This window comes from Panicum hallii, chromosome 8, assembly GCF_002211085.1.
Source record: "Panicum hallii strain FIL2 chromosome 8, PHallii_v3.1, whole genome shotgun sequence".
NCBI classification, from domain to species: Eukaryota; Viridiplantae; Streptophyta; class Magnoliopsida; order Poales; family Poaceae; genus Panicum; species Panicum hallii.
In genome coordinates, this window is record NC_038049.1 from 906,977 (window position 1) to 1,024,967 (window position 117,991).

Consider the following 117,991-nt stretch of genomic DNA (forward strand, 5'->3'; position numbering starts at 1 on the left):
TCTCTCTTTTTACCTCTACGCCCTTAGTTCCCCTGTAACGATGCCACTCTTGGACTATAAAGGGGAGGGTCATCCGCCTAGGCAAATAACGCACCACATCTGGACCATAGACTTTCAAAACTTACAGCTTCAGCTCGAGAGCTTGTAACTCTCCAACTCTCACGGGCACCCAGACTCAAGCAATACATCCGATCGACCCTCGACTGGAAGTAGCGCACGATTACCTGAACTAGTATAAATTTTGAGTCATTGCGTGCTAGGCCACATCTGATCACGACGCGCGATATACTCGAGTAGGTTTAGCTGTCGGCTATTTCCGGAACCGATAGAATGAGAGAAGAAAGTCAAGAAGATGAATCAAGTATTAATGGTGCAGTCCACCTATACAACTAACTTATTATATAGACTGGCTATTAAATTGGCTTAAAATGACATGACAATAATATATAGTCAACAGTTAGCTAAACTAGCGTATCAATCCGTACTCCCGCGCACGGGCTAATTAAAATTAATATAAAAATAAGACTTATAGATAATAGTTATAATTATCCATCCCATCCATCTCTTTCATCTATTAAATATTCTAACTTACAATACTCTAAAAATATATACTCATTATTATCTAGTTGTAATATGTTTAGTTAATAACAATACTTTTCACTTTCTATCACACCTCCATCTGTTTAAGCTATGTGAACAACATAAAAATTGGTATTTTTATATCTTCCCCCTACATGACACGCACCATGTGTAGTATTTTTATATAAGCAATAACATAAATAATATATTGATAATGATTGATATAGTAATTTAGAATTTTATATTGGTGCATTTTAAGATTTGGTATAATTATGTAACTTAGATTCAGATTTAAAAGTTATTTCAACTTTTAATAATGATATAATTAGATAATTTATATATAAATTTAGAGGGTTATTTGATATTATTTTTATAATGGCATATGTGGGTAATTTGCATGAACGTTAGGGGTTGCTTTAGATTATTTTTTATAATAGCATAAGTGGGTAATTTAGGTACATGTTTAGGGTTAATTTAGCCTATTTTCATAATAGCATAGGTGGATAATTTACTAGAAAAAATAAATATCCAACAAAGTTGTCAGATTGATGGTCCAATGTTTCTAATTTTTATGAGAATTTCTGTATAGCATCACGTGGAGGTTTAAAAAAAATCTCTAATAGTAGAAAGATGATTCTGCAGTGCTCCTACCTAGTAGCAGGAGACGCTGAGGCGTGCAGTCATGTCCGTAACTAACGTTAGGTGAAGTGTTCAATGCTAGCTACTTTCATTCAGAACACAGACCGAAGAGTTAATACTTGTCCAGAGTACGGTACGTGGTTGAAGACCAGAGACATGAGCGTTGAGTGAGCCGGCCGCAGTCTGAAAAACGAAGAGATCGCAGCAGAGCAGATAGACTTCAGATTACAGTGTGGTACAGTAGACGAAGACACATGCACCATGTGTTAGCATTAATTCACAGTCCTGATAAAATTTAGTGTCTGCCCTGCCCCTGCTCAAAAATTGTGCAAGAACAGGCCCTCCCTCAGAGAGACATCCATGCCGTACGCGAGGCAGCGAGCCACACAGAAAATGTTGATATATAGCACTGCATTGCTGTGATAGGGAAAAAGGTGATTTTTTAGTGATTTTCAATCACACGCAGTCACGACCATACTATTTGGTACTGCATGCGCAATTGGTTGGACGGACGTAAAGCTGCTGGTCCGTTTCATTTGGGTCCCAGATCGAACCAGAATCCAAATGGGAAATTATGGACAAGATTACAAAGGAATTGAGCTGATCTAGCAAGACAGGCCGGAGTACCTGTAGCCCCTCCCTTCCTGTAGGGGAAGGAGATCATGGCAGAGGTGCACGAGATCAGTGGAGGGAGAGAGTGCCTGCCCGCCGCCTGTGCCTGTGCCGATGAAATCAGAGTGAACAGTGAGTGAGATTGCAGGCAGGTTGCGGCAGCGGCAGCGGCAGCGGCTTGCATTGTCTGAGCTCGTCTCTCCATGCTCCAGCAGTCTCAGGGCAGCGCAGGCTGCAGCCAAGTAATGGCAGCAGGGGCCAGAGGGGAGCAGCTTGCTCAGGCAATGGTGCAAGGACTAGCACGCCGATCCAGCAAAGCAGTTGCAGGGCTACCACCATTGGATATGCCCACGAGCCTCTTGCACGGTTGTCTTGGTTCTTGACTTCTTGTCCATTTGTTGATAGCCTGTTAAAATATTTGAACCATCCTGTGCTCCGTGCTCCATGCATTTCACTAGCTTCCACATGCATGTATAGTACATTTCTTTCCCTCAAATTAGGCACTCGACCACGGTCATTCATAGGGATTGTTGCAACGATATACTACATAGGCCTCCTTCGGATGGGATGAGTCAGTTAGCTCATAACTATAACTATCACGCATCAGTTTTTTTACCCATGTAAAAGAGAGAAATAAGAAGTATCTCTTCTTCAAAAGACACAATATGCTCCAAGAGTGATGCTCAAATAGGAAAGAGAAGATTGAGGTGTCACTCTCTACACTGTGCTAAAAATTCCAGCAGCGATGCTTGTAGGTGCATCTATGCCCTCCTGATTAAAAAAAAAAGTAAAAGTAAAATCTCTGCACTTGATTCTCTCTGCTTTCAGGCAAGGTAGTGAGCAGTAAATGAATGTGGGCCATATACAGATTCTTTATTTCAGTTTGTGGGATCTATAAATGATGCCTGAACTCTGCAATCGTAAAAGTAATTCTAGCTTCTCTCTGATGTGGCACTAGTGAATAGTTTTAGGCTTCGCTTATACCGTGGAGTGCACATATCTCTAAATCAGTGAGATTGGTACGTGGATTTTTCTAGGTGTATGAGCTAGTGTGTGATTCTAATTATTAGAAGACATATCTTTTAGGCTATCTCTTAGATGCATAAGGTAGCAGCTGACTCTTAACATTTGAAGGAGATCATAGTGCCGTACTGCCAACAAGCTGGAGTCCTATAAAAGATAGGATAGGAAGAACTGTATCGTTTTTTACTCCATCTGTCGATGAAGGAAACTCGGAAAGGATCAAAGGCCCTGCTACACCTTAGAACAACAAGAAGAGAACTGGTAGCTGTTGGAACGGCAACGTACGTGCAGCGGGCATCGTTGAATGGGAACTGGGGACGGAGCGCCCGAGCAACGGCAACGGAGTCTGTCTGCTGCCTTCGATGCTCTCGGGTCTCGGCTCCATGGCCGGCCGTGCGTGGAAGTGGAAGCATGCGAAGGAACAGGACGATGCAGTGAGAACAACGAGACGAAAAGGGCGCAAGAAAAGGCGAGACCCTTTTCCATTCGGGAGCCTGAAACGAGGCAACACATGCACGTGAAGACACCACCGGAAAGCCGGGGTCCAGTCCACGATGCACCAGACAGCCTTTTGCAAACTTATAGCAGCGATAAAAGTAAACATCGATCTCTATCTCTATCTAGAGTCAAACCTCAAAACGCGACTTGTTAAACTACACTAATGCAAAAATGAAGTACATGTGCTATGAGACCATGATCGAGTAGCTAGGACGAGGGCCACATGGACATGGTCCAGGTACAGGCCTGGCATGCATGTCCAGATCGATTAACGTGCATGCAGTGCAGGGTCCAGCAAACCACCCGGCCGGCGTGCGACTGCCCAACAAACTGTAACCATCACCACGCTCAATACTGGAGACTGGAGTACATGTTCAAGTCCCCACACAGCCTCAGCATTGCCAATGCTAATTCATAGCGTGCTGTTCACTTTTGCGAGCCAGGCATGGATTTCTTTTTTGTTTGCGCTATGAACACACTTTCTTTCAAAAGAAACGTTTTTTTAACAAATTATGGCCAATTTTATTTCCTAAAGATTCCACCCATCATCTCTATCTTTCAAGGTAAATGATGCATGATTATTTGACAACAACCTCGATCCCAATGTTTTTTTATGATGGTGAAACAAAAATGGGCGAGAAACAACAAATTGGAGATCCCACGAGGTACAAACATCCTGTGCGCCAAGAGCCAAAAGTTTTGGAGATCGATTAGAAGCATGCATGCAAGACTACATGCAGCAAATAAAAAGGCGAAAGAAGAAACGATGGGCGCGCGGAGCTTGCCGGCGGCAGCGGGCAACGGCATGCACGCCGGTGACCCCCCGTATTCCCATGCCGACGATGACGATGATGCTGATAGTGACGCGGTGACTACAAAGCCGGACAGCGATGGAGACCCCACCAGAGAATCTCACTTCCGGATACACACATCTGCTTCTTCGTCATGCGCGCGGTTCCTATCGGGTTCGGAGGCGAGCAGAGCTGATGATTCAGCAGCCATGCCAATGCCATTGCCACGGTCAAAAGAAGAATGCATGGACAAAGTTCAACACGAGGCTTCCTAAAAGACTCGTAGACAACAACGTTTCGACCTCCTGGGTACACTCGTGTCGGCTGTCGCTGCGTGCAAATCTGGAGTAGCTAGCTAGGATTATTTCCTCCCAAGGCTGAGATCATCAACCTGCTTTCTGTAAACGAGAACTAGTCAGCAAGTTCAATCGAGTAGTGATGCAATGACCTATCGGTAACAAGAGTTAGTTGATGAAAGATATTTTACCCAGGAGTATGAGCTCATGTGTGGCGTATAGATTGATAACATCATGTTGATGTTAATTGGTTCGAAATAATGAAACATAGTTATCATAAAAATATACTATTTGAATAATGCCATATATACCGAAAACCACATTCAATCTTCTAATAGACTTATATTTGAGATCGGAGGGAGTAGACTCGTAATAAGAGATTAATCAATTCCTTACTGTTTTCCCTTGTTGGATTTTTTTTTTATGGTCAAAGGCAATTGTCCAACTAGGTTGCACATTTGAGCCTTAAATTTTGCAAATGCAATGATATTCATCTATCTCTACATGCCACATAGGTAGGTTTATGCTAATTAGCAAAGATGAACAGGTTAAAGAACGTTGATAACACCACAAGACAAGTTTAAAGTCTCATCTATCTCTAGGGGCCCTTGAACCTTCTACATCCCCTCGATCTTCCAGAGTCGTAGTCTCACTAGCATCTTTTCCATCGTCCCCACCTAGTAGTAGTGAAATGTGAAAAATCATATTTTCTTTTTGAACCTTGCATAGTTGTGGGGTACTACGATAATTATTTATTGGATTACAAGTAAATTCAAACACAAAAATTAGTGATAAATTTGCTGCTTTGTCCATTAGGTGGTGACAAAGAAACCGAGTTCTTTTTTTTTGACAAAGAAGAACATGAGGCGGGAAAGCACGGAGCCCAAGGAAAGCAAATCCCTACCACTCGTACAACTACTGCCGGTGGTTCGGCTCCCCCCCATAAATTAGCCACTCCTAACCCGACCCAAACCCCTTGTGCTTGTTCGTCTCCCGGCGGCGTCTTCCTCTTTACTCCACCACCCTCCTCTCCTTCCTCGACCATCTACTCCACCTCCACTCTCACCTCAGCCGCTCAGCGCTTCCACCGCATCAGCAGCGGCGTTCCGCGCGGCGCCAAAACACATAAAAATCCCACGCTGAGCTGCCCGATCGCCATGCGCGCGGCGGCTTCCCCTTGGCGTTTGTAGATGGGCTCCTCCTCCCTCCTCCTCTTCCCCTCGTCCTCCTCCGCCGCGCCACCCACGGCCTCCCCTCACCCTGCTTATTCTCATGCCACCGCCTCCACCTCCTCCCACTCCTTATTGCCGCCGCTCCCCTTCTCCCAAGACCACCTCCTCCTCCAGTACCTCCACCACCTAGACCAGCAACAAGAATCCGCCGCCATGGTCCGCAAGCGCCCGGCGCCCGACATGGACCTCCCGCCGCCGCGCCGCCACGTCACGGGTGACCTCTCCGACGTCACCGCCGCCGCTGGCGGTGGGCAGCCGCATCAGTCGCCCGCTAGCGCGCAGCTGCCCGCGCTGCCCACCCAGCTCCAGCTCCCCGCGTTCCAGCAGCAGCAGCAGCACGGGCACGCGGAGGTGGACGTCCCCCACGCGCCCCCGCCTGCGGCGGCCGAGGTGGCGGCGTCCACCACGGCGTGGGTGGACGGCATCATCCGCGACATCATCGGCAGCAGCGGCGGCGCCGGGGTCTCCATCACGCAGCTCATCCACAACGTCCGCGAGATCATCCACCCCTGCAACCCCGGCCTCGCTTCGCTCCTCGAGCTCCGCCTCCGCTCCCTCCTCAACGCCGACCCCGCCCCGCCGCCGTTCCCGCATCCTCCTGCTCTCCTGCACAACACCCCGCCCGCCGCCGCCCCAACAGTGCCCGCTCTCCCTCCTCCCCCGCTTCCAGACAAGCGCCGCCACGAGCCGCAGCCGTGCCAGCAGGAGGAGCCGAATCCGTCCCCGCAGTCGCCCAAGCCCCCGACGGCGGAGGAGACCGCCGCAGCAGCAGCCGCCGCCGCCGCCGCGGCTGCTGCGGCCGCGAAGGAGCGGAAGGAAGAGCAGCGGCGGAAGCAGCGCGACGAGGAGGGCCTCCACCTGCTGACGCTGCTGCTGCAGTGCGCCGAGTCGGTGAACGCGGACAACCTCGACGACGCGCACCAGACGCTGCTGGAGATCGCCGAGCTCGCCACGCCCTTCGGCACCTCCACGCAGCGCGTCGCCGCCTACTTCGCGGAGGCCATGTCCGCGCGCCTCGTCAGCTCCTGCCTCGGCCTGTACGCGCCGCTGCCGCCGGCGTCCCCCGCCGCGGCGCGCCTGCACGGCCGCGTCGCCGCCGCGTTCCAGGTGTTCAACGGCATCAGCCCCTTCGTCAAGTTCTCGCACTTCACGGCGAACCAGGCCATCCAGGAGGCGTTCGAGCGGGAGGAGCGCGTCCACATCATCGACCTCGACATCATGCAGGGGCTCCAGTGGCCGGGCCTCTTCCACATCCTCGCCTCCCGCCCCGGCGGCCCGCCCAGGGTCAGGCTCACCGGACTCGGCGCGTCCATGGAGGCGCTCGAGGCCACGGGGAAGCGCCTCTCCGACTTCGCCGACACGCTGGGCCTGCCATTCGAGTTCTGCGCCGTGGCGGAGAAAGCCGGCAATGTTGACCCGGAGAAGCTGGGCGTCACGCGGCGCGAGGCCGTCGCGCTCCACTGGCTACACCACTCGCTCTACGACGTCACCGGCTCCGACTCCAACACGCTCTGGCTCATCCAAAGGTGCTCCTCCATTGCTAGCTTCCATGTCAAATCCTCCTTGTTGCTTCTACCATCATGACTCCAGCAACCAGCAACCAATGTCACATTATTGTGATATGCACGTCAAGCATCAATCGTAGTACATCCGGTACAAGCATACTCCGTTGGTTTACCAGTAAAAAATTGCGTTTTGGAGCTCCAAAAGTTTACTAGTCATCATGACCAACTTTCTAGGCTAAAAAGGTTGCATCTTTACAATGCTTTTGAGACGATCTCTTCCATGGTCTTTGGTGATCCCAGAACCACAAAAGATCCCGCTTGAATTTGGTTAGTGGATCACTAGGAGCGAGCTGAAAGTTCTTATCATCATGGCCAACTTTCTATGCCGTAAAGGTTTCTAGTTCCTAGTGCCAGAGTCATGATTACTGAAATGGAATAACTGTCATCTTCTACTAACCATCATTTCTTAATAGATCAGGAAGCTAAACTCAAAAGCTTATCAAAGGCGTTAGCTTTAGTCGATTGACTGCAGCATATCTGTCCAATGTACTTCTGGGGAACCATGAGATAAACTGCAATGTCCTTGATTTGATGCATCACTAAAATGCTTAGTGTTGCTGGTTGAATCTTGTCCTGCCAGCAGAATCTAATGGCCACGTACTGATGCTGTCTCCGTGGACCACGGATTGCAGGCTGGCCCCCAAGGTGGTGACAATGGTGGAGCAGGACCTCAGCCACTCAGGCTCCTTCCTGGCGCGCTTCGTGGAGGCCATCCACTACTACTCGGCGCTGTTCGACTCGCTCGACGCGAGCTACGGCGAGGACAGCCCGGAGCGGCACGTCGTGGAGCAGCAGCTCCTGTCGAGGGAGATCTGCAACGTGCTCGCCGTGGGCGGGCCGGCGCGCACCGGCGACGTCAAGTTCGGGAGCTGGCGCGAGAAGCTCGCACAGTCGGGGTTCCGCTCGGCGTCGCTCGCCGGCAGCGCTGCGGCGCAGGCGTCGCTTCTGCTTGGCATGTTCCCCTCCGACGGGTACACGCTCGTCGAGGAGAATGGTGCTCTGAAGCTCGGGTGGAAGGATCTTTGCCTGCTCACTGCATCTGCTTGGCGCCCTATTCAGACCCCATGCCGTTAAATTTGAGAGCAAATTTACAGAGCTAAAGCATTACTGTTACTACTAGATCTTACTTGGGGTTCTTGCCCAGATCTTTTGCCTGTTTAGCTAGCTGCTCAATTTAATCAGTTCCGAGATTAGGAAAATGAAAACATTTCTGATCACTAATTGCTAGATCTCTTCACAGTGATAGTTACTGATGTAAGCTTAGTTTCGTGGTAGATTTTGTTCACCTGTCAATCGGTTATCTTCACCAATCTTTCCAATCAGCCGTAGTTTTCATCTTCTTTTGCTAATTAATCTCTGTTGATTTATTATATATGGAGCCATTGATCACAAATTACATTATAGGGTGCTCTCTTCGTCAGTTCGTTTTAAGTTCTTCCTGAGAAGGTGGATGAGCTTTTAGGAAAGTCTTATTATTATTTTTCTCCAGAAATTAGGAGGAGCTGGGGGATCCATCATCAGTTCAATACCAAAGCCACTGATTTATTATTTTTCTTCTTTTTGGGGAAGTAACCATTAAAGATTTTTAACCTAAAATTTGTGGCTAGATAAATGGCATCCTAAATCAATGTTTAAAACTAGTGCAGTGCGCAAATTGTTCCTGCTTATTCTCACCTTGTTGTTTACTACTCATTTGTGTGTTGATAATACTGTTCATGTGTGTCTTGCATGAGGCATAGTTATCTTTAGTGGACTCCACCCTTTTTTTGTGTGGATATGCATTGTTTACTTTTAACATCGTATTCACCTTTTCCTCCATGAGGTCATCAGGTTGTCAATTCTTGCTTCCTGAACATCTTAACCAATTAGCCTTGGCATGATGAGCTTGCATCCTTATTATTTTTTCCCCAGTGACATTCCACAAGTGAGAATATGGCGTATTTTGTTAGTTCACCATCCCCATCAAGCAATCACACTTCACTAGTTGTTTGCTAGTACTACTGTACCAGTTTTTTTTTTTTTGCTCTTCTTGGCTTAGCTCACTGAGAACTGCCTTTCCGTGCATTGTTCTGTTTAGTTTACAGATGATGTTGAGATCAGTGGTGGTGCAAGAAGGAATTGTTGTTAGTACTACGATCTGGCTTAGCTTGCTTCCTAGTCACATGTCCAAAATGGGTTACGAGCCAATCTTGTAGGAAAACATGACACTCAAGGCTTCATCAAAGCACTTTGCAGCCACAGTGGGGCAGTCATGCCATTTGCAGGATTGGCGTCTGATAACAACATGCCGCTTGCTCATTATGGAGTGGACATGAGGGAGGTTGAGGAATGAGGGAGGCAAGTAAAGCATTCCTAGAAGAGTAGAGAGAGAAATGAAATAGCTGCCATGATTGGGAGATGGCTCGGGTCCTCTCTCCTAGTCCTACAAAGCTTTTGTGCTGTGCCGTCCCTATCTTTTCCTGTCCGGGGGCCCCACCATTTCTTCTTCCGAATGACCAGTCCTTTTCTCACTCCGCAGCAGAAGCAGAAGCCGTGCCCTGTTGTCTCTTGCTCTCGTGTGTAGTTGGAGGTACTGCAGCTGGCACGAGGTCAGCAGCATGGGAAAGACACTGATTTCTCTAACCCTTTGTTGCTCAGCTCAGGTCAGGCTTTGGACTTGCAGAAAAAGCAGTGAATGGTTTTGGGTGGAGTGATGATGATAGTCGGGCGTGGTTGTTGGACTTGCCAAACCCATTTGGGGAAGAGTTGCCACAACGCAGTGGTTCGGTTTGATAGTTGCGTCGGAAGTTACCATGTGCTGCTTTTGGCAGATTCAGGAGAAGAGCTCCATTCACAAACATCTGATAAAGAGTCACTTGGTATGTTTTTCATTTTACTTTCCAATATTCCATTTTTTTTAATGTTGGATATGCTAGATAGGATTGTGAAGCCATGGCCATGGACCATGGTCATAGTGAGAAAAGAGAGATGAAATTTGTGGGTGTGCAAGAAAAGAGATGAAATTTGGAGGAGCACCCTGTTGAGCTCTGGTCCTCCTGCAAATCTGGACTGGGAGAGAGAAGCAGCAGCAAAAGAAGAGTCAGCTGGCCTGCTGCCGTGAAGGTGGAAGGGTTAATTAGAATTAATATAAAAATAAAATTTGTAGTTAATAATTATAATTATCTATCTTACGTACTCTTTAATCTATTAAATATTCTAACACATACTTAAAAATATATATTTATTATTATCTAGTCGTAATATATTTTATTTTGTATCACACCTCCCTATGTGTTTGATATATATTTAATTGAACCATTTATTCGTGAATTGGTATTCTTATCCCTTCCATCATGTATGAATACATGGTAACACATATCGCGGGTAGTATTTTTATATAAACAATAACATAGATAATATATTAAAAATGATAGAAATAGTAGTTTAGCATATTATATTGGTGTACTTTAGTATCTATATATTATTTATAAAACTAGCAATGATTTCTTGGTCCGTCAATCCGAATTCTAACCGAAATCCGGATAAATAATTCGAAATCTTAATTGGAACCTGAACAAATAAATCAAATTATAATCCATCGGTGTTGCATCTACCTACTCATCACGGTTGGTGTCACGATGGAGACGTACTCCGTCCATCAAGACTCAGATCTCACAATGGATGTGGACACCCAAAGTTTCTTTCTTTATTATCGTGATGATGCAACCCAAAACCATCAATCGCCTATTAAATTCATGATGATGACAGGGAAGAGCGTAGGGAATAAAAAAAGAGAAAATCAAAAGAGAAAAAAAAAACAAGACAAGGAAGAGCGTCGCCATGCCATCCCGTTCCGGCCCACGAGCCCACACACCAGACTACAGACTAGCAAGAAAGAAGCCGAGGCGGCTTCCGAGGAAGCAAGCACCGCCCGCTGCCGGCTCTTCTCCTCCACCACCACCGCACCATGTCCTTGTGGCGCGCTGCCGCCTCCCGCCTCCTCCTCCGCCGCCGCTCCCCGTCCCCGCCCACCGCCGCCTCGTCCTACGCTCTCCTCCTCCACGCGCGCCCCTTCTCCCCGCGCCCGGCCCAGGCGGAGGTCACCCCCGCCGAGGCGCGGCGGCTCGTGCGCCTCGTCGCCGTCGAGGCGCTCAAGCGCCGCCTGCGGGACAGCCGGGGCGAGGTCGTGGGCTACGGCGAGCTCCTCGACGCCTGCGTGGAGGCCGGCGCGGCACGCACCCACGCCGATGCTGAGGCGCTCGCGCGGGCCATGGATGACGCTGGCGTCGTCCTGCTCTTCAGGGACAAGGCCTACCTCCAACCCGAGAAGGTCACATTTCTCCTAACCCATTTCGTCGTTCAGTTTCTACTTCCTTTTCAATCACCTGCATCTCGTGACCGTTTTATTCTGGATTCCGATTCGGATACGTCCCTTTTACCGGCCTACTGCTTTGGATTTGGGTTTACATCCTTGCTAACCGGCTAAAAATGGAACTTAATTCCTCTTTCATCATAACAAAACCCCCATCAAATTCCAATATTCCTATATTATTCGAGATGATCTAGTCATAGTGCATTTCTTAGTCCTGCTTGCGACATGTAAGAAGGTACTGTTTGTCAAATGGGGTTCTAGCATCAATTACCAGAAGACTGAGTAAAGAAGTGGCACACGTCAAGATCAACATTGAATTCTCGGCAATGCGTGTGTGCAGTTAGCTGAACTACCATAGGATCAACATTTACATGTAACTACAGTAATGTGAAGATTCAATGTAGGATGGTTATACGTTCAATTGTGTAGGCTCCAGTCCTCCTCAACCGTTGTTTGTTCCTCACCTAACCTGGTCAGAACAAAGACCAAATAATGCTCTTTGGAGGAAAAGTGGAATCTTGTTATTGTCGTCCACCACACTTAAGGCATCTAAGCATCCACCTGAGATAAAGGTGTTGCTTTATTCTTTGAGTGTAGACACCACATCAATGAAGGCTAAAATTTTATCCAACAAGGATTGCATCACCAGTGTGAGTTTCCTGTTGCTTTCAGCTGGCGGCCTGTAATAAAGCAACAACCTCGCTATCCTTGGCAGTGAAAATAATGTATATCAGCCTATTTAGGAAGAGTCAATGGTTTTCCTTACTTAATGTGTCAAGACGGGCAGAAGGAGTCATGGTGTAATTTTCTGACTGAAGCTTGTATTGTTTGGTTATTGACCTTTTTAGGTGGTGGACCTGGTTAGAAGAGCTGTGCCACTCGCGCTCGAACCTGAGAATGACCCGAGAAAAGAGGAGTTCAAGCAGCTCCAGGAAAAGAAGGAAGAGATCGACAAGCTAGCGCACAAGCAAGTGCGGCGTATCCTGTGGTCTGGCTTAGGGTTCTTCATGTGCCAAGTCGGGCTCTTTTTCCGTCTCACGTTCTGGGAATTCTCATGGGATGTGATGGAACCGATCGCCTTCTTCACCACTGCTTCCGGCCTGCTTGTTGGCTACGCCTATTTCCTCATCACCTCAAGAGACCCGACGTATCAGGACTTTATGGAGAGACTGTTTTTGTCGAGGCAGAGAAAGCTTTGCGCTGCACAGAAGTTTGATATGGAGAGGTACCTGGAGTTGCAGAAGCACTGTAGGTGTCCTCTGGAAGTCCATCACTCTCATGGTCCCAAGCTTCATGGCTTGTGACACCAAAGGAACTAAAGTTTCTCCTCTGTTACCTGATGCTTCGTTGTGTATTCTCTAGGTTGTAGAACAGACACTATTTACATACCCGTCATCTGAGACTATAGTTCGAGATAGCAATGTGGTCCTGATAGAATGCCTGGATCATATAAGAGTTACCCTTTAGCTGCATATCAAGGGTGAATGATGAACCAAACTGAATGTTCAGACCTTGAAAATATATCCTGTATATTTTCACAGAATGTTTTGAGGACCCTAACGTTCTGAGCTGTGCCGCTATATGTTCCAGGCATAGCTACCAAGAAAATAAGATGGCAGTTATGCAAATATCAAATACTACTGTTTCCTTTTTCGTTTGCTGTGCTTGGTTGCAGGCCCTAAACAACCATCTGAATTCTCATTCCTTCACTCACATTTTGTAATAATGGCTGGATATATTGCACTGTGATGTAGAGGCAGGAATATTGATTTATTCCTTTATCTAAAAAAGAGAAGCAAATGAGATTTGTACAATAAAAAGGTCCTAAATAAAAAAAACGAATGCCATTTGGTGGAACAAATAACCGTCCCTTATGCTGTCAATGGGATATCAGCATCCCACAATAACAATAGCAAGCCTTATGACAAAGAATTACAAGCGACTGCTCGCTAATTCAAGCAACATTTGCTGTTCCCTGTACATGATGTGCCGCAGTCAGCATTTGCCTTAGTATTGCTCTTGTACAATGAGCAAAAGAATAACATTAAATATTTTATACAAAATATCAGCAGCAAGGGAACTGCAATTTTGCAACTCCAAGCAGCAAATGAAAAGGCCATCCAACCGTGCACAAACCGGTGAAAGAATCGACGCATCTTGGTACTTCTGCAATGTAACTCAAAGGTTTCACGCTGGTGTCCTCCTGAAATCTTAGACGCTTACAGTTGCAAGTTTTCGCAGAAGGCATTTCGGTTTATTCTCCTTTTGGAATTTGGGCATTGTCTCCACAGGGTTGTATTCGGGCCATCTCCAGGTCTGGAGTGTTTTTCTGTTCATCATAACCTTGTGGTTTAAGCAAGTCCATGAGGTCAGAGGTTCAAATGCCCAAAAATGTTAAGGTTGGTGCATTTCATGTGATTCTTAATTAGTGAATGTTGCATTCCGTCATGAACATCTCTCCTGTAGTCATGTACTTCCTCCAGTAGCTTTTGTAATCGTGTATCCCCAAATCAAGCCAAGGTTTCATGACACCATTGTAGTGTAGAGTAGCAGCCTTTTCTATATGGTCTCGACTAATTCCATAATCATGTCCAAGGCCTGACTGAACCCATGAGTCCTCCAAAGGGTATATCAAATCTTGAAAGGCAAGCATACTAACAGGGAGTGCATTCAGTCTCTTTGATGTCAGGCTCTCCTTTTGCAACTGTAAGAAAAGCATAGGCAGTGCATCAGAAGATACATTGTAGGTCATGAAAAAGGGTAATTCCCTCTATGCCCCTGAGATTTCATAGTTCCATTCAGGTCCAAATGTCACTGAAACATCAGTGGCATATATGAGAACATCAAATTTTTCAGCGGCATACGAGGAATTTATCTGGAAAAAGTAAGACAGAACTAGAGCTACTACATGAAAACCAAACAAAATTTTCTTAAGACAAGCATTGATAATTTAATGTGAATCCTTTGGATAGGACTAAGGGGAATGGTGAGTTCTACTGACCTTTTGGAGTGATTGATCATACAAACTGGTGACACGGAGGTCCCTCCATTTTTCCAATTCAATGACATTCAGACCAGACAACCACACACATGCATCGGAGTTGAAACTATGTTCGGAAATATAAGCTCTTAACTGTCCTAATTTAACTCCACAAAACTGGACAGCACCAATCACTTTACCATCCATATTGAGGTTCCACAGAGATGACAAGTCTTTCTGGACAATCAAATCATCATCCAGAACAACTACTCTATTCAAACTCGGAAGAAGGTCAGGCAACAGGAAATGTGAATGGCCAAAAACAGATATGTACTCAGTTTTCATCTGCCTCAGGGAAGGTTCAGAATAATTACGAATTGTGACACGGAATTCCTCCGAAGGCAATAATTTTTGCATCTCTGCATGCTTTGGGAGCTCCAGATGATCCTCAATGTTAGTTACATGAACAGTAGCCTCCAAGTATGAATTTCTCTCAAACCAATGCTTCATCGCATAAAAATTTTGCGCATCAGTGAACAAATGGAAAACAATGCTGCCAGAATCCTGAAATGTGTTATATTACATAAGTTAGCAATCAGATGGATATCTCAACACGTTTTCAGTTTTTTTTCCAAAATAACAGTATACCTGGCAATTTAAAACTGTTGAATTAATAGTGGTTGAAACTGCAAGTATGCTTCTGGAAAATATTACATAGTGCTGGAAGGCAGGACTTTCAAGCTTCTGCCTATTTAGTTGGTCAGTGCGAATTGATCTAGATTTGAAATATTCTAATGTCAATCTCATGTTCAAGCAATGATGAGTTTTCGGCATAGTCTGGACACCAAGATGATATAGAATTGCACTCTGTCTTGTATGGAAATAAGCTTCATCTTCAGTTATATCAAGTAGCTGCCTAAGTTTCCGTTCAACATTAGAGCATCCTACTTCACAAGACTTGGCTCTCTCAATTGTGTGCTCCATTTTCTCTAGCTTCTTTGCAAAACTGAAAAGATCAAGCAGGCATTACCTTCAGAAACAATTCAAGGACAGAATAAATAAAAATAAATTGCAATGCAATATTTTATAAAATTAAGTCACATGCATCATAATGGTCTATGCTACATTCTTCATAGCTTGAAGAAAATCAGATGTCAATTGAAATAAGAAACCAAGCCATGTAAATGAATTCCTATAGCAATGTAGGCAAAAAAATTTATTAAAAAAAAAGATCATATAAGATTTAAAATATAAGATGAGACTAACACTGGTGGCAGATCGGCATCTGTGATGGTGTCACTCAGCATGCGTTCATGTTCTTGAATGCTTTGCTTCAGTTCACGAGTAAATCTTCCGTGCTGCTTTATTTTTGCAATACTAGGATAATGAGCTCTTGCAATAAAAAGTTGATCTTTAAGCCTCTTCACAATAGCATCTTTCATAACTTCCCTATGCTCAGTAGACCAGAGGCAGTAACTTCCATATTCATGTTCACAGGACTTCGGATTCCCCTCATGCACTGTCTCTTGGCCATGGTTCTCTTTCCTGTTAACAACAGTATCCTGTTGCAAAACAATTTCAGATTCCTATGGTACAAAACTAAAGCAGTTATGAAGGATCCCTAGTAAAAAAATGCCTGGCCTTAATTTAAAGCAGTTATCACAGGACTACAGAGTCACATCCTGCACCAAGAACTACAAAGCTGTAGTGACAACATTTGAACTAACTAGTCTTGAACTATAGATGAATAAATATATGCTTACCTCTAATTGATATACATTATAAAACATTGTATGTAAAACCAATTTCACAACTAAGGAATAGCTGATCAATATGGCCTTAAATGTTGAGTGGTAGTAGGCTTGACGTAAAAGCCGCATACCATGAACTGAGCTCACTTTTTTTTTTGCGTGTGCAAAGCCGTTGAGTCTACTCCACTATTATTCAAATCCAAAAAATGCAGAGTTGCAGACTACTTTAATACTAAAAAATGCAGGTAAATAAAGAGATTGTTTGTTACCTTCAATCTCCCGGACATGTCCTTCCTTTGATATCTTTTCAGCATATGAGGTCCTGAAACACCACTGGATACAGTAAGATGGATACTGGTATTGTGTTTTTCAAGCAAAACTACGAGCAATGATTTGCTGTTTGTACGCTCCAAATGCTTACCTTTACTTACAAAGGTGTCATTATTTAGCTCAACTAAAGAGAATGTACCCTTGAGCTTTGCTTTTGATTTGGATCTAGTAGATTTCTCAACCGGGATCCCGTTAGATCCAGATGTCTTCTTTTTGGAAACATCCTGCATACAAATTTTAAAAAGAAAGGAGGTTAGTCAAGATTGAAAAGGAAATATTCGAAATTTTAGTATAGCAGGCAAGCAGGAAACAACGATGCGGCGAGGTGATTCATCTCACTAGCTAATTGTGCACCGGTTTCCAGATTTGAGCAAAGTTTTATCAGCAGTGTTGGACACACCACACAAAGCAGGTGTTGTTAAATCAGAGGCGCACTTGAAGCCTTGGGTGGAATACCGGCCTCTAAACTCAGAGATCACGGTGGCTACTTGTTAATTAGATGCATGCGCAACATGGTGCGGTTACAGATATATATGAAGGAGATATGACCAGCTAGAGATAAAACTAGGAAAGACTAAATTTAGTAACAAGAGTCCTAGACAATCTATAATCCTTAGCCGGTCATGACTCTTCTATATTTGGTTCGGTTACATGTCTGTATTTAGTTACAAGATGTTTAACAGGTGTTAATTCAGAGACTATGTAAGAATATTTCGCCTTCATCTTTAATTCAGCTATGGATTGGCAGAAAGGTGGTCAGTGGTCACAGAACATAGAAAAGTGCAGCCACCAATTGTTTGAAGAAGAAAAGAAAAAAAGCCAAGCAATGGGCGAGGAATCCCACAATGGAATTCTAGAAGGTATAGCAAGAGAGCATCTTGCCAGCAACAGCAGTTTTGAGAACATTTTTATCGGAGGCTTGGCATGGCATGATGAAAGAAACAATTTTTGGTTGCCACATACAAGAATAGCAACTTCGGAAAGGGGACAAAGGCGGTAGGTTGTTAAGCGTCACTGCGCGCAGATGCAGACGTCCGCAGAACACGGACGCACACGCTTAGCGCGTGAACGCCCTAAATCTGCAGCTCAATTTCTCATTTCCACGAAAACAGGTGGGAGAAAAAAAAATCAACTCGATTCTCGTTGTCGCTGACATAAATTTTTACCGCGTTTCGCGCAACTTGGCGTGGAGCCGCAGTTATCTCGCTTTCGCCGCGCCATTACGCCAAGATAGGAAAGCGAAGAGCAGTGACTGAGCGTGAATGCAGTAGGCACTGTATCAGGCAGTGATAGTTGAATGGTAGCAGTACCTTGAGCAGCTTGTGCTTCATGGCGCCCCCATTCTCCAGATGCTGCTTGTTACGCGCCCCGACACCGGCCAACTTCTAATTACACAGGAGGAATCAAGGAAATCAATCAGAAGATGGAGTCTGGTACCCCGAGAATGCAGTACAGTTCGAGAGGAGAATGTGAAGTTAGCGCGAGAAGATGCTAGCTTACGGTGCTGATGACGACCGCGGCGCGCTCCTCCGATCCATAGCCTGCAGGAATGACAGAGCAACACGGTTAGAACGGCGCGCAGATCCGAGGCCCTAAGGAGGCAGCGTACACACCGGGGCGGTGGAGGCCGAGGAGGAAGACGAGCGGGAGCAGGATGGAGCAGACGACGAGCGCCGGCACGGCGGCGGCCAGGCCGCTGCAGCGGCGCTTATTGGGCGGCAGCAGCAGGGGAGAGGAATGCTGCTGGTGCTGGTGCCCCTTCATGGTAGTGGCAGTGGCCTGCTCTGCCTCCGCTCGGTGCTCTGCTCTGCCTCCGCTCCCAGCGCCACCTGCTGCAGCTCGGTGGTGGGGCTGGTGATGCAATTACTTCCGCATTAAGCTACAGGAAACAAGGAAAGCAGGCGGCTTTCTTCCTCCTCGGGCGGGGCGCGTTCTGCAATGGAACCAAGCGCGCCCTGCTACGCCTACACCAGGCAGGGGTGGAGTGGAGAGAGACTGGAGTGTGCAGCGGGGCGGAGGAACACACTCTCTCTCTCAACTCTGAATGGACCCCTCCATGGCCCAAAAACCCTGCTTTTGCAGTTTTGCTTTGGACGCGTCTTTCTCTCTGATCTCTCTTCGTCTTTGACAGAAAACAAGTGCGGGGCCAGCTTGCGTGCGGGAAAACACAGAAACTGCTCCTTGAGGTCCTGATTCAAATTTTGTTTATTTCTATCTTTATTTCTCTCGTTCCTCAGTAACAAAAAAATGGATAATTTAGAACAGTGGCTCTGCTTGTTAAACGTCTCAATAGTTAATACAGATTCAGTTTTGCTACTGATTACTCCCTCAGTTATTTTTGTGTGAAAATAGTATGAGCAGGTTTGTATAGAAAAGTAATTTTCGTTTTTGCTATTGTAACAAAAATTAGAGTCAAGATTATTTCTTAGTTGCCACATCAGTGCCCAAGTCTTCACTCATTCGTCACTGAAGGATGTGGACAAGCTAAGTTTAGGGGTAGTTGCTCTTCTTTTCACTGACACGTTTCTTTCATTTCCTTTCCTTTCCTTTCCCACAGGAAGAAACGGAAAGCACCGGAGATGCGGGGAAACTGAACTGAAACGTGGAAAAAAGGGAGTAACAGTCTCTGAAAAGAGGGAAAACTGACCACGATGGCCATCTCTGTAATGTGTAATGTGTAATGTGTGCGTTGAAGCTTTCTTATTACTACGAGCAGGCAGGTTGGTGCCTAGCTTTAGCTTGCCATTTTGCACAGATGGAGAAGACAGGCCATCGCTCACCACAGGACGGATTCATCTCGGGGCCACACTTTGAATCTATACCGTGGCTGATTGCTTTGGTACCGTCTAGTACTCGACCAACCGGATCGGATCCATCTTCTTTTCATGGTCCTCTTCCTCACTGCTGTCTTCACATGCTGCATCTACCGCCCGTGGATGTGTTGGGTACCTACTAGTTAGGCTATCTCCAACGATATCCCCTAAATCTCATCCTCTATATCCATCCTCCATATCAATTTCATTCTCTATACCAAATTTAACTCCAACAACATCCTCTATTTTCATCCTCTATACCCCACAATCTCAATTTTCAATATTTTTTCCAACTACCAGCCGCCCTCCGCCCCTCCGCCCTCCGCCTCCCGCGCCGGCCCTCCTCCGCATCCCGCGCCCCTCCCGCGCCGCCCCTCCTCCGCCTCCTCCGCGCCGGCCCCCTCCTCCGCGCCGGCCCTCCTCCGCGCCCGCCCCCTCCTCCGCGCCCGCCGCCGCGCCCCGCCCGCGCCCCTGCTCCGCCCCCTCCTCCGCCTCCTCCCGCGCCGCGCCGGCCCCTCCTCCCTCCTCCCGCGCCGCGCCTCCTCCGCGCCGGCCCCCTCCTCCCCGCCGGCCCTCCTCCGCGCCGGCCCTCCTCCGCGCCCGCCCCCTCCTCCGCGCCCGCCGCCGCGCCCCGCCCGCGCCTCCTCCGCGCCCGTCCCCTCCTCCGCGCCCGCCGCCGCCCCGCCCGCGCCTCTGCTCCGCAGCCCCGCCGCCCCGCCCGCGCCTCCTCCCGCGCCGGCCCCTCCTCCCGCCTCCCGCGCCCCTCCCGCGCCGCGCCTCCTCCGCGCCCCTCCTCCCTCCTCCGCCTTCTCCCGCGCCGCGCCGGCCCCTCCTCCCTCCTCCCTCCTCCCGGGCCGCCCCGCCGCCCCCGCGCCCCGCAGCGCCGCCGTCCCGCGCCTCTGCTCCGCAGCCCCGCCGCCCCGCCCGCGCCCCTGCTCCGCCCCTCCCGCGCCCCGCCCGCAGCCCCTGCGCCGCAGCTCCGCCGCCCCGCCCCGCCCGCGCCCCTGCTCCGCCGCCCCGCCCCGCCCGCAGCCCCTGCGCCCCTGCTCCGCCGCCCCGCCCCGCCCGCGCCCCGCCCGCGCCCCTGCTCCGCCGCCCCGCCCCGCCCGCGCCGCCCCGCCGCCCCGCAGCGCCGCCGTCCCGCGCCGCCCCGCCCCGCAGCCCGCGCGCGTGGAGATGCGATTTGGACGAGCGCGATGGAGGACGCCCGTACTGGCTTCGTCTGTGCGGGACGCAGGCGATGGACTCCATTTTACAGCACGCGTTGGAGAATACCGCTGGAGTGATACGGTGCTACAGTATCCTCCGTTAATAGAGAACCGGATCGTTTAGCAGACGCCGCTGGAGTCAGCCTTAGTACTTACTACTGTGCAGCGCCAGCTACCCCGCCAAAGGTTTAAGCTGCTCTCGTCGTTAGTCAGGAGGGAAAAGAAAAGATTTTATTGAGTTGCAATGCACCAACCAATTCAACCGAAAAGATAGGAAAAAGCGAGCATTCACTTATACTTCAACATTCCTCTCATCTGCAGGCTCCCTCGTTATCTCAAACGTGAAAATTAGAAGTAGGCTGCAATTATTTTATTTAATCGTGTCCACCAGTATTCGAACTCGAAACATCTGGCTTTGATACCATATTGAGTTGCATGCACCACCAATTTAACCTAAAAGCTTAAATTGATAGAGAGAGGGGACAATTCACTTATACTTCGATAAATTCAATTTAGTCTACCTGGAAGCTAGCACTAGCACTACTACAGTACACTAAAATAAATCTGAGTAGAAACACCATCCTCCATCTGCACGCATATCATCAACCACGTCAGCTTCTTTTTTTCCGAACAAATTGAAGGATGTTTGGTTACATGACTAAAGTTTGATTTCTTATCTCATCAAATCTTCGAATACTAATTAGAAGGATTAACATGAAGTAATTATAAAACTGATTACACATATAGACGCTAATTCACGATACGAATCTATTAAACCTAATTAATCCATCATTAGTACATGTTTACTGTAGCACCGCATTGTAAATCATGGACTAATTACACTTAATAGATTCATCTCGAATATTTTAATTAGGAACAAACGTTCAATGTGACAGGGACTAAAATTTAGGGGGTGTTTGGTTCCCTAGGGCTTATTTTAAACCCTGTCACATCGAATATTTCGGTACCAATTAGAAAGACTAAATATAATAGCTACATAAGTCTATGGACTTATTCAAGAGATGAATTTATTAAGCCTAATTACTTCATAATTAGCACATGTTTACTGTAGCATCACATAGGCTAATCACGGACTAATTAGGTTTAATAGATCCGTCTCGTGAATAAGCTTAGGGATCATAGAATTTATTTTATTATTAGTCTATGTTTAATACTTCTAATTAGCATCAAACATCCGATGTGACGGGGTTTAAAATAAATAAATCCCGTAGTCCGTGCAATCAAATGCCTGAAGCAAAACAAGAGTTCCAAAGTTCTTACCACGTCAGCTTCTCAACGCACTTGCCAGAGTCTGTCTGTCAGGCGCTCTACTCTCTGTTGCATCAGACACAAGTGTGACATCCTACTCGCACTTGACACATTACACAGTTCACGACAGCAGCAATCCAGTATTATATATAGACTGGTTGGTTGCTGCCGATCCGGATGGCATGCCCGGCCATTCTTGTGACAAATTAACCAACATCCTGCCCTCATCGCGCACGTGTCAGCTAGCACTGCCAGCCAGCGGGTGAAGTGAATCAGATCGGACTGTCAGCCATTTGCATCGTTTCATCTTGGAACCAAATCTCCTCATAGGTGTCGCATGCATCAGAACGGAAGCTAGTAGTCGCCTGACTGCCTCCCGTCCGTCTCCATCCCCGTAGCACCGCCTGAGATAACGTGACAAGCGCGGGCTGGGGAAAGGTTTTCTCGCGCCGCAGCAGCCGCAGCCGCCAGGCCGCCCCTGGTCCCTGCTCAGTCCCGTCGGTGGTCTCGCCGGTACGCGGAGGAGCGAGGATCTATGCTTTTTCATAGATCCAGTCTTCTTTTAGTTTTCCTTTATATTTTATTTTTCAACGATATCGATACTGTCCGATCGGCATCGAAGAAGAACGAGTGAGAGTTGGTTTCCGCAAGATCCGAAGGTTATCCGTTACATCCAGATATTTGCAGTTGGTGTGTCAATCAGGAGGCGTAGTTGGCTGTCTTTTTTGATTTTTTCTTTCGATTTGTTCTGCGACAAGATTCGGTTTCTTCGACCCTCTATTTTCGTGGTGAAGGATTGCAAGCCTGTATTGTTTAGGATGTTCCCCAGCCGATGTTTTTTCAGTGATTGTTAGATCTTGTTGCAAGCAGTGAGTGATTTTTGCGGTCTTCAAACCCTATGCGGCGATAGCGTGTGCAGGTTCCAGTGCATTTTCCAAGGTGGATGATGAACAATCGAATGGATAAGAAAACTAGAAAACTCTTCGATGTAATTTGATATAATTTTATTTGTTCATGTCATTTTGTTCTGTACCTCCAATTATTTTTCTTGATATGAATCAGACATCTTTCTCTTATCTTTCTAAAATAATAAAGAACGAACGAAAGCTAGTACGTATTGCCCACAGTCGCACAGCACGACGCAAGATCGCACTAACGCATATATACTAGTACTAGAGTAAAAAAAGATGGGCCTGGGATCCTGGCTTCTTTCTTGCACTCGTGTCTTGATATCAATCAAGATCATGGGGCCTCTAAGCCAGGCTCCAGCAAGCCAAAATGAAGCTCGGGGCTGGCTTGTTGGAAACGCGAGAATACAGCGAGCTTCGACCACCGGCGGTGACAGCTCCACCACGCGCCGACGGCGGAGCGACCGTGAGCGGGCCGGCGGCACTCCCCTACGCAGACCGGCGGCGCCGCGGCCACGAGCGGGCCGGCGGAGCTCCCCTGCGCGGTGGCGGATCTTCCCAGCGCGGGCCGGCGGCGGAGCGGCCACGAGTCGAGCTCTGCACGCGGCCCGTGGAGCCGTAGCGCGCTCGGCCGCCCGCCCGCGATACTTGTACTGTTGTCTCCGAACACCCAAAACTGTTGCAGCAATGCAACAAATACAAAAAGGAACTGAATCAACTTTCAATAACAATTTCAGTAAGAAAAAGAAAGGAAAGGACACAGTTTAAGCTACTGCAAAGCAAACATCCGAGATCAGACACTGGCCTGGGGTTGATACACTCAACCATCAGGAAATCGACCATCATGTTCGCTGCAAACTCTTCAGAAACAAAAAAAATCACTTTATATAGGAATCGAATTCGCGGGCCCTCCTCCATTATGCAGCGCGAGAATGCGCCTTCCGGTTACTGACTTTAGCTTTCCATTATGCACATCTTTTAGCACCAAATTCACAAAGAAAGGAGTAGCGGGCTAAAGGCACATGCTTGCTGGGAACAATATGGGTAGACATGTATGCTGATCAACAGAGCCTGCAAACCACTTCAACTCCTGGCACTATGCACCACAACTAGGGTTCCATCATCATTTCCTCTCTTTTCTTTTCTTTTCTTTTCTTCCCTTTTACCCTCAGGGTCAAAAGCCAAAACTAGAGGTGGCCGTACATCAAGAGCCTTCCTTTGAGACAAAAGCCCCATAACCATATCCAAAGATCTTCAGGTTGGCTTGGGCCCAACAAAAATGCAAGCTTCAAAGTTTCCGCTGTATGTTTCCGTGATTTCTGATGGCCTGCTTCCTCACACGGTGGGAAAAAGGAAGGCATAGCATCGTGAAAGCAAAGATATGGCCACCTGCTTTAGCTTACCACTTCACCTGTTATCATAGCTATCCAGGTTCTCCTCTGAAACAGGAATGCTTTTCTTTAACCTTCAGAGTTTCAGCAACGCTTAACATGAAAAATAAATTTCAACTCCCTGTGCGGATTGTACGGAATGGGTGCATGTATACGCCATTTTGCCAGCAATCAACATTGAAGTTATACAGCAGGTGCATAAGAGATAATGGCGATTCTGTCATCCTTAGTCAGACAGCTAGAACATGCCAAAAAGAACGGGATGCGCCTGTACTCATTATTTAGTAACAACCCCAAATTTTCAGTTTCTCAGCAAATACAAATGCCCTTGTACCATGGCCCATGGCTAGACAACACCAAGAGTAACCGTTGATGTCAGCGGGGATGGTATGTTTCGCCCAAGCAGGTTTACCAAAATAAAATTCAGAATATTGCAAACTATCAACAGCATCAGGAAAAAAAAAGAGAGATGGCATGTCCCAAATTAAGGGACACCCACTACTGTCTGCATCAGCTAGACATGTACTGAGAGCATATAATAAGATAACTAATGCTGGCAGCATCCAGTTTTTGCCTCATCTTATAGCCTCGTCGGTGGATCAGTAATGAATCTGGAAGCAGAACAGAAAAAAGGGGGATATAATGTCTGAGCAGCACTTCTAAAAACATAACTGTAAATTAAAACTCATTGACTGCATACCTCACATCACCTCATGTCATGACTTAATGGTGGCAGCAGATTCCTCATCTAAACGGCAACAGTGATCTTGAAGATTTTCAGATGTTTCCATCTTGCTGCCATCCGCTGAGAACAGAATAATATTGTTGTGATTTATAGTGCCCTAGCAAATAAATTGAGTTCATGCAGCTCAGGGGAATACTCTAAAGATTAAATAACACTCGTCACATATCCTCCTAAAAAGATCTAAGTTCTGCATGTGAAGCAAATGGGAATTTCACATGAGGAATGGAAACTAACCGCTTGTCTTATTCATCTCAGTCCTTTTGGATTTGGAGCCTTTCTTTCGATCACCCCGATATGGCTTGTTGTATAAATCCTTGTATTTTTCAAGCAACGCATTCTTTTCTTCTAGTAGTCCAAGCATTTCATATGCATCTTCAACTTTCCGTATAATATCTTTTCTTGGACGTTTATGACCACATGCTTCTAGTTCTTTGAAGAGCTAAAGAAAAGGCATGGCGATTCATTCATATAAGTTGCGTTGTCACATGAAAATATGTGAAGCATAATCTAAACTGAATCAGAAGTGACAGAGTTCAGGCTAAACCTTCACGAGCCTTTCTAGCCTATTATTTCTGTAATAGATTGCCAGCATAAGATGACAGAAACGCCAAGGAACTGAATGCAGGTCATGGGCTATTTTCTTCTGCCAGATTTCATGTGCTTCCTCAGCTCTATTATCCTTCTCAAGTGCACGCACTAATTGCTCATATGTTCCCATTGTGTTGCCTTGCCCTTTGCTTAGTATCCATTTTATCACCTGAGTACGTAGTCAGAGGAAATTTACTTCAGAATGCGTAGAAGACAAAAACAGTTGAAAGTAACTTAGAAGATACAGTACCTGGACAATTCTATGCCACTGTTCCTCCTTTTCAAGAGCTGAAAGTGCTTGCCTTAGTGAAGGAAGAGGAAAATCCTGCTCAAAGGCAACCCAAGCATCAAGCGTGCCGTAAACAACTTCTCTTGAATCTTCAAGACCAAGGAGCTGCAGTTCGATAACGTTGTATTTATTAATTTTGTTGCACTGGGCAATAGCAGCTAAATGACTGCAACAAAAAAAAAATCTTCTTGAAAAATTTGAATAGGCACAAGTGGTGTAATTTTATCCATGCTGAACAAGAATGAAGGTTATAATATGTGCACCAGGTCAATGCCAAATAATTAACACACTGCTTTGACCATTTTTATACATGGAGGATACAATCCTATTAGTCATTCAAAGAAGAGCCAACATGTGCTAGCATAATCTACATTCCTAGGAGAACAACTCATCATATAACGAATTAGCTGCTATATCTTCTTGTACCAAAATCAAGAAAATCATGGCAGATGTGAACTAACAACTATCTATTATCCTGGAGGTGAAAGAAAACTGTCTATAAAATGTACCATACAATTGGAATCTGGTAAATAAAAAAAATAGAATTACATGCATGCTAAATATTCTTGTCAATGTATCTTTCATTGTCAGTTTATAATTTTCAAAATGTTTTTGTAGACACATTATTAGTGCGTGTATCGACATCATTTGAATTTGAAACATAATATGATATACCCCTACAAGGTAAACAAACGATATGAATACTATCTGTACATACAGTATCGACAAGAAATTGTCTTTTCTCCGCCGAAGACAATTTTTTTCCAATGGGCCCTTGTTCCAATTCCCTTGTGCTCTTTTTTATGCAATCAATTATTATATCAGTATCCTGTGTAAGAAAGAAAAATTCCGTAATCCACATCTCATATAATGCCACAGTTTTGAAGCTAAACATAATCTATCAACCTCAAGAATCATAAATGGTCATATCGAAGCAACCTGGAAATGTGCAATAAACTATTCTATGGAATCAGTGCATCCAAGCAGAAACACTGAAGAATTTTCCTGGTTTGAATATCTACTAGGTTGTTTGACATGCTGAGCACATAAAAATAATATAGGATCTCTGAATAGTGAACAACAAGAAGGAAAGACTGGCAAACAAAATAATTACAAGATATACAGATATATCTCGATACAAACCAAAAGGAGTGATATTGTTGTGGTTGTGGGTACCTTCGCAGGTGTAGTTGGTTCTAACTCCTCTTGCTGATATACTCGACCTCTGGTAACTTTTTCGGAAGTAGAGAAATCTCTAGTAGCATGCTTGTTACACCAACCAGATACAGGCTAAACAGATGAGCAAGAGGCACAAATAGTTTAGGACTAAACCATGGTTCTTAAGGCGAAAAGGCATCCTGTGGGGCCATGGGTACACCTTGTCGCCTAGGCGACACCTTAAGAACACTGGACTAAACAGAATTAAGGAAAATCAAATTCTTTGTTAAGATGCAGAGGTGTGTACCACTATATGCGAACTCCAGAACCTGCACAGTGTAAATAAAAGGGAAAAGTTTATGAAACACTGTCTCGTTAAGGAATCATTAACTACGAAGCTAGTAAAGGGTAATGCAAAAGTTAATACTTGCAATTTATAGTTCGGCAATCAAATATTTAGAAATGCAATTTCAAGCATCATCGATATAGACACTTGCCATCGGATAAAAACTACTTGAAAAATGTACAGTATGAACCCCCTACAGTGGCATCAGTGCACAAACTAGTACTTGAAAATGTAGTATTAGTTGTAAGTAGTTAATTGTTGCATTTAGGCTGGACCAGAATTACAGAACTTGGAGGAGTGCCCAAATTCCAAACAAGAATGAGTGAGAGAATAAAGAAAAGGAGAAGTTTCAACGGTCTCCTATACTGTCACATTGGCATCCATTCAGCACTTGACAACATCCGGGGGAATAAGATGGGGTATCGACGTATCGTAGTGTGAAAGAAGAGGTAAACAGAACCAAAGCGCGGTCCGGCACAGCTGCGCAACCTCGGCATGAAGCAACAATCTTTTGCCAATTAGAAGTTAACTGGCCTTTGGACCCCGCTGCTACGGCTAGGTAAGTGGTAGCAGTACTGATTTGCTGGGAGACAGGTATGGCGATTTGAAGGAAGGGGAAAAAAGGTGGGGTTACAGAATAATGGTAGGGGACTGGGCAAACTCACCGGTGGAGAGGGACGGGATCGCAGGCTGCGTGGCCGGTGGCGGGTAGGCGGTGAAAAGCGCGGAGGGATCGCCGGAGATGCCCGAGCATGGCAGCGGCGGAAAGCCTTGGGGGCACGTCTGGGAGCAGCGGCGCAGGCCAAGGCAGAGACGCGATGGGCGGCGGATGTGGGCTGGGCTCCCAAGTTCCTTTCACGAAGGCAGCAGGTAGGCCGATGGGCCGTAGAGTAGATACAGATATGTCCAAGCCGAGCCCATATGTTCATCGCACACACATTGTCGCACATCTCAGATCAAAGTAGAGCGAAAGCGCTGTAGCCTAGTGGCAGTCTCAGTAGCATCTTAAATTCTGAATTTAATTTTTTGTGAAAGTGAATTTTTTAAAATTTAATAATTTTATGCTTTCAGTGGTAGGCAACATTCCCGTCGCCAACGAGGCGCTTGTAGTACTTCATCAATCTCAGAGATTCGTCGGCTCAGTCTTCAAAGATGCTGATAGAGTAGAATTTGCATACATATGTTCGTAGCGGTGAGTGTGCATGCACTGTGAGTGTGTGAGTTATGCTGCGTAATTGAAAAAACAACGAGTGCCCAGGTGGATCCCTCCTCCAGCGGACACAATCCTAAGATTAATGTGGATGCGGCAATTTCAAAGAATACAGGGCGCGGCTGTAGCAAAGGATGGTGGAGCTTCGGTGCTGGTAACCCAGGGCATTACTGACCCGGAAACGATGGAAGCGATTGCTTGCAGGGAGGGGCTTGCCCTTGCAAGCGATCTCGCGATCAGGAGGCTCAGGCTGGCAAGTGACAACATCAATGTTGTGAGGAGTATCAGAGGCGAAGGCAAGGGAACATATGGGCACATTGTCCAGGAGATCGTGAAGGAAGAGCTTCCAATGGAGATGCTCACCTGTTAGCTAGAAGGTTTGTTTATTGTGAGTTAGGTAGACAAGTGTGGTTTCTTTCACCACCTGAAGGCATTTGTAATTCTGTACTCCTAGAAGTTTAATAAAAGGTGGTGTTCCCCCCTCTGAAAAAAAATGCACAGCCAAGATCGCCAAAGTGATGGTTTTTTGCCAAATGGATGTTCTAGACTAGACTACTTTTTGCCTTGTCCAACCATGTAATGAAGTCCTAGTAGAAGACAATGAGGCGTAATGCCTAATTTGTGAACCCATTTTTCGCCGTTGGGCGAGTTTACTGAGTGCTAAATCCAAGGTAAAGTATTCGTAGCCGTTCTAACCTTGGTCTTGTTTCCTTTCCTTGGATGTCCCCATCAGCGTTTTTGCACCGGCCGGCAGCTGATTGACAGACAAGAGGCGATAATGACAATTAAAGTGAATTAATCGATACAATCCATACGCCAAGTATAGATATATATGCAGGTTGCTTCTGCCAGCATCCAGCTCGATCATATCGATCCAAGAGAAGAGAAGAGAGGAGAATTGGAAATGGCAAAGCTCAAGCTCTCCGGGGCTGCCGTGCTGCTCATCGTCGTGGTGCCCCTCTTCATGTACACCGGTGCTCTCCTCATCGGCATCCAGCTCGGGCGTGCGCTCGAGAGGAGGCCGGACAGCGGCGGCGTCAGCTTCAGCATCCGAGGGCCCTCGCCTACCTCGCCAAGGTAACTGCTGCTTGTTGCTCATCGTCCATCAGCTGTGCTCTCTGCTTAATTCCCTGCTTCTTTTCTTCATACCAGTTAATTAATTGACGTTTAATTTTCGGAATATGGAGAAATAATAAGCTGATTTTGTTTCCATGATTTGTTAATTTGTTTCAGGAGCTTTGGGATTCTAACAGGAATATTTGGGGATCTGGAGGGCGGCGAGGCAGAGGCAGGGATGGAAGCAGGGTAGAGCAGGTGGTGTGGGTGCCCTTTCCGGCGAGCCGCAGCATTCGTGATGAAAGCTCGGCAGCTAATACTAAGCAGCCGAAGCATCCAGTGTCGCCATCGGTTGTCCAAGGCCGAGATAATACTAGCACTGCTAATAACCCCAAGGCCCACACAAACCATACTTGGCCTGGTGGCGTGATCAGCGTTGGGCCATGGGGTGGATCCGGCGGGCAGCCGTTCTACATGCGCGGCCCCGTCGCTCCTCGCCTCCGTAGCATCATCTTGCACCACTCCATCAGTGGCATCCACTCCTTGGCCTGCGAGTACTCCCTCGCCGGAGATGAAGCAGCAGCCAACCGAATCCGAACGGCGGGTCCGTGGGGCCGCCACCAATCCGCCGAGTTACATCGTTCCACGGTATAGTAATCAACTTGCTCGATCTCCCACAAGGAAATGCTATATATCCTATCACAGTGACTTGCTTGTGCTCTTGCATGCAGATCAAGCTGTCTGCCGGCGAGCATGTCACTGCAGTGGAGGGCACGATCGGGCGTTTCGGAGGCGTCCCCGATCTTGTCATCACCTCGCTGACGTTCCGCAGCAGCACCGGCAGGACGTACGGGCCGTACGGCAACACGGCGGCGGCGGGAACGCCATTATTCTCTCTGCCGGTTGCGGACGGCGCCGGCATCGTCGGCTTCTGGGGACGCTCCGGATGGCTTCTTGATGCCATTGGGGTCTACGTCAAGCCAAGCTCCTCGATCGTCAAACCCGGCCGGCTACAAGATCGACAATACACCACCATGGATATGATGAAATAAACTATATATCCTGCTTGTGCTCATAGATGATGTTCCTCTGCACGATGAAGAGCTAAACAGAAACAGAGCACGTGTAGGGCCAAAAGGTGATAGCATTTCATTTGGTTTTGAGACAAGCGTGATGACTTTATCTGAAGGAAGAATGCAAAAAAAAAAATGCCGCTATGTATATAATAAATTCTTATGGTAAGAGGGGCCCATGGGCCATAGTGTGGATAGATAATATCCCACCTGAGCCCATACAGTAATTTCGTGGTTAGTTGCATTGATACTTGGAGTCGGACTCGTACCTTTTTAAAAAAAGTTGGAGTACGACTCGAACTCCAACCGACCACCTGCAAAAAAATATATATTATTATTAAATTTGGTGAGCAGAGCACGGATACCGTGTGATTGATCAACGAGACCATACATGCACGAAGGCGAAGCCACACCTGACCGAATGAAGACCGAATGAATCTATCTTGCATTGAGTGCTTTACGCTAGCTGTACCTGCAGACGGATTGGATTATATTGGACCGAAACTGAACTTGCGCATGAATTTTGCACGTTTTTCTTATTCGTCTCGCTCTGCATTAATTTGCACGTTTGGCGTAATAATGACTAGTTGTATGATAATGAAACACGTCGCTCCCTCAAACAAATCAAGTACTCTTTTGTTTTTGCATCCATGGATTAGATGCTGAATCTAGAGCAAACCAAACCCCTTCAGAATATAACGACCACAATATAAAAAGCATGCATGAGCCGAGATAAATATGACTAGTAATTACTTTTCCATTTCTTTGTCTGCTACCTCTCCTCCTGCTCGATCTACCGCAAGTTTGAAAAGAGATGCACAGGACCCAAGGAGTGCTGCAAGAATACATGACAACAACAATGGGCAAAATAGGACACAGATGACGGGTCTCTGAATTGCTCATGAGGTGATGCTCATCTGCACCCGTGAGTTCTCTGGTCCCGAGCAGCACCCCTCTTTTCCTTCTGCAGCTGCGACACCATCTCTGTCTGGCTTTTGTCCACTCCTTTACCTCTACCCTATGATTTCTTTGGATGCATATCTGTATGCAGCCATGTCAGTTCACTACAACGTGCCAGGACTAGTTACTACTACACCATCTATGGTTTAATCACCTGTATCATTCTGAGTCCATACTAAAATTCTACAAACGAGCATACGAGATGGACCTTTTGATATTTGTTCTTGATAGCGGCAGGAGCTACTAAACGACTATTATTTACCTAGAGCTAAAACAACCTAGACTTGTTTCTTTAATTTTTTTTTGTGTTGTTGTTCTCTCCCTGAAGATACACCTAGTATTTGTTAAAGCTTTCTACCCCTTTCCTCCACTTGAAGGGGTCATGATGGTCCCTGCAGACAACACATAAAAATACAATTAGAACAACCATCAGGAGGGGCCGGAAGCTAGTTTTATATGCGTCAGGATTGAGCAGCTGATTGTTCCAGGCCTACAGCACTCTCATAAAGAAAGACAGGGCTGCTGATACTTACTCCCAGATTAGAGGAAAGGAGACACAAGCGGTATACAGAGGTATACAAATCTTTCTTACCAAAACGAAATACTTAGTAGGTTACACAAGCGGAAACTACCAACACTTATGAACAAGAGTTTTTAAGTTTGGTAGTTTAGTAAATACTATCTATGAAAGATTAAGTTACTGAATTTTTACCTGGGCACCTGAAAGAAGCAGGACTTGTATGGGGGAAGCTCAAGGGTGGATGTAGGTGGGAAGAGGGATGAAGCCACATGATGAGGGCTGCCGTTGTTGATGTTTCCATTTTGAGCTATTGTATTAGTATCAGTAGAGGCCTTGGTGGGAAATGCAAAGGGGCTCTCAGGCAAAATGTGGTCCACCACGTCACTACAATTCAAACAAAATCCTGGAAAGATCAAGACCAAACCCAAAAGAAAGGGAACAGAGATATTGCTTAACGATAGCCATTAGTTGAGGTCATTAGTTTCTTTTCTCCTTTCCCCTACCCTGTTCCATGGCTTTTCTTTTCCCCTTTTGTTACTTCCAATCAAGAGAACCTATCACCAGCCATCCTAACAGCCTATCCACCTCACATCCTTTAACAATTTCTTTTAGAGGTGCATTGGCTTTAAGCCAGAGAATAAATAGAGCATACAGACAAAAAGAATGCTTGATTAGTTGTCACCTCTTTGCCAAACTATAACCATGCATAAGTAGTTGCAACAAGTTGTTGGACATGACAAATTTAGAGTTAATGACAGAAGTGGGAAAAGTGTGGCAGGAGTAGGACTACAAATTTCAACCAGCCAAACATGCCCAAAGAAAGGAAAAGTTAATGCAGGTTTGCCTTGTTTCTCTATGCTGCCCTTTTCCCACTCCATCCCCATAAAAGAAATCGCTTGTGACCTTAGCCATTTGGTAAATATTTTACTCCACAACAACAATATTACCTTTCTTGGAAGCCACAAGCAACATTTTGTGTTGCTGTCACAGGAGCAGATTCCCTTTTCTCCTCTTCCCCAAGGTTGACCGTCTGCTTGGGACTGGCATCACCATCCTCTTCCTGCTGCTCCTCGTGCTTGCCTTCTGCATCAGTTGCAGAGATAGCAGAAGCTGCAGGCGCACTCATGGCAAGCCCAGTACTCTTCAGCTTGTTATCTACAGCCAGAAACCATGGATTCAAAGTCACAACCTGCAAGCACCTCACCAATGCAAAAGAGCCAGGAACTTATCAGGGTCAAGAAGATGACCTCGGATAGTGACATCCTCCAAATGGACGGCATTGCCATTCCTATTGATGCTGCCTTTGCCATCAGCTTGCCCTAGAGGCATGGGGGAGGCAAGATGGTGACCACTGCTCCTGAGGTCAAGGAGCTGAAGCCCCATGAACTAGCGTCCCTCCAGCTCAATAGCTTGCTGTAGCTCGGCCGCCTTCTGCTGCTCTTCAAGCTTCCTCCTCAGAAATGCCTCGTGATTAGCAATGTTCCGGTACATCATCCTTGGTCCTAACAACTGCAAAACCAACATGTCAAAACACCTGCAATCTGCAACAGAAATGCGGCAAGAATACATGCATGTAGAAAAGAGAACCGTTACTACTCACCTATCTGCGGCTGCTGCAGATCAAAGGGGTCCCTGGAATCAAGCAATCCTGTGGGCGACGTGCAGCCGGCGAAGTCCCCATGGTGCGAGTGCTGCTGCAGCTTCCTGCAATCAGACAAAAATAAAAGCAATCGAAAAGTTTCTTTAGAAACAGAAACTGTCAAGAGACAAGCAACGTGCATTGTTAGGATCGGAGATGGAAACTAACCGCCTGTCTTATTCATCTCAGTCCTTTTTTCGATCACCCCGAGAAGGCTTGCTGTATAAATCCTTGCATTTTTAAAGCAATGCTTCCTTTTCTTCTAGTAGTCCAAGCATTTCATATGCATCTTCAACTTTCCGTCTAATATCTTTGCTTGGAGGTTTACGACCACATGCTTCTAGTTCTTTGAAGAGCTAAAGAAAAAGCAAGGCAATCCATTCATATAAGTTTTGTTATCACATGAAAATACGTGAAGCATAATCTAAACTGGAGCAGAACTGACAGAGTAGTTCAGGTTCAAACCTTCACGAGCCTTTCTAGCTTATTATTTCTGTAATAGATTGCCAGCATAAGATGACAGAAACGCCAAGGAACTGAACGCAGGTCATGGACTATTTTCTTCTGCCAGATTTTCATGTGCTTCTTCAGCTCTATTATCGTTCTCAAGTGCACGACACACTAATTGCTCATATGTTCCCAATGTGTTTCGTTGCCCTTTGCTTAGCATCCATTTTATCACCTGAGGATGTAGTCAGACGAAATTTACTTAAGAATGCATAGAAGACAAAAACAGTTCAAAGTAACTTAGAAGATACAGTACCTGGACAATTCTATGCCACTGTTCCGCCTTTTCAAGAGCTGAAAGGGTTTGCTTTAGTGAAGCCAGAGGAAAATCCCGCTCAAAGGCAACCCAAGCATCAAGGGTGCTGTAAACAACTTCTCTTGAATCTTCAAGGCCAAGGAGTTGCAGTTAGATAACGTTGGATTTAGTAATTTTTGTAAGGTTAGGTATAATGCATGGAATGTATTGCATTGAGCCCCTTAGGCGGTATGCATAGAGTAAAAGACTTGGGGGGTAAGGCACCTCCCCGATACATATGGCAGTCCGGGATTACATATACTAACCTACCAAATATACTCTAACATCCCCCGCAGTCGTAGCGGTAGCAACACGAACGGACAGACTGGAGAACAATGGAGTCATACCCCCGCAGTCGAACGCCGGTGCGAATGCTTCGACTAGAGTAGCTCATGCAGATGATAGCCCTTTAGTGCCGAAGTAGCCGAGGTCGAGGTGGACGTGGTCGAAGCCGTGGAGGAGGGCGCAGGTCTGAAGTGTCAACAGAGGCATGAGAGTATACAAAATCATCAGCTTCTCAACAATGACAGCAGCAGGATGGTGAGCGGCGGATAGGATGGCACACGAGGCAGTTGAAAAGCGCTCGGGCGTCTTCCTTCGGCAACATCGGCGGTGGTGTCCGCGTGAAAACGGCAGTAGGCGCGGACTCGGATCGAGTGCCAGCTTGACGAGTACCGGCAGCGGTTGGCGCCACCACGTGAAAAGGTGGCGACACCGGCGATGATGGCTTGACCACGAGTGTTGATGCTGTAGCCTGTGAGGGCGTGCACCAACAACCTCGTTCTCAGGAGTGTCGACAGTGGAGCGGCGACAAATGGCAGGGTGACATCAGAAAAAAAAGAAAAACAGCAGCAATCTCGGGTGCACGTAGCTGGATGTCCCCACCTTTATCCTCATTTCTTCCCTTCAGGAAAGAACAGAGAGGGAGCAGAGGAGCAAGTCCCGCAGGCGGGCCTGGTGTGGCAGAGTGCGTCCCAAGTAGCACCTCCTCTTCAGCGGCGTGGCGGCTAGCAGCCCCAAGAGTCCACTCCCTAGCTGCGTCCTTGCGCTCAAGGCAGCGGCAGAGGCGGCGCCGGGGGAGGAAGGGGCCGGCCGACCCGACGATGCAGAGGAGAGGGCTGGCGAGGGAGGGCGGGAGGGACGGAGCCCCACGGCACTGCGGCCTGACGGCGATGTCTACCAGCGGTGCGGTGGCCCGACGGCACCAACGGCGCAGTGGCCTTGCATCCCCACAGCTTCCTCCGCAGCCACACATTCGCGCTCAGGGCAGTGGTGTGGCGGCGCTAGTTGGGGGTAGGGATGGCAACGGGTACGAAATATCCGCGTACTCGCGGATACCAAACCCGTTGGGCGCGGATACGGGTCTGACTCTGTGCCCGCGGGTACGGGCGCGGGTACAACTCTAAACCCAACGGATATTTTCTAACGGGTTTGAAAAATTGATACCCGAATCCGCAAACCCGCCAGACCCGCTGATATGTGGGCCCGAATAACCCTTATATATATATATATATGATTTTTAGGGTTTTCCATTCCCCCCGTTGCTCCCACTCCCGGACCCAAATGTAGCCGCCGCCCCCTCCCCCTCCGCGCCCCCCCCCCCCCCGCGGGATCCGGCCCGAGCTCTCCGCCGGAGGCCCCCGCGGCTCCGCTCCGTCCCCCGCCGCCGGAGCCCCCTCCCCCTCCGCCCCGCGGGATCCGGCCCCGCGCTCCGTCCCCACCCCTCCGCCCCGGCCCACGGCTCCGTCCCCCGCCGTCGGAGCGCCCCCGCCCCCCCGGCCGCCGGAGGCCCCCGCCCTCCCGCCGCGCCGGGCCCCCACTCCGTCCCCCGCCGCCGGAGGCCCCCTTCCCCTCCGCCCCGCGGGATCCGGCCCCGCGCTCCGCCCCCCACCCCCCGCCCCGACCCCGGCTCCGTCCCCCGCCGCCGGAGCGCGCCCCCCCCCCCCCCCGCCGCCACGCCGGCCCCCAGCGGAGGTCCCCGCCGCCGCCGCCCACGCAAGCTCCGCCGCGGGGGAGCGCCCCCTCCGGCGGCGGATCCGGCCCGGCCACAGCTCCGCCCCCCCCCCCCGGCCGCCGCGCAAGCTCTGCCGCGTCCCGCGTGAGCCAGCTTGCGGGTACATGGGCGTGCCCGCGGGTACGCGGATATCCGCGGATAGCGGTTACGGGCGTCGTTTCGTGCCTGTGGCGGGTTGCGGGCGCGGGTACGGATTTTAGCACGCGGGTACGGATTTAGAAAATTAATATCCGCGCGGATTTTACTCGTTGCCATCCCTAGTTGGGGGCGGGGGGGGGGGAGGGGAGGGGCGGCGGTTCTAGATGCACAGCCGGAGGGAACGACGACGCGGAGGTATAGGCAGGCCCGGCGGCGGGCCTATGGCAACACGGTGCCCGACGAGGATGACGGGCGGCGCAGCCACAGATCCAATCGGCGATGGGAAGAGGTAATCCCCTCTGCTGCTTGTGGACCATGACGGCGCGGTGGATTAGAGGGATCCGCCGCACATCCTACGAGGGCGCTGCCCCTAGCGGAGATCGATCTCCCCAGGCGCGGCGCGAGGGTAGCGGAAGCTTGAGGCTTAGGGTTAGAACCTAGACTCACGATGCCATGTAAGATTAGGTATAATGCGTGGAATGTATTGCATTGAGCTTCTTGGGCGGTATATATAGAGTACAGAGTTTGGGTGGGAGGGGGGGGAGGAAGGTGGGTACGGCACCTCCCCGATACATATGGTAGTCCAGAATTACATATCTTAACCTACCAAATATACTCTAACAATTGTGTTGCACTGGGCAATAGCAGCTAAAGGACCGCAACGAAAATTTCTTCTAGAAGCATTTCCATATGCCCAAGTGGTGTAATTTTAAATAAGCTCGGATTTTGCTAAAGCTTGACATAACAAAGGCATTTGATTCTTTGTCTTGGCCTTTCTTGCTGGAAGTACCGAGGAATCTGGGTTTTGGGCAGATTTGGTGTGATATTATAAGTGGTCTCCTTACCTCTTCTTCCACACAGGTGCTTCCCAATGGTTCGCTTGGAGAAAGAATCTCTTATCAAAGAGGCCTGAGACAAGGGGACCTGCTGTCCCCAATGCTCTTTATTCTGGTCATGGACGTGCTTTGCTACATGGTGCAACAGGCTACAGCTGAGGACTTGCTACAGCTGCTCGCTAGAAGGGCGTTGCAACACCGAATCTCCCTCTATGCGGACGTTGTGGTAATTTTTCTAAGGCCTGCTGCTGCTGATATTGATATCACTTTGGACTTGCTACATCTTTTTGGGAATGCTTTAGACTTGAAAACTAACATTCAAAAGAGTAGTGTGTTGCCTATTCAGTGTGGAGAGGAAGATAGAGAAACCATCCAGGCACCATCTCCCTTGCCAGATGCTGGATTTTCCTTGCAAATACCTCGGAATACCCCTCTCCGTACAGAAATTGGCCAAGGCTCAAATTCAACCTTTAATAGACAGAATAGCAGACCAGTTACCTAGCTGGAAGGCTGATCTACTAACAAGGACAGGAAGAAAAATTCTGGTTCAGTTTGTGCTCACTTCCATGCTCATTTATTTGGCGATGGCTATGGATCTCCCACCCTGGGCTCTCAAAGCCATCAATAAGATCAGGAGAGGTGTCCTTTGGAAAGGAAGAAAGGATGTAAAAGGGAGACATTGCCTGTTGGCTTGGCCTAAAGTTACTGGACCCCCCGAATTGGGTGGGCTAGGCATCTCGCAGCTGCAGCAGTTAGGATGGGCCCTGAGAATGAGATGGCTTTGGTTACAAAAAACTGAACCAAACAAACCTTGGGTCTTCCTCCCTATCCAGGTCCACCATTTGGTAAAGACTTTCTTTAGTGTGGCCATCATCTCTGAAGTAGGGAATGGCATGAACACACTTTTTTGGACTGATAGGTGGCTGCATGGGCAAAGTCTTGATAAACTTGTGCCTCACCTTTTTGGTACGATCTCCAACAGAGCAAAGAAAAGAACAGTTCATGAGGCCTTAACTAATTTAAGATGGGTGTCTGATATAAGAGGAGCCCTCTCTGTTGAGGTCTTGGCTGAATATCTTGGGCTTTGGGATTTAATGTCTGACGTTGTGCTACAGCCAGGGATAGAAGATACTCACATTTGGTAATTTTCAGCAACTGGGAAATATTCAGCAAAGTCAGCCTATGAGGCCATGTTCATTGGAGCCATTCAGTTCAAACCATGGGAGAGGATATGGAAAAGTTGGGCCCTGAGCAAATGTAAGTTTTTCATGTGGCTAGCTGCACATGACAGGTGCTGGACGATTGATCGGCTCGCGAGAAAGGGTCTGCGTCATCCGGAGCATTGTCCTCTCTGTGATCAAGAAGAGGAAACAATAAACCATTTGCTGCTGCAGTGCATCTTCTCGCGCCAGGTTTGGTTCAGTATTTTGCAGGGTCTCAACTTACAGGTTTTAGCTCCTCAACCTGATGAATGCTCCTTTGATGATTGGTGGGACAAGGTGAGCAGCAGGGCTGATGGAGTCGTTAAAAAGGGGCTGAATTCTATTGTAATCTTGGTGGCCTGTTCACTTTGGAATCACCGCAATCGCTGCGTGTTCGATGGATTGCAGCCAAGCCTGAATGGAATTCTTTCATCCATTAGGGAGGAGCTGCAACTGTGGGGTATTGCTGGGGCTCGAGGAATTGCTCACATCCTCACCCTGCTGCCAGCCAGTTAGTCTTTAGAAGCTCTGGTCAAGGTTTTTTCCTTACCATATTAGTGTAATAGAGTGCTGTGTCTGGGTTTTTTCTACAGGTCTCCCTCAAAAACCTGTGTAACTGGTGACTGGGTGCTTTTTCACCCTTCTTAATATATTGATACGCAGATCTCCTGCATGTTCGAGAAAAAAAATTATTGATGTTGAACAAGAATGAAGGCTATAATATGTGCTCCCCCAGATCAATATCAAAAGTTTTAACTCACTGCTTTGATCATTTATACATGTAGGATAAAATCCTGTTAGTCATTCAAGGAAGAGCCAACAGGTGCTATAGTTCTTCTGCAAAAATCAAGAAAATCATGCGAAATGTGAACTAACTACCATCTATTAACATGCAGGTGAAAGAAAACTTTCTATAGAATGTACCATACAATTTGTATCTGGTAAATAAAAATGGTTACATGCATGCTAGAAAATCTTGTCAATGTGTCTTTCATTGTATCTTTCATGTCACTTATAACTTTCAAATATTTCTAAACATATTGTTAGCATGTGTATCATCATCATCATTTGAAACGTCATGTAATATATCCGTAGAGGGTAAACAAAACGATATCAATACTATCTGTACATAAAGTGTTGACAAGAAATTTCCTTTTCTCCGCCGAAGATAGCTTTTTCCCAGTAGGCCTTTGTTCTTATTCTCCTGTATGCGATCAATTACTATATCAGTATCCTGTGCAAGAAAGATTCTTTAGAAGCTAAACAAATACACCAACCTCAAAGATCATAAATGCTCATATGGAAGCAACCGGAAGTGTGCAAGAAACAATTCTATGCAATCAGCGCATCCCAGTAGAAACTAAAAATATTGACGACTAGGCTATTTGGCATGATGTGAAACTAAAAATAATATAGAGGTTTTCTGAATAGTGATTAAGCAGAAGGAAAGACTGGCAACATGAAATAGTGATAGTATTGTGGGCATCTTCGCATGTGTTTTTGGTTCTAACTCCTTTTGCTGCTGTACTTGGCCTCTGGTTACATTTTTGGAAGTAGAGAAATCTATGGTAGCACACTTGTTACCAAACAGATATGAGACAAACAGGTGAGCCGGAGGTTCAAATACTTTAGAAGTACTCCAGAATCAAGGAAGTGTAAATTCTTGCTTAAGATGCAGAAGCGTGTACCTCTATATGCGATCTCCAGAACCTGCACGATGTAAATAAAAAGGAAACGTTTATCAAACACTATACACTTAAGAAATCATAAAGTATGCAACTAAGTTAGAAACTTGCAACTTATAGTTCAACAATAAGATTAGTTAGAAATACAATTTCCATGGTCACTGATATGGACACCTACCAATGAAAGAACTGCCTTTTGTTTATCACAAAATCCGTTTGTTATATCAGTACCTCTACTTTAATGTCAGAAAAACAGCTCTGCTTCCTCATGAAAAACTCCATTGCTTTAGCTGAACCATCAAATGCAGAAGCTATTTGTTTGAAAAACTAGTAGAGATCAGTACTAAGTAGTTGATTGTTGCATTAGTTGAACCATCTAGAAGAAGCACAAAACAGGAAGAAGTGCCCAAGTTCCAGGCGTTACTTACACTGTCACAATAGAAACTCTACTCTGCACTTCAATTATATTGAGGTGTAGTACAGTCTGAGTATTGGGAAGGAGGGGACAGTTTTTTTTTCTTTTCCCAAAGAGCGTTTTACACAAACTCCCATTAAGAAACAAAAAAAAATTCCTTTTGCTACTGAAAGTGAAACTAGCCGTTCCATCCTGACGCTTGTTCAGCGGAAACTCAGTGCAGCCTTAAGAAGTAGTGGTGTTGATTTGCTCAATGACAAGCATGGTGTTTTGAAGGAAGGGAGGAAGGAAGGAATACAGGGTGTGGTTATGATAGGGGGATGGGGAATGAAAGAGAAGGTACTCACGTTGGCAGCTACGAGATCGCAGGCTGCGCTACTGGTTAGAGGTAGGCGGTGAAGAGCGTGGAGGGATCGCCGGAGATGACCGAGCATGGTGGGCGGCGGCGGCAGAAAGAGAGAGACGATGAAATTGCGGCGGGCATGGGCTGGGCTATGAATATGGCGTGCGAGCATGGTCAGTAGTGGCCCATTGGCTACATGTCGGTCGACGGCGTGCGTGTACACACGTAGTAATAATCTCATCGATAAGCAAAGCCAGCAACAGCAAAGAAGAAGGGATCGAGAAGAAGCAGTGAAACTCGATCTCCAGGGATGTTTCAACTACTTGAATGGGATATAATATTAAAAAGATGCTTAAAAGTTCCATCCGGAATTTATGATATAAATTTTGAAATCAAAACTTGATCTAAAACTCTGAAGAATTGTATAGACGACCTAGTACTACTAGTTTCAAATTGAGACTTTGTAATAAAATTATTAATTAAATTCGGGTAGAATTTCTGGACCCAGAGCCCGCGGCGGCGAGAAGAAGTGGGTGGGACCAGCTTGACAGAGTCCGTGTCGAAGTCCAAGCCGAGCGGGGCGAGTCGAGGGTATAAATAGAAGGTGGGCGGCAGGCTACCTGGCCCAGCCCAACCAACCCGAAGATCGATCGTCCCAGCCAAATCAATCCTCCCTCTCTCTCTCGAGTCTCGAGGGGAAAGGCGAACCAGCCGCCGCCACCAATCCCTAGCCCGGAGATGGAGATGACGGCCAGCCTCGCCCTGTCGAGGAGGCACGGCGCGGCGGAGGCTGGAGAGGGATCCGCGAAGAAGGTCAAGACGGAGAATGCGGTGGTAGGATACGAGGCGCCACCAAGGGCGGCTGCGGCGCAGAAGAAGAAGACGAAGAAGGTGATGACGGCGGTCTCCAAGGACCAGGTGGACTTCGTCCTGGCCTCCAAGCCCATACTTCGCAGCAGGCCCTCATCAGTGGTGCAGCCCAGGCAGATGTCCGAGGAGCGCCGGCGCCAATCTGCCTGGGTCGACGAGGTTGTCAGGTCCACCAACGAGATCGTGCGCAAGCTCCAGGAGAATTACCGCCAACAGCTGGACACCAAGGGATGCGTCCACATCGAGGTCGAGGTCACCGACGACGAATCTTAAGCCCAAACCAGGAGGAGCCTTTTTTTTTCCTTGTATAAAATTATCTATCCATCCTAGTGTGCTCTGGCTGGCTGTAACAGGATGCATCCTCACCCGCCTGTGTCGCAGCAATAGCAGGATTAGTTATATATCACCATGCATGCCCTGTGTAGGCCCCCATATTCACCGTCTATGTATCCATCGATGAATTCAGCAGCATCGCATTCTGAGTCCTTTCTTTTGTTTCTGTGAGTCTGCAGTTGTATGCTTAGTTCCATCTCTACTGAATCTAATGATATCTCATGTGTTACCCTACCTGTGCTTGGCAATGATATCACTGGAATCTGATGGATATTTCTTCATTAGTCAACATTAAAGCGGTTCTATCATGAGAGCGAAGCACTGAAAAGCTGCTAAAACTTATGCCATTCCTTTGAGATATGCTGTACCTGCTCTTCTAATTTTCTGTATCTTTGTCAGGATTACTTACAAGTGCTAGCAGAGTATCAAATAGTATCCTTATCTCTCTGCGTGTTACTTAAGGTGTGTTGCTTTTTGACAGCCTCCTGTGGTTGTCTGACTCCACAATGGTAGTTCTAAAATATAACCGTATGATGTCTTACCCTTGTGGGTGCTTAGTTTTTGCTCCGCCTCCCATGATCATATAGCATGTTTTTGTATTCTATAGTTTGTTCTGTTTAGCTTGTCTCATATTAAATTCCTTGTGACTAAAACTATGCAACGACTAGCGGTGGTTTTGGTACTTTTCCCATGTTAATGGTACAAGCTTTTCTTTTTCTGTCTGATCCAATATACTAAATATATGCGAATTGGAGCAGAGCAAAAATATTAAATTGCTCCTAGTGACTGTTGAACCCATCATAGATAGACTCAAATATGAATATGACTGTTGAACCCATCTTAGATAGTGGTTCTCAAATTTTCATATTCATATTTGAGAACCACTATCTACTTAACTGTGGTGAGCATGTCCCATCCTGAAGCTGCTTGGTGATGTTTACTTTCATTTGTTTCCTTTTTGCTGGTTGTTTGTCGTGAAAAGAACTAACACAAACCATGCTTGGCAGTTCTTTAATATTTACCTACTGCTTATCATAGATATTATATTTTTGTTTCAAACATGATTTGTTTGTTCCGAAAATTTGTATGACCGTGTTCTGCTTGGCCCCTTAGATTGACCAAATCAGATATTTTAGTGAGTCGGCACAAGCAAAATTGTAGTCGATGTTGGTGCACTGATACAAAATTTACTTGTGAACTGAACTCTATTGGCGGATACTTTGGTTTTGCGACAATTTGGCATATGTTCCCTGCGGGTATCATTTCACTACCTGTCATAGCATAAGGCGCAATCTATTCCTGAAAACTTCTTAGCAGAAGGCATAATCTAGTTCTGAAAACTTAATTAGCAGCCGTAGACCTGGTAAGTTGATACCTTGCCAAACATGGCTGCACTGGTGGCTAACATTCTGCCTTTACGGTTTTGTTTTTCGTTTGCTCTGCGATATAGTGCCACCCATTTGGTTTTCGTTAGGGATTTATAAGATCAGATCTGGTCCAAAGTTTTGGTTCTAGAGGTACAAATTCAGGGTTTGATTGTTACGCACTGCGTCCTAGTTGAAAAGGTCATAAGATTTCTCTTCTTGCTATTATTTTTTTTCATGAAAATATTTTGAAAAGCTGGCTCCTATCATCCTAATATAGGACCTACCTATGTGAGGGTTTCATTCAAAATTAATCCTTTTTATCATTATATATGTGCAATATTCCAAGTCATAACCATGCAGAACTTAACCTGCAACATTTTATATGTAGGAAGCAACGATTCTTTCCGCGCTGCTACTGCACGACCTCAATATTTTGTGTTTCCTTTCCTTATCGAGTATTAGCAACACTTGTATTCCTTTTCCCTACAAAGAAATGCTATGGTGTAATACAGACGATTGAAATACATTCGGGCGGTGTTTCCTCTAGCAGTGTGTTTCGTTGGCATCTGGCTTGACAGAAATTCCATTATCTCGTCGTACTAAACGAGCACTCAAGTTTATTTCTTGCAAGAACTACTGATTTCAGTATTTGTCCCTGAAACTGTAATTCTACAAGAGCATCTTCAAATTCAGCACAACTCTTTTATCATACCTAATGCATGATTTAGCAGACTAATATTAAATGTGCTAACCACTTAGCTACAAAAAGAAAACATCACATCCATTGAACTTAGGGAAAGCCGGGTGCCATTGGTGCCACTACAAGACACGCAGCAGCCAGGCATCCTAATAGGAAAGCAGCAGACGGCCAGGCGAAGCAAAGGCAAATTTGCCCACTACATCTCGCAGACACAAATCTGGGTGTTCAGACCCTCGGCATTTATTTGAATTCTGTTTGCTTGAATTCTGTTTGCAGGACTACCACTTTAAAGCTGCATGTCATGAAACAGGCCATATCGGCCGAAAATTCAACCACCTTAGCTCACTACAAGTTTAGGATAATTCCAAGTAAACAGCTACTTGTCCTAAGTAAACTGAACATTGACATAATATATGAATGCTGACTCAGGGCTCCAGTTACCCTCTACGGCATGACATCAAACCCAACGGGTTCCTCAAAGGGTAACCCCCCCACCATTCATCCTCCTGATCTTGTTCCTAAGTTGTTCCCCAGTCAAGCGCATCTCCTGATACCCATCAACGTGAAGTTGGATTAGTCTGCCATAAGCTTTCTGGTCGGGCACCATGGCATCGCGCATGAGTGAGATTGCTGCCCTCACATCATTCATGTCTTTGTAGAGGCTCGATAGCTCTGTGTTGGCTTTGTTAATCTGTTCAAATAAATCAAGTTTGCATGAGAAAAGCAGTAAGAAAAACAATAAGCAATGGTCGACCTGTTGGAATGAGAAAAGCAGCAAGAAGAAAAAAAAGCTAACCTCCTCACTTTGAATCAGCAGGTGTTCAGGTACATCCAAGTTGAGCTGTCATCAACAAAAGAAATACAATTTTAAGGAATACAACACACACCAAACAAATATCTCTGTAAGAAATTCTAACAATCTTAGATCTGCAAAAGGAATAGCATGTACAGCCCTCTGAAACTGTGGAGTGGCAAGGCTATGAACGTTTGACAGATAAACACGTCCAACATAAAAAAACAATGCAGGGAAAAGAAAAGGCCCTCTAAAACCATGTCACATAGATACATGGTCATCATAAACAGATATTAACATGTTCATCATAAAAAGATATGTTCATCATAGATACGAATGTTCATCATAAACAGACATGCTCATCGTAGATACGAATGTTTGACAGATATTAACATGTTCATCATAAACAGATATGTTCGTCAACTCAGCAAGAATTGGCGCCAAAAATAAAGAGAACATCCTCATTCTTAGATAAATTCAGTGTCAAGGTAGTGACAGTGAGATCACAGGTGCAGGGACATCATAAATTGCGGTCCAAGATTAATTTTCATTTGATTGCTAGGAAGAGTAAGGTAAAGCAGCAGTTGAAAAGAAAGGTAAACAGGCGTTTTGCGCAAAGGAGAGATCAGCTGTTGCCATAGAATATATGGTGGAGAAAATCTGTAAACAAGTCCACAATGTGCTTTTTTACAAAAGAGAAGTCAGTTGCTGCTATATAAAATGAGTTGGAGAGATCTGTCAAAGCATATATGACACATATTCATCTTCTAGCACATAACAATGAGAAGTACAGATACCTTCCTGGAACAGGAAGTTCACCTCCAGCAACTCCAGCAGCAGCCTGTCAAAATATGTAACAACTTAATATTGGAAGATCTAACCCTAGAAATCAACAGCAGCCCATGCGCATCAACCATGGGTAGTCGATCTAGCTGTAGATCAGGTGAAGAAACGAGATATCAGGAGATCTAACCCTAGAAATCAATAGCAGCCCAAAGAGGAAGCACGACAACCATGGGTAGTCATCTAGCTAGGTGAAGCAACGATAAACAGGCAAAAGAAATCTAAAACTCACGGGATCCTGGTCCTCTCCACGCCCACGCCCCCGCCCGCGGCCTCTGGGTGCGCCTCCGCGCCCGCGGTCGTGGCCTCCGGCGTCCATGGAGGTCGGGACGCACGCTCTGGGAGAGGTGAGACGGAGTTGCTGCGCGAGATGCCAGGCAAAGGGGCCGAGAACGAAGGGGGGCTGGGCTGTCTGTGGGGACTAGTGATTTATGTCGAGCTGAAATAGGATTGGCATCCCCATTACGGAGGCACGAAAAATAAATATACCTTCACATCTGCTAATTTGATTTTGAATTTTCCAATGGAAGTGATATTTGTAACAAAAAAAACACATTGGTTCTTCCTTCGCATTCATTTTAAAGAGCTTGGTTTGTCACTTGGATAATTACTCATAACTTTTAAGCAAGTAGATTTTACATGATATCCCCTCTGTTTTACAATATAGACCCTTGAGTCTGTCCTAAATCAAACTTTTCTAACTTTTAACAAAACATCAAACAGTAGTATTATTATTTTATAAATTTTACAAAAGTGATCACATAAGAGAAATTTGACTTGTATAAAAGTGAAATGACCTACACTTCGGAACATAGGGTGTGTAGGTCAAGGATGCGTAGACATAGGGATCGTGATTTATAATAATGAAACTAGAAAGTTATATAAAAAAGTAAAAAACGCATAGGCGTAGAGAGTGAAATCAAACTGATGTTTTAATGTGACAAAACCTTTTGCATGGAAAATCAAACATTTCTGCATTTTTCGCAAGAATGAGGTTTTTAATTTAGTCAAAGTCAAACTTCAAAGTGGCTCCTTTCAATTTTGAAGTTTAATACATAGCTTGTATATGTGGAGAGACATTTATGAGTTAAACTTCATTTACTTGAGGTGTATTTGAGCACAAAACTTCAACCAACAATTACTATAACCATAATCAACTTTGAATATGAATATAACAATAAAAAATTTGTATAAACAGTTTATATACCTTTGTATAAAAAAATTATGAGTCTAACAAGGGGATCGACTGATTTATATACCTTTCAATGTTATCATCGTCAGACGCATCTCCGGCAAGCCGTCGGCGGAGTTCCTTGATCTCCTCCTCCTCCTCTTTGGGGGACGGCGCAGGTACTCCGGATTCGTCGAGAGGCCGAACCGGACCGGCGGGAACATCCAGCTTGAACAACCATGGATCTCATGGGCAGGAGAGGCGGCTGGCTGGGTCAGGGTCAGGGAACCGGGCAAAGGGGATCCAGATCCAGGCCTCTCCCTTATTTATGTCTGAGTCTGGCCTTATTAGGGTTCCTCCCTCCCCTACGGTAGGTACGGAGACGGGAAGGGGGCAAACCCGTCATTAATTAATTACTAATTAATTAGGGTAACATTATAATTAATTAACAAACCAAACCAATTAAAACCACCCATCCGTCGCCGCTGGCGCTAGGCGCTAGTAGTAAGCAAGCTACAACTACAAGCTCCTGCTGCCACTCATGACAAAACAACAGGTCAGGCCACCACCGGCCACAGCCCGGTGCCCATCACCATCAAACAATTCAGTGAGGTCCCCCACCACAGCAACCGCAACCGGCCACGAACACCAGAGCAGCAGCAGCAGCCTCATCTTGCTCCATCACCCGCCGATCTCCCTTGCCACCTGGAAGGCTGGAACGCACAGGATGAAAACTCTTCAAAGATTGCACATCAAAATATAGCTGCACATATCAAACACTAACCTTCTTCTGTGCAATTCATTGTCAGCTCCTTGGTTCAGCATCGTTCAACCCGTCAACTGATCATTTATACTAGCACACATAGAAACAGACTGTAAGACTATAAGCTTTGCCGACAGAAACACTATGAGCCTATCAGTTGGAAATCCTACTTATGTTGCCTAAAGATTAAGAGCACTATTGACTTGTTTTTTTTTTGAGAGAAGCACTATTGACTTGTGGCTAAAAAAGAAAATAAAAGTTTCCGAAAGAGTACTCTTTCCAAAATGTGGATCCAGGAAACCGGATGTAAGTGTAAATTTGTCTGCTACATAGCTATCAGAATAGTAGGTTATTGCAAGAGGATATCCCATCAATAAGTTTTCTTTCTGTCTTGCAAAATGGGCTTCACAAACAACTCAAGAGTCTACAAAAGCAGTATCAGTGATGAACCCAGATGAACACCGAATACCGTAACATCAATAAAGGAGCTTACAAAACTATGCTAACATGTCTGCCCACCCTTTACTTTCGTGACCAGCTCCCAGCGGCAAGGTGACATTACAAGAAAATGTGTGAATTCTTTTTCCAAGATAGGCAACAATCACAAGGATACATGAAACACTAACCTTCTGTGCAACTCATCTTCGAATCGTTCTGCCAGGCCAATTGATCCCTAATTTGAATCATGAGCAGATCAGTTGCAACACAAAAAGACTATGGGACTGTCATATAGTGAACTTTACCAGCAGCGCAGAGTCATATAGCAAACTTTGCCAACACAGATGGTTATATGTTGAGCTATGCCAACACAAACACACAATATGCCTAAAAGTGGAAACATTTCAACAAATGCAGCTTTACCTGGTTGGCTAGTCTAGAGAAGAACAGTTTACTGCAAGCCGCAATCTCACAATGAAGGCTCTATTTTATAGCAACAAAATTCGATCCAAACAAAGGGCTATGGACATTTATGCTATGCTACAAACTTAAGTTCTCTACTTGCTACAGCATGTTGAACTTCACACTAAAAACCCATGGGGAAAGGAAGTCAAGAAAAATTGATGATGCACAGAGCAGATAAACATTTATGGATAATCTTAATTCTCTTGACATGTCTAAACTGATGCCGTACCTTAAAAGCTTGTTGATAAAAGAATAATTCCCCAAAATTTAGATTCATGAACCTAATCTGTGTGCAAGTTTATAATCAACTGCTGCACGGCAAGAATAACTTTAAATTATCTTGAAAAAAACATGTCCCGACAATAAGTTTATTCTTGTATATTCGGCTTCAGGGAGAACACATATTTACCTATCATAGGTCCACAAAAAAAGTACTCACGATGATCCCAGATGAACAAAAAAACGTTGACATGAATAAAGGAGCTTACAGAACTATCTAGCAACTAAGCAAGACTGCCCAGTCCTTAATTTCAGGACCAGCTGCTGCTGGTAAGGTGACATGATAAACTCGTATATGAATCCAAACAAGATGTAACATAAAGATGCATACAGTGAACACTAAATTTTTGTGAAATGATCTTCAACTCCTAATGTCCAACTCATTGAACCCTAATTTGGATCATGAACGAATCAGTAGCAACTTGCAACATAAATAAACAAACTATGAGACAGTCATGTAGTGAACTTTGCCCCAATAGAAAAATACAACACCTAAAACCGAAGCATGTTGATGATTGGAGGTCCAACTAGTTCAGAGAAGAACAGTTCACTACCACATAGCAGTCTTTCACAATAAGGGCCTCTTTGGTGTCCCTGTTTATAGCACCAAAAATTTATCCAACAAAGGACTATGAATAATCAACATGTCCTCATGCTATGCTCTGCGAGCTCTCTTAAGTTCTATACATGTTACAGCATTTTTAACTTCACACGGATAGCAAACTGAGGAAGGAGGTCAAAGAATTCACGATGCAGAGAGCAGCTGTGTGGACGGCATTCAGATCGATAATCCTACTTCCCTTTACATGTCTAAACTGATGTAACCTGAAACGATCAAACGAGCACCATTGTCTTGTTCATAAGAGAGCAGGTTTCCGAAATTAAGATTTAGGAAACTAATCTGTGTTAAATTCATAATCTACAAGGCCACGCAACAAGAATAATAGTAAATTAACAGTACGTGGCGGAAAAATGCCATCCATGTGATAGCATTTATTGGGGATGCAGCTCCAAACACAGAATTGTTTAACAGCCGCATAGATATTTAAGGTAATTTGGTGAAAAGGGAGACAAGAGTTCAGCGCTCACCTATTTGATAGCCGTAACTCCTAGCAGAGGACAATGAATGTCTAGTCTTTTCAATGTGAAAACCAATGAATATTTGATCTGTCCCTGCATATACTCTTAATCACCTGCAAACAACCAAAATGCTGTATAAGTAAATTTCATCACAGACAGCAATCTTTTCATATCAAACCGAAGGAACATGAACAAATTGGATATTCATTAATTATAGATTCACATCTTGATTAATGATAAGAAAATTGATGAGTCCAAACTACTAGGTTCCACAACAAGGTTAAAGAGGATAAAAAAAAGATACAACCTTGAACAGAAGTGTGTGGTACGCAATGACATTTCAGCATGCCAATCAGGGATTAATTATGCCTATTGTCCAAAACAAGAAGATAAACGCTACACGATGAAGCATCAGGTATGAGCTAATGTTGAAAACAGTGTTTATCACGTTTCAGAATACTTAGTGATGCGGTTCCAGGTTTAGTGCTTAACTCAATGTGTAGCATGCACTGCGTTGCAAATTCACCGGTAAATTTCATGACAAACACGAACCAATTGGCGGATATTTAGTTCCAAGTGGAAAGAGTCGTGGGGCGACACTCCACATGCCCGGGACAGAATCCGGTTGCGCCCAGACAAAAGGGGCCGGATTTTTATAAACAAACAAACAAAAAGGCCCAAATGGAGCTGCCTGCCGCAGGGGGCGGCGATCGATGGCATTGGCCGACTCGTGCACCGAAAGAGGAAGACTCCAACAGAGAAAAAGGAACGGAGAGGGAAAGGGCGCTGACCTGGTCGCCGACATGATGGAGGTTCCGACCGTAGGGTTCCGAAAGGGAGGTGGAGACGAGGAAGGAAGCCGCCGGTCCACGAGATCACGGGACTCCGCTATCCTAGGAGTGGTGGTGAGACAGCGGGATGTGGTGGAATCGTCGAGGAGAGGAATGCCGCCGAGTAGCTGGGTGGTCGGAAGGCGGACGGCGGAGGAGCAGAGTCGCGGCGAAGGAGACGAGGAAGCAGGGCGGACGAAGAGGAACCGGCGGTGCTGGACAACCCCGACGGCCCAAGGCCCAGTAACGCAAGTGTGAAAAGGCCCGCAAGCACAGCCCAGGAAATGGAGCCTTGTTGCATCACAGTAAATAAGAAATAACTATACTACTAAATATATATTCATTAGACGGAATTCGTACCATCACTTGGCCCCTCTGGATACAATACTCCTTGTACTAAACCCTCCCAAAATAAAACTCTGAAAGAGCTTCTACTAAAGCCTCCCAAACGTTTTCCTTACCACATGAGATATGCGGAGGGATTTTTCCATCCGTCCGCTCTGCCCTCTCGTCGATCGGTGGAGGTCGAGAATTGACGGATATTGCTGGAGTTGATGTTAAAAATTAGTTTATCAAGACTTCATCTCATATGCTCTCCTAAGCCAATAAAAACAAGAAAATGAAAACTAGATCTTGCACCCCACTTGTCTTTATTCTCCTGTGTATTCAAGCTCTGCACTGGCAATGTCATGTGTATATATATGTGTGTGTTAGTACAGAATTATACGTAGTGCCAATAATGGATGCTATGGATGTAGCTGATCAGCGGCATTCGGGATGAGTCTGCTCTGCAGTAGTAGTACAGAGGTACTGCAGAGGAACTACTTCCCAGCGCTCGTGGCTTCCCTATGTAGCCGCATCATCTTGCCACCATTCCATCAGGTGCACAGATCGATCGAGTTGTATCGTGCCACGCACGGTAAACTCGCCCGGCCCGATGATACCGTGGCTTCGAAAAGGGATTTCCACATTCTATGTATATTTTTTTACTGCTCGTGAATCTTTCGGATTCCAACCATGACCTTTAGAATAAGCAGCAGCTACCCGCGAAAAAAAAAGCAGCAGCAGTTCTCTTCAGGTAAAACTATAGCAAAACAACCCCTTTAGTATTTAATAACCACAATATAGAAAAGCATGAATCGAGATAAATATGACTGATAATTAATTACTTTTCCATTTCTTTCTCTACTACCTCCTGTTGTTCTAGTACCGAAAGAGGCAAAAGGTGGATGCACAGGCCCAAGGAGTACTGCAAGCATACATGACAAAGAGCAATGGGCAAAATAGGACACAGGTGACGGATCTCTGCTGAATTTCTCATGAGGTGATTTTTTGCACCCGTGAGTGCTCTGGTCCCAGCAGCACCCCTTGAATCGCATCACTTTTTCCTTCTGCAGCTCCAACACCATGTCTGTCTTGCATTTGTCCACTCCTCTGCCTCTCCTTTTTTGAAGGAAAACTCCTCTACCTCTCTACCCTATGACTTCTTAGGAAGTCTGTATTCATCCATGTCAATTCAATACAACTGGCTGTCAGGACTAGTTATTACTACACCATCTACGCTTTAATGACCTCTACCATTCTGAGATCCATGCTACAAACGAGCATACGAGATTGACCTTTGATCTTGTTCTTGATACCGGCGGAAGCTAACAGAACAGAAGACTATTATTTGTAGGACTACTATCTTCATATACTAAAGACCTAGAGCTAAAACAACCTAGACTTGTTTCTTTAATTGTTGCTGTTGTTGATTCCCCTGAAGATACACCTATTATTTGCTAAAGCTTTCAACCCTTTCCTCCACTTGATGGGGGCATGATAGTCCCTGCAGACAACACATAAAAACAATTAGAACAACCATCAAGAGGGGCCGGAAGCTAGTTTTATATGCGTCATGATTGATTGAGCAGCTGATTGTCAGAGGCTTACAAGCACTCTCATAAAGAAAGAAAGGGCTGTTGATACTTACTCCCAGATTAGAGGAAAGGAGCCCCCTTTTTGCTCTATGTTCACATACCAATCGCTTCATGCCCAGGAGAAAACCTAAAGAAAAACATAGGTAAACCATATTTCTTACCACATGAATAGCAATAACTAAACACCCCGCTCCAATTTCTTGTAAATAATAAGGAACAAACAGTGTCTAAATTCCAGTTTTAGCCCAACCCTTCCTATGAGGCGAGCCCATGTATGCAACTATGCATAACACCTCAATTAATTCAAATGGGTTAACTCAAAGCACTATGTATGAAGCACTAATAGGTTCGCCCAACCTACCTAAACTACCAAAGTTCCACTAATTCGACCACAACAAGATACTTAGGTTACACAAGCGGAAATTACCAACACTTATGAGCAAGAGTTTTTAAGTTTGGTAGTTTAGTAAAGACTAACTAGGAAAGATTTAAGTTACTGAATTTTTACCTGGGCACCTGAAAGAAGCAGGACTTGTATGGGGGCAGCTCAAGGGTGGATGTAGGTGGGAAGAGGGACGAAGCCACATGATGAAAAGGGCTGCTGATGTTGATGTTGCCATTTTGAGCTATTGTATGAGTATCAATAGAGGCCTTGGTGGGAGATGCAAAGGGGCTCTCAGGCAAAATGTGATCCACCACGCCACTACAATTCAAACACACAAGGAACATATCAATCCTGGAAAGATCAAGACCAAATCCAAAAAAAGGGAACAAGTTGCACCGTGATACTGCTTAACAATAGCCATTAGTTGTGGTCATTAGTTTCTTTTCTCCTTTCCCCTACCCTTTGCCATGGCTTTTCTTTTCCCCTTTTGTTACTTGCAATCAAGAGAACCTATCACCAGCCACCCTAACACCCTATCTACCTCACATCCTTTAACCTTTTAAGCCAAAGGTACATTAGCTTTAAGCCAGAGAATAAATAGAAGCACATAGACAAAAAGCATGCTTTATTAGCTATCACATGTTGTCACCTCTTTGCCAAACCATAACCATACGTAAGTTGTTGCAACAATTTATTCGACATGACAAATTTAGAGTTAATGACAGAACCGGGAAAAGTGTGGCAGGACTAGGTAGCGTTTGGTTAGAGGATGGAGCCGCTCTATTTCTTGATTGGTTGGAGGTACGAGGATGAGAACCGTTATTGCTCTGTTAACCACCATCATGTTAGGCCCGCATGTCGGTCACCCAATCCCCCCCCCTCTCTTCTACCACAGGAGCCCGAGCAAGCGCCTGCGCAGCGCCGCCCGCCCTGCCCGCCCGTCTGCGTGGGGCTGCCCGCCCCACCGGATATTGCTGCCAGCTTGCCTGCACCGTGCTGCCGCGCTGCCCTGCCGCCTCGCCGACCCCGCAACGGCACCGCCCCACCTGCAAGTCGTCGCCCGAGCTCTACCTCCGCCCCGAGCTCCGCCCTCGCGCTGAACTCGGCTGCCGCCGAAGCTCCGCCTCCGCCCCGAGATCCGCCCGCTCCGCCCTCGCGCCGACCTCGTCCGCCGCCGGAGCTCCGATTCCGCACTGAGCACCGCCTCCACGCCAAGTGCCATCCTTGCCCCGAGCTTGGCCACCGCCTCCGCACTGAGCTCCGCCCGCTCCACCCTCGCTCCGGCTCCACCTGGGGCCTCGATCCGCAGCGGCCGCGCCTCGTTCCCCCACTGCCGCACCACCCAATCTCCGTCAATGGGGAGCGATGCCGTAGAAGTGGGACGGCTCGATTCGCTCGATTTTGCAGGATTGACCCGTCCCGCATCTGGAGCGAATATTCGCTCCCTGGAACGGCTCCATCCCCACACTCGCGAACCAAACATAGAATGGGACGGCTCCATCCCGTTCCACTCCTCAACCAAACACTACCTAAGAATATCACCCATCCAAACATGCCAAGAGAAAGGAAAAGTTAATGCAGGCTTGCCTTGTTTCTCTATGCTGCCCTTTTCCCATTCCATTCCCAGAAAAGATATAGCTTGTGACCATAGTGCCCATTTGGTAAATCTTTTACTCCACAACAACAATCTTACCTTTCTTGGAAGTCACAACCAACATTTTGTGTTGCTGTCACAGGACCATATTCCCTTTTCTCCACTTCCCCAAGGTTGACCATCTGCTTGGGACTGGCATCACCATCCTCTTCCTGCTGCTCCTCGTGCTTGCCTTCTGCATCAGTTGCAGAGATAGCAGCAGCTGCAGGCGCACTCATGGCAAGCACAGTACTGTTCAGCTTGTTATCTACAACCAGAAACCATGGATTCAAAGTCACAACCTACAAGCACCTCGCCAATGCAAAAGAGCCAAGAACTTGTCAGGGTCAAGAAGTTGACCTTGGATGATGACATCCTCCAAATGGATGGCACTGCCATTCCCATTGACGCTGCCTTTGCCGTCAGCTTGTCCGAGACGCATGGGGGAGCCAAGATGGTGACCCCTGCTCCTGAGGTCGAGGAGCTGCAGCCCCATGAACCGGCGTTGCTCCATCTCAATGGCTTGCTGCAGCTCGGCCGCCTGCTGCTGCTCTTCGAGCTTCCTTCTCAGAAACGCCTCGTGGTTAGCAATGTTTCGGTACATCATCCTTGGTCCTAAAATCAACATGTCAAAACACCTGCAATCTGCAACAGAAATGTAGCAAGAATACATGCAGGTAGAAAAGAGAACGGTTACTACTGACCAATCTGTGGCTGCTGCAGATCAAAGGGGTCCCTGGAATCAAGCAATCCGGTGGGCGACGTGCAGCCGGCGAAGTCCCCGTGGTGCGGGTGCTGCAGCTTCCTGCAACCAAACAAAAACAAAGAAAGCAAAAGAAAAGTTCCTTTAGAAACAGAAACTGTCAAGAGACAAGCGACGTGCAATGCAGGATGGGAGATGCAACGGACCTGAACCTGTCGGGGATCTTGCCCTTCTCCTTGTATGGCTTGACAAGCACGCGCGCGTTGCACACGAAATGCGGGTTGCCCTTGTTCAGGATGATCTTCACGCTCTCCGCGTAGATGAAGGTGACGAAGCCGAACATGCGCTTCTGCTGGTAGGGGATGCGCACGTCCTGCACCGGCCCGTACATGCTGCTCGATTGCAACCAAAGGTGCATCACGATCAATCGATTTCGTCCATTACTGGACTACTAGGAGACAATGCAAACAAAGCAGAAGGTAATAATGGAGGCGTGCTCGGTACCTGAAGTAGTTGGACACATCCTCCTCGCTGAAGGTGGAGTCGGCCGGGAATGTCAGGTAGATCTGCCGCGCAGCGGGGCTGGCGATGAGGTCGCCGCGGTCCATCCGAGGCGAGCGCACCGGGAACCTGTGCATGTCGCCGCCGCGGCCCCGAGAGAGGAAAGCAAAAATCAGGAAAGGGCACAAGACAGAAACCAAACTGCAATCTTTGGTGGTAAAAATGGCACCTTTGCGGCTCGTGCTGCTGTTGGTGGTGGAGCAGGAAGTTGAGGTTGACGCCTTTGGGCGGCGACGGCGAGAAGGGGAACGCCGGCGCCATGTGCTGCTGCGGCCGCGCGGCGGCCAAGGCCTTGGCGCGCATGACCGCCATCTCACGCTCCGTCGCCGCCGCGTCGTCCTCGGGCAGGCCGTGCAGGAACCGGCAGGAGGAGCCGTTCCTGCAGTTGCCGCGCGCGAAGTACATGCACGGCCTCCACGCAGCCACCTCGGCGTCGCCCAGCGAAAAGCTCCGGCGGTGGCCGCTCACCGGGGACCAGCAGTCGTACTCGTTCTCGGGGTAGAGCGCGTCGCCGCCGTCATACCCGACATGGTCGGCGGCGGCGAACGGCGACTGATGATCGCCGCTTCCAGGGCTCGGGACGCCCCGGGGTGGGCCGGTCTGCAGCGGGTCGAGAACGGGCGACGGCGGGGACGCGGGCTTGCCGGCGAGCTCGGCGCGCGCGCTGGCGACGAAGGCGTGGAGGAGGTGCTCGGGGCTGAAGGCGAGGCGGATGAGCTCCTTGTCGCTGTTGTCCTGGATGAGGAGCAGACCCATGATCTTGGGGGCGTTGTCGGGGTCCAGCACACGCACCCGGTCGAACACCACCTTGGTAGCCTCCCAAGCGTCCATGGCGTCCGCCGTGGGGAGCAGGAGCGCGCCTGTTCTTATCAGGTGGTTTTGTTTCTTCTTTGAAGGGGGAAGATCGATGGAGAGGGCAGAGTGAAAAAACCAGATGCACAAGAGAAAAGCAGATGAATTACAGGGAGAGAGGACTGGAGGAGCGGGGTATGGGGGGCACAGTTGTAAAAAGCTAGCACTGTGGCATTGTCACAGTGAATTAAATAGGCTGGTTGGGTTGAAGACGGTTTCCCTCCATCAATGGTTTGGGAAAATTTTGGTGGGGACTTTGAATTGAGCTGTTGTTTTGCTTGCGTGACAAGGAGTCAAGTACCAAAGAGATGCTTCCATTTCAAACTTCGGATGAATTATCAGGGGAGGATCAAATTTTGGTGGTAATAGTTGCATAGCCCGATTTGATTTTAACGTGCTATCGAGTTTTGTAGATGTAAATATACAAAGTAGTAGTAGTAGTAATATTCCTCAAATAATGGTAAGACCAGTCCAGGAGTTTGAAATTTGAACCGATGGTGGAAAAATTGAGGAGCAGTGTTTTCAACTTTTTTATATTTAAGAGCCATGATTACCTAACGTTACTAGTAGTTGGCATATACGTCTTTGGCTCTAAGTAGTCTGCAGTTTTTTCATGCGTTAGTGTCTGTTGGCATGTATGAGTAGGCTCCAACATATTTACAACCTTTTGTACAAGTAGAAATGGCATCCTGATAACACTACAATAATTAGAAAGTTGGCGTAGATTGTTTTTAGCATTGAAATCCGATGCGGGAAAGATAAGGTGAATGTCCTTGGTGAAATTCTTAGGTGTTAGTGATACTCTCTGCAAACAACAAAATTATTATGTTAAATGGGAAAAATTGAATTATTAGAACAGTTGAGCAAAAGCATTAGGAGTTGAAGCTTTTTTTTAAAAAAAATTATACAGCTTATGTTTCCTAAAGTTCTAGACAAATAATTATTAGTTTATTAACATGAATATGGCATATGCTTACTATAGAAAATTTCTTCCAAGCCTTGCATCTTTTCCCGTGGAAGATACATGATAATATGCATATGTTTTCGTGTATAACCATTGCATTATCCTTAAAAATTGCATGTCAACAGATACTGCAGATGTTCCGGTGATTTGTTTTATACTTATATTCAACATCATACTTAAGTACCTACTCATATTAGTAGTATATATTGCTTGTTCAATAGTGGAACCATTGTTGGTGAGAAGAGTTCCAAAATTTGAACTGACAGCCAAAAACCCATAGCTAGGTGTGCTACTTCTTTTTTTTTTGGCATTTAGCAGTCATGATTACTTAAGGTTGTTGCTATTAGTTGGCTTATATGGTTTGGCTCAATTGCTAACAATTTACATATCTTTTGTGCAAGTACAACTTGTATCTCGATGAAAAATGTAATGTTAGATGGTTAGCAGAGATTTTTTTTATAAAAAAAAGTTAGGTAAGTAAAAAGCATACTAGGTGACTACAGACTACGCAAGCAACAGCAGCTCTGCTTTCATTGGAAACAAGCAGAGAGGTGAGTGGTGGCTGTTAGGAGCTTGCTTTCAGTTCCGGGCTGTGCCTTGCAAGAACACAAAGCTGCTGTTTCGTCCTTAACTTGGACCTTCATTCATTGCCTGGAACTGAGCGGAGCCAGTTTTATTTGGTCCGCTTGGTCATCCGCTGCCGCAGCAGCACGTCGATGCTCACACACGAAACAGCTAGCACGGTCGTCCCTGCCTCTTGATGATCTCAGATGATTACAAATTACAGGGTGCACCAGCAACAGCCAAGACTCGGTTGGTCGATCGGTTTTAATTTCCAGACGCGTGCGACAAAGAAACGGCTGCGTGCATTCAGTGCCTTATTGGCATCAGCTTACTTTAGTTTGTTGCCAGCTTGCATATACTGTAGAGCAATATAATTGATCATATGAGGCATGATACATTAGACGTAGTTCCTTCTCTTGGAAATTAATAAGGACCAGGTGATCATATAATATCTATATATATATATGATCAATTGGCTGAGTACTAAGCTGAAACTCTGAAAGAGTGCATGGTCACTGAGGTCGACGGCCCAGGAATCCCCGCCCACCACGCACTTTGCAGTTGACATATATAGGAACGGCCCAAGTGCCACTTTGCATTTGCATCGGCAGACATGCAGAATTGCAAACAGACCAGCTCTCAATCAAGTCACCTCGTTGGATTTCCACCCCAAGAGAACTGAGCTGCTTTGCTCAGCGGTCGTTTCAGTGAGTCAATTGGCTGGCTTCTCTCAGCTCAGATATGATTATAGGTGTGTTTAGTTGGCCTATGCTTTTTAGAAAGCTGCTGTGAGCTGTGGGTTATAGAAAATCTGCTGTGAAAAAACTAATGTGGGAAAAGTAGAAAACCGTTTGATTAGAGCAGCTGTGAGCTATAGGAAACTGTGTGTTGTGGATGAAATACCTCTAATACCCTGAAAGTTTGTGAGACTTTCTATATACCAAAATACTCATACAAACCTAATATATTCGCTATTTCGCATGTAAATGTATCTTTTGAAAAGAAAAATATTAAATTTTCTAAGTTTTTTATCTATAGGGTCCATATAAATACAACTGTAGCAATTACATAAGATAAATAGCTCATAAAATTACGATATATGTTAACATAACTATCCTCCTCTCGCACTAACCAAATCATCAGCGATCTTGTCACGAATGGTATTTATGGTATCCTCATTCTCTATATCTTCACTCCCATCTTCTTGTGTTTGTGCCGTGCCACTTATAGATGGTACCAAGTACTGCTCATCAACATTACATCTCTCAAACTTCTTATCACGCAAATTGCTATCACGGATAAAATTATACAAAGCAAAATAAGCCATAATTATATGCTTCTGAATACGAGGTGAGAAACTTGGCATGCTCTTCAAAATACGCCACTTCTACTTTAAGACTCCAAAAGACCTTTCAATCATATTTTGAAGGGATTGAAATTGAACACCTCGTACTTTCCTTGAGGAAGGTCTATACGATGCCGGAATTCGGGTATGTGATATGTGCTTCTTTTGTACGGTGCAAGATACCCTATTTCGTTTGGATAACCCGAATCCATGAGATAATATTTTTCAATAGGAGTAAGTAAGTGAGATAAAATAAATAATACAAGTACAACAAATGTTAAACCCGAATCCATAAGATAATATTTTCCTATAAAAGTAAGTAAGTGAGGCAAAATAAATAATACAAGTACAATAAACGTAAAATGAAGAAAATAATGTATCCTGCATACCTTTAGGAGGCACGGCAAATGAAGAAAAATATGCCAATGCATGATTGAGGATACGCGTGTTATGTGCAGCACCTGGCCAACCAGCAACAATAAAGGTAAATCTCATGTCAAAGTCATAAATTGCTAGCACATTCTGAGATGTATATCTGTGACGACATGTGTGGTTAACCACTTCGTCCACTGGCATTACCACTTTCACATGTGAACCATCTATTGCTCCAATTGCACCTTTGAAGTATGGCAAAAAACGATTCTTTCTCACCCTTGCATAGTCTGTAGAAAAAGTAGGATCTCTCGGAATAATATTATATTTATCTAACTTGCACATACACTTCAACACTTCATGAAACTTCATGTGAACTGTCCAAAGCGACCTAGTGAAACCATTTTCAGCTCATGAAAATGATTGTGGTCCTCCGACAATCCACAAGAACATCGCTAATGACTCAATGGATGAAACATTGTTGGTAGAGGTCAATCTATTGGTAGAGACTAGCAAGTCATGAAGTGCCATAAAAATCTCGACGCTCATCCGAAACATCTTATAAAAATACCTTGGACGACTCATGTACCTCATCACCTATTGAATTCTAGTTTCTATCGTTTTCCTATAATCACCTTGTGCAAATATCGTTCATTGTACAACTCCTCCATTTCTCCCATAATAGCAGCATGTTGGGCTAGTGTCAGACCCGGGGCCACGGGGCTGTGTACGTCAAGGAGTCCATAAGGAGTCCGTATTGGGCTAGGGATAGGACGTGTCCTGTACTTTATTTATATTGTATTCTACCTGCATGCGGAGTAGAACTAGTCGATACAGAAGGAAACTACTCGAGTTGTACTCGAGTACGATTCCTAAGTTAGTATCAGACTAGGATTCATGTAACCCTGTCCCCCCGGATATATAAGGGCGGGCAGGGACCCCCTCAAAACATAAGATCACCAGATCAACATTAAGGCAATACAAACCATCATACAGGACGTAGGGCATTACGCATATTGCGGCCTGAACCTGTCTAAATCTTATGTTGTCTGCACCTTCGAGTTCCTGATCTCGGCGCATCCTAACCTAAAACCTACCACCTTGGGTATACCCCTCGGTGGGCAGCCGGATAAAACCCGACAGCTAGTTCAGCTAGCATCAACAATCCCTTTTACCCTTTTTAGCGACACCTGCTATTTTTCCATCCATCTACAGAAGAACAACAATATTTTTGTTTCAACACAACATAATAATAAAAACTAGTATTTTGCATGCTAAATTGGTTCAGATCTTTGAATCATGATAATGGTACATAACCTTGATACAATAAAATAGTTCCAAACATGAAAACATTAAAACATTAAAATATGAAAATAAGAAATCACTGGTGTCCATCATGCTCCCTCTTAATCAAATCGAGCCTTCCCTCAATTATTTCTAGAGAGTTAAAAACCTCCCTAAAATCTGACTTCACAATAAGTGAGGTGGCTGTATGAAGCGCCCCGACCCGAAAATCAAGGCTAAACCATGTATTAATTACCGAATAAGGTCTCCGGCATAATACATGTTACATCAAGTGGAGTCCAGAGTCATACAGAGCTTTATTCAACAAGTACACGAGGGGTAAAGCGACAACACAGAGCTACACAGCACAACCATAGGACAGCGACTAGCATGACGGCATGGAGGACTAGCTCTTCATCCATCACGGCTCCACTCGATCAGCTTGGGTGCGGGCACGATCTACTCACAGTCTTCTGGCACAAAGTCAGGATCCTCTGGAGAAAAATCAACAAGGGTTGAGTACAAGAGTACTCAGCAAGTTCCACCTCACCCTACGGGAGGGAAATGACATGCACGACGCACATTAAGCACAATGCGTTAGTAATGCAACTTATGGTATGCAACTCTTCCCGATACAACCCACAGTAGGTAGCTCACTAGTTGCCAGGACCACACCGTAGCCTGTCCATTCCGTGGACACGCACCATTCGAATGGATTCTACACTCTGCAGAGATCGTACACTATACCCACAAGCTCGACTGCCCGAACGGACAACCGACATAGCCGACACCCAGCCGTGGTCACGCCCCAGCCCAGCCGCACAAACCCTTGGGCCCTGACCCCAATGGTCTATACCCGTGAACCATCCCTGCGACCGTCAGGTTAACCAGTGGGATTAGGCTAAGTCCAGCCCATAACGGAACTTGTGGTCGTACTAAAGTAAGCTAGGTGAGATGTCAAAACAACTCGGTCCTTATGGTTCACCAGGGCAGCAACCATTCCTCAACATTTCAACTCGAGCCTGCCACCCGGTAGCACTCACCTGCCAGTCTACCACCACGGTAGCGCCAGCTCCAGCATACCCAGCTGCCCTAGTCTCAGCCAAATCCCTTCATATCCTAGTCTCAACTCTGGATATGCATAACTACTCATATGCATGTATGAGCACACTCAATCACTCAAGTACCGGTATATGCAATCGATCCTAAACCAGGGCTACAACTAGACGTCCTCACATGGATGCAACCGCTCACGTAGGGGTCGATGAAACTTGCCTTCGCTTACGTACGCATCAGCGGCGGCGGCTTCCTGCTCGCAGTACGGGTCTTCTGGCTCCGGCCCGCTGTACTGGCCTTCGTACTCCTTGGTAGGCTCCTCCTCAGTCACTCCATGATCTACGGGCGGAAACAGCACAACCGGCAAACAAACACAAGCAAGCTATAAAATAAGCTCAAATGGAGGTGAAAATAGGAGGAATAGATAGTATATGATTTGAGGAGAGTTTACGAAAAAGAGTTATGTGAAAACGAGTTGATATGAAGGAGATATTGGGTTTACAGTATTGGTTGGTATTTAAATAGGATGATTTGGATTCGGTGTTCACGGCCTGGTGGGTGTTTTGGGCCTCTATTAGTATTGCGGAATTAATGGTCGGGGAGCTGCCTGCCATCTCACCTTGGCGCGGAAAAGCTCGAGGAAGAGGGTCAACTGTTGGAGCTTCGTCTCGTGAGTGAGCTGGGCTCGTGAGAAGTGGTTCAGCTAGCGGAGTGAAGCGGCTCGGTGTGCTTGGGCTGATGATGGGGTTCGTCATGGCCTCGCTCCTTTTATAGGCGAGGAGAGCAGCAGCAGCATCGCACAGGGACGGGTGACGGCGTGGGCTGCGGCAGCTCGCCGTCAACTCAAACAGTGGCAGCGCTGAAGGCACGAGCGTCGAGGCGGCAAAGCCGGCGAGGACGCTGCAGCGGCGTGGGCGAGGTGGGGACGCGGAGGTGGGCGGCACGGCGCGGTGCCATCGGCAGTGCGCGGTCCCGTCGTGGGGCCGGCGTGTCGCGCGTGCGCGAGCGAAAGCGAGCGCGGGTGAGGGCGGCAGGAAGGGGGCGTTGGCTTCCTTTATAGACGAGGTGAGGCGGTTCGCGCGGCGGAAAAATATCTCGGCCGGCACTGTGCGCGACGACCCCGATTTATGGCGGGGTGGGTGCCGCCATATTTGCATGACGGGTTATTTCAAGGTCAATGGTGTGGGTACTCTGTGGCTTACCGGGAATGATGAAGTTATGGCGAAGAAGGTAGACGCTGTCATGATTATCTGGGAATTATGGCGTGGTGCGGTGACCCGAGAGGCTTCTATGGAAAGGGACGAGATGATTTTTGTCGTAGGTGCAAGCATGCGTATGCTGGTTACTGAAGGGAACGCACTAACGCAAGGCAAGAGTATAAAATAGTCTGTCTAGTAGTTACGTAATACCTCATATAACGTTAGTATTATTTTACGTTACTAGTTTAATTGCAACATAAGTTTTATTTTAGCGGTTGTTGGAAATTGAGGTGGCCCTAATACCCACTAAGTTGAGGATCTACCCCTATGACACACCAACTCAATTCAGAGTCGGTCGGCTTCTAGTTACTTAGTGTACCGGGTCCTTTTGATGGCAGAGCCGCCTTTTGCTTCTGGGAGGTAGAGCATACCAACAGATGAATCACAACTTATATACTAAGTACTTAAGTTTAACCAGGAGACTAACACTTATAAAAACACTTACCTTATTGGAGCGACAAAGTCACGAAGGAACACACACCTTTAAGTGGCTAGTCAGGCACTCACCCTCCTAGCCCTACCATAACTCATCTACGTTGCTCATGGGTGGATGCCATGGCAAGGAGGGGGCTCTATTTATAGGTCAAGGGGAGCCTTGAAAATATCTCACTCTTGCTAAGTGGAGAAGGATATAGAAGGTTGCCTTGAAAATATCTCACTCTTGCTTAGTGGAGAAGGATCTAGAGGGTTGCCTTGAAAATATCTTTCAATAGTGATGAAAACTGGGATGTTACACTGTATACATTAGAGCAGTTCCTTCTTCCACCCCACATTCTTTCATCATCTTTATAGTCATTTTTATGGTAGGAATATGGTTGGTTGGAGGAGCGGATGATGCTTCAACACTTATGGAGATCTTGTCTGCATCAGTTTCTATCTTCTGACAAGTGCTCTTATACAAATGAAATAAAGGGCTCTTCTCATCCTTCTCCTCAGCACCAGTGGATGCCCCCTTGCATTTCCTTTTTCCTGTGTTTCTTGTCTTCTCAACATTCTCTACAGGTTTTGGTCCTATATTCTCATCCTCATCACTTGCATCATCAGACGATACATTTCCAGAAAATAATGCAGAAGATCCACTAACATGTGACTTGGCAAACACATAATGCATATCTTCAAGAAACTTAGAAATTTTGGGTCTTGTTTCCGGAACTTCAAATGAGGGCATTTAATTGCTTTCTCTTTATTGTTGCACCTCTGAAAATAAATAAAAAAATAAAATCAGCAAGGCACAATATATAAGAAATATTAGTGGAAAAATACCAAAGTCAGATTATTCCACTTACAGCAAGGTGTTCATCCCACCATTCATCCGAGCATTTATCTTGTTTAGCCTCGTCCCATCCAAGTCCAGTTGCAAGATTATTGAACTCCATAAAAAATGTATAATACTTTTTCAAAGCATTTATCTTGTTCTTTAATTGTTTTTGGTACATTTATAACCAGATTTTTCTGCAAACTTGAATACAAGCTTTTTCCAACCGGTAGTAGCGAAAATTCCCAACAGCCTATTCCCAGCTTCTATCTCTTCTTTGCATGCATCATACAAATTTCTAAGAATACTTTACAGAACTGAACAAAGATGGAAATATGAAGGATGGAGTTGGAATTAAGATAATGCAACTGGATTCCGTAGTAAAAGAGAAGACCACAAAAAGAATCAGAAGTCGGGAGGGCTAATCCTCGCTCAACGAAGTATTGAAAAAGAACAATCTCATCAACTCCTTCGAGTGGCCTTTTGACCCCAGTGGCAGGGCGCCACCGGATGACTTCTTTGCTCTGGAGAAGACCCTCATTAACGAGAGTTTGGAGATCAGATTCAGAGCACTTACTTTGGTTTCCACCCATCTCTGGCGGTGGAGGTGACCTTACACTCATTTTCCTTCCCCTTGGAAGCACCATGCTTGTTGCCGGCCATCCTTATGGTCACGAGATACTTCACTCGCATGCGCTCGGGGGCTACGATGAGAGAGGCGGCGGAGCAGGACTTTTGGGAAGAAGCATGAACTGGGCGACCACTTCTTGCAACACAAATGACCTAAATCTAACTCTGAAAGTGGCGGCGGCTGCAAGACAGAGGAAGATAAAAGGCTCGAGCAGTAAAAGCACAAGTGAAAGGGTGAGTAAATCCTATGTCACTGCGCGGTTAAATAACCATCGGCAGGCCTAAGTTTATTGTGCGGAATGCGGAGAGTTTTTTATGGGATAAGATTTGTTTTAAGAAGTAATCTTGGGTTTCTTTGGAAAAATTATTTGTTTAACTATTTTTTTAGGATCTCATTCCGGAAAAAGAGATTTTCAAATTTCTGAACCACTTTGCATATTTTAACCATCAATTCATATTTTTACTTTTTTACACAACCCATACTATGATCTTTTGGATCTTTTTTCCAAACCTGGGAATTTGGATTAAAGGCTCGGGGGTTTCGGGACACGTGTCATCAATGGTTTATTTTTCAAATTTTTTGGAAGATGAGAACAGAAGATTTAAGCTTAATTTGACCCATTAGTCCGACTCTTCAGTTCAATTGAATCTAAGGCTTGGGGGCTACTCCATATGGAGCGCGACTTCAATCGTACCCCATATATATAGGATGAGTTTTATTTACACTCGCGTATAGTTATTCTCACCATTAGTATACCATTGTGCGTATGTCCGCATACTCATTTATCACTTTGAATATGTTCATACTTCAAAAGATATATACAAAAAAATTTAAAAGCATCCCTATTTTTTAAATATATTATAATTATACCTTAGTACTATAAAATTAGTATGTCCACGTACTGTATGTATGGTCACATACTCAACGTATATACCATCATAGATGCTCTTTGTTGGGTCAGAGATATATGTGGAAGTAATGGATTTTTCCTATATATATATATATTAATCCCGTTCCCGTGGTAAAAATTGATAACTATCCATAGCAACCTGCAGATGTAATAAGATCAAGAAAGTAATTAAATAAGGTGGAATGGAATCAAGCCCAATTACCAGATATAATTAAGGAAATGCAACGGTTCTGCATGCAGCTGGGCCAAGCCTCTTTTTTTCGTTCCCGAGTTAACTCACAGCCCAATATTAAGTTGCAGCCCACTACGATCCGATCCATTTCCACCAGTGGAAACCGCAGGCCCAATGTCACTGTGTCAGGCGCTGGCTGAAGAACACATTAAATTGACTTTGCAGGGACACTAGCCAGGTGGCAAGTAGGTAGCGGCCGGCCGCCGGCCTGTTGATGGATAAGACCCAGCTGGCGGCAGGCATCTACTCCTATATATGTGCGTGCTCAAATTACGCACGTGCAGATAGCTTCGCCTTTATACCTTGCGTGTTTGAACAACAGTCCTGAGTGTCCAGTATATCTGTTGACCTGCCGTACTATGTTTTCCTTCTTTGCATATGTCAATACCACCATGCATCTTACTTTTCATAAATTTGCATACGAATTGCCCACCTTTACTTTTATGGAAATGAACAAAAATAATGCCTTCAATTTATGTCTAAATGACAACCATATATTATTATGGAGAAAATGCCATAAATAGCCAATATATATGTGCTCATAACCACTCATTTTTACCACTATTAGTATGTTAAAAAAAACTAATTTAGAGTCAACATATATGCTATGTTGTGTGCCACCATGTAACAATATATTTTAATTTAGATAAATATATAAATTCTGGTTAAACAATCTTGTCGGTATTTTATCTGCCAACCTACTGAGGGGATATATCCGAGGTAGTAGATTGTTCGGTGGGGATCATTATATCTGGAGCTTGATGGTAAAAACGAGGCACAGATACTAGTATGTATGTATGTATGTATGTATGTATGTATGTATGTATGTATGCACTAATACTTTAATTGCAAGCGTTCACTTCTTGAGAAAACAAAAACAAATTAAAGTATACGACTGCACTCATAATTCTTTGATAAAGATTAAAGGAAAGATTTCCTTCTCCATATATATCAGCATCTTTATTTGCACGCTAGCTGCTTGCCAGGGGTTGGATAGATATGAGGTGATGTACACACCGAGCAGTCGTCACCGACAGTACGTGCAGCTAGTGATCGAGACAACACATACTAATAAGTAAGCGTGGACGTGGCTGGGTGTACATGTGGAGCGCATGATGCAGCTGATGAATCGATCGATCGATGGAAGGATGATATCATTGCTTTGTCCTACATGCTACATGCACTACTGTGCATGTGAAATGCATACGCGCGCGTGTCCGATCCTCATCTGATAGATCAGTGGCGGAGCTACGGCTAGCTGTCGATCGGGGTCCGCCGACCCCGATGAAATTTTGATAATCCTATATAAAACCACTATTTATTACTATTTTTAGTGTTGATGACTCCGTGCAAAAATGATAAGTACCCTGGTGGCTGTAATTTCTAGCTTCGCCCCTGCGATAGATGATGGATCTGCATGGACTAACATAGCTCTCGTCCTCGATCGCTGGCTCGACATGGAGATAGGCATGGCGTCTCTGTCTTAGGAAAAGCTAGTAGAAGGGGGCGACCGAATGATCAAATGATTGGCTGCTTCTCTTGGGTGATCTACAGTATCATCGATGGACCTCGCCACGCACACAGCCAACGAATGCAAGCCGCAGCCCGCAGAGTGGAGGCGGCAGGCAGCTAGAGCCAGCCGTAGGACACGTACGCATGCGTGCTTTTCCATGGAAAGCTCCACCGATCAGCTAGCGAGCAAGCACCACACAGATGTGATCATCAGGCCGCCATTCGTCAAGAAAGCTAGGGCTCTTACTATGGGACAGCCGCGCTTGTCGGCCAAATTCACCTGTGTCTGTGTGTGATGACAATTGACAACACGTATGTATACATATAGTTGCTCGATCGCGCAAGCAATTCATACTACGGGCATCACTTTCGCGCATTTCGTCACTCGGTCCGTCATCAGCCTGTACGCACCCACACGCGTCCACCAGATGATTCTTGAGTCTTGCTTCACCATTGCAGTCGGTCACTACCACAGAAACACACATCCATGCATCCTCCGCATTTGTCTCGGTAGAGTTAGTTTCGGATATAAATTTTTTTGAACGCCAAACCCTTTTAATCCAGGTTAGTAAATAGACTTATGTTACAAGCTACAAGCCAAACATAAAATATTTGATGATAGACTTATGTTACTCTTATACTTAACTAATGATTGAATAAATAAATATTGTTAGTCAAAATTTGGGTAAAAAGTCAATGGTATAATATATATTTTGTGGGTAATTGTATAATATATTTAAAAACAGACGGATCCAAGCATTAGAGATTTCTTTTGGAGATTTCAAATTAATCCTTACAAAATGTCATTGTTGACACCAATAGTCGTTATGTAGGCCATCTGTGTCATTATGAAAAAAACTCATAGTAAACCCTCTAAATCTACATCTATACTGTCCATCTTTAAGAAGCAAGCATAGCTTTGAGTGGTTAACGGAGGTAGTTACCCACCATGCATCAAAATTTCTTTGTGAAGTTTAGGCTCAACCAAAAATCATTATAAAAAATGAAAATCAAATACAGCCTTGGATCTTAAAGTCAACCACGTTTGCCAACTCTTCCCTATTGGAACCATTCAAGCTGGCACAATTTCAATCTACTACAAAGAGGCATATGGTGGTCCTCTCTTGATTTTTTTTTCTCCGGGCGACAATACACAATAGTAGTACAAACAAGCATAAAACATCAAAGCTAAAACGAATTTAGAATTGAGGGGGCGCATGGTTTCCACGAGGTGGGCCCCACCCTATGGATCAACCTCATCAGGGAAACAAAGGATGCATGACCAGTCAAAAGCCACGAGGTCGCCGCGATGCATACGCCACACCGTCGCATATCATTGGTGGCAACGGCAGGTCGACACGTGGCACGGCAGACGCCCTCGTCCTCGTCGTCTTCATCTTTGTTTGCTTTCGTTATCCTCGTTCTTCCCCCCTTGCACACGGGTGCCTTGCGTGGAGCCACGCCGATAACCACGCGCCCAAGGGCAAATTAGTCATCTGCGAGCACTCGATCCATTATACTCTGAAGAAGAACGCATTAGTTTACGGTAATTGCAGTCCTTGATGCAGATTAATTAGGTGTGAAAAGAGAGCAGTCCCCGTAGCAGGCTGAGTCATCGAGGCTTGGCACATGCCAATGTGTCCATTGTGCCCTTGTACGTACGTCATCCTAATCCACAGTCCACCAACCGCACGCTCCCGCGAGCAAGAGGACAAGGGCATGGCGCCTATAAAACGGAGCCCCAGTCCCTCCATCTCAAAAATTTCAAGACTCATGCTTGCCTTCTAATAGGCAGGCACTACTCCTAGTTGGCTAGCTACTAGTAGTATCTCTCATCTCCTCCTCCCTTCTTGAGGCTCTGATCTATACGGTAGTCAACAGTATAAAACTGTCTTGTGTAGAGGTAGCTACAGAGAGCAATCCGGCAGCAGACCATTGTTTATCGCCATGCCGAGCGCGACTAGCAGACTGCCTAACCTTCCAGCCGGGTTCCGGTTCCACCCCACAGATGAGGAGCTCATCGTCCACTACCTCATGAACCAAGCTTCCTCCCTCCCATGCCCTGTCCCCATCATCGCCGAGGTCAACATCTACCAGTGCAACCCATGGGATCTTCCTGGTAATTAACTATACTATATCTGAAATTCTGACAGCAGTACACAATCTGTCGTCTCAAACGATTCTATCTTCTTCATCAACTTCAGTTTCTGAACCTATATTCCTTTTTGTTTTCTCAGCCAAAGCTTTATTTGGAGAGAACGAGTGGTACTTCTTCAGCCCGAGGGACCGCAAGTACCCCAACGGCGCTCGGCCAAACCGTGCCGCCGGATCCGGCTACTGGAAGGCCACCGGCACCGACAAGGCCATCCTGTTGACTCCGACGAGCGAGAACATCGGAGTCAAGAAGGCCCTTGTGTTCTACAGCGGCAAACCTCCCAAGGGTGTCAAGACAGACTGGATCATGCACGAGTACCGCCTCACAGGAGCTAACAAGACCACCAAGCGTAGAGGATCATCCATGAGGGTGAGATAAATTTCACAATATTCTTTTTCTCATTTACTTAATACACCTATGACGTTTGCTGATTTTTTTTTAATTTATTGTGGTTGATTTCAGCTGGATGACTGGGTCCTCTGCAGGATCCACAAGAAGAGCAACAACTTTCAGTTCTCTGATCAGGACCAGGAGGGCTCAACTGTGGAGGAAGAATCCCTCAACAACAACATGAATGGCACAATTGCAGCCTCGCCCAAGTCTGAAGCCAATGATGATCATGATCATCAGTTCCATCAGACGACGATGACCATGAGCAAGTCATACTCAATCACCGATCTCCTCAACTCCATCGACTACTCGGCGCTCTCGCAGCTCCTCGATGCCCCAGCTGAACCTGATGAGCCACCGCTAATCTACCCAACAACAACACAAACACACCACGCACCGCTTAACTATAACAACAACGTGAACAGAAACAGCCACTTCAACTTGCCACAAGTAGACGCATGTTCATCAGATTATGTTGCGCCTAATAATTGCAACGGTCTGAAGAGGAAGCGAGTGATGACCATGGATGGTGCTGAATCCTCCTTCGATGATGGCAGCAGTAACTCCAGCAGAAAACTGAAGCTGCCAAGTGATTCAAGGAGCGGCGGCCACAGCCATTTGGGCAGCACGACGAGCAGCTACTGCAACCAGCAGCTTGTGGACACAAGTGGCTTTCAGTACAGCAGCCTGCTGAGCTATCCGTTCCTCGAGATGCAGTAGCATCTGTGCACTACTATTGCAGCGAGATCTTGATGTGTGAATTCATACAGCTGAAACTTAATTTCACTGGGTCAAACAAACTGAGCTGAGGGGTACGGTGGTTCTTGCTTGTGGCCGGAACAATTCAAAATTTCTGGAGCATTTCGTTTCCATTTTCGTGTAAAACTTAAAAGGTTGTAAATTAGGGAGGTGTAGTACTGAAAGTCACGTGTGGATCAATGAAAGATGGCCAGGTTTCTTGTGCTACTTATTATATGTGTACTAGCTATTTGGCATGTGCTGTTGGTGTCCTTATCCATTCGGAGAGGCTTAGACGATGTACAGATGCATGAATCCGGACACTTGCTTGCTTGCTGTTCTATAGGAATGGAATATACCTTTTCTGCTTCCTGCTGATCCCATCCGTTGTAGCTACGATGGTCGATGGATCTCAGAGTAAAACACGCGTAGACCTTCTTACCTGTCGTTGTGCCGTTGATGCATGGCAGGTTATCTTGACGTGTAGCTTAGTCACACTGCTCCGATCCATACGCGTGGTGCCTTCAGTCATTCCGCATCACAGCATTGTTACTCATTTTCTCCGTCAGTAAAATAACCAAGGTCGATCCAACAAGAGACGAACACTTGAGGACAAATGGATCAATTCAATCCTTTTGTCGTAATTCAACGTTGAAAAAGAAGTTTTTTTCATAAGAAAAGAAGTACGTACATGTTTGGCCACGCACAAACACACGCATATCCATGAGCACGCGTGCATGCTGCGTTGGTGGACCAATACAATGGCAAAACGTCATCACCGGAGCTACTGCTAGTTTAATGGCGGCAGCACGGACACCGGAAAGACAACGACGGCGGCGGCGCACGTTGATCCGATACCCACTTGCATTGGTTGTTATTTATATATAAGCATGCACGGTTGGTGATGGTCCACATCATATGACATGCTCCATCAGCAGTTAGATATATAAGCCCTAGTGATCTGAGTTGATTAATCCTAATTCCTACCCCATTTGGTTGAGAAAGTCTCCTCATTGGAGACAGCCATTTGTTTATGCGCTTCTTAGCTTGTCTATACCCTAGCTCTTTCAAACCATCGTACGTACCCCATGACAAGAAGATAATGCAAGAAATGCCACAGCTAACTTTTGGAGCTGGCTTGTCTACCTCTAATTACACCCATGCTTTGAAGCAATCACGAAGACATTAAACTAGCTGTTTTTCAGCATGAAGTCACATGTTAAAGAGCCTATAACCATGTACGATTGGTGCTTTGATTCTGCTTTAATTTAATCCTAGTGCTTTGGAGAGGATGATGATAGTCTAGCTAGAAAGAGCTGATGACCGATGAGAGTAGTAGATAAGAGCTGATGATCCTAGTGCTTTGCCTTATCCATGAATCATGATGTATAGATGACATGCACGTACAGGCGGTTGATTCCTTTTCTAGAATGAGCTATCTAGCCACTAGCCATGCGTTAATAATTGGTTGATTGACCCCTCAAAAAAAAAAATTGGTTGCTTGTAGTAATCATGATGCTTGTTGGTGAATCACACGCATACAAAATGTTAGTTTGTAGAGTAACCCGGGCCAAAACCTCATATGGGCCATAAAGCCCAAGACGCGCAGTTCCAGGCCACAAATAGGCTGTTTGGGCCGAAATTTTGCTTTCCCTCCGAACTATCCGTGACTTTTTATGACCTGATCATCTGACCTGGTCTGGTCTGTAGATCAAATCTTCTTCATCCTTTTTTTTTCAGAAACCCCCTGCACCGAATCCTGTGGCCTTCTGGGTCGTGGAACAGAAATCACGATCAGGGCAGGCATTCTACGTAAAGATGCACATATATAGATGGGTTTTTTTTTTGAAGATTAACGCGCACATATAATACTTCAAGAGATCGATAAACCTGCATGGATAAGTTTAACATTAACATGATACTAACAGCTCACCATATATTGTTGGGTCATAGTCAGGTCAGGTGTCTATGGAAGAAGAATTCTTAGCAGGTTTATATTCTTTTTCTTCTTCTTAATTAGCAGTTTTATATTTTTTCCAGTATGTAGGCCTCTTTTACCAAAAACATGATCTTTCCCTCTCCCTAATTTGTCTATCTATACCACTAAAAAAAAATTGTCTGTCTATAGAGATGTCTCACCTTTTCTTTTGGCACGTACGTGAAGTCAGCAAATACTGTGCCAACTTTGGAGAAACCGTACGGGTGCACTTGTCATATCATCCGTTTGCCTAGCTGGATGGGTCAAGATCGGCTTTGAACTCCGGCGGCTGGCCGCCGAATCTAATGCCGCCACCGGCCGGCTGGCCAGCGAGCCAGATCATCTGATCAGCTGGAGCTGGATGGAGCATGCATGCACGTGCCCTAGAGGCTAGCACAGCATATAAATGGATCGGAGACGCTGTCAGCAGGTTCCAGAATCCCATGCTGGACGGCTGATAAGTAGTTGTTCGACCTGACCAATGCAATTTCGATTGTTCTGTTCCATCAGCATACGGTGGTGTGAACAGCTAGCCGTCATGCAATTCAGCTGGGATCTCTCTGACCATTCAATCACTCGTATATTTTCCAGCAGCTGCTGCCAACTAGCTAGCTTCATTTCGATGGGACAGGTTTTGTCCATGGAACCAAACACCCTCTCAGCTACAAATTATACAACAATGTCTACATGCACAGTGGTTGATCCAAAGCAGAAAAAAACAGAGAATCAACATGGGCTGTGTATACCAAAGAAAAGAGAGAGAAACTCACAAGGCGTATTGGCAAAAGAATGGATCCACCCATGCATGCGTGTCCATGTGAATGCGGGCTGATGGCGACGTGCTCAATTTGTCAAAAAGGATGGCAATTGCCAAGAAACCCAACCCCAGGAGCACAAACCTGCAATCAATTTAAAATCAACATCTTGTACCGGTACTTGATAAGAATATATGTGGAATGATCAAATTCTAAAATATATGTGTGGTTACATGACCTGGACATATAGTGCTCTGGTTTATGGTTTGTGCCCTGCCCTATAAGCTATAAAAATCCCCAAATCCCGAACTCAATCCAAAACCCTAGCCCTAACCATAAACCACCAACGGCAAGGTGAGGAGTTCAACAGATTTGTCATTACAAATCAGTTGAACTGATCAGTAAATACAGCTAGCATGCTGCAGTATAGTATGCGCGCTAAAGTTTATATAATTTTTCTTTTTTTCTTTTTTTAAAAAAGTCAAGTGGCTTACCTTAGAAGCCTCCCGACAGTTAGTAGTCTCCCTAGCTGTCACTCACACCGCTGTAAATAAAAAAAACAAAAAATTGAAAGCCAAAATAAATTACCATATATGCTTCTGTCGGCACCTCCTAATTGTGATTAGATGGCCACGATAGCATTTGCTGCGGCCACATAGGAAAGATAAATATCAATTAGACCTAGCTAACTGATTTACTCTTTTCATGCTGTCTTAATCAAAACCGAGTGAAGACTGAAGACTTCCTTACTAGGCAAGCCAAAGAGGAGGCTGGGCCGGGCTCTTCCAGAGGAAGATCAGGTCTCACCTCTCACCTCACACGCCACTATAAAACTTGGCTTCCTCCTCTCTTTATCCCCTTTCTATTGATTCCCCACCTTTCTTGTGTTCACAAGCTTCCCCAAGTTTAGCTTCTCTCTTCCTTTTTCCTCTGAGAGGATCCTGGTTTCTCTCCTGTTCGTTCCTAGCTAGCGAAGCTGCAGTTCACAGCTAGCGTCTTCAACAAGAGATCGATCATGGTGGAGCGTTGTACTGTCAAATCGGAGCAAGGAGGCGACCTGTTCCTGCCTCCCGGGTTCAGGTTCCATCCCACAGACGAGGAGGTCATCACAAGCTATCTCCTGCACAAGTTTCTGAACCCTAGCTTCGACCCGCGAGCCATCGGTGAGGTGGACCTCAACAAGTGCGAGCCATGGGATCTCCCAAGTAAGTCAATCGTGCACCTTTTCAGCTGATCCCCTTTTGTTCTTCAATTGCACCACCACATAATACATGTTTAAGCTTATTGGATGTTTTCCCCATGCATGTTGATCGGTAAATAACAACAGGCAAGGCGAAGATGGGGGAGAAGGAGTGGTACTTCTTCTGCCACAAGGACATGAAATACCCGACGGGCATGCGCACCAACCGCGCCACCAAGGAGGGCTACTGGAAGGCCACCGGCAAGGACAGGGAGATCTTCAAGCCAGCTGCTGCTGCTGCTGGAGGTGCAGGCCGTGAGCTGGTGGGGATGAAGAAGACGCTGGTGTTCTACATGGGTAGGGCTCCAAGGGGATCCAAGACCAACTGGGTGATGCACGAGTTCCGTCTCGAGGGGAAGTCCAGGAACAGCAACTCTAACCTACGCTTCAATCCCAAGGTACAATACTTGAAGATCATTACTTGCTTGTACATGTTAAAAAATATGCAACTTTGTATCAGTTTAACGTGTGAGTTAATTTATTTTTTTTAAAAAATGTTATGTTCAGGATGAATGGGTCGTGTGCAAGGTGCACCACAAGAACGGAGAAACCAGTATCAACAAGCCCGCGGAGGAGTACTCCGTCGCAACGCCCAACGTCAGCTCCGTCGTTTCGGATGGCACCGGCGAAGGAGATGAGTTTCTGGAGTCCATGATCAATCCCATGTGCTTCAACTCCGCCTCCAGCTTGCCAGGCACGACGACGACCATCAACGCCGCACCGCCGCACAACGCTGACTACTCAGTTTCCTCTACCGCCGCGGGTGCTACAACAACGACGACTACGAGTAGCTTCGTCGACCTTCCTAACTACGGCTTCAACGACGCAACAGCAAGCTACAACCTGCACCAAGTGGCCGTGGCCAATTCAGCAGCTTCAGCAAACAGCAGTAGCAGTTACAGCTCCTTGTGGAACATGCTGCTTCACGCAGACCATAATCAAGCAATAATGGGAAGCTACAACTTGCATCACCAGGCATTGGCGGCGAAAGCTCTAGGAGGAAACTTCGCTGGTGGTTTGCCGAGTTCGTCGTCGGTGACCGGAATTTTACAGCATAATTATTCTCAAGGTGTGCCGCAGCAGAAGCTAGGCAACAGCTACGGTGATAGTAGTACTGCTGCTATTGGACCAGCGGCTACTAAGAACTTGGGTGCTCCGCCAGCAATGCGCTACTAAATGGATACTAGTTGTTTAGTGATCGTTATATATGTATAGGAGTTTTGTGGCAGTTTAATTTAGTTGGTTGCTTAATTCATTAATTAGCTCGTAAACTGAGAGAGATCACGATGTTTGCTTTAATTTAGGTGATGTAAACAGGACAGTGCTTTAAGCTTGTTGGTGAGAATTTGTTCCTTGTTGGTGCTGATACTTTTAGTTTATCCATATATATGACACATAGTTTTCAGACTTGCTACGGTTTATTTTGATGTCGCTCCCAGATATATGCATGTATTTTTTTATACTGGACCAAAATATAGTGGAAGAACGCAAATTATTATCTTTTTTTGTTCAGCTAATGAACACTTTCTCGAAACCTGATACTAAATGGATTGGCCTTTTTCATAGTCCTTGAGGTACCTAAATAATGGTATAAAAATGCAGGTTATAATATTTTGGGGATACTAGCTAGCTTCTTGAGGGATTTCGTAGAATAAAGGCTCAAACTTCTGTTGTTATATTAGAACGGAAGAAAGCCAGATCAGTTTGTCGATCACTAACTAAAGATCTATGTGAAGCCTTGCTTGTAATCTTGGCGCACAAGTCAGGGTCGGAGCTAGTGGCCCTGATGTTGATGTACATGTACATGTACAGCTTGGTGCAAGCTAAGCATGTATGTCGTCAGGAAATCACGTGCAGGCAGGTCGGTTAAGTTGGACGGCGCGCGCATGCAGTCCACATGGTGATGTCACGCTCCATTATCGACCAGTGCTTGACGGCGCACATTCAGCTTGGAATTGCACTGAACTACTACTCTTCATGTGACCTTAATTAGGAGTTCAGCTGAACTAGATATGCTGCATCATAACCTCATCATTATTTGTTAGTCAATTATATTATTGCAACAATTCTTTTTGTTCTTGGTGGATGTGCTGTGCACACAGATGTGTTTCCACAGAAGCAATGCAAGTATGCAAATGTTGCCATGAGGAATCATGTGGAAGGCAGAACTTGCATCGCAACGCCTGAATAAAGATGATGGGACGGCTATCTACACATAAAGCAGTATATATGCTAACTCAAATTAATTAAGTTTTCAAACCCATGACATCCAGCCTGCGTATATGTACTACTGTATGGTTGGAAAGTGTGTCAGCTGAGAGGAAAAGATTAATGAGCTGGATCCCCTTTCTGCCAGCATTTTGGCATCTTTTGTGCAGCAAAAGGCGGCCCATGCTTACTTTGTCCCTGTATCCCGTCCATTCTCACGTGCTAGCAGAATGCCACGTAGCACTGCGTGCATGGTCCTGACTCCTTTTTAGCATCAGTCGTTCAATTTTTGGAAGAACTCCGCGTCGATCTGTCAATGACTAAATTCTGCGCTGCCATATGGTCTTTCTTACAAGTCTTGTTTTGCAGGCTACTCTTCCGATCCGCCAGATGGTTCCGTCCTCAGAACCTAACATGCACGCGCTTATCTGGCGCCCTGCGTATGGCCAAAATAAATGCCGCTCGTCGTCAGCACCGACAATTTTGCTTAAAACTGATGCAAGTTATGACGATGTTGGTCAAACAAAAGAGCAAGAAAAAGTAGCACAACAGTGGCGCAAGGAAAAAGCAAGCAAAAAATGGTAAAAAAAAGGGCAAGGAAAGACCTTTTCCATGCTTCATCCCAGTGCTCCATGTGCTACAGCTAAATGTAATGCTAAATCATTGGTTCCACGTATTTTATTGGCAATTGTAAATATTTCGTTTACACACTATTTTGCTAGATCATGAACATGATTACATATCTGTCCGAGTAAAAACGGATTAGCTAATCCCCCCACCCACCTTTTTTTTGTACCTATCATCCCTGAAAAAAAAAACTAGTATCTGATATTTCAATTTGCTACAGTACAGAAGACAGTTGTTCGGTTGCATTGACATCCAGTAGCGAGGAAAAAGAAACGAACATTTTATATACGCAGGCAGGGGGTGTCACAAATTTCCAGGTGCTTCAATGCTAAGCGAACACAGACAGAAAGCCCCACAACAATGACAGCATAAAGGACAAATTGACCCGCGAGAAAGACTCGGCTCGAACCTACTTTCAGAAGCAGATTATTATGGCGTCAAGTGATCACTTGCGCGCTAAGCTAGCCCTGACAGTAACCTTCACAGGAGAAAGCTACAAAAGTGGCTTTTATTTGTGTCCTAATCATCCAAATTGATCCACTGAAATGGTCTAGTAGTACCTGTTGATCCATTACCAAGTAACGAAATGTGGGGCTCACGCGCTATCCTGAACAGTAACTATAGCAAGAAAATAAGCAAACATCTTCATCAGGGACAAGGACCAAGGAGGTTAACAATCAGCCAGTGGCCCAGCGCATTTCACATGCACTGACAACGCATTGCTGTCTCAGACCATAGATGTTGACAGCAGAAACAGACACAATTCACAGCTTCAGTTGAGGCGCAAGACGATGTATACATACACGACACACGTTTAAGCACAGTAACTTCTGATCCAAATAAATAACAAGATTTCATTTTATTTGATGCACGGTAGCATCTTATTGGTTGCCTGAATTTCAGGTTATTCACAGAGAACACTGGAGGCAATGCTATGTTTGGTACAGTACAACACAAGCCTCACACATGTATTTGTTTGCCATATAGAGCTGAGCTAGATCTCGTAGAATATTACAGCAAAAATTGAGCACAATGTAAATAACAGTTGGCTCAGTAAAATACACAGGGCACTTCCAAAAAGGAAACTAACAATATCCACAAGTGCAGACCAACAAACATCGGTCACCCATACTCCTTGTGCCTCATCGAGCTCCCATATACTGCGTCAAAGTGAGATCAAGATTCCTGGGGAGCTTCAAACCTCGAGGGAGTGTCAATTCCCATCATGCACATGAGTCCTGATATCAAGATGATAAGAAGCACAATTCCCTGCACATAGTAGATCAGTGTGAGAAAATGATGAAAGGATACAAGCTATACTAATATACGAACAATCATTTTACAGGAGAGCATACATTTAAGAATAGAGTTAACCAGTAACAGAATACATGTGACTTACAACAAAAGTTCCTTCAAGAAGAGTTGATTTGACTAGGCACTCTCCATCACATTTGCCCCGTCCAGGTTTAGTAGTATTGGTCTTCTCTGCAAGATACCTGCCTAGTGGCAGGCTGGAAGGGTTCTCCAGTAAACCAGATGGTTCAGAAGCATAAAGAATGGTATATTTAGCTCCAGACTTCTTCAGCATGGCGACCAGCTCAGAAAGCAACTCTCCTGCAATGACATAGTACTAAATTAGCTTTCAGCTGTACAGTTAAAAGTAAAAGAGCAATGCTAGTAGTAATATCCTAACCTTCTGATTTCGCAGGGTCTAAATCCTCAAAACCACCACTGCAGAAGACAACCAGATCGGTCTGTCCACTTGGGTTGTTTCCCATCCGTGACGTCACTAAGTCCTGTAATGTACAGGTTGATTGCTATCAATGTACAGAACAAATATAGCATAGAAGAACCAAAAAAATATATAAAAACTTACACGAATAGAATCGATGCTGCGATGTTTCTTCAGATCTTGACCAGTTACAGTACATGTGTCTGTGTAGGTGACACGATTTCTTTCAAAAGCGCTGTTACAATTCTCAGCAAAGCCAGACAACAATGAATTCTCCAGTTTCTCATCATCTGACGTGGAAACATAGGGGAATGCCATGGAAAACTCTGAACTTGTGAATGAGAGCTGAAAGAAGCATAGCGATTATAAGCCATTACAAATTTGATGCTTGAGTTAAACAATAACCGAGAGAGAAAAACAATGAGTGCCTACGATTACCTTCAATGTATCTACCAAAGCTGGATCAACTTGCTTATCTTTAGATATGTCTGACGATTGTAGCTAAGAAAAAAAGAACAGGTCAATGGTCAGTGAAAACTGGAAGCAGTGGCTGTTTAGTAATAACTTCACCATATACATTGGATAATTTGCTAGCTTTACGGCTTCATGGAATTAAAAAAACTATTTATATTGACTTTCAATTTTTGAATTTATGTATAAGCAATGATTTAGCTAAAAAGATTATTTAATTCATATATATTTGCACAAGCAGATAATTTAAAAGTGATAAAAGAAAATAGATGAGTATCAAATAATTACCTTTGAGCCAAGAAAAACAATGGCAACATCAACATTCTTCTGAGCATCCTCCTTTGAACACTATAAACGGAATGAAGACATCAGGGACCTGATTAAACTTTGTTTCAACTCAATAGTTGACAAATTAAAAGAAGTCGTGTGAGAGCTTAAGTTTTACCAATGGGGATACTTACCATCAAGTTTGACCAGCCACCTTTCTCAAGAACAGACTTAGCTAAACCCTTTGGTGACACTGTCTGATAGTGGACTACTTCCTTAGCATCATCGGAACGGAACCTGGATGGTAAAGGTTGACAGAATGCCAGTAAATTCTAGAGTAGTGAACTGACATGTTCTTGCTAAAACTAATAATTTGAAGGTAAAAGAAATATTTGAGATGAGCTCGTAAGTTTGGCTCAAGTCAGCAACTAAAGGAACTGGCAAGACAACAAGGTTGAGGAAGGTATTACTGGATCTAATCAGCAAGCTACTGAACTCATGTCACTGAGTAAGACTGATTAGGAACATCATCAGAGTATATGAATAGTATTGCATGCACCATCAGCATCAGAAACCAGGTATGACAGATTGACATGTAACCTAGGTAGAAAACTTTCGGTGCTTAACATCTGTAAAATTCTCTGGTAAAAGAAATTCTGCATTGCTAAGAACTAGTCATTCTTGTTTAACTGAATTCATGGCTTCAAGTTCCATTGCCGTTTAGTGGCTAAAGGCGGTCCTATAAAAATTACGAGCCCAGAAGTAACCCTAGTTCATACTCCATGTACCAAAATTAGGGCATACAGTATTTTCACACCTGAGCGATGGTATCCCATAATGTGCAGTGTGCACTGTGCAACATCAAAATACAAAATTTCCCTTAACTTTCCATTTTTGAGGAGGGCCATTCATTTTTTGTTTTCCCTAGGCCTAAAATCTCATTCTTGATTTTTTCATTGATACATTGGACGAACATGCTTTTCTTTCCAATTTTTTTTTTAAAAAAATCATCTGATACAATGTGAGCATGCACAAATCAATCTGCACTAAACAGTTGTTTCCTCCCAATAAGATGATTCTACGGCATAGAAGCAGACAGGCAAAGTAAGGCCGTAAACACATGAGCTAATTAACCCATTGGTTAGAGCATCTTCTATTTGTTTAACCGGGCAATAACGAAACACTCAGCAAATAAAGAAACTATTCCTTGAAAAAGGAAAATGAAAGTACATGTGTGTCATGACAATGGTTTGCATACCTATGCACAATTGCTTTCTACTTTCTAAGTGAAGCATAGCAACCGGAATCCCCAACATTAACATCATATCTAGCACGAGATCTCAAGTTAGGGACGGAAAAGATAAGCTCAACCAGCTACCCACCCGTAGTTCTTGGGCGCCCAGAGGAACGCTGGCGCCACCACCAGCGCCGCCGAGGTCGCCTGCGCTGCGACGAGCAACACCGCCAGCACCGCCCACGCCGCCGCCATCTGATCGAATCGAATCCGGCCGATCGCCAAAATAGAGGCCAAAAAGTTGAGGAAAATTGACGAAACAAAAAATCGATACGAACTATTGAGCGCAGAGATCTCTGAAAAATCTTACCTTTCGGCGGAGCAGGGATCGCAGATTGGGAATTTGTGCTGCCTCGTTCGGTTGGGTTCCTCTCTTCTGGGTCGCCGTGGCCGCGATCTGAATCGGTATCGCTAATTCTGGAGGTGACGGGGGCCAGCAAGTCGTTAGTAGCTACCACGCTTACGGCAGGGACACTGACATGTGGGCCCAGATGCCAGATGATGTCTCCGTGCTCGCCGTACTTTTTGCATTTTGGTCTTGTTTAAAAAAAAATTCATTTAGACTTCCGAAGAACGTATTTCCGAATTTGGACCGGAGGTCAGCGCCGTGAGTCACGGTGCCGAGGTTAAACGCTTCGGCGCCGTGGTCCCGCCCCTAAGTTGACGGCAAGCTGACCCACTGACTTGGCGCTGACGTGGCCGAGAGCTCGGCGCCACGAACCATGGCGCCGAGCTCTTTCCCTATACGCCGCAGCCCGTCTCTCTCCCCGCGCCCTCTTCTCTCCTCTCTCTTCCCGCGCCCCCTTTCTCTCCCTTGCCAACCGCCCCCCCCCCCCCCCCCCCCGCCTCCCACTTCTAACTTCAATCTTCGAGGAAATTTGGCTCCCTTGCCTCCGCCCTCCTCCGGCCGCCCCCTTTTGCGCGCACCGCCGGCTACTGCTGCCCCCTGCCTCCGCGTCCCGCCGCCGCGCCGGGGCCGGGGCTTGGCGTCCGTGGCCGCGGCACCGCGAGGCGGCTGCGCCCGCGCCTCCGTATCCTGCCGCAGCGCCGGGGCCGGAGCTTGGCGCCCGTGGCCGCGCCGCATCTTGGCTGCGGCCGGGCCGCCGCTTCCCGCCGCCGCGCCGAGCCCGGGGCTTGGCTCCCGTGGTCGTGCCGCATCTCGGCCGCGGCACCGCGCGGCAGCTGCGCCTGCACCGCCAGCTCCTGCTGCGCCCGTGCCTCCACCTCCCGCCGCTGCGCCGGGGCCGGGGCTTGGCGCCTGTGGGTGCGCCGCATCTCGGCCGCCACCGGCTCTGCTCGGCTTGGCCCCATCACCACTCGCTGCCCGTGCCCGAGGCACAGCTCGGCGCCGCCGCGTCGGCCCTCCGCCCGCCTCCTGTCTCGCCTGAGGTAATTTTTTTATTTAGTTCATTAGTTTAAGTAATTTTGTTAGGTAATTTAGTTAGCAAATTTATTTACATAGGTAGCAAATTTAGTTAGAAAAAATAGTTAGATATATAGTTATCAACGGTAGTTAGAAAATTTAGAATTTTAAATATATGATGTAATGTAGTTAGCAAATTCATTTAGATAGTTAGTAACTGTAGTTATAAAATTTAGTTAGATATATAGTTAGCAACTGAAGTTAGAAAATTTAGATTGTTATATAGATAGATAGTTAGGTAATTTAGTTAGTAAATGTAGGTAGTTAGACCAAAGAGCACGAGTGATTTCATCAAAGACGCACCTCTTAGAGGATACGATAACTTATTTAATTAATTTTAGTAGTTTAATTAAGTGATGTAGTTACTAATTTCTCGTAGATAGTTAGAAATCATAGTTAGAAAATTTAGCTAGACAGTAAATGTAGGTATTTACTTAGGTAACTTAGTTAGATAAATTTAGATATTTAGTTAGGTAATTTAGTTAGGTAAAGTTAGGTAATTTAGATAGTAAGGAAATATTATTAGTTATTTTTTATGTTATACCCGTCATAACTTTCTATTATGCATACGGTCTAGGTGGATAATTTTGTAACCTTGTATCTCAGCTGGAAGACGCTTTTTTCATACAGCTTTCAAAGCAGGCAGCATGTTGGCAGTGCTATCCCCATGACTCTTACACTTCAGGCATCGACGCTCTTGGTAAGGGCAAGAGTAAGACTAGCAGGCAGTGAGGGTTAGTTCGTGGATACTATGGACTGTTCAGCTTGTATGGACTATTCAGCACGTATGGACTATTATGGACTATGGACTCGGGCTGGGGAAAAAAATCCGAGAACCGAGAACCGAACCGAAGTTACCGAGAACCGATACTGAAGGAACCGGAACCGAAGAAGTTCGGTTCCTGTTCGGTTCCATGATCTAAGGAACCGAAGTTCCTCGGGATATTCGGTACTTGGGCTCGGTTCTCCCGAAGAACCGAAATTCAGTACTTGGGCTTGGTACTTGCTGCTACTATAATGCTACCTTTGCTTGTTTGAATTGATATAATGCTGCTACTATAATACTACTGTTACTTGTTTGAATTGATGTTTGGATTGGTGCTAAAATTAGAGGAGGTGCTGTCAAAATTTGCTATTGAATGAGCTGTTTTTATGCATCTTGAAACTTCTATTCCTTCGGTAAGTACCGGAACCGAACCGAACTACCCGAAACCGAAGTTTCTCTGTTTCTGCCTCTAAAAACAACTGATCGGTACCTATTATCTAGGAACCGAAGTTCTGTAGGAACCGAGGAGATCGGTTCCTCCCGAATGCCCAGCCCGACTATGGACTATGTTTCTGACATGTGTGGATATTCTGGTTCTTGATGGATATGTTGGTGGTATTTGGTTGAATACATGTTTGTGTCATATTGTGATGTATTATTTTTATTGTGGATGCTCGTAAAATAAGTGAAGCTCTTGCGAATTTTTCCCGTAATTCATTCATTGCAGTACAGAAGCGTATAACATGACTTTATGACAATTATGAACATACCGGTATATTTATTGCAACATGTGTTGTCCAATCAAAAAATGATCTAGCCTTTGCAGTTTGAATTGGAATAGGGTTTCCGATGTGTTTTTATATAGGCTTTTCAGTGTCCTTTGATATAGGCTTTTCAGTTATAGGTCCGTAGGACTGTAGGCTTTTCAGGTGCATTTACGACGCTCCAGATCGGGTTGTAAACCTGCATCATTCTATATCTACGTATTGTTGGATGCATTGCTTTTCAGTTATAAGTCCGTAGGACTGTAGGCTTTTCAGGTGCCTTTACGACACCCCAGATCGGATTGTAAACCTGCATCGGTCTATATGTACGTATTGCTGGATGCATTGCTTCTAACTTCGAAAACAAGAGATACTGGAGTAAGAATGTCTGAAGAATCATCTAGTGAAAAGGGTTTCAACACTGGAAGAAAGAAGGGAGGAATGAAGGGACCTTCTATTGTGTGGAAGGGGTCTGTTGGTTCTGAATCCTATTCAGAAGCTGTGTATGAGTTTTCAGTTGAGAGCAAAGGTGAATTCACCAAGGAGAAGCCTCGCAGAGGATACGATGACCGCAAAGAAGATTGGCCAAAATGTATGTATGATGAGGACTGCTTAGTGCAGATGCGCGCCGAGGGGATGGATGGAGGTCGTCGTTTTTTCAAATGCCCGCGAGCTTGGATAATTATTACTACTATTCATTTGTTACATATGTTTCTCTTTTTTTACAACTTACACGAGATATTTGTTACAGTTTTCAGATGCTCTAGAAAACTGGAGGTTCGTTAGGTGGGTCGATCCTCCTCCACTTCATTCGCATCAGGAGTACATTTACTACTTGCAGAATCGTATCTTCGATCTAGAAAGGGAAGTGGCAGCTGTAACAAAGATGAGGAAGAGGATGACAATAGTAATGGTGCAAGTTCACAAGAGGTGTCGTGCACTAATCCATAATGCAACTGCCCTTAGGGCCTCCGCGACCGTTGCCGCTTGCAATGGGAGGATACTATGAAGAAGGGGTAACACAATTTGCTATGTGGGGATAGCATTAGGAGTAACCTGTTTTATTCATATGCTACATTCATATGTTTGTTGTTTCGTTTAATTACTTAAGGCATGTTAGGTTTAAGGCATGTTAGATTTAGTCCAGGACCTGTTTACCGTTGTTTCCTACCGGTTCTCACATGCCACCATATGTGTTGTGCGTGTTCAATTATGTAATGCATTACTTTATTAGTCTTGATTCCGTTTGAGCTCGTGGAAGATGCAATAAATAATTAGGGCAAGTACATGAGAACACAATAACACATAACACATGGAAGATACAATAAATAACAACATAATAAAAAATCAGGTACAAGAGAACACAATGACAAGTTCATTACATGAATAAACTATACAACTAACAAATGCAATGAGTCGACTTTCCCTTCCTTAATGCATCTGGATTCTGCTCCATTGCTATCTTCGCACGACGAACACGCTCCAGCTTATGTTCCATCTCCTCCTTGTGCTGAGCAGCATGCCTCCTTTCCAGCTCTTCTTTCCGCTTTTTTTCAGCCACCTCCTCTTACCGTCTCTGCTCCAACAACTCCTTTCTCTCCGCATCCACTCCTTCATTCTACGTAGATGCTTCTTACCCTGCTCTTTGATCTCAGTGTCGATCCACTGCTCAAAGTCACAAAAGCAGGGGAGGGGTCTGTAAAATATTCAATTGTTACACACCTGCTATTACTTATAAAGCATACATGATTATGTATGACAGTGAAAATATTATAAAAAATAAATATTCTTACCAGCAACCCAATACGGATCTGACGAGGTGTAGGGTTGAATGCATAATTTTTACATATCCAATACCTTTGGTTATATGATTCCTTTTTATCTGACTTGGCTACCTTGCAAGGATCACCGCAGAAGCACATCAGTACAGGAACACCACTAGGCAGCGGCAAACGGGTGAAGGTTGTTCCAGTCATCACATTTGGTTTACTAGATTTACCACGTCTAGACATCTAAGGTTGCATATTACACATATTAATAACTAAATCCTAAACCCTAAACAATTACACTGAATAATACATATAGACCAAATAAGTACGTAAAAATTAAGAAGGGGAGAGAGGATACCTTGTTCTTGAAGACCTATGAAGCAAATCAAAGTTTTAAGGTCAAATACGTCGATTGATGAGGTTGGACGGGTGGGGGAGAGACAGAAAAACCGACAGGATAAAAAATATAGGATAAAGGTTCGGACAGGGGAAGATGGGCGTGTTGTGTAAACTGCCAGCTCGGCGCCACGATCTACGGCGCCGAGCTGGCTGCCACATCGGCGCCAGGCAGGTAGGGCACGTGGCATCTCGATGCCATGAATCATGGCACTGAGACAAATGGCGCCGACTCTAGGGTCCAAACGTGAGAATAAGCGTGCCAGAGGGTCAAACGTAATTTTTTTTATAAAAAAGGCTAAAATGTAAAAAAGACGGCCCGTGTTCCCGTCGTGATACAGGTAGGGCCTCGGCGTCACAGGATACAACTCTGAACTCTCTATCGATAAAAAAAAAGTTGCCGAGGTCGTAGATGTAAAACTATACACGGCGACACACAGATGAAGACACAGTGAGTAGCAGGAGATCTGCAGATGGCAAGGAGGAACGATTGGCTACGAGTCCAGGTGTAGGATTGTGCCCAGGACAAACAGCAGCCTCAACTTCTTATCTCCAATGATCCACAGAGAACTCAACCGAAAGCAACAGGCAAGCAACAATCCAATTCGCAAACAAAACCGAGGCCTCTCGAGCGAGCCCGTCCGCCCCTTCCATTGCCTCCGCTGCTGCGCATCAACGCCCGATCTGATGGAAGCTGCAGCGGCTACTACCTCCTCCCTGGTCCTCCTCTCCAGTCCCAGGAGATCACTCACAAGCTTAAAGACTTCCTCCTCATTGCTTCGGCCTACTTGCAACAGCTGCTCCGTGCCCAGTGCGAAGCAGCAGCATCCGGTTTGCCTGGATGTGCCGAGGTTACACAGCAGCAAGAGGAGCAGCACCCTGAGGTGTTCCTCCAGCCTTGCTGATGGCCGATCAACCCTTGGTTCTTCAGTAAGATGGGTTCTTGACCCTGCAGGTTTGCTGCTGCCTAACATCATTGATTCCTCCATTCTTCTAGTAGCTCTGCATCTGAGTATGTCGTGTCCATCTGCAATTTAGCACTAGTTGCAGTCCTGGTTCATCCTTCTCGTATCCTTTAATTACCCGCTCTATCAGATTATTGTTCTTCCAGAGCGTTGTCAGTATTCAATGGATGGAATTATGCTCAAGTGCACTTTGCATTGTCAATTTCAGGCGACGGCGATTGGCGCCACATCGGCTACAAAGTTGCACGCCCCGGCGCGTTCGAGATAGCCTCCGTATGTGCTGTTTGTTCACCATCATCATCCTCTTTGTGCATTGAACAACTAACTGCCAAATGTTATTGAACACCTTGATGACGGAAAGAATTGTGGTGTCCACATTGTCCAGGATGCGGTGACCGTTGGTCGGGTCGCTGACAAGGCTGACATCGTCCTCCCCGTTGCCACAGGTCACTTCACTTCTTGCAAACCATGCATGGAATGGAATGTATGCTCTGTCAGGTACAGCAACCAGGATCAGATAAATCTTTCACAACTTGATATTGCATTTTCTGCGCGCATAAAAAAAATGCAGTTTCTGGCGCGCACGCTCGGCTGGAGAAGAAAGACGGGAGGCTGCTGGTGACGGACCTGGACAGCACCAACGGCACCTACATCAACGAGCGCCGCCTCAACCCTGGCTTCCCAATTCCCATTGACCCCGGCAGCCTACTCATCTTCGGTTTGCACCCACCAATGACTCCACCCGATTCAGTAGTTGGAGAAGAAAAATAAGGCTATTGTTGGGTTCTGAACAGTGGAATTTGCAAATTTTTTTTTGCATCGATCTATTGCAGGTGACATCCACTTGGCGATGTTTCGTGTGAGGAAGATGATAGTTGAGGTGCCCAGCGAGACGGATGCAGCCCAACAAGAAACCAAGACCGAGGTAGCATCAACTGCAGTTGAAGATACTGCAAGCTAGCAATCTCTGAAGCTTTCCGAGTGCCCCACTAGCTACTAGTAGAATGTTCGGAATAAAAAGCTACACGATCATGGTGGCATCATTATGACGGTTTCGCCAGGAAATTCAGCAGGAATTATGAAGTAACGAAGGCGCCATTTGTCCATAGTCAGAGTTTGATATCATAAATGAAACACATTGTTTGTTCTGAGTAGTATTACTGAATCTAAGAACAGGTAGAAATTAGAAAATCGATTCACTTGCATCCTCGCAGCCATATGTACACATTGTTTCTTGTGTGTTTGGAAGGCTGGAGTGGTGGTGGAGGGCGACAAGCAATGAGAATGACTGCACTTCCGATTTATCTTTATTTACTTTTACGGTTTTACCTGACAGATCTAGATTTTGTAGCGAACAAAATTAAGTCGTTTGGAGCTGCACGCAATGTGCAATTCAGTGTAGGAAAAATTCAAAGGAAATAACAAATTGACAGGAAAGTAACGAGGAAATTAATATGCTTGGAACATATTTCGCCGGTGCCTACCGATGAAAACTAGTCTAGTAGCACAATGCACAAACACAAGCTGCACAGCGTTATCAGTTTGACAAAAGGCAATGCAGCACCAACTGGGACGGGGAAGGCACGCAATCATAATAGTACAGTCTGAGAAACATCGGAAGTTAACTGCATTGTATCAGATCGACATGTTGAATGAGACCCACAATGCAGTCCCCATAAGCGAAAAGAAAACCAACGTTTGTTCTGCCCTGAATCTAGCAGATGTGTTGAATCTGATAACGCAGAGTAACGCGCTTGAGAAAACAGCGCTGCAGTTAAGCAAATCCTTTCATGGCATCAGGCAGCAGCTGAAATTTTGTAGCAGCTCGTTTGAGATCAATCAAGGATGCTTCGTAGCTTTTGGGTCGTTCACCTGAAATATCACTTGTTGATATTGCTCTCGGTAAGGTGATGATAACTGCTCAGAGTTCTGTTTCACATGAAAAGTAGCATCAAATTAAAATTAAGCACGCCCACAGGATCAATAACTCGAGCTGGAATTTGGATGCCCACAGCAGAGCAGACTGTATATATGAGCGTAGCTCCTAACTCGAGTTGGAATAATTCGCAACTAATTAAAAACATGGAATCAGGAAATAGGTTCTCTGGTTAATATGATGCACAAAAATGGGTCTCATCGCCAGAGGTATAAATCCTCGGATCAATGGGGAGATGAGGTGCCAGTCCTCCCCCTTTCCTCTCTCGCACCACCTCTTCAGATCAGGGCAATCAACGATCCGCAACATACGCAGAGCGGTGAGACTTTTTATCCCCTCCGGCAAGGATTTGATGCCCGGGCAGTCCCAGATCGAGAGGTCTTCAAGGGAGCTGAGGCGGCACATGGATTCGGGAAGGCAAGCCAGCCCCCGCAGCCCTCCAATATCGAATCTGCGCAGAGAGCGGAGCTCCCCCAGCCGTTCAGGCAATTCACGAAATGCATCGCAACAATTTATATGGAGCACCTGGAGGGATGTGAGACGAACCACTGATTGTGGAAGGCTGCTCAGGGTTTTGCAGCGCCGGATGGTCAACTCTTGCAGAGACTGGAGTTCCCCTAGCGAATTGGGGAGCGATGAAATAGAAGAGCATGAGTTCACGGTTAGAGAGCGGAGGGATATGAGGTGACCCATTGACTGGGGAAGGGTGCTCAGGCTTTTGCACTGCATGATGGTCAACTTCCAGAGACTGAAGAGATGTGAGGCGGCCCATTGAATGGGGAAGGCCGCAAAGGCTTTCGCAACACTCGATGGCCAGCAGTTGCAGAGACCGGAGTCCCCCTAGCGACTCGGGCAGCGTGTCAATAGCAGAGCGTGAGACTATCTCCAACCGCCGTTTTCTATATCCTTCATTTACAGAATTCTCTACAAGATTCTCTCATCTATATCTCATTTCTCTCCAACAACGTTCTCTAAATCTCGTTCTCTATACATTAAACCCTATATTAGAAACGTTCCAAATTTTTATACGTACGTATTTATCATACCTCAAATGCTATAGGTATATTTTATTTTTATTTAATTCAGTGTTTAAAACGTAAAGAAAAAATAGAGAAGAGGAAAGAGAATCTCTATATATAGAGAAAACCTGTAGCGTTCTCTATTTTAGAGGACCATTTAGAGAATGCTGCTGGAGCAATAGAGAACGAAATCTTCTCTATATATAGGGTAGAGAACAGTTTAGAGAGCACCGTTGGAGACAGCCCGAGACTGGAGCGCCGTCATGTGTTGCAGCAGCTCCCACCCACGTCCGCATCCTGTAATGTCCCGTGGCAGAAGCTTCTTCAGATGGCTAAAACCGGAGAACGAAGAGGACCCGTTGCACTCGCGTGGCGACTGCAGCAGCTGTTCATTGCTCAGGCTCAAATCCAAGTGCTGCAGCGACAAAGGCAGGTACGGCTTGACCTCCAACTTAGGACACACGCGAATATCCACATCCGATACGCAACTGCCCATCCAGATGCTTCAAGTTTGGGAAATCATATAGCTTCATCACCTTCAAAAATGGTAAGTAAGGAAGCCCCTGTACGCCGCCACCAGCTTGATTCTGCATCCACCGGGCACATTCCCGACCTGAATACCTGTTAATTTTCAGCTTTTTAATCCCTGGTGGCGGTTCCAGACCATCAAGTACAGGCAACACTCTGAGCTTCTTGCAATAGGAAAGATCAATGCTTGAAATCATTTGACAATCACCAATAGAATCTGGTAAACACTTTAGCTCCCTACAACAGAATAGGTTCAGCTTCCTTAGCTCCTGCATCTTACCGATGGATTTAGGCAACTCGAGAAGATCACTAAATGTAACGTGAAGAGCTTGTGAACTCCAAATATCAGAAATAGCTTCTGGGAGTGCTTCACATCGCAGGCTTGAAATCATAAGATACTTTAGATTCTTTACCTGCAATATCGCAATGGGTATTGCTTCCATATGAATAGGTCCCATGGTGATACTGCGCAAGTGTCTTGCGTTCTTCAATGCCCCAAATATTGCATCATCACAATTATCAACATATATAGAACGTGCTTTTTGAAAAAGATTTTTGGGTGGTGGATATTGTGCCTGCTAAGTTAAAGAAAAGTATCTGTAGCTCTTGGTAGAACAGGTCGGATCCTTTGGCACATCAGTGAAATCTCATCATCCAATATGGACCGGGCAAGATCATGAACCAAATCATGCATGCCGCATGTCACTCTCCCATAATATTCATTCACGTCTTGTAGAAAAGACATTTTCACAAGAGAATTAAAGCACTTGTGGCCAATATAGTCCAAATAATCAACACCAGACTCAAAAGTGATCATGTCATGAGCAATCCATAGGTCAATCAATTGCTCTTTATCAATCTTGTGACCTTTGGGTAACAATGAACATATTGTGAAGCACTGCTTCAGATGAGATGACAAATGGAAATAGCTCATCCTCAAGCATGCAGATACTGATACACCACGTTCTTCACCCATAAAATGCAACAAGTTGCTGTCTCTCATGGCCTGCCATTCTCCTATCAGTCCCTTGCCACGGAGGACACCTGCAAGAGCTTTAATTGCTTGTGGAACCCCACCATATTTTTTCACAATATCTTATCCGACATCTACAAATTCAATCCCCAAACCTTCAGGGGGCATTACTAAGCTTTGTTGAAATAGTTTCCAGCTGTCATTTAGAGATAAAAATGGCAAGTCAAATTGGTATGCGGATCCCTCTACTTCTGCAACTTTTCTACTACGGGTAGTGACTAAAATCCTGCTTCCATGTGCGCCAACCTTCAGATATACCATGAATTGTTCCCACAGGATTTGGGACTCACTCCAAACATCATCTAATACAAGCAGAAACCTCTTTCCAGTCAAATTGTCTGAGATTGTTTTGCTCATATACGGCAGTGCATGCTGTCCGGGATTGTTATCAGCAAAAGCTTCAAACAGTTTCTTGATGAGCTTTTCAACATCAAATTCTTGTGACACATGAACCCATAGTCTGACTTCAAATGCTTCTCTATAATGCTACAATCATTAAAAACCAGCTTAGCTAATGTAGTTTTTCCAGAGCCACCAAGCCCGATGATGGAAACAGTCTTGATTCTTTGTTGGTCATTAGTCTCTACCAGTTCAGATATTATTTGGTGCTTCTCTTGGTCTCTTCCGAGCACTGATGCAACATCCACAGTAGGCAATGATGTCATGTTCGCAGTATTATGATTCATATCACGAGCAGGATGACTAGCTAGTAAGCTGTTTGCTATTGTACTGAATTCAGTTCTTTGCTTCACAGTTCCATCAAATATCTTTTTGACTGCCGTGAGCTTGCTGGCTGCCTTGCGTTGAAGTATAAGAGATTTTGGTTTTGCGTACAAGTAGTTGGACACAACACCACCAATACCGTGGGCATCATGCCTCTCAGCCTCCAGCTGAAACTCGTCAATAATATCATCAACACCATAAGCTATATCTTTCAATTTTGTTAGCCAATTAAGTGCTGGACCATTTCGTGCAACTTCATCTCCTACTGCTTCCAACCAACAGTTGATCTCCTGAACTTGATCGTTTAGCTCCTCGAGATGCTTTTGAACACCAACTATCAAGCTGTACTCCTTGATTAGCAGTGGAGCTAGCTTGCTGCCGAGAACCTTCAATATTCCAGATACTACAGCAGCTTCCATACCAAGCCGTTTTGTTAAGTGTCTTTTTCACTCAAATTTCCTGTGAACATAATTTCAAAATAAGCACCCATGCTTTAAAAGCATAAAAGTTTGCAAAATAAAATGCACTTTTTCTCAAAAAAAAAAAATGAACTGTACTAGCAGATGTTTATCAGGTTGCAACTAATTGGATTCTGTAGCACTTTGACGCGTCCATCCATGCTATCAGTATTACTAGTGCCAATAAAGTCCTGACAGAAGCGCATGAAACAATAAAGTTCTTTGCTATTGCAGGCAAACCCTTACAGCCTTCTCGTTCCTATAGGAGACAAAAGGAAACAACATATATCTGTTAGGCTATCAGCAGGGAGCACCGCCATGGTAGATTGGTAGCCCCTGGTTTCATTAAGTCGGTCTGTTTTGCAAGAAACACCGCAAACTAGAGAAACAAAAATATGAAAGGAGGCGAGCAATTAATGATTAGAAGATTAACATACCACAGCTTGAAGCGCAGAAGAATAAACCGCGTCGTTTAGACGTTTAATTGTGATGATTTACGACCTAGTGTTGGACCTTGGGTACCTGACCATGCTTGGGACAAGGACCAAGTTATTGCCCAAGAAATCACCAATGAAAGCTAGCAGATTGTGTACGAAGCGGAGCACAGATGGACGAACTTAGCAAGAGTAAAGAATCCAAGGAATAGGATCTTGGTTAGAGAGAGGTAACCTAAAATACCTGGAGCTCGGATGTGCTGCTGCTGCTTGTGCCATCTCCAAATGTTACCATCCTTTCATCCTAAATAAACAAGGTATGCAAATCAGATGTTCCTAGAGGTCAGATGTACTGCCTTTTGCTTATGGCAGCTCCCAGTGCGGCCCCTCTTGCTGTTGTATGCGGTATTGCAGTATGCTTTGGGAGCACGGGTTGCTTTGAGCCTAGGCCTAGGTGGCCACGCCCGCGGATGAGGGAGGTCCAGCTGCCCTGATTGCTACTACTTTTAATAAGGGTGGTTGACTGACTTTGAGTCTTTGCTCAAGTGCCAATAGAATGGCCAAGAAAGGCTGCTGAGATGGAAACTTTTGAGTCTGGCATTGATCGTTGTTTTAGTCCGCTAGCCGCATTTTCGCCGAGGAAGGGGGAGCCAGCCGAATGCAGGCACACGGTTCGATTTGTCTCGCTGCCACGGAAACGACGAGTGGACAACATACCCAGCACATTATAACAGGGGAGCGCGAAGAGATATCCAAAGTGTATTTGCAAGGGCTCCATAAATACAAACACCCCAATACGGGGGAAAAAACAAAGACAAGCTCTGAAGTAGCAACCCAGCTGATAGAGCAACCGATCCACTCACAAACATAAGAGACACGACAGAAAGAAGAAGAAAAACACTCTTCCAGCAACATATGATTCTCAAAGCATATTTCTATGTACAAAGCTGTAGCTGGATAAAGCAGCAACAAGCCTCACAAACCGACAGGCATCGATGCCACAACTTGTACATCACGACGCACAAATCGAATACAAACCACAGGTCATCGGGCAGTGAATATCAAGTCAAACAATACATTCTCAAGTGAGCAACCGCAGAACCTATAAAGGGGAAACAGCAAGAGGAAGACCGCAAGGAGCATCACGCAACTTAACCTGACAAAGTAACAAATCAGCCTGAAAATTCTACAGTAAAACCCACTCAAATGTCACAACCAGTACGAAGTAACAAAAGGGAACTTTCACTTTGCAAGTAAATGACTAAACTGAATGTGAAGATGTAACTCAACAGAATAACAACAACTGGCAGATCAAAATATTACTGTAAGTCGGTAATTGAGAGTTTTCAATCTAATACGACCTGTTGAAATGTGGTAAAATACCACATGTCAGTAAGAGTGATAAGCACCAAAACGACAACAAATGGAGAGGGCAATAACTAACTATCAGTTAGTAAATAACAGTATGTGCAGCTACCTATCACGATGCATAGGTGAACAGTATCAATGCGAGACAGACCTCCCTTCTATCTAATTAGAAGACAGATTTCCTTTGCGTTGCCTAGTTGGGATGGATCACTCAGCCTATCAAGAAAAACTTACCATAGAATGAACGAACTAAAATTGCATGTCATCACAAGTTGTCTACAGCAGTAGCATCCATTCAACCGAGTTATTAAAGGCAGACAAGAGAGCTTAACTTAAAAAGATGGGTAAGCATAAGCATGAAACAGATACTCAGTAAAATAGAAATACTACTCTTACATAGCACAAAATATAAGGATGCCATATCAGAATCCCTGGACACAGGTAACAAGCAAAAGCATACTTAAGAGACTACAGAATAGTCTTGATTATCTCTCTCACATTTCATATCACAATGTCAAAAAAGGTTCGACACTAGGCTTAAAAGTCTAAACTTGAAGGTAAAGCAGCAGCTAGATATAGAACCAGATAAGTTGCTCCATTGATAGGACACGAAGCCAAGAACACCCACAGTGATCTGGCAGATTGTGATGCGGCAAGCAATCGCTCAACGGTAGGACTTCTGGAACCTGGCGCGGGCACCGCGACCACCGAACTTCTTGGGCTCGCAGCGCCTGGGATCGGCGACGAGGAGGGTGCGGTCGTAGCGGCCGAAGATGTCCTTGACCTCCTTCTTGGCGGCCTCGTCGACGTACTTCTGGAAGTAGGCGACGAGACCCTTGGCGACGGCCTGGCGGATGGCGTAGATCTGCGACGTCTTCCCTCCGCCGCGGACGCGGATCCTCATGTCGATGTCCTTGAACCGGGAGCGCCCGGCGAGCATGATGGGCTCGAAGGCCTTGAGGCGGAGGATCTCCGGGCGGATCAGCTCGATGGGGACACCGTTCACCTTGATCAGCCCGCGCCCAGGCTTGGTGTAGGCCACGGCCACGGCCGTCTTCTTGCGGCCGAAGCACTGGACGGTGCCCGCGGCCGGGCGGGTGAGCACGGCAGCCATGGTTGCGGTGGCGGCTGCTGGGATCGCAGCGGCAGCGGCGGCGGCGCTAGGGCTTTTGCGACTCGGGGAGGGGGCGGCGGAGACAGGGGAGCGAAAGGGGAGAATGTTTATATAGCCTGGAAGCGTTAGGGTTTTGAGTGATCGCCGCGGCTCTGAGGATGACATGTGGGGCCTCGGCGAATGGTTGGGCTCAAAAGAAAACCTATGGAATTTGTTATGGGCTGGATTAATGGGCCCGAGATAGGTTGGGCTTCGTATAATACTGGGGCCTTTGGTAAGGCGTCTTGCTTGTGTTCTGATGAAAGGTTATACTGTGCTTGATTTTTTTTTGAGCGAGCCGGCAACCATTTCACAGTGTTTTTCAGAGCGAAACCATGTCTTTGCAAGAATTTCTGGATCTTATTAATACCCCTATTTCACAGTGTTTTTCACAGCGAAACCATGTCTTTGCATGCAACTTCTCAAATAAACGCCGAGAAATTCAACACAGACCTCCTCTATCATGGATTTCTTTATTAAAGAGATTGAAATTATGGCACCACCACATGCCAGCCTCAATATGCCAATAGTGGCTGAACAAGCTAGAGAAAATAAAATCCACTACATGATGAGTACATGACAGAAGAATGTGGTTTGATCCCACAATGTTCAGAAACAGAAAAACTATGTCTCTCTTTCATGATTACATTGAATACACGTTACAGAAACAAGAAGCATTTGACTTGCCAGTATACGCTTCAACTGAACCAACAAATCCTAAGTTACACACGTCTTTTCTAAGGATAACCTGAATATTACAATCTATCTGTTATGTGCAACCGAGAAAACCTGTGAACCTGTGTCAGTGAGATGTTGATTAGATATAAATTAGATTAGCCAACAGAGACAAGACACACACACACACACTTTCTGTTTATTTTCCTCTGTCAGATCTTGAAAATCTACTAGATCTATGCACCTTCAGCTGAATTGCTGGCACCCTTCTAGCCAGTGCTTGCCAGATCATCTGGACTGCATCATCCTTCTGGGATGGATACTGATACTCAAAATGTTTATCCACCTCTTTGAGCCTATTCCACATCCTTGTCCATTGTTGCTTGCTCACACCACTAATCAGTCTCATCAGGTAACCCTTTTTAACAGCATCAGAAGATCGGACAAAGATGGAGAACTTTGAATAATCCAACACATCCTCGAAAGGTAGCTCAATGTCGTCACTGATGATAACAGGGACACAGTGACTCACTATCGCATCAAACAGACGATTGGAAGAAGGGGTGTCCCCGGCAATGTTTAAGCAAAATTTTGATGAGTGCATTCCTTGGCTGGCTTTGCTGGCCCCATGGTCCTGGACACTTCCAAAGGAAAAGTAAACATCTTTTTCATCTTTGAGCATATAATATAGCTCCTGTCGAATGCTCCCTCCCTGAGTATGGATGATGCAATATATTAGCTTATGTGTCACCGATTGCCGCTGAACAACATAGACAGAATAGGCTGAAAACTGGTACCACGACAGTTCTTAAATAAGAAAATAGTAACCAGCTGGCAGCAATAGGAATACCAGTCTTTTTGGCAGATTTTTTTTGTTTCCATGGATACTTCATACTTGGCATGAATTCGTAAACGAAACTGGCTGGTATATTCCGGTACTAATATCGTTTATTAATGTCGAAGAGATGAAACAGGGGATGTATGTTAATCTATTAATCTCTGGAACTTAATAGTTTGAGAAAACAAACATAAACCAGGAGCCTTTCCAACAAAGATGGAAGATCGAGAAAGCCTTGTGTAAACATCATTGAAGATATCAAATTACACAAACTTCATCCAGAGGTTCAAGCATTCAAATAAGGTGATCGATGTAGATTAATCAAGAAAGAGGCTTTATGCATAAGTCTAACCACCTTTATGAGTTAATGGTAGATATAAGATTTTGGGGGGAAAACAAGCAACAGAACCTATATCCATTTTTGTTCAGAAGAACCATTTGATGTATATGGCAACATAATAAGTTTCCTTTACTAGTAACTAATGCCAGCACAGGGTAGCCAAAACTGTGGCACTTTGTAATAGTAGTAACTAGTGCTATCAAAACACCAACATTTGAACTCAAAATTACATCATGATTCATGAACTTTGAAGAAACAGAATAATTATGGGACCTCAATAAAAAGAATCACTGTTATTTGGTATAAACTAGTTGCATGTGAATACCCCCTTTTAACAATCAGAGGCATGAGTGCATGACCCCTACATCATGTTGCCATAAGCTAATTTCACCCAGTTTCAAATTATGCTACTCTCGCTGTACAGCTTGCCGGTTCCTAATGTGATTTATGTTTGACAAGCTTTGCTATAAAAAAGGAGTCTTCTTTAACACAAAAGACAAATTTTTGATATGCTACTAAACTACTACTCCTAGTATAATGTTCAACACTTGACAGCTTCATAATCATTTCCTCATAGAACCAACGAAGTTAATCACCAAACTACTAGTATGTTATGATTGGCACCAAGTAGAAATGCAGAATAAAAGGTTCCGAAATCAGCAGCAAGCACAATTACCTCCTTCCTGTAAATGGCTCCCCTGAAGTAGAGCAATGTTGTTCGGTGATCAAACCCAGCCGAGTCATTGACGAACGCCTTGGCCATGTGTTTGTATGGCGCAATGACATCCTTCTCCAAGCTGGCCACCCTGGGTTGGTACCTCCCGAAGTCCGACAGCACGAAGACCGCCGGCGACAGCGCCGCCCGGGCGTGCAGCAAGCTGTTGGGGTGGTGCGCGACGATGACATGGTCAGCGCCACCGTACCTCTTCCACTCCGGCCGCGCGGCGAGGTACCTGATGAGCTTCTCCTGCAGGGCCTTGTCCCTGGACACCTTCTCCGGCGGCACGGGCCTGGAGTGGCGGTTGTAGCTGAGGGAGGCGAAGAAGGGGACGAAGACGAGGTCGGCGTCGCGGGAGTCGGCGACCCGCACGGCGGCGCCGCAGGGCTCCGAGGACGAGGACAGGAGGTCGAGCGTGAGCCAGTACGCGACGCTGTGCTGCTGGTTGAGGCCCCCGGGGTACCGCGGCGGCGGTGCGGCGGCGCCGCTGGTGAGGTCCGGCCAGACGGAGCCGGTGGACGGCGGCGACCAGCCGAGGAGGCCGAAGTGGAACTCGGGCGGCAGATCGTACATGAAGACCCTGACGGCGGCGGCGCGCGGGTCGCACCGCGCCGCACCGGCGCCCGAGCCGGAGCCCGGGTCGTCGGGGCGGCCGTTCTCATCAAGAAAGGAGAGCTCTTTGCGGGCGCCGGTGGTGTTGGAGGAGGCGCTGGCGGTCACGGGGACGGCCGCGGCGGAGACGGCGCGGGGCGGGACGGGGAGGCCGGTGTCGGCGGGGCGCCAGCGCGCGCCGGCGGCGGCGAAGAGGAAGATGGTGGAGGCGACGAGGACGGTGGCGGCGGCGAGCGGGAGGAGGAGGGTGCGGCCGCGGGGCGCCATGGAGGGGCGCAGGTCATCGCTGTGCTGGAGATGGTGGAGTAGGAGGAGGAAGGGGCATGGCGGATCGATCTGATTCAGGAGTGGAGTCGCTGCAACAGAGACAAGGGGGAAGCAGAAGCGTGAGCCAGAAATTGGTTTGGTGCGTGGCACAATTCTTGTGGGCCAAAAAAGGCCTATGGCCCAAGCATCGAACTAAACAATACGGACGATGCATGATGCAGTGCAAATGTGCAAAGACAGAGAGAGACGATCTATCTGGCCGGCGATGCAACTGAATCTATCTATTTTTAGCAACTGCGTAACGGCGACGATCTATCTATATGGAGTATCTATCATCGGATCTCTTACCATCTTCTTCCTCTGCTTGCTTCTTCTTCCCCCATCTTCTTGGTCCGCACAATTAGTAAGAGTTTGAGCTTTGCATTATATACAGCCTCGATTCGGGTCGTTTCAATCGGTCGTCCGTGCATCAGGCGCTCTAAGACATGGCCAAGGGCAAACCAATGGTGACGTTGCTCCCAATCTGCTTCCTCTTCCTCCTCGCGCTCGCTTCCGCCGCCGAGGTATGCACTTGACTTAGTTGACTAGGTGATGTCCGATCCTTTGGAGGATTCTCTTCTTCGTTCTGTCTAGCTAGCATGCATTCTCGGCACGACTTGTATATAATAGTTTACATGTCCATTGTTGTCGATCGATCTGAAGATCGTCGACAATAATGGTGTCGTTGTTGAAGACCTGAACAATGGTGACGACATCGACAACCACCACCACAAGGTAACCGATCAGCGTCAATTCTTCCAAAGAAAAATGTACCCTAATCTAATCTATTTGCTGCCTCGTGTCTTGTCGATACGTTGGCAATGTGCAGGGCAACAACGATGGCAAGGGAAAACTCAAGCCTTCTCGTAAGTCATGAGTAGTCGATAGTCCAGTCTTCAATCAAATAATAATATGTGTGGATTGGAAGTGCTGAAACGATATGAATGAAATGCGTGCATGCAGAGTGCGGCGGGGAGTGCCGGCGGAGATGCTCCAAGACGCACCACAAGAAGCCGTGCCTCTTCTTCTGCAACAAGTGCTGCGCCAAGTGCCTCTGTGTGCCCCCAGGAACCTACGGCAACAAGGAAACCTGCCCCTGCTACAACAACTGGAAGACCAAGGAAGGAGGGCCCAAGTGCCCTTGACCTCCCCTCCTGTTTTTTGTTTTGTTTGGCCCAGCCCCGTAGGAATAACTTACTTGGTGGGCTTTGGATAGTAGGTCAGGGCCTGCTGGGATTCATTATGTTCTCCGAATTGAACCAATCCTTTTACTAGCAGTGTGAATGTGTGATGAGCAGAGCAGAGTGCTAGACTGAATGATGATGTACTCGCTTAATCTTCCCAGACACGGGTTGTTTTCTTGTCATTAAAGAGTTATAAGACCCATCACTAGGACTAGCTCCCAAAAACCTGTATGTACACCGTCAAATCATCGCTATACCAACTACCATCAAACAGGATTACATGAGTAACAGCTGACTTGTCAAATAGATCAAGACCAGATGCCATGGCACTCCACTCCACTACCGAATACTGCCATAGGCAGGCGGCAGGCCAGCAGGCACTAGCCATTGAGCAGAGGTGGACGATGATGCCTTTGTCCTCCAAGGCCAAGGGGAAGGTGGACGTCTGGTTTCTTTCTTATTCGGTGTACCTGCAGTGGCCTGCATAGCCAATCAACTCGAGGCTTGTACGTACCTTTCAGTCAGCCCATGTGTTTTCTTGGTGTCGCTCGTTGCAACGCCCGATTGGACGCGAACCGGAAAAATGACACCATCCCCTCCACGAATGGCAGACACGCTGGCCCTAGCTAGCTCCAGTTGCCACCTTCCCCTCCGCTCGCTCACCCACCTACTTGTATCGATCCATCCATCGACTAGATGCCTTGCAGATTCTCAACTAGTCGCCAATATGTTTGAACCCAGTACAAGCGAAGCAAGGTTTCTGAATTCTTGTGTCTTAGGTTCTCGAGAACAGGTTCTGAATTCTGACGATTTTGCTCTAGCTTTCTCCACAAAACAAATTCACACTGCTGGTCTTCCTGTTCTTCACATCTCAAGTCGCTGTTGCAAAACTGTTCATTCGATTGCTGCGACAAGCGTGCACTCTTGGTGGATCTGTCAAACATTGATAGATAGAAGAAGAGAACAGCTTGCTAAGCTCCCATCCAACCGAGTTTGCGGTGCTTGGAGCCAAGCTGGCCGAAAGGAAGACGACTTCAATTGCACGCAACTCCTTCACATGCAGATTCACATCCGTCGCAAAGGCTGCCAGCCAATGCATCAACCACTGTTCCCCACGCCCACATGAAGCACACACCAACAATTGGTAGGGGACCTTCCTGCCTTCACATCCATCTCAAATAGTGTCCCATTTGTTTGATGCTAGCCAGGGTGAGTTTTTTAAACATGATAAGTAGCCCAAACTGAATGATTCATTCTTCCAGCGACTGACGGAAACAGAAACACTGTACATCTGATCTTCGATGGCAGTGGCCAGGAAAAGACATTCTGCTGGCCAGGCCAGAGGACAGAGGGCAATGGCTGAGGCGATGAGGCTTCAGTGACTGTGTCCCATGTTGGCATCTTGTTGCATGATTTGATTTGATAGGTGGAGCCTAATATCACATTATCCACCAGCAAGGAGGGCCCCTTCCCTTCTCTGCATATTCATGTGGTCAAACAAATTGAGCCCCTATAATTATAAAGGCTAGCAGTACTTGTAAATTTGCAATAAATCTAACCAGATGTACTTGCATAACTTTTTCAAGATTTTGATCCAGTGCAGCTTGTGGGGTACCAAGGTACTCCTAATATAATATACCATTTGTTCATTCTTGTTGCTTCCGATGGACAAAAGCAGCATTTTATGTTAGTACTTGATGATATTTAAGGCAACTAATTAAGAGAAAGGATTGAGCCTCATTTTGTTAGGTTGACAGAAATCCATTAACTGGCCAAGTGCTTATGGTCTTAACTCTTAAGTACTGTACGTCTGTACTGCACATCCTAAGAAGATCAGTACAATCATCAATGCTTATTTTAAAACATAAAGCTAAGAAGAAAGATTTGGAACAGTGATTATGAGTTATGACGTATAGCAACCCATTCAGCAATTCAACTTTATACAACGCAGCAGTTTGGCCATTTTTATGCATATAATGGTTTCAGTCAACAGAGTAATCAAAGCTATTACTGTATTTTCGTGAAAATTAAAGGACTTCTGGTACAACCATCTAAGTCGCCTCTATTTTCCAGTTACGTCTACTCCAAAAAAAAAGAAGAATTTTTAGAGTTGTCTATAAGATCCTGAGAAACATTTACCATGGTTTGCTGTTGATATTACAATTGCAAAATGGAAAAGTAATGCTTAGACTTAAGACTGTACTGAGCAGGTGAAAACTTAACAAATTTAGTTCAGAATTTTCAAATTCGACTTAGTTGAACCTTCATTTTCTAACTATGAGATGACAAACAATGGCATTTCCTACCTGGAATATGTTCCCTTTTCACTAAGGAAAGTTGCCAAGCCGAGTAGGAATATATACCATCTTTTTGTGAGTACAGCACCAATGCTTGAATATATGCTAGAGTCTCTCTTTTTCTGAGAGAACAGAACATGAATTGTTTGATCACTAGTTCCATCAAGAAGACAAAGTTTGGCTACTGAAAACGGCCATTTTGTATCTCTATCTCTGCGGTCGGAGTCTACTCTATTGGTCTAGTCAATTTTACCACAGTACTATAAATCCTTTTTCCTATTCCCCCAAGAGTTTCTCAATCTTGACAGGCAGATATCATGGTGTCTTTCATGTATCCAGCCTTACTCCGTAACTATCACCAACCTACATTGCATTGCAATTCGTTCATGTCTATTTACCCAGTATGGAAGAATCTGCCTAAAGTTCCTAGCTACGTTGACAGCATAGGTTTCAACAAATCAGAAGTGCATATCACAGGTTCAAAATTCAAATATGGGCAAATTGGCACAAAATCTGAACTCTGAAGTAATGGTGTGCCCTACCCACAATGCTGCAGCTACCTCCAGGAAATGCATTGGACCTGCATTCAAGTAAGGTAGCTGTTCATATCACACAGCTATATACCACATCGCAACACCATTGACCAATTGTGACCTGATGAACTGGAGAACATGAGCAATAAATTAAACAGTTCAATTGGTCAGATGTCAATCAAAAAAGAAAAACAGAGGGAAGGTGGCACAAGCAAGGAGCAAATGGAGAAGCCGCGGGAGGAAGAGTCAACTGGAGAGGAGTGCTTCTCTGTCCAACCTCCAATGTACATCAAAAAAAATCTTCTTTCCAAGCCTAATTTCCTAGTTCGTACACAGGTCGCTGAATCTCCCAAAGCTGTAACTAAACTGGATGTGGAATTTCCCCTTCTTTTCATGTTTCTTCGTCGAGATGTCGGTGTCAGTAGACGAAAACTTTTCTGGACGTTGTTAGCAGCTATACGAGTCTCAGTCAAGCTGAGACCTGCTAGACGTTTTGTCAAGTCAATTCAGATCTAATCTTGTCCACTAATGGACCTACTAAAAATGCTGGTTAGTTGGCCATGCTGCTGGTCTTTGACAAATAATAATACGGGTCACCAAACGGCCACCTTTAGAGGCTCTCTGGTAGCTCAGACCACAAGATAGGATGTATAGCTTTTTGTTAGTGCAAATAATTTAGCACTGCCAACAGAAATAACGACCAGACTAGGTCACGCATAATGTGCCAACGTACTCACTCACCAGCAGTCCTGCATGATGAATTGGAAATGAACAGGCACAGAAATAATATGTCCGTGCAAGTTTCCAATTGTTTCTACGAATCGAACCCAATGTAAAAGAGTAGCAAATGATTGTGCTAAACTTTTTCCCCGTCATGTGATTCGAAAAACAGTATCAGGTTACTAGGCGACACATGATCCATCTAGAAAAGTAAAATAAACAGAGTGCACGCGTAACTACTGGAAAACAAATGCCCATGCCAAGACAACGTAAAAAATTGCCATAGTGCATGGCTTGTAAAAGTAGCATCCGATTGTGCTTTGTGACTCATGATCCAACTGGAAAGTAAATTACGTATAAATGAAAGTTAGCGAAAAACACCAATTCTCAGATACGTGACGCTTAAGAGTAGTATTGTATTACTTTTTTTAGGGGAAAAAAAGCAAATTTCGTGTAAATTAGCAATCAGCAATACCGGAAACGACAAATAAACAAAAGAGTGGACGCATTGTCATTTCCGTATTTTACAAAACATAAAGCCGCGCGAAGAAAGCCGATTGCTGTAAGATTGGTCCTGAACCCGTGATCTGATCTTGTCCACCTAGCTAGCTAGTAGCCCCCCCTCTCCCATATAAAAAGTCCCATCCTCCAAGCAGAGGCGTGATAGCAATAGAGAGCCCTTTCCTCCTCCTTCCTTCTCAAGTCTCAGGGAGAACATCTTCCCCATCCGTCATCAGTTCATCACCAAATTAAACATCAAGGCCACCACCACCTTGCTTATATATGGGCCCTAAGCAAGATCGCCGGCGGTCCGTGGCGAACGGGACGGCGTCGAGGAAGGAGACGAATAAGGTGGTGCACTACCGGGAGTGCCAGCGCAACCACGCGGCGGCCATCGGCGGGTACGCCGTGGACGGGTGCCGGGAGTTCATGGCGTCGGGCGCGGAGGGCACGGCGGCGGCGCTGATGTGCGCCGCCTGCGGGTGCCACCGCAGCTTCCACAGGCGCGAGGTGGAGGCCGACTTGGACTGCTCCTCCACCACCACCTCCGGCTGAATTATTACCAGTGCTTGCTGGCCTGTTTGCTTGCACATACATGTGAGCTAGCTGCAGATGGTGAGGTGAGGGTGGGATCGATCGATCGATCATGGGTGGCAAAGGCATTGGAATGATTGGTAGGTGCATTATATTCAACCGTATATGGACCAATATTTGTTTTCTTCTTCTTTTTTTGGGCCCCTTTTGGCCGTGAATTTGCAGTAAAACTTATGTATGTGTGTTGATGGTTGGAATATGGTGCCTGTAACTGATGTGCATGTATATAGTCAAAGTGCTTTACTTGTTGTTGCCGTACGTATAGAAGTGCATCATGTGCTTCTTGCTTGGGACCTGTGTCCCTGTAGTCTAAACAAATTAACTTGAATTTTCCTCGATGATTCTGCATTATTACTTGCTTGGTGCTTTTGTTCTTGTGGCCTGCTTTGTTTTCCCTCCCTCCACTGCGATGGTTGGTGCGGATTGTCGGAGCACCATTGATCTAGTTAATGCCTTTTTTTTCTTTTCCATGAATCAGTCCACTTTGTTTTGTTTAGTCGAATTATATATCTATATCTATATGTATAGATGGTTCGTCATCACGCTCATCTTCATGGATGAGATTATAAAATTGCGAGATCGAGAAATGGTATTAATTTATATCGGGTGGGGGCACATGATTATTCTCTGGATGGTCCATGGTCGCCCATTTAATCTGTCAGTCAATTTCATGGTATCTAGCCCTGCCTGCTGTGGAAGCAGGCTAACGATCCGGTGGAATCGGAAAAGTGAGGTACTGTGCTTGTGCCGGAGGCACTTGATGCAGGTTGCTGTCAGATAATGTCAACACTATATCGCCGACGTATCCTGGCATCGATCATTTTCAGTTGGTTCACTGCTGCCATGGATCGGCTTGCCGTATGCAATGCATTCTATAGTTGCCAGCTCCAGCTAGCTTGCTTGCTCCTCCTCTCCTAGTGTGTGCTGGGCTGGGACCCCGGTCGTCGTCGTCCCCATCCATCCATCTTGAAGCCTGCTGCTATCCAAACAAAAACCTCGTAGAAAATGTCGTCTATTGCACCCCGCCTATACATCAAACGTAAGATAGATAAGCAAGTTATCTTCCAGCCCACCAAAGGTCCACTGCTCATCTTCTTCCTCTACTCCGTTCCACATCGCCCCCGCCCTGCCCCATCGTGCCGCCTCCATCGCAGCCACGGGCGCCTCACCGTCGCCGCGGCTGCCCCGCTGTGCCCTCCCTACCCCTTCCTCCACCCGCGGCCGAGCCGCCTTACCGCCCCGCCTAGCTCCCACCGCCGCCGTATGGGTCCGTCCGCGCCGCCGCCGCCACGACTGTGTTGCTCGTTGCTCCCGCCGCCGACCCCGCCCATCCGTCTCGCCCACCACCACCGCCGGACCAACCGACCGCTCCAAGCTCCTTCTAAGGCTGCGGACACATGAGAGGCCCCACCCCCCGAACCCGAACCCTAAGACCCCCAGCGACGGCTCCGCCGCTCCGGCATAAAGGAGAAAGACGCATGGAGGAGGAAGGAAGAAGAGGATCCGATAGCTCACAGTGGTTGCACGAATTGCAAACCCCGGAAGATGAGTGGGCTTCCTACCCTCCGGAAGATATATAGGATCTACCCAGCCAAAGTGTTTCCAGCGCAAATATTTATTTTGGCCCAAAAGCTTTCTGGTCCGACATTAACTGGGCCAAGCCCATCACGCCGATGCCAATGTGCAGCCCACGAGTCACACTCTGTGTGTTTTGGAATGCGCTGGATCCCCCAAAATCCGTCAACTGGCGGGGCCTTCCCTCCCAAAACGAAATTCCAAATTCGATCGCCCGCGCGCCCTCACAAATCCATCCAAGCCCCCTCCCTTTCCTACTCCAGATCCCCATCTCCCAATCCTTCCGAGTTCCTCCAACAATTCCCCACGCCTCGATCCCCCGATTGATGCAGCGCCGGCCATGGTGCGCGAGCTCCGCGTCGACTCCTTCTACGCGCGCCTCCGCGCCGCCGCCTCGGCCGCCGCCGCGGGCTCCTCCTCCCCGCTCCTGATCCTCCCCTCCGCCGCCGACGCCGACTCGCTCTGCGCCGTCAGGGTCCTCGCCCACGTCCTCTCCGCCGACTCCATCCGCTTCTCCATCTACCCCGTCGCCTCCGCCGCCAGGGCCAGGGACCTCCTCGCCTCCTTCTCCGCCGCCGCCCCGCTCTGCTGCCTCCTTGTCAACTGGGGCGCGCACCGCGACCTCCGACGGGTCCTGCCCCCCGCCGCAACCGCATTCGTCGTCGACTCCCACCGCCCCGTCCACCTCCACAACCTCTGCGCGCACAACGACCGCGTCGTTGTGCTCTTCGCCGCCGACGACGAGCACACCGCGGATCTCTCCTACGACTTCGACCTCTCCTCACTCGCCGACGCCTCCGACCTCGCAGCGGAGGGGGACGCCGACGACCACCTCCGCGTCCCTCTCGAGGACGACGACGACGACTCCGATGCCTCGGAGTCCGAATCCGACGCCGAGGACGGCGGCGGCAGGAGGAAGCGGCGGCGGCTCTCCGACGACGCGGAGGCGGTAGGCGGAGATCCCGTGAGGCTCTTCGCCAAGCTGCGCCGGGAGTATTACCGCCTCGGCACCTTCCACGGCAAGCCGTCGGGGTGCCTCATGTACGACCTCGCCCACGCGCTGCGAAAGAACACCAACGAGCTCCTCTGGCTCGCCTGCGTCGCCCTCACGGACCAGTTCGTCCACGACCGCATCACCAACGAGCGCTACCAGGCCGCCGTCATGGAGCTCGAGCAGCACATCAACGGCTCAGGCAACCTCGACCCCTCAGGCGTCGGCTCCGTTGTCACGCTCAAGGACGGCACCAAGATCCGGGCGCCGGAGACCTCCCGCATCGCATATGAGGACGAGCCCAGGCTCATGCTGCTGCGGGAGTGGAGCTTGTTCGACTCCATGCTCTGCTCCTCCTATGTCGCCACCAAGCTCAAGACGTGGAGTGACAATGGTCTCAAGAAGCTCAAGCTACTGCTGGCGAGGATGGGATTCCCCCTTGCCGACTGCCAAAAGAACTTCCAGTACATGAGCATGGAGGTCAAGCGCAAGATGAGGGATGAGTTTGACCGCTTCCTGCCTGAGTATGGGCTCACTGAGTTCTACTACCGGAGCTTCTTGAGAGTGCACGGTTACAGGTCTAAAGTTTCTGCTGCAGATGTTGTGTATGGTGTCACAGCTTTGCTCGAATCTCTAAATTCCGAGTCCAAGGATTCGAAGGAGTCTTCAGCCGCTGAGCAGTTTTGGATTGCTTACTCTGCATTGTCACTGAGCAATGTTGATCAGTTGCGGAAAGGGATGCAATCTGCAATTGAAATACAGAGGGCAATATTGAGGCAGGGAAGCTCGGCAATTACTAAGACGGGGTTTATACGGAGCGCCAAGAAGTTCCGGTGGGTGAAGCTTGATGACCCTGTCGACACTAACAAGCTTTGCCACCCTCAAGCCCTTACCAAGTTCTGCTTCTTTCTGATGGATGCACTGAAGGAAAGGGGAGCGAGGATGAAGCCACTAATCTGTGCTTGCTTGGCAAAGGAGCCGGAGAAGGTGCTGGTTGTCGGGGTATGTGGGAAGCCAAGACTTGGGGCTGTTCAGGGCAATGCGTTTGGAAATGCGTTCAGGACAGCTGCAGAGGAGATTGGCGCAGACTATTTCCATGACATGTTTGAGTCATCATGGATTGTTCTGGATGTTGTTGCTGTCAGTTCTTTCATGATTCGGTTAACGGAGAAGCTATGATCAAATAGCATGAGCTTGTAAATGCAGATGGTTCTTCCATGTTCCAAGATGCAAGGCTCAGGCATGATTCTCTATGAATAAAGGTGCTTGTGGGCAGGTGGTACATGCCATGAGTTTTCCTAAATACCAGTCCACCGGCCATTTCACTAACATAGTGAAAGCAGCCTGACAAGCATTCTGCTTTGCGAAGTTTGAGCTGCTGACTGATCATGACTTCAGAAACTGAGAAGAGGATTTTCTTCTGTTTTAACTCCCCCATTAGCAAATGATAGATCTACAGATCAGATGCAAACCTGATTCTAACGTAGAGGGGGGAAGGTACATTTGTTTACTGTTTTACTTTATCTGATGTAATGGATGTTTGTATCTGTATCTGCACAAACATGCTTGTGGACATTTGCTGTATTCAATTCTGTTCTGTATCACCAAGTGTCTTGAAATTCTTTTGAGTTTATAACAAGCTCCTTTATATAGTGTCTGAGCCTGCTCTAATTTGCACAAACTACAAAACCATCTTAGGAGCAGCTATGTTCTTGTCTGTTACAAATAATGCTGAAGCAAGGAAGTGGTCACTTTAAAACTTTTTCAGTGTTGATGGCTGTAAATCTGTACCATGTTGTTCGCGATATTTTTAGTGCTTCAACAAATTTCCACAGTTGATCTTTGTACAAATATATATCCGGTGTCATCTCCTGGACCTGATAGTTCAGGTAACTTAGCAATACGATCTGTACTTCCTCAATGCCGTGAACAAGTGCTCCTGAGGAACTAATATGTTTTATACAGTGAAGAAGGTGCTGATTTGTAACAAAGTACTATGGTTTTTGTAGAGTGCTTTGAATTGATGCCGGTAGCACCATAACCTTATGACATGTTCAATTTAGTTTGGGTTTCCCTCTTCCTCTTACTGGAAGTGTTTTGCTTGTAAGTTGAAAGCTTTTGTTTATTTGCAGTGATTTTCATTCTTTGCTGCAAGTATACTTCTGCACTATGAAGTAATGCTAGGGTTTTCTGGACTGGGTTGTAATAATAAACCGTGGGCTTTATAAATTCTGGACCTATGTTGAAGTCCAAATGGTCTTAGAAACTGTTTGGGCTGTGAACAGGGACTGCAGGACGGCCCATTTTTCCATTTTCCCTGCTAATTTCTGGAGATCGAAATGACTAAAATTGATTTCATCCACATGTTTCAGATGGCGGTTGTCAATGCTGTTGGACACAGGCATGTCTGATTATGCAACTGCCTCTGGCTTTCACTACCATACCATGTTGTTACCAATCCGTTGCACCTGCATTGTGTCGTTGTGTCTGTTTTGTAAGTCACCCTCCTTTCTGGACACCTGCTTGATTTTTGTTGATACCAATAAGGATCGCTTTCATTAGGTTATCATTAATCATTATTATGCATCACTAGCTAAACATCACACTTTACTGGGCATCTAAGGAAAGTGAATTTCTCTGCATTTTTACTAATCTTCTTCAATAATTCATCTTCCCTTCAGTCAACATTCTTTTTTAAAAAAATCCTCCCTCTCATAAAACACTACCCAAATGGTTTCCAACCTAACAGCTAGCAAGCACAATTTTCCAATGCCTATCTCATGTTTTCCTGTATTTAGGTGTAATGATGATGTCCAATCCAACGTTGATCAAGGTTGACGGTTGCTGGAAAACTGTTTAACTAGATGTTGGTGCATAGATGTCGGCTTCATAGACAATTGAATCTTTGATGATGACTTCACATCCACCTATATATTGTGTTCTGTTACTCTGTCCAGCTGTCCTTTGGTCGATTTTCTTGTTGAAAAGAGTGTCATGTGCTGTTTCTATTGGATAGCATCAATTTGATCGCAACCAGCGAATAATTTTGGACCGTATCTTCAACTGAGAGCTTTGCCTGTACAGTTTAGATTACATCAGTCAGATATGCCCCTTTCTCTTACACAATCCACATCGAACTTGTTGCCTAGAGCGCCCTGGGGTTTTCATTGTGGTTCAACAACCTATTGACTGCTGTTCTTCTTTCGGTTAAATTGGTCATTTTCAATCATGGAAATTGTAAATTGATCGTCTAATCTGATGGTACTTTTATCCCTGTACGAATTGCAGAAAACTAGTGTGGTCCTATGCTAATTCGTTAAAACCAGCATAATTATGTGCCATGCTTTCCTTAAAATTCTGGTTGATGGGGCACATAAGCCTACTGTAAATTGTCATGACTTGCTAGTCCATACTGCGCTCCTACGTCCTTATATACCTTGCTTTCTACATGAACATAAATATATATTAAAGCATCAAGAGCCTAAAACAGCTTTCACTCAAATTTGAAAGTACATGAGAAGTTTACATAAAAATATTTTGCTTGATAAAGTGGTGTGAATATTGAGCATTTTGAATCGTCCACAATTCATTAAGCCAAATAAATATTTGCTCTAGTTTATCTTGATCTCAAAAATAAATTTAACTAGCACTTTCTGTCAATTTTTTGTTACCGTTGTGACTTGTGATCATTGTTAATTGGTAATCATCCATCATATCCTTTCTTATCTCAATATTTATAATCAATTGATGGTCCTGTGATGACAAATTCATATTATTTTCCTAACTTGCAGTGTGCAGATACCAGATAGTGCTGTCCACCAATCTTTAATTTGAATATACAGATGACACTAAGTTGTGCCAAATGGCTTCATCAGCTCTCTGTTTGCCATCTGCATTGGAGGTTAAGTCTTGACACATTATCTGGATAACATAGCAGGCAATGTGGCATTCTCATAACCTCTTTAATACCATATCAAGCCTATTAATTGTGCTCTAGTGGGGAAATCCTGCATTTAATAATTGGTTATGGGATGATGTCATATATGCTTATGAAGGGTGACAAATAAGCACGGCTATGATGATGATGTAGTTATACTGCTTTGTTGCCTCAATATACATCAACGAATCACATATATTGATTCTCAAACAGAATGATCCTGTATTTGACAGTTATCAAGTGGAAGATATGCGGTGAACAATTTATGGGGTGAACAATTTATGGCAGTGAAGTTCGCTAGTGTAGCCTGGATAATTAGAAAGTTCTAACTTATCTACAATTCTAGTTTATATATAAGTGTTATGTACTAAATTTCTAAACACAATTCTTAAGCAAGAAATATTTGTTTGCATATGCACTAGTATAGGTTAGTAGCTTTCATTTATTTTCTGAATTCTGATAACATCAACCTGTGTATTGTCTACAATTCTCCTGGTCACTAGGGTTTAGGGTCCCTTCTACTCAGCTATATCTAGAAACTATTCTTCTGAAATTGAGAAAAAAAGTTCTACCAAGAGCTTGGTATTGTTAATGTTCTCATGACAAGACAGTGGTCGTAACAGGACTAGTTAGTCTTAGTTGAAGGCAATGGCTGCAGAGGTCTTAAAAACAAAAGAACTGGCTGGCTGAGGCTTGAGGTGGTCCTTGACTCCTTGTGGTTGTGGAGTCTTGTTAGTAGTTGGGAGGTAGCTACTAACTTTGTGATTATGCTGTACAAATGTAGTCCTATGTGAACCAAGATAAGAACAAGTTAAAGACTGTGAGAACCGCTCAATTTAACATCATTTTAAGCGGACCGCCGGTCCTTATCATGAAGATGAGGACTAACACGCGCTCGCACTAATGGCATGCCACGGTTTAATCCACATCTAAATTTTAAAGGACCAACCCATCATTCGCCAAAAATAATGTCAAAATCCGGTAGTCCCGGTATGTGCTCCACCATATGCCTAAGATCATGCATACACACATACCGTCATAAGCACACACCGATGGTCCACAAAGAGCAAGTTTTAATACAAAGCTAAACAACTAGTCATTACAAGAGTAATATAGAGGAAGGTTCCAAATATGAAATTTAAAGGTTCAAATACGAGATATAAGCCTTGGGCTCACAGTTAACATTAGAGAGGGGTATAAACCATAAAGTTTAATGTTCAAAATGATATCCCCAAAATAAAAGCGCAGCGGAAAACATAACGAGATAGAAACAATGGCATCTTGCTTAAGGACACCATCATATCCACATCGGTCTACTCCTCACCCGCGTCGGATTCGGCGGGGTAGAAGTGGCCAAACACCACATCCGGCTCACCTGCAACTTAGTTAACAAAGCAACATGAGTACAAAAGGTACTCGCAAGACTTACGTGAATAAATAATAACCAAGGATTATACACATGAAGGCTCACAAAAATAAGGCTTTAAGGTTAAGTAATATTAAATAAGCATGAACTCCCTAATTTCACCACCTAGCTTCCTAGTATCTTAATTAACTTGCCCAACCCACCTCGAGTTTCAGTTAATTGAATCATCCAACCACTATGCATCATAAGGAGGTAATATGCGCCCATCCAACAAAACCGATACTTCTAAGATTACATTGGAAAATTGAGCTTGCTCATGACCGAGAGCGCGGCAATTCGAATTGATTGGTTAACCTTGTAAGGGTGTACTTCTTTACCCACGTGACACAAGGACCATGCGACTCACTCAACCGATCACGTCGAGCAAGGGGGTACTCGCATCAACCTTTCCCGATAAGTTTCAACCGTTGAACATCATGCCTAACTTGCGCAGAGAGTTACTTAGATCCACCGGGGACACCCCTAAGCCTCTCTACAAAACCCTATGGCCACGCATCTAGGACCGTGCATCAAAGATTAGAACTAGAAGGTAATCGGTTTATCCACCCCATGAATGGATATGTGGTAGTACAATAAGTGCTCAAATCCGAGGTCATCCACGAACGGTCCTTAACCGATTCAAGTGGACTATGCCTCTGAGACTCCTTTCTCTAGGTCCTATCTTCCGCTTGAATCATGACATAACTTCCCAAATAAACCTTTCCGAACTTCCAACATTTAAACCGAATAAGCGCGAACATAGCTAAAAGTGGTGTAGTGAGCAAAATGACCCTATTCCAATATTTCTTGCAAATTAAAAACCAACTCTAAGCATGGCTAAGCATTTGCTTGATCAATTAGTTGTTAACTACACGTGTCAAGGACATGAAAGTAAAAGCAAGGAAATTCATAGCATGAAATTAGGATTGACGATGCAATAGATAACCATATAGCATATACATATATACCCCAATGAGATAACTAAATCTAATCAAGTTAAGAGGGTCAAGGAATCATGCTTAGCTGCTTGCCTTGGTTATCTTCTTTCTCAACGACAAACTCGGCTCCCGGCTCGGTTTCGACGGTCTCGGCGGGCTCAACGGGTTCGTCCTCCGGCGTTTCGGTCACTATAATGCATGAATGAGATGTATGCATTAGAATGATACCGATGATGTGAAAATGATGTGGTATGTATGATATGAAATAGAAGAAAAATATCACTCCAAACAAGGAAGCAATACAAATGATAAGGACAAGGAAACTCGATCACTGCACTTTAATCATAGGGACCAATAAGCGAAATTTGCTCAACAAAGTACTTAACAAGCATAAATCATAATTTAAATTATACACACTGGGAATCTCAAAAGGAGCTCATGAGAGTTGAATTTGCAGCAAAATTATTTTTATAGAATTACTTATGCATTTTCCAACCTTCAGCTGCCCTACACAAGTTAAATCTTAAAAGGCATGCAAAACATTCCCATAAATTCACAGAGAATTACCAGGGAGCATATACATGAAAAAAAGGTAACAGAAGTGGTTTTGCCATTTTATCGCTTTTCAAACCTAAGTTATGAAATTAATAAGCTTGTAGGGTAGAAAACTAATAAACACACTAAACCCTGCCAAACAGCCTAGGGTCATTTATACAAGTTGCACCATTAGATAGAGAATTTCACAAGGAATCTAACAAGATTTAATTTGGCATTTTTAGAGCAACACACAGCAAGTTAAGCAATTAACTTGATTTAGAAAGAATAAAATATAACTTAAAGCACAAGACTCTAACATGCTCAACCATAATTTTTCCTGGTAGATCTATCACAGAGCAAACAAACAAAATTAAGTTTCACCATTTTTGGATATCTATACAATTTTCTAGACATTTTACAAAATCACAGCATAACTTAATAGAAGAAAACAGGCAGAAACCGCTAGATCCACCCGGATCTAGCGCTCCTGGGCGACGACAGGCGGGCCTAGGCTGCCAGCCCTGCCCAGGCGGAGTCAAGGCCAGCCGCAGGCCTTGACTCGCCACGGGGCGCGGCCAGCGCACGCCTGCGACGCGGCCCGTGCGTGAACGCGTGCGCGCACGCGGCACGACGTCGCGGCAGCGATGGGGACGGCACGGCCCGAGGCGCGAACGGGGCGGAGGCACGCGCGCACGAGCTGAGGGGTGTGACGGGGAAGCTCACCCGCAGCAGCGACGGGCGGAGCGAGGCGGTGAGCGGCGGCGCAGCGAGGAGCGGCGGCGGTGGAGGGAGGCGCGTGCCGGGAAGCGGTTGCGGGCGGGGAGAGAGGCGGCGGAGGGTTGGGACCGGGTGCGGAGGAGGAGGGGGTGGTGCACGCCCGCGGAATCGAACGTGGGCTCACTAGCAGCGGCGGATGGCGGCTGCCGGTGGAGCGGAGGGGAGAGGAAGCGAGCTGCTAGGGTTTGGCCGGGGGAAGGGAAACATCGCGTTTGAAAGGGGAAGGAGAGGAGGCGAGCGGGCGGCCGCGGGTCAATTCCCGCCCGAGGCCACGCTGGCCAACCGGCGGGCGTCGAAACGCCGCCGCCGCGCGGCCGGCCAACGGGCAGGCGCGCGAGGAAGACGGAGGGAGGGTCTGACGGGTGGGGCCGGGGGCGCTTGAGAGGCTGACGGGTGGGGCCGGCAGGAAAATAACCGAAAAAGCAAAGCTCTAAATTCTAAATTCGAAAACTGCTACTTCCCGGGCTCCAAAATTTCCCAAATGTTTACTGGAGCAAGATCACACTACCAAGAACACAATGTAACAACAAACACTCAAAAGGATATTAAAGATTTCTCACAAAAATTCGAGCAAAACCATAGTTTTCCAATTTTCCAAGAATTTTATGGCTCGGGTTAAATATCCACTAATTCTCAAAAATTATTCAAAATTCAACATTTGAAATATAATATTTGAATAAAATGTTTGGGGGCATCTCCACATAGAAAAATTTGAACTTGTTTCACAACATTCATTCACACCAAGCAAGGAAAAATAAATTTCTCAATAAAAAAATGCACATGATGGTTGATTATGATTGGATGATGCTCATGATGATATCATTTAAATTTTTAACCATGTTAATTAAGTTTTGGGTCGTGACAAAGACTTCTGTAAACCTGTTTTTGCCAATCTTTTGAACAAATAGCGCAAGTGCAAGTTGTTCTATAGTAAAAGATAAATAATACTATCTTTTTTCTGCAGCAGCTGTTTCACTTTTAGTCACAGATTCCTGCAGTAATTCTTTATTTTATTTAGCAACCTCGAGTTATGCTGTTAAAGATCATGTGCTTTTGTAATATTCCCTCTTTATAGCTCACCATATAGTTCCCAGGAACTGGAATGCTATTGTCAATTCTTTGATATATTAAGTTTCCAGAATGCACATTTATTTGTGTGTTTTTCACTTTTCTCTTCCATGAACACATAGTTTTGCAGATACTGGAAAAGCTAAAATATGACTGTGTTATCTTCCTTATTTTCTCCCTTTTATTTTATTTGTCAAAATACATGCTTCTCTTGTTAACAAGTCAATCTTC

The 117,991-nt window shown here is 45.7% G+C and overlaps 17 protein-coding genes, 1 long non-coding RNA gene and 2 pseudogenes across 25 annotated transcripts; 9 read left to right on the forward strand and 11 right to left on the reverse strand.

Moving 5' to 3' along the window:
• Positions 1 to 5,421: 5,421 nt before the first annotated feature.
• LOC112902655 (protein SCARECROW-like) lies at positions 5,422 to 8,605 on the forward strand. The gene is made up of 2 exons (XM_025971803.1): positions 5,422 to 7,196; positions 7,868 to 8,605. Exons 1-2 carry the CDS (start codon positions 5,629 to 5,631, stop codon positions 8,307 to 8,309), a joined length of 2,010 nt encoding a protein of 669 aa, XP_025827588.1. The 5' UTR covers positions 5,422 to 5,628; the 3' UTR covers positions 8,310 to 8,605.
• Positions 8,606 to 11,049: 2,444 nt separating this feature from the next.
• LOC112902656 (calcium uniporter protein 6, mitochondrial-like) lies at positions 11,050 to 13,221 on the forward strand. Its single transcript, XM_025971804.1, has 2 exons — positions 11,050 to 11,544; positions 12,435 to 13,221. Exons 1-2 carry the CDS (start codon positions 11,182 to 11,184, stop codon positions 12,888 to 12,890), a joined length of 819 nt encoding a protein of 272 aa, XP_025827589.1. The 5' UTR covers positions 11,050 to 11,181; the 3' UTR covers positions 12,891 to 13,221.
• Positions 13,222 to 13,433: 212 nt separating this feature from the next.
• LOC112902842 (probable galacturonosyltransferase 7) lies at positions 13,434 to 18,640 on the reverse strand. The gene is made up of 9 exons (XM_025972027.1): positions 18,261 to 18,640; positions 18,148 to 18,188; positions 17,958 to 18,032; positions 16,739 to 16,871; positions 16,587 to 16,639; positions 15,833 to 16,128; positions 15,215 to 15,572; positions 14,588 to 15,130; positions 13,434 to 14,290 (listed from the first exon to the last, which is right to left on the reverse strand). Exons 1-9 carry the CDS (start codon positions 18,409 to 18,411, stop codon positions 14,012 to 14,014), a joined length of 1,929 nt encoding a protein of 642 aa, XP_025827812.1. The 5' UTR covers positions 18,412 to 18,640; the 3' UTR covers positions 13,434 to 14,011.
• Positions 18,641 to 24,482: 5,842 nt separating this feature from the next.
• On the reverse strand, positions 24,483 to 28,162 carry LOC112901923 (pentatricopeptide repeat-containing protein At4g21190-like). 2 transcript variants are annotated; one of them, XM_025970792.1, is made up of 9 exons: positions 28,028 to 28,162; positions 27,324 to 27,345; positions 27,035 to 27,148; positions 26,577 to 26,687; positions 25,820 to 25,963; positions 25,526 to 25,738; positions 25,216 to 25,420; positions 24,937 to 25,041; positions 24,483 to 24,847 (listed from the first exon to the last, which is right to left on the reverse strand). In XM_025970792.1, exons 1-8 carry the CDS (start codon positions 28,114 to 28,116, stop codon positions 24,953 to 24,955), a joined length of 987 nt encoding a protein of 328 aa, XP_025826577.1. In that variant the 5' UTR covers positions 28,117 to 28,162; the 3' UTR covers positions 24,483 to 24,847; positions 24,937 to 24,952. The 2 variants fall into 2 exon arrangements, with proteins under 2 accessions (XP_025826577.1, XP_025826579.1); XM_025970794.1 differs by having other exon boundaries at positions 24,937 to 25,078.
• Positions 28,163 to 29,439: 1,277 nt separating this feature from the next.
• Positions 29,440 to 30,870, forward strand: LOC112903022 (horcolin-like). Its single transcript, XM_025972230.1, has 3 exons — positions 29,440 to 29,649; positions 29,806 to 30,276; positions 30,360 to 30,870. The coding sequence occupies exons 2-3, from the start codon at positions 30,103 to 30,105 to the stop codon at positions 30,678 to 30,680; spliced, it is 495 nt and encodes a 164-aa protein (XP_025828015.1). The 5' UTR covers positions 29,440 to 29,649; positions 29,806 to 30,102; the 3' UTR covers positions 30,681 to 30,870.
• Positions 30,871 to 31,995: 1,125 nt separating this feature from the next.
• LOC112902528 lies at positions 31,996 to 33,675 on the reverse strand (annotated as a pseudogene).
• Positions 33,676 to 34,059: 384 nt separating this feature from the next.
• On the reverse strand, positions 34,060 to 35,877 carry LOC112902529 (annotated as a pseudogene).
• An 8,867-nt stretch (positions 35,878 to 44,744) lies between these two features.
• On the reverse strand, positions 44,745 to 51,367 carry LOC112901929. Of its 5 annotated transcripts, XR_003230441.1 has the most exons (10): positions 51,149 to 51,367; positions 50,665 to 50,866; positions 50,367 to 50,470; positions 48,722 to 48,768; positions 48,117 to 48,185; positions 47,421 to 48,045; positions 46,394 to 46,600; positions 46,116 to 46,159; positions 45,322 to 45,366; positions 44,745 to 45,216 (listed from the first exon to the last, which is right to left on the reverse strand). It is a non-coding gene; the product is annotated as an uncharacterized LOC112901929 (long non-coding RNA). The 5 variants fall into 5 exon arrangements; XR_003230444.1 differs by lacking the exon at positions 50,665 to 50,866 and having other exon boundaries at positions 47,421 to 48,037; XR_003230440.1 differs by lacking the exon at positions 50,665 to 50,866.
• Positions 51,368 to 52,326: 959 nt separating this feature from the next.
• Positions 52,327 to 57,346, reverse strand: LOC112902841 (zinc finger CCCH domain-containing protein 22-like). The gene is made up of 9 exons (XM_025972026.1): positions 56,558 to 57,346; positions 56,332 to 56,457; positions 56,034 to 56,219; positions 55,829 to 55,929; positions 55,485 to 55,739; positions 55,185 to 55,392; positions 53,615 to 53,809; positions 53,160 to 53,233; positions 52,327 to 53,015 (listed from the first exon to the last, which is right to left on the reverse strand). The coding sequence occupies exons 1-8, from the start codon at positions 57,217 to 57,219 to the stop codon at positions 53,200 to 53,202; spliced, it is 1,767 nt and encodes a 588-aa protein (XP_025827811.1). The 5' UTR covers positions 57,220 to 57,346; the 3' UTR covers positions 52,327 to 53,015; positions 53,160 to 53,199.
• A 13,046-nt stretch (positions 57,347 to 70,392) lies between these two features.
• Positions 70,393 to 72,139, forward strand: LOC112903048 (NAC transcription factor 29-like). Its single transcript, XM_025972254.1, has 3 exons — positions 70,393 to 70,743; positions 70,862 to 71,148; positions 71,242 to 72,139. The coding sequence occupies exons 1-3, from the start codon at positions 70,572 to 70,574 to the stop codon at positions 71,887 to 71,889; spliced, it is 1,107 nt and encodes a 368-aa protein (XP_025828039.1). The 5' UTR covers positions 70,393 to 70,571; the 3' UTR covers positions 71,890 to 72,139.
• Positions 72,140 to 75,486: 3,347 nt separating this feature from the next.
• LOC112901903 (NAC domain-containing protein 45-like) lies at positions 75,487 to 77,301 on the forward strand. Its single transcript, XM_025970767.1, has 3 exons — positions 75,487 to 75,845; positions 75,968 to 76,278; positions 76,388 to 77,301. The coding sequence occupies exons 1-3, from the start codon at positions 75,656 to 75,658 to the stop codon at positions 77,054 to 77,056; spliced, it is 1,170 nt and encodes a 389-aa protein (XP_025826552.1). The 5' UTR covers positions 75,487 to 75,655; the 3' UTR covers positions 77,057 to 77,301.
• A 2,254-nt stretch (positions 77,302 to 79,555) lies between these two features.
• On the reverse strand, positions 79,556 to 82,933 carry LOC112903509. The gene is made up of 9 exons (XM_025972773.1): positions 82,790 to 82,933; positions 82,568 to 82,674; positions 81,380 to 81,482; positions 81,207 to 81,266; positions 80,886 to 80,948; positions 80,592 to 80,792; positions 80,409 to 80,511; positions 80,115 to 80,329; positions 79,556 to 79,984 (listed from the first exon to the last, which is right to left on the reverse strand). Exons 2-9 carry the CDS (start codon positions 82,672 to 82,674, stop codon positions 79,892 to 79,894), a joined length of 945 nt encoding a protein of 314 aa, XP_025828558.1. The 5' UTR covers positions 82,790 to 82,933; the 3' UTR covers positions 79,556 to 79,891.
• Positions 82,934 to 83,412: 479 nt separating this feature from the next.
• On the reverse strand, positions 83,413 to 83,790 carry LOC112902530. Its single transcript, XM_025971649.1, has one exon. The coding sequence runs from the start codon at positions 83,788 to 83,790 to the stop codon at positions 83,413 to 83,415; it is 378 nt and encodes a 125-aa protein (XP_025827434.1).
• Positions 83,791 to 88,156: 4,366 nt separating this feature from the next.
• On the forward strand, positions 88,157 to 89,779 carry LOC112902367. Its single transcript, XM_025971413.1, has 5 exons — positions 88,157 to 88,552; positions 88,771 to 88,835; positions 88,948 to 89,008; positions 89,134 to 89,280; positions 89,396 to 89,779. The coding sequence occupies exons 1-5, from the start codon at positions 88,285 to 88,287 to the stop codon at positions 89,521 to 89,523; spliced, it is 669 nt and encodes a 222-aa protein (XP_025827198.1). The 5' UTR covers positions 88,157 to 88,284; the 3' UTR covers positions 89,524 to 89,779.
• Positions 89,780 to 91,701: 1,922 nt separating this feature from the next.
• On the reverse strand, positions 91,702 to 95,378 carry LOC112902368 (putative disease resistance protein RGA1). Of its 3 annotated transcripts, none has more exons than XM_025971416.1 (3): positions 94,938 to 95,378; positions 94,697 to 94,781; positions 91,702 to 94,518 (listed from the first exon to the last, which is right to left on the reverse strand). In XM_025971416.1, the coding sequence occupies exon 3, from the start codon at positions 94,218 to 94,220 to the stop codon at positions 93,432 to 93,434; it is 789 nt and encodes a 262-aa protein (XP_025827201.1). In that variant the 5' UTR covers positions 94,221 to 94,518; positions 94,697 to 94,781; positions 94,938 to 95,378; the 3' UTR covers positions 91,702 to 93,431. The 3 variants fall into 3 exon arrangements, with proteins under 3 accessions (XP_025827201.1, XP_025827200.1, XP_025827202.1); XM_025971415.1 differs by having other exon boundaries at positions 91,702 to 94,260; positions 94,938 to 95,377; XM_025971417.1 differs by having other exon boundaries at positions 91,702 to 94,260; positions 94,697 to 94,790; positions 94,938 to 95,377.
• A 1,015-nt stretch (positions 95,379 to 96,393) lies between these two features.
• LOC112902369 (40S ribosomal protein S16) lies at positions 96,394 to 97,270 on the reverse strand. Its single transcript, XM_025971418.1, has one exon. It carries the CDS (start codon positions 97,173 to 97,175, stop codon positions 96,726 to 96,728), a length of 450 nt encoding a protein of 149 aa, XP_025827203.1. The 5' UTR covers positions 97,176 to 97,270; the 3' UTR covers positions 96,394 to 96,725.
• A 429-nt stretch (positions 97,271 to 97,699) lies between these two features.
• On the reverse strand, positions 97,700 to 100,781 carry LOC112901912 (probable arabinosyltransferase ARAD1). Its single transcript, XM_025970777.1, has 2 exons — positions 99,744 to 100,781; positions 97,700 to 98,601 (listed from the first exon to the last, which is right to left on the reverse strand). The coding sequence occupies exons 1-2, from the start codon at positions 100,662 to 100,664 to the stop codon at positions 98,089 to 98,091; spliced, it is 1,434 nt and encodes a 477-aa protein (XP_025826562.1). The 5' UTR covers positions 100,665 to 100,781; the 3' UTR covers positions 97,700 to 98,088.
• Positions 100,782 to 101,149: 368 nt separating this feature from the next.
• On the forward strand, positions 101,150 to 101,848 carry LOC112902531 (gibberellin-regulated protein 5-like). Its single transcript, XM_025971650.1, has 4 exons — positions 101,150 to 101,227; positions 101,367 to 101,438; positions 101,533 to 101,569; positions 101,667 to 101,848. Exons 1-4 carry the CDS (start codon positions 101,150 to 101,152, stop codon positions 101,846 to 101,848), a joined length of 369 nt encoding a protein of 122 aa, XP_025827435.1.
• A 4,263-nt stretch (positions 101,849 to 106,111) lies between these two features.
• Positions 106,112 to 106,753, forward strand: LOC112902893 (mini zinc finger protein 1-like). The gene has a single exon (XM_025972084.1). The coding sequence runs from the start codon at positions 106,221 to 106,223 to the stop codon at positions 106,491 to 106,493; it is 273 nt and encodes a 90-aa protein (XP_025827869.1). The 5' UTR covers positions 106,112 to 106,220; the 3' UTR covers positions 106,494 to 106,753.
• A 1,205-nt stretch (positions 106,754 to 107,958) lies between these two features.
• On the forward strand, positions 107,959 to 110,687 carry LOC112903066 (cell division control protein 45 homolog). The gene has a single exon (XM_025972274.1). It carries the CDS (start codon positions 108,448 to 108,450, stop codon positions 110,275 to 110,277), a length of 1,830 nt encoding a protein of 609 aa, XP_025828059.1. The 5' UTR covers positions 107,959 to 108,447; the 3' UTR covers positions 110,278 to 110,687.
• The last annotated feature ends 7,304 nt before the right edge of the window (positions 110,688 to 117,991 follow it).

Excerpts from the sequence above, each read along its gene's own strand:
- LOC112902655 (XM_025971803.1), top strand. The coding sequence starts at position 5,629 with ATGGGCTCCTCCTCCCTCCTCCTCTTCCCCTCGTCCTCCTCCGCCGCG. Across the intron at positions 7,197-7,867 it reads ACGCTCTGGCTCATCCAAAG|GCTGGCCCCCAAGGTGGTGA; the intron begins GTGCTCCTCCAT and ends CACGGATTGCAG.
- LOC112902656 (XM_025971804.1), top strand. The coding sequence starts at position 11,182 with ATGTCCTTGTGGCGCGCTGCCGCCTCCCGCCTCCTCCTCCGCCGCCGC. Across the intron at positions 11,545-12,434 it reads CCTACCTCCAACCCGAGAAG|GTGGTGGACCTGGTTAGAAG; the intron begins GTCACATTTCTC and ends TGACCTTTTTAG.
- LOC112902842 (XM_025972027.1), bottom strand. The coding sequence starts at position 18,411 with ATGAAGGGGCACCAGCACCAGCAGCATTCCTCTCCCCTGCTGCTGCCG. Across the intron at positions 18,189-18,260 it reads CCTCGGCCTCCACCGCCCCG|GCTATGGATCGGAGGAGCGC; the intron begins GTGTGTACGCTG and ends TCATTCCTGCAG. Across the intron at positions 16,129-16,586 it reads ACATGTCCGGGAGATTGAAG|GATACTGTTGTTAACAGGAA; the intron begins GTAACAAACAAT and ends GTTTTGCAACAG.
- LOC112901923 (XM_025970792.1), bottom strand. The coding sequence starts at position 28,116 with ATGCTCGGGCATCTCCGGCGATCCCTCCGCGCTTTTCACCGCCTACCC. Across the intron at positions 27,149-27,323 it reads TCTGGAGTTCGCATATAGTG|CCTGTATCTGGTTGGTGTAA; the intron begins GTACACACCTCT and ends TCATCTGTTTAG. Across the intron at positions 26,688-27,034 it reads AACCAACTACACCTGCGAAG|GATACTGATATAATAATTGA; the intron begins GTACCCACAACC and ends TTTCTTACACAG.
- LOC112903022 (XM_025972230.1), top strand. The coding sequence starts at position 30,103 with ATGCGCGGCCCCGTCGCTCCTCGCCTCCGTAGCATCATCTTGCACCAC. Across the intron at positions 30,277-30,359 it reads CCGAGTTACATCGTTCCACG|ATCAAGCTGTCTGCCGGCGA; the intron begins GTATAGTAATCA and ends TCTTGCATGCAG.
- LOC112902841 (XM_025972026.1), bottom strand. The coding sequence starts at position 57,219 with ATGGACGCTTGGGAGGCTACCAAGGTGGTGTTCGACCGGGTGCGTGTG. Across the intron at positions 55,930-56,033 it reads AAGATCCCCGACAGGTTCAG|GAAGCTGCAGCACCCGCACC; the intron begins GTCCGTTGCATC and ends GTTTGGTTGCAG. Across the intron at positions 53,810-55,184 it reads GGTTGTGACTTCCAAGAAAG|TGGCGTGGTGGATCACATTT; the intron begins GTAAGATTGTTG and ends TTTGAATTGTAG.
- LOC112903048 (XM_025972254.1), top strand. The coding sequence starts at position 70,572 with ATGCCGAGCGCGACTAGCAGACTGCCTAACCTTCCAGCCGGGTTCCGG. Across the intron at positions 70,744-70,861 it reads CAACCCATGGGATCTTCCTG|CCAAAGCTTTATTTGGAGAG; the intron begins GTAATTAACTAT and ends TTGTTTTCTCAG. Across the intron at positions 71,149-71,241 it reads GTAGAGGATCATCCATGAGG|CTGGATGACTGGGTCCTCTG; the intron begins GTGAGATAAATT and ends GGTTGATTTCAG.
- LOC112901903 (XM_025970767.1), top strand. The coding sequence starts at position 75,656 with ATGGTGGAGCGTTGTACTGTCAAATCGGAGCAAGGAGGCGACCTGTTC. Across the intron at positions 75,846-75,967 it reads CGAGCCATGGGATCTCCCAA|GCAAGGCGAAGATGGGGGAG; the intron begins GTAAGTCAATCG and ends AAATAACAACAG. Across the intron at positions 76,279-76,387 it reads ACCTACGCTTCAATCCCAAG|GATGAATGGGTCGTGTGCAA; the intron begins GTACAATACTTG and ends TGTTATGTTCAG.
- LOC112903509 (XM_025972773.1), bottom strand. The coding sequence starts at position 82,674 with ATGGCGGCGGCGTGGGCGGTGCTGGCGGTGTTGCTCGTCGCAGCGCAG. Across the intron at positions 80,949-81,206 it reads TTGTTTTTCTTGGCTCAAAG|CTACAATCGTCAGACATATC; the intron begins GTAATTATTTGA and ends TTTTTTTCTTAG. Across the intron at positions 79,985-80,114 it reads TTCTTGAAGGAACTTTTGTT|GGAATTGTGCTTCTTATCAT; the intron begins GTAAGTCACATG and ends TACTATGTGCAG.
- LOC112902530 (XM_025971649.1), bottom strand. The coding sequence starts at position 83,790 with ATGGGGCCAAGCCGAGCAGAGCCGGTGGCGGCCGAGATGCGGCGCACC.
- LOC112902367 (XM_025971413.1), top strand. The coding sequence starts at position 88,285 with ATGGAAGCTGCAGCGGCTACTACCTCCTCCCTGGTCCTCCTCTCCAGT. Across the intron at positions 88,553-88,770 it reads ATGGGTTCTTGACCCTGCAG|GCGACGGCGATTGGCGCCAC; the intron begins GTTTGCTGCTGC and ends TGTCAATTTCAG. Across the intron at positions 89,009-89,133 it reads CGTCCTCCCCGTTGCCACAG|TTTCTGGCGCGCACGCTCGG; the intron begins GTCACTTCACTT and ends AAAAAAATGCAG.
- LOC112902368 (XM_025971416.1), bottom strand. The coding sequence starts at position 94,220 with ATGGAAGCTGCTGTAGTATCTGGAATATTGAAGGTTCTCGGCAGCAAG.
- LOC112902369 (XM_025971418.1), bottom strand. The coding sequence starts at position 97,175 with ATGGCTGCCGTGCTCACCCGCCCGGCCGCGGGCACCGTCCAGTGCTTC.
- LOC112901912 (XM_025970777.1), bottom strand. The coding sequence starts at position 100,664 with ATGGCGCCCCGCGGCCGCACCCTCCTCCTCCCGCTCGCCGCCGCCACC. Across the intron at positions 98,602-99,743 it reads GAGCCATTTACAGGAAGGAG|GGAGGGAGCATTCGACAGGA; the intron begins GTAATTGTGCTT and ends ATCCATACTCAG.
- LOC112902531 (XM_025971650.1), top strand. The coding sequence starts at position 101,150 with ATGGCCAAGGGCAAACCAATGGTGACGTTGCTCCCAATCTGCTTCCTC. Across the intron at positions 101,228-101,366 it reads CGCTCGCTTCCGCCGCCGAG|ATCGTCGACAATAATGGTGT; the intron begins GTATGCACTTGA and ends ATCGATCTGAAG. Across the intron at positions 101,439-101,532 it reads TCGACAACCACCACCACAAG|GGCAACAACGATGGCAAGGG; the intron begins GTAACCGATCAG and ends GGCAATGTGCAG.
- LOC112902893 (XM_025972084.1), top strand. The coding sequence starts at position 106,221 with ATGGGCCCTAAGCAAGATCGCCGGCGGTCCGTGGCGAACGGGACGGCG.
- LOC112903066 (XM_025972274.1), top strand. The coding sequence starts at position 108,448 with ATGGTGCGCGAGCTCCGCGTCGACTCCTTCTACGCGCGCCTCCGCGCC.